The sequence below is a fragment of the Tinamus guttatus genome, unplaced genomic scaffold, assembly GCF_059628265.1.
Source record: "Tinamus guttatus ecotype Peru unplaced genomic scaffold, ASM5962826v1 Tinamus_guttatus_pri_ptg000202l, whole genome shotgun sequence".
Lineage (NCBI taxonomy): Eukaryota > Metazoa > Chordata > Aves > Tinamiformes > Tinamidae > Tinamus > Tinamus guttatus.
In genome coordinates, this window is record NW_028288736.1 from 2153525 (window position 1) to 2275844 (window position 122320).

General features: G+C 39.1%; 6 protein-coding genes across 8 annotated transcripts; 2 read left to right on the top strand and 4 right to left on the bottom strand.

The window, feature by feature from the left end:
- Window positions 1-3042: 3042 nt before the first annotated feature.
- On the bottom strand, window positions 3043-53588 carry EGF (epidermal growth factor). Its single transcript, XM_088523991.1, has 25 exons — window positions 53224-53588; window positions 45020-45151; window positions 43483-43682; window positions 42448-42629; window positions 39525-39755; window positions 37930-38132; window positions 35652-35777; window positions 34523-34645; window positions 32449-32571; window positions 31476-31601; window positions 29864-30000; window positions 27750-27898; window positions 25903-26007; window positions 24086-24309; window positions 22117-22284; window positions 21185-21334; window positions 20094-20243; window positions 19388-19504; window positions 18282-18407; window positions 15884-16003; window positions 13743-13893; window positions 11833-11997; window positions 8227-8329; window positions 5866-5968; window positions 3043-3439 (listed from the first exon to the last, which is right to left on the bottom strand). Exons 1-25 carry the CDS (start codon window positions 53348-53350, stop codon window positions 3219-3221), a joined length of 3762 nt encoding a protein of 1253 aa, XP_088380117.1. The 5' UTR covers window positions 53351-53588; the 3' UTR covers window positions 3043-3218.
- Window positions 53589-70823: 17235 nt separating this feature from the next.
- Window positions 70824-79406, bottom strand: LRIT3 (leucine rich repeat, Ig-like and transmembrane domains 3). The gene is made up of 4 exons (XM_010212080.2): window positions 78984-79406; window positions 78123-78601; window positions 72856-73161; window positions 70824-72064 (listed from the first exon to the last, which is right to left on the bottom strand). Exons 1-4 carry the CDS (start codon window positions 79097-79099, stop codon window positions 70998-71000), a joined length of 1968 nt encoding a protein of 655 aa, XP_010210382.1. The 5' UTR covers window positions 79100-79406; the 3' UTR covers window positions 70824-70997.
- Window positions 79407-80785: 1379 nt separating this feature from the next.
- RRH (retinal pigment epithelium-derived rhodopsin homolog) lies at window positions 80786-90002 on the bottom strand. The gene is made up of 7 exons (XM_010212079.2): window positions 89788-90002; window positions 85197-85387; window positions 83939-84038; window positions 83112-83265; window positions 82580-82748; window positions 81515-81693; window positions 80786-81042 (listed from the first exon to the last, which is right to left on the bottom strand). The coding sequence occupies exons 1-7, from the start codon at window positions 89891-89893 to the stop codon at window positions 80937-80939; spliced, it is 1005 nt and encodes a 334-aa protein (XP_010210381.2). The 5' UTR covers window positions 89894-90002; the 3' UTR covers window positions 80786-80936.
- Window positions 90003-95400: 5398 nt separating this feature from the next.
- Window positions 95401-99720, bottom strand: GAR1 (GAR1 ribonucleoprotein). 3 transcript variants are annotated; one of them, XM_088524045.1, is made up of 7 exons: window positions 99704-99720; window positions 98950-99145; window positions 98717-98871; window positions 97214-97273; window positions 96691-96832; window positions 95830-95925; window positions 95401-95515 (listed from the first exon to the last, which is right to left on the bottom strand). In XM_088524045.1, the coding sequence occupies exons 2-7, from the start codon at window positions 99125-99127 to the stop codon at window positions 95502-95504; spliced, it is 645 nt and encodes a 214-aa protein (XP_088380171.1). In that variant the 5' UTR covers window positions 99128-99145; window positions 99704-99720; the 3' UTR covers window positions 95401-95501. The 3 variants fall into 3 exon arrangements, with proteins under 3 accessions (XP_088380171.1, XP_088380172.1, XP_088380173.1); XM_088524046.1 differs by lacking the exon at window positions 99704-99720 and having other exon boundaries at window positions 95830-95898; window positions 98950-99162; XM_088524047.1 differs by lacking the exon at window positions 99704-99720 and having other exon boundaries at window positions 95401-95509; window positions 95878-95925; window positions 98950-99162.
- A 1530-nt stretch (window positions 99721-101250) lies between these two features.
- On the top strand, window positions 101251-113842 carry CFI (complement factor I). The gene is made up of 12 exons (XM_010223768.2): window positions 101251-101349; window positions 102880-103189; window positions 104262-104406; window positions 105721-105899; window positions 106130-106240; window positions 107393-107509; window positions 108644-108682; window positions 109216-109319; window positions 109991-110106; window positions 110842-111116; window positions 112528-112629; window positions 113514-113842. Exons 1-12 carry the CDS (start codon window positions 101290-101292, stop codon window positions 113729-113731), a joined length of 1776 nt encoding a protein of 591 aa, XP_010222070.2. The 5' UTR covers window positions 101251-101289; the 3' UTR covers window positions 113732-113842.
- A 2712-nt stretch (window positions 113843-116554) lies between these two features.
- Window positions 116555-119954, top strand: PLA2G12A (phospholipase A2 group XIIA). The gene is made up of 4 exons (XM_088523982.1): window positions 116555-116774; window positions 117233-117309; window positions 117877-118042; window positions 118928-119954. The coding sequence occupies exons 1-4, from the start codon at window positions 116555-116557 to the stop codon at window positions 119044-119046; spliced, it is 582 nt and encodes a 193-aa protein (XP_088380108.1). The 3' UTR covers window positions 119047-119954.
- Window positions 119955-122320: the final 2366 nt, after the last annotated feature.

Consider the following 122320-nt stretch of genomic DNA (forward strand, 5'->3'; position numbering starts at 1 on the left):
TTTCAGGAACATTTTTATTCTAAAACAGACTCCCAGGATGGATTTTTTTGGCTGGATTGATAAAATTCTGCAAAACTGCAAATGACGGCAAATAAGGACTTAAACTGAGGTGAGTCATACATTCCTTATGACTAGGAACCATCGCATTACCTACGTGCATTACGAAGGAGATTGAATCATTCCTCATTTGTCTATGATGAAAACCTGGCTTTAGAGAACTGAAATACTACACTAAACAAACCCATTTTCTCCACTGCTCTTCAGAATTCTCCAATAGATTTCTCAATCTGGGCTTGCCAAGCTTTTTCCCATCATGTTTCTAAATTTCTCTTACAACTCAATATGAATGTATGTTCAATTAAAAAAAAAAACACAGAGAGAGAATAACACTAGGAACTGAGGATACTAGGCTAACTACATACACAAAATTCTAAAAATTTTAAAAGATTTTCAATTTCAAGATACTAAAAAAAAAAAAAAAAAAAAGTGTATAACCAAAAAAATACAGTACCTTCAGGATTCAATCAAGCCTGAGAATAACAGGAGCTTGAAAATATATCCTGGGACCACAGATAACATTTATAGACATACAAGCAGCAACATTCATAAATAGAGCCATTAAAATATACACAAAATAGAATACTTACGAAGTAGGGTACAAGGGAATTAGTCACAGGGCTTCTACAGGTTTGGGAATTGTGTAACTAAAACCTTAGATAAAAACTTACTTTATTAAAGCCAGTATCTAACTGAGAGCTGTAGAATATAATCCTCCTCAGTACAGATCCTCTAAGTGCTGCCAGAAGAACCTGTTATATGTGCAAATGCTTCATCAGCACATTATATTGCAGCTATATGAAACCAATGGAGCTGTCAAAAAACACGACATTGTTTGACCAAAACCACATTTTTTCACTCTCTTCTACTAAAATAAGAGAGACACCAGGATTTTTTTTTACTTTATTTTATAAACAACAACTTCATAAACATACAAATAAACCAAATATATTAGATTTATGTTGAAATATCATCTCAAGGTTTTAATGCTAAATATTATTTTGAATTTAGAGCAGAGTTTAGGAAACATTTGAAATTTGTAATACCCTCATAATCATAATAAAAAAAGATTTTTGTATCTCATTCTCTAAAGACAATTAACAAATTCAAAATTAGATCTTTAAGATGGAGGAAAACAAAACAACCAAAACATGGGGTAGAATATGAAACTCTAGTATCTAGTTTGTTTAAAACATCTCTGTTTAAACAAGATTAAAAATTACAAACCTGTATTTGCTTTGATCAGAGAAACTTCAGTGTTGACCACCACCCAACACAGCACTCCGATTTTAAGCACACAAACATACTTCAACAGCAATAATCAAAGTGCAGGGATCAATGTAATTTTTCTAACTCTCATGGAATTCAAATGCTTTACTGAATCAGGGCCTTTATAGCTAGACTCTCTTTTCATCAAGCTATACAAGATCACTGATGAACTGTGAAAGATCAGGGAACCCAATCGAGAGGTTTTTAACATTGTTAATGAAACAGAACTATGCTGAACTTAAAACGCAATCTAGTGGCTCAACCCAAGAGTTGTCCTCTCTTGGACACAATTCTGTATACCAACATTCCTCAACCACTTCCCTTGCAATGAAAGCTTTCTTCTTCCCATTCATACAAAAATTGCATCTTCATTGCTCATGTTTTCAGCTAAAGTTTTGGAAATGCCTATCTTGCACTGCCATTCTGAAATCAGACCTGATGTGATTAGAAAACAGCCTCATCTAAACGACCAGCAGAAATCACCTGAGAAGAAAAACAAGTGACAATTCTTTGTTTAACAGAACATTAGAATTGTCATAATTCAATGCCTGAATTTCTTTGGGCTGAATGCTCATGTTTACACTATTAGAAAGCAGAAGTAACTCTGTAAAGTTATTGAAGTGTGCAAAACTGTGTTTGGGTAGAGCCTTTCAGTACTGTCTTCCATCATCAGCCTACACAGTTGGAAAGCAAATGACAGTCACTATTATTCAGCTAATGAATTTCAAGTGGTAGGCAACGTAGCAGAGTTTAAAGATATCCAGTAGTTACAATAGCAGACTTCAAAAACAGAGGGCTGACTGATGCTCTACAATGAAAACAATATTTGCAATACAGCTAATTTATAAATATTTTTCAAACATTTTGAAAACAGCCTCAGAAAATCAAGACCAGTGGTGAAATCACTTGAGATGATAAACAACTAACCTACAACTCTCTGTACAACAGAGCTAAAAATAAACATGTTAGTTCTTCTTAGTAAGTAACTACAAGGGAGTCATAGCTGTTAGACTGTCAGCTACAGGAAAAACTGATGTTTATTTTCCAGTTGATCCGAAGGATTTTAGGGGGCAGCACAAATCACTTTTTTGTGGAAGTCATTTGAAAATTAGAGTTTTTTGTTTGTTTGTTTGTGTTTATTAGCAGAACTGAAAGCAAACTCTAGCTTATTGCCTCAACTGAGAAGTAGTCACACAGTGGTATGAAGGAATCTCAAAACTCTACACTGGAAAAATCAATGCAAGGATCACGTTTTCCTCAGATGCTACATCTCAGTTCAGAGATTTGACCATCATCAATATTATATACTCACAAACAATCCTACAGTTCAGCAAAACTGAGAAATTTAGAGCTTTCTTGCAGAAGAAGATATAAGACTGGTGAAGTTCAAGAAGTTTCACTGGTATGACAGCAGTGCTGGAAAGGGGCTTATAGTGTCCATGAATAAAATTTTAATAAAGGGAATCAATTCATCTCATTTTCCTGTGTCCTCTTTGATTCCAGTTTCTCTGCAGTTGTCCTTGTTGTCCATTTTCTGGATTCTGTGCGCATAATGTCTAAAGAACACCACTAATTTAGAAAGTATTTGTCTCTAACAAATCACCCATCACTCTGTTTTCCCTTAATGTCCTTTAGCTGCCAGTTAATGAACTTAGCAGTGTTAACTCTTAAAGTGATAACTATAGAGTATTTATTGCTAATACATTGATCACGGTAATTCTTTCCAAACAGAGATGGCAGGGAAAGAGCGTCAAGGATTTCTTTGTTCTGTGTTGATTTGTTTTTTCTAATGCACAGCTTAAAGAAAAAAACATAGATTGTTTCAGTGTTTCACAAATTCCCATTTTCTGCTGATTTCATGCTGCCTTTTTTCAACTCAACCCAGACTATTGCTAGTCTGGCTGCATCAGCAGACTGGCAGGGGCAAGTTCGCATGATTCCCTTTCCAGAAGAGGGTTATAACGGACACTCCAGGGATCCCCGTGAGGGCTCTTCTCAGCCACCCCGGGCTGAAGTGATTTCTTACCACCAGAAACCTCTTGTCGGCAGCCTTGTTGTCTTTTCTCTTCTGCCAAAGTCTCTTCTGCTGTGTCATATGTTACATGCTGTTCTTCTACTGAAGAAAATAAACAATATTTTTATTTAATAATAACGACTAGTTTACTATTTATTTTTATTTAATAGTTGTTTATTAATTTATAACATAACTATTTATTAATATTTATCCACTAAATAATTATTTTTAGCCGTCTGAGGATCTTCACAACAACAAAGCGTGAAGAAAGCTAATGGTAGCTTTGAGAGAGAAAAGCTATGAGAGAAAGAGAAGCTATAGATACCGAAAATTATAACAACTCATGTCAAAGGACACAAAAAGAGGCAAACTTGAGAACTTGCTTCAGATTTTAAGAAATGACTTGTAAGAATATTTAGCTTTTTTATTTTTCACATATAAGGGCAAGAAAAGTAATGTCTGTGACAAGACAATCACCTATCTGGCAAAATCAGAGCCCCTAATCCATAGCCTTAAAATTATTCACTGATAATGGTATGAGACCTTTCTTTAACATATTTGTAAAAATATCATATTATTTACCAGTCTTGTTCTCTAAAATGGTTGAACTGATTCTCCTAAAATTTTAAAATATGGAAAAAAAAATTCCAACACCTGTGATGGAAAATTTCAGTTCAATTTGCTATAGCTCCTAAATCTATAAATGCAGAGCCTTCTAATGGGAAACATTAGGCATCCTTCACTGGACAACACACATTGTCTGTATTAGCCAAACCATGTAAACCGAGGCATGTTTTCTACTGTTGAATAAATTGTGTTCCCAAGACTTATCCAAGGTGCCTAAACAAGATAGGCAATTCTGAAAATCTTACAGGATGCCTGACTACTCAAAAATTCTCAAATACTTGTAATTTCTAAATAACTATTGCAAACCTTGAGTTCTCTGGTAATTTTGGTGGTGTGAAGGTAAATATGGTAAATAAGAAAAATTGTTATGGATATCAGCCTTTCTCTCTCCGTTCTGACCACCTCACCTTATAGGTAGACTCAGTTGCTACCTATAAGACAGCATTTTCTAAAATTCAGGCCGGTCCAACTGGTAGCCTGCAGGCTTGGAAACCTCTTGTGCGCTCCAGTGGTCACTGCTGTCCTAGCAGCAGGGGTGGCTGGCAGGGAACAACCTCTTTACTCATCTCATCTGCATCTAAGCATCAAACATTCCCCACGGAGTCAGTCAGCTCATCTAACACTTAAGGCATACCTGCAGCTGCTGTTACACTGCAAAAGATTTCTGGGGAGATTTGGACTCCTCACACCACGACTGCCACTCATCCTGCCTGCATTAAGGACTGCCAAGGCACATCTTTGCAAAGATGTATATTCCCTGTCAGTATGATGGACATAACTCACTTGCTATGAAGCATACCTTAAAAAGTTATATAAATATATATATATATATAATAATTATATATATATATTATATATACTATATACATAATATAAAAAAATAAAACATTGTCTATATAGATGCCAAAATTTGACATTATTACTATCACAAAAGGCCTCTGTTTCCTTAGGAGTCCGAAAGTACTGTTGTAGCATAATTTCTGATGAGTAATCTGCACAACCAAGGACTGAACGGTCTCTTTACAGCAGTTTAAACACTGCTTCTGCTGTACAGGGCACAGGCCAAGAACATAATTCTTGTTTCTGTGTCTTCCTCTACCAGCCACTCCTCCTGCTCATACAAAGGGGAGAAGCGATGCAGTAAGGATGGATTTGAGAGGTCTGATAAGGTTACTGTGGGCATACAGATTCACCATGGCATCTGATTCTTCTTCAGATTATAGCACCACAGCAAAACATCTTGGATAGCTTCTGCGTTCGGAATGGCTACTCTTAGATATGGAAGAATAACACGCCCAATAAAGGTGAATGGACATTAGGCAATAAACTGCATGCAGCTTTCTAGTCTCTAACGTGACGGAAAATGTCATTTGCTTCAATTGAGAAATACAAGGTGACAGGGATAGAAATTCTGTCACATAAAAATTCAGAACAGTAATACAGATTTAACGAAATAAAAGAGCAGACTTTAGAGTTCAGAATATTGTGTTTTCTTGGTGCAAAACTACCAGGAGCCCCACTAAAAGCCCAGTGGTTTCCTTTCCAGGAACACAACTCATTGCTATTGCAGCAGCACTGGCTGCCATACTGCCTGGCGGCTCTCACCCATAGCTTCTTTGAGAACCACTGCCAAGAGGTGGATACGTTTTATAGGTATGCAAGAGCTCCTGTCTTTCAAAAAGAAAAAATGAGAAACACACTGGTGAAAATGTTTTACATCCCTGACTGGTTTACATTCATCACCCTAACCTGGTCATGTATCTGAATTGTAATGACACCCTTCCCACCTCACCTTTTTAGTATTGGTCTAACACTCGTGCAAAACATGAACTATGCCTACAGCTTTTGCATAATCCAAGCAAAACTGTTCCACAAAACTGAAGGAAATCTTAACTCACCATATTGCGAAGAACAAACAGGATGAATATCTGCAGTTTGAAACTCAGATGGGTCAACCACATCAGTCTCCAGAGAGCTGTTACACTCCATGACAACTGCAAACTACAAAATAAATCCAATACACACAAAATACGGAGAGACCAAATTAATACAGAGTGAACCAGCTTTCTAAAATCCAAGAGGTAGACTAAAAGGGACAAAGTCTGGGGGAAAGATCATCATTTTGGGATGACTTGTCTCTTGGAGATAATTAAATATTAGAGCTGGTGACAGTGCTGCTCTTTTTTCAGAAAGTATGTAGTCCTGGGATATCAACGAAGTGCTTGATCTTGTGGTTTGCAAGAGAGATGTTCAAACGAAAGCACTGACCCATTCAGTGATCTAGGAGGAGCACTGGTATCTGTGATTACATCTGTGAATAGGTTAAGCAGATGTGAGCAGATGTGAATATTTAGGCATGAGTTCATTTGCATAAAATCTGTAGGCTGGCAGCTGTGAGCACACATGTGATGGCTCCCGTCCAGAGGAGATCCAGCTACACACAGTTCTGCTTAATGTCTTTGATTGCACAAAACAGAGCAACACTGGCTGGATGATTAGTCTCAGAAGAGTATCAAAATCTAGGCACATGAACAAGCCTACCAGGGCTTCCATACTGCTGGGATAAACTGAGCCTGAGTTACGGATATCTAACAAAAATGTGAAAAATATGCTAGCCTAAATGTTGCCTCACTTGGCAGAAAAAAAGGGAAAGATGAATGACACTTGGCCACTTTGCAGGTGTTGTTCCAGTATTATGATATCTAGGATTTGATGTATGTGATAAGGTAAAAGCCCTTTGCCTTCTATGTCAGCCAAGGTGCACAGGAGCAAGAAAGAGTCTTTGGACTCCCCTACCTCAGCCTCATGGAAGAGCTGTAGTTCTGCAAGCTGAGAAAGGAGCAAATTTCATGAACTCGTTGTCACTGCATACACACTATCAGTCCCTATTTCAACTACTTCCTCAGTATTCCTAATGATATGTACAACAATAGCACCTTTACCAGAATCTTCAAGGTTACGAAACCAGCCCATCGAAAACACTTGCAAGGCATTCTTTGGGATGATTAAAAATCCTCAGATTCTAAATTTAGATGTTACATGGTATTCAACCCCTCAAACATCCCCCCCCAATAGATACAAAGTCTCTTTCTGGACTCAAAGACCTGGGAAAGTAACATAAATATCAAACTTTGGGGGTGACGAGTAAAACAGAGATTGAAAGCTAATATATCCACTTCACAAAAGGAAATATATACAGCCAAATTATCTTATAAACATGAGCACTCTACACAGTTTTTATATCTTTCCAGCTACAGTATCTACATCTATATTTCCTTAAAGTAAAACTAATATTAGAAAAATATTTGTATAGTCACCTGAGGAGAAAGATACATGCATCACTACAGCTTATCTTCAAAGCTTTATGTGTATAAATTCCCTCAACAGTCTTTTACACTGACATAATTGTGCTTATTCTAAAGAGCACATGCTACTTAGCTAATGTGATGTTACCCACAAGTGTAATGCTGCCTATATCACAACAGCTTATTCAGAGCTGTATGGCATGTATGTGCATTTGTGCATACAAGATCTTGGTCTGTGTTGCACCACATAGGAAGCTCAGACTAGGTGTAGAAATAGCTACATATACCAATTATGTCATTTTTGCCAACTTCAAGTTGTTGTGACTTAGCAACGACTTGGTGAAAATCAGATTTCTAGAATATATCTTATGGAGACAAATTCTCATAACATAAAAACCCAATAGAAACAGGCCAGTGTAACTAGACCATGATGGTGCTTTTAGCTATGCCAACCAGTGCTAAATCAATATTTTATATACCCTCCCAAACTGCCAGATAACATCCTAGTTCTTTTTCTTCACGAGGCAGCCTCTAATACAAAGGCATTTAATTGCATCAACCCCTCAGATAAAGTTCAACATCTCATGTAGCACATGAAGCACTTGGCTTCCAAGAAGCCTTTTATAGGGAGGGCATACTTTCCTGTGAAAATAACTCTGTGATATGCCATGTCATCACATTGCCATTTCCTTAATTTAGAGCACAGTTCCCCAACTGTTGTGTTCAAAGCTAACAATAACACTGGCTAATAGTTGCAATACATCCAGGCAGCCGTGAACTTGAAGGGATAACAATGAGGTAAGATGAACTAGGGTTCACAGCAAAGCACTTGATGACTCTAGCAGTTATTTAATATATTTAAGATGTGAATTATTTCATGGATAATCTCAAGTGGATCCCTAATGCTCTTTGATCCTTCCTACTTCCCTCTCCACTTCAAATTAATATAGTTACCCGAGGCTTGTTGCAAGTAGGTGTCACGTTCTCACTGTCAGCGCGGCTGCTGCCATCTCTTATCGCTTCTGCATAGAGATTCTTCTTATAAAAGTTTTTATTTCTGCAACAGAGCAAAAGCTGAAACAAATTATTTCCCTTTGGGAGGAACAGATGCTGCTTCTTTTCACACTTCATTCTCTATTTATTTACAGAAGATATAAACTTTTGGTTTTCTTTTGTTCATTTTGAAGGGGTGCGTTATGTTAGTTATGGCACAGGGGTTAAAGTAATTATTAGACTGACTAGAAATAAAATTCATTAAGAAGTCAACAAACATTTTTCTAATGAATGACTCTTTAGAGATGGCACATTAGAAGCAACAAACCTCATAAGCAGAGAGGAGAAGTTAAAACTATGTTATTCTATTTATAATACATTCCTTTTATTAAGATTTAGGTTTAAACACATACAGTGGATGATGTTTGTGGATGCAGCTGGGAAAAATCTGAATGTACTTTTGAACATACTTGATGAATTACAGTGATGAAAGTAATTTCTGCCTTTATCTGTATTATTTAATGAAAACATCAGCTTCAGAGAATACTATGAAATAATTAAACTGAAGTTCTCAAAACTCCTGGAACTAAGATATTTCTTTGAAGAAAAGAATGACGAACAGAATTAGTCCAAGCAAAAAAGGAAAAAAAAAAAAAAAAAAAAAAAAAAAAGAAGTGCCTATACATTGGAAGTGAAAAAAAGGATATAAATAGTCAGATCCAACTGGCTAGTTCCAAAAATTCAAAAATTGTTATTTTTGCAGTTAAACAATGACCACTTATAAAGTAACATTAAAAGCCAATATAGGCACCAACAGAGAAAACACATTCATAATGAGAGGTCATTTATAGTACTCGAGACCCAAATCAGTGCATCCTTACTGAATATTACACAAAATTTTAATTCCCTTAGATGTCACCTATAATGAAGGTAGCTTATTCTACCTTTCTTTTTCTTGACTATTTAGAATGAAATTTAATAGGCACATATCAAAGAATATAATAATTTCCCCTTTATTTCAATACTGCATTGACATAACTGAAAATGTGCACCATGCCATTATTACCATGAAAATTCAACACAGGCCAGATGTGATTTCTGCTAAAGATGACAGAGTCCTGTCCCCACTACGGATTTTGCCCCTGTATTCTTTGTGACATGCTGCTGTGTGTTCATCTACTCCTCCTCTACCCCAAAGAAAACAGAGCTGTCCACAGTGGAGGATAAGAGTGAGACTGCTCATATGAAGTGAGGTACACAGGGCCCTTAGCACTATGTGTTGGTTCTGGGGGCATGGTAAATATGGTAAACTAGTCCAATCTTATTTTTCCAACACTGTGGCAAGACTGCTGTTGACACTTCAGTCCTCAGAGGGATGTGCTCGTTCTGTACTGCAGCTCACATTGATGGTATAACTTGAATAGGGGACTCAATGGTTTGAAAATTCATTGCACAGCACTCTCAGGCCCTGTCCTCAAAGGGATGCTCTGCTCAAGAAGATCACTTTAATTCCACAGCTTGCTTTAACGCATGCACAAGAACTCACGTCAGATGGACTTGGCGGGCCTGGCAATCTTCACGCATGATTCTGAGCACAAGCAAGAGATGCCCTGAAATCTAGCTGACTGAGCACAGGCAAGGCGGCAAGAATTCCTCAATCCTAAATGCTGCTCTGCTGCTGAGCTTTGCATGCCCATGGCCAATTTCTGAAGGGCTGTGTCAAATTCATAATTCAGTTTTATTTCGATGGAAAATAAATGAATGCTTCTTTGCTTCCCAAGAAAGACTGGCAGTTCAGAGAGTGCTACAGAACATTCAGACTATGTAAACGTAAAACTATGAGTATCACAATTCTGCTCTACAGGCTGAACTCACTGGACCACACAGTGCTTTGGTATTCTTGGCCTCCACTTCATACATTTTTCAAATTGGCAAGTGCAGATCATCTACTTTGTTTCCTCCAATTAAAAGGAGATATGAGCCTGAATCTTACAGGGGAAAACAGGACTATTAGACACTTAATCAACACGTTTCAAAACACAGCAAATTATGAGAAAAAGCAGTATAGCAACTTCAATCCAAATATTGGTTTCCAGACTTCAGTTAAATAGGGATTTGAGTTCAGTGGCTTCATTTTGATCTAGTTAGGCTAGCAGTAGCTTCAGCACAAACTTAGTCAAGCATGTAATTGAAAACTTGTTTTGAGGTAAATAGTTCTATTGATCAAAATAAGTTGTTAAGAAAAAAGCAAACCAAGAAGAAATGTCAAAAGAGAGAGAGGAAGTAAAGAGTGTTTTCACACCTTAACCCCAACAATGTTTTTGCTATTTTTCATGAATGTTTGCATGACGTATATGACAAATCTAAGAACCCCAAGATTTATCTATTCTTCATGTGCCATTCCACTGATTGGCTTCTCAGTCGTAGGTCATGAGAACATACCAGCCTACATTTAGTTTAATCCAGAGTTCTACAAACAGTTAATAGAAAATAATAAATGTGGCAGCCTACTTACTTGTATTGACTAAATATACTACGAATCATTAAATAAAAATGCAAATACTAACTTCCATAGCTAACCTTTTTTGTGACTCTTTTTTGTGTGTGTGCAGCAGATTCTAGTTTTAAAATTAACCTATGCCAGAAACAAACATATGGAAGACAGGTAAGCATGAAGCAGGAGACTCTGGCAACTAGCTTGCTCCCTGGCTTTTTGTTTGTTTGCTTTTAAAGATAAACATGCATTTAAACAAGAGCCTCTGAGAAGAGTTGCCTGTCAAGGTCATTTCCAAAAGACTGTAGCTTATTAAATGCTGAATACTTTCCAGGGCAAGGGACATCAACATTTAATTTCACATCGAACTGTGTTCTTAAATAGTGACTACTGGGATCTGTTTTTGCCATGAAGCGAATCCCAAACCTGCAGAATTTCCATTATAGCCACGGAAAATACCAGGGAGCTGTGCCCTCCACTTAACATCCCTAATCTTACTCTTTCTACTGCCAAGAAAGCTGCTTTCACATTAATTGCTGCAGTACTACCACACAAGTCTGCTTTTGAAAGGGTAACACATTGTATTTTCCAATGACAAAGGAAGATTCGGATGCAGTTCCACACAGAATAAAAAAACAGAAGTGGTAAGTTCTGTTTAGAGTAGGTTAAGTCCTACTACAACTGCTTCAGACATCTAGAGCTCTTAAGGAAAGCTGAAGAAGAAATAAAAGGCACATCCCTGAACTGTCTCATCAGTGTAAATTATGGTTCCTCTTCAAACCTGATCACCCCTATTCTTCTTCTGCCTGGACACATGTCACTCTCACTAATGTCAAAGCGAGTCCTGTGGACAGGAACATGACAGAACTTTACGAATTATAGATTCAATTGCTGAAAAGCAAAACAAATAGACCAAACAAACAAAAACACCATCACATCCACAAAAATGATGTTATGGTGACTTCCACCAGCTAAAAAGCTGCATTTTTTTTTTTCACTCTTAGCCATCTGTGAAATGCAGCAGCACCTCTGCCCCGGGTCTTGTGTTTGAACCGTGTATTTGGAAGCACTACCTGTAGCAGTAGGCAGTCAGGGATCCCAGCAGGAGCAGAGAGAGCACAGCTGCTACACAGACTGCAATGGTTATGTTCCGTATCTTCACTTGCTCGGCATTCTGCTGCTCCCACCACTCCAAATCGCTGAACTGACAGCGCTCCCCTACGTAGCCTGTCACGCAGCTGCCAGAAGAAAGTGAGCACACATTGTAACCGATGAGGGTGAGGGAAGAGAACAAATCCATTACTTCAATCACCTTTTCTATTGATTTATCATCAGCTATCCTATGGAAGCATATTGTTCAATTTACAGGGATGAAAACAAAAAGACATTGAAAGGATGACTGTCAAAACCTACAGGTTTCCATTATATATATATATATGTGTATATATATATATACACACACGCATATACATATGTGTATATATATATAAAATGTAAAGCTATTGAATTTTTGTATACAATTATACAGTAGGATTATAATTTCCTGATAACAGTGTTTGAAATCTAGAAAATATTTTCTTAAATTCTACTGCTTTTTTTTTTTTTTTTTTTTTTTTGCAGTGTTTCCCTACGGTTTTCTATTTAGCAGTTTCCAACAGCAAGCTCCCTTTTTAAAACTAGGCAGTATGAGACTTACAAGCTTTTTCTTAGTGATTTGCTCAAGGGAACCAAATTTTATTGTGAATACTTACTTCAAAATAAAAGAAGAAAGAGAAGAAGATGCTAAAAAACCTCATATGATTATAAATATCTTCACAAATCAGTTTTATTACAAGCATCTTCCATAGGTTTTTAGTTGGTTTGCTTTTACCATTGTGAAACTCAGAAAAACAATACCCAGAGAAATGCCTTACTAGGACATGAAACCTATAAATTACAATGACTAGAAAGCAACAAATACATCACAAAGAATCACAATCCATTTTACTCTCCAAGTTTAGACACACACAAAAGGTAAACATAAAGAAGTGATGGAAATACTTTCAGTTCTTAAAAATCTCAGTTATGTACGTTCAAATCCATCCCACAATATTATAGGGCTAGTTTTAATCAAAACTAGTCAAAAGAGCAAAGAAAGCAGTATTTGACCTAAGTAGCTTTTGCCTGATGACTTGAAAATGATATATCAGCATTCCGTATCAAACCAGGCACAAGGTCTTGTTCTGCCACAAACTGCAACATATAAAGGCAGAAAAGCTGAAAAACGCTTATGTTTTTGATGCAATATCACAATGAAGTATATGTGGTTTTTTTTTTTTCCTAAATAACATTTTCCTGTGACTTTGTCGTGGTGTTTTTGTCACGCTGTGTTTCAGCCTGCATGTATGAACGCTGCCATCTAGTGTACAATGTGAAAAATCAGATCGTTCAATGCAGAATCACAGACTGGTTGAGATTGGAAGGGAAATCTGGGGTCCAAGCCACCTGCTCAAGCACTCATTATAGGATAAATTGAGCAATAGTGGACCCAGCACTGACCCTTTTGGGACACTGCTAGCTGCGGGTCTCTAACTAGAGTCTGTGCCGCTGATCATGACCCTCTGAGCTCTGCCATTCAGCCAGGGTTCAATCCTCCTTACTGTCTGCTCGCCTAGCCAGTATGAGGATGTCATGCATGTCCCACACAGAACATAACTAAACCTGGCTGGTCTTCAAGTTGTTAAAAGGCTTCCAACTTCCAATACTGAAGCATATGTGTGTTTTGTTTGATTCTTAGTATAGACCTATCATGGATCAAAAAAAAAAAAAAAAACCAACCCCAATGAAAGAGGGCAGGACAGAGGTGTTCTCTTCCATCTCAACACATGCCAGAACACATGAACACCGTAAATGAACAGCAAGGCCAACAGAGAGGTGCAAGTCTGCAGGATGTATAAAGGAGAGACCATTCATCAGCACGGACAATATAAAATTTTATACTCACTTGCAGGCATAATCTTGTAGATCAGGAACGTAATTGCACACTCCTCCATGAAGGCAGTATGAGTCATATGAAGCCGGGCAACCTACAAAGTCACCTTGCACAGAGTACGTAGAGTCTTCATTGTTGACAGTAGTAGGAGATGCAGTAGATTCTGAAACACAGAATTTCACAAGTATATTTCATAATTTTGGCTTCACTGACAGTATAATCATATAAAAGCGTTTGAGAACTTCAAGTCAGAAATATAAGAAAGAGTCTCTAATTTCAGCCAATGAACTGCTATTTGCTTATTTACTTATTTTGCTATGGTCACTTACCAAAACCATATTTAATTTAGGCACTTGCACCCTTAGATCAAAATAGTAAATTGGTTTGATTCTTATGGAGGAGGACTGTTGGTTTGTGTATCTGATATCTAGTACTTTGTTCCTATCTATTATGCTTAGATCTTGAAACAACAGCTCATGACTGGCAGTGCATATAACATTCTAGATATGCAATAAAACACCCATAGAGGTTGGCTGTGTTTTATTTAGATGCTAGAGTACAGATCTTTTAATTAAAACTCCATTGGCTGCCTAGTAGCTATTTTAAAAGGATTTCTGCAACTTAGGCAGCTTTATGCTATGATAAATCTCCATCATGAATACAGTACCAGAGCCAGATGTGAGGTGAAGGACGATTGCATTTCATGCACTTGAATCTGGGCCTGAAAAAGCTTTCACAGGAAGCTTATTGTGCTTATACAGATTATTTCTACTCTGCAGCGATCCTGTTGACTGTATCTGTGGATGACTGCAGGTCTTATTTTTGAGTTGGCTTTAAACAAGCTAGCCCAGGTACAGAGAGCAGCATAATTAGGGAAGCACAGAACTTTTTGGACCCCATTTCTTAAAAACGTTTCGTAGTTTGTCAAGTAGATAAGGCAGCTCTTCTACCTCTGCACAGCATGACCTGTAGTACAGCCATATTCTCAAAGAAAAGGAGAACTTTCTTGCCTACTTTCATGCAGTCAAGTATCCATAGGTCAGAACCCAACAAGGCAAAGAGTTTATAGCATTAAGGCTTTACAGAGGTACACCCAAGTGCTCTCACACACTTATGTCATCTGTTCTGTCTCACACCATTTTTACTGCAACTTCACCTTCAAAGACATTGGATTTTTAACATTTCATTTGCAGGCACATGTCAAGACAAAATACCTAGATGGAAAGGAAAAAGTGGTTTTAGCAGAAGATGGCTTATAACTCATGTGTCTCTTAAAATCATCATTTCTATGGTGACACTTGAAACTACTGAAAACTTAAATAGCTGAAAAGTGGTGGTCGGGGGAGCAGGGAATTTGGGCAAGGCTATATATATGTATGTATGTATATATATAAAACCATAGTTATAAAACCATAGTTCCATTCTATTTTCTGCAGGAACAGATTTGTGGCAATCACACAGTATCCTTCTGCCATTGGATAGTCAACTGATACAGGATAAAATTCATCTCTGTGAGAAGGGCTGATGCAGAAACATATGAGGCCCTCAGCTACCCATTTTCAGAGAACGTGGTTGTTGTACTGAGGCACTGAAATGGTGGTAGATATTCACCAGTGCTGAAAGCTGCACCAGCCCCCTTTGATAAACTGGTAACCAGATTTTGTGGAGAGTTTCAGAGCTCCTCTGAAAAATTAATCACTTAGGCAGTTTTCTGCATCTGAAAAGCCATCTTATTCTGAAATATGAAATAGGACTTAAATTACGCACAGGCTTTGTACTATCCTCTGCAGAGGGGAAAAAGGAATTGAGCTTTTGAACAGCCTAAAATCAACTCAAAAAATGGGCTGTTCTCTGAGAAGCACTTCTGTTCTGGTTTACAAAGAGCATTAGAGAAGCACATCATTAAATTCACACAGTATAAATTAGAGTTGAACCTGACATAGACAGTTCCAAATAAAACTCAGATTTAGTGTCCTTAATTCATCGCGAAACAGCTTCTGCAAAACAGCCTCCTAAAGCAGTGCTAAATCGATTCACAAGCTTTCCAGTATCTCACCACTCAGCCTTTTCCTTAATTTTACTATATAGGAAACTGAGAGCATAGTTCCTAGTTAAGGGTGTCTCTGTTTTAATTGCTCACTCCATTTACCCACCACAGCTGATGCCAGTTCCAGAAACATCACCAGTGCAAGAGCAAGTGTAGCCTCCTTCTGTATTTATGCAGGCTTTGTTCTCTTCACAGACGTGGGACCCCATCTTGCATTCATCAATATCTGTCATCCAAACAATCTGCAGTTAGAAGAATGAAATGCCTCAGAGCATCAGCTAAAAGGGGCAGCAGTAGCAGCATTATGGTCTCTGAACAGTGGGACAAACATAACAGAGAATCCATCTGCAGGCTTCCCTTGCTAGAAAGTGGAAAGCAACCAGCATGCTTTTTAAGTCAAGTAATTGCACCCTCCCCAGGCTCTCAGCACATGCTACACTGCTGAAGTGCTCCACCAGAAAAAAAGGAAGGAAAAGCTTTCTCACAAAACATAAGGGGTACAGAAGAATTGAAGACAAGATTTGCATGCACTAGATATTTTCTCTTGACATTTCCCGTCCCAACTCTCACACCAGTACATGGGCTGGCATTCTTGCACTGAGATAGCCAAAGATAGACCCACCTGGTCCAGCCTAGACAAAAAGTCCATGTAGAACAAAAGGGTTCAGAAATCTACACGTTTATCTAGTTTGTGCACACACTTAAACGAAGCAATCCTCACCTGTGTCTCACATCACACTGATTGCCCTCACCCTGCCTCCACACCTTCTGCACAGCCCACAGAGGCAGCTCCAGCCGGGCAAGCATTCACCCACTCTGGGTTGGCACTTGTACTGTGGCTTGCCTGGGCACTCCCAGCAAAGTAAGAGTTGGGAATTTCAAAACGGTTTATGCACCACAGTTTGGGTTGGGATTTATTTTATGAGCTGTCGGCAGAATATGTGCACCAGATTTACTCTGGGGATACAAAAACACAAACGTACCACCTCATTTTGTTTGAAAGTCTTGCTTAAATCGCTGGGATTTTTTTCTACAGTAATATTAACAGGATCTGGCCCAAAACAATGGAGAAAATTCTAAGGCATTTTAAAACCAAAAAGAACAAAACTATTGCAACATATTCCAAGAAATGTGATTTCAACAAAACCACATGGATTCCTCTTGCACTATTTCTAGATAAACTGGCAGGTTTCTGGATACTGTTAAATGTATGCAGGCATCTAAAACCAAAATACAGAATCCGTTACATACGTTTTTCTGGCTCTTTATAGCACATTTCAACTCATCTACTTCATAGTTTCAGTTTTGTTTAGCTCATGACAAGATCTTATCATTTATAAACCACTGTGAAAACGTATCTGACCAAATCCTGGCCTTACCAACTGGAGGCAGAGAACGGATTGCTTTTTCAGAGTGCTGTCAGGTGCCAGACCAATCTACGTGAGCACCTAATCACAGATCACGAGAGGCCAGAGCTGGCCAAGGACATATGCATCAGATGCAGCACACCTCCAAAGATGTGAGCTCTGCATATCTGACCTATACAAGCAGAATGCCTTCCTCAACCCTCTGTCTCTGATACTTTCCACACCTTGCCCATATTAATAATATCACTCTTCATGATTTAGTTTTCCTTCTCCGTGTTGAAGAACCAAGTTCCAGTAAGCACTATGTAAGAAATGGGTCAAACGTAATGGGTTTTGAATTAGATTATAAAAGATAAAAAGAAAAAAAAAAAGAAAAAAAGAAAAAAAGAAAAAAGAAAAAAAAAGGCAAGCGTGAAGCAGCCAGGACACTTGCAAAGCTTTGAACAACCTGTGTGCTGCTTGCATATGGGGGGAAATAGAAGGCTTCTTGTTCCTTCATATTTACTGCTAAAAGGGATTAAAAAAATATAAAAGACATAATCAAGACCTAATAAAGACCTGGCATTAGAGCTGAAAGAAAGAATCAGTGCGTCTGATTATTAACATGACTCTGAAAGTACTCAAACTACAAGTGTCAACATCCTGAACTATGCCTATTAAACTAACCTGGAATTATTTGATGAGTAGGACACATTCAATACCAACTTTCATTTAGATTCATGGCAATGATTTCCAATAAACCTGTACTTGTTCACCGCCATTTCCCTCCTCCCCTTCACTTTTTCCTGTCGCTTCTGCTATAGCTACCAGAAAGAGTGCAAACAATGAGAAGAAACACCCATTGACAATCAGAAGCTTTGCATATTGATCGGCTGCTGCGGTTGCCACACTTCAAATAGGAAGGGAAAAGCAAGAAAGGAGAAAATGATAAATGCCAACTGTCTAGGGGGAGACCCACAGTCCAATGTTAGCATGTATACCCTTATCATATTTTTCAAAAAGAGGAAAAGTGTCCTTATTAGGGACACTTGACGACTTGGCAGCTTGCTGCAGAGCTAGCCCAAATCATTGGACATGTCTCTCATCCGTTCTGCCACTGCCTCTCAAGCACACCACAACCTGCACACATTCCCTTACCGTGGCAATGGAGTCCATCTCCAGTGTATCCCTCCAGACACTTGCAGACGTAGCCCCCTTCAGTATTGATACAGCCTGACACATTTCGATTACAGCGGTCCATATTTACAGCACATTCATCGACATCTGCATCGACATCATATGGAGAAGGGACACACTGGTCATGAGGACATTAGGTAAACCAATAAAAAGAAATATCCATGTCATGGATTTCTTTCAAACTATACTGTTACTTGTCATTTGTGCTTCTGAAGAGCTTGATGTCGTTATTACAGGCCTAAAATTTGACTAGAATGTTCTGAAAACATTAAGAAAGTCAGATACGGGATACTTTCAGTCAGAAGCCTTCATGTTGCACAAATATCACTTGCTTCAAAAGAAATGCCCATTTCAGAGGATATGATCCTATTCAAAACTTGCCTTACATCCTAATCATCTTAAACCTTAGTCAGAGAAACACGGTGTTGAGAGAAAGAGCACACAAGCTAGTGAAAAAGGTGTAGAGACTCCTGTGAGTCTTCATGCTTTGCCAAAGGGTATTTATTTTGTTTCTAATGCCTTCCTGCCTTGGCTTTTGCAAGAGAATAAAGTGCTTCCATTGACATTTTATGCAAGGCCAAAACCTGATTTTAAAGACCACTCTGAGCAATGTGTTGTCTGATTGTTAAGAGTCACTTTCTAGTGCCAGAAAGAAAAAAGAACACCCTTTGTATATAAACATTACATTAGTAATATTAACTTTTAAGAGATTCCTCAGTACATAATTCTAAATAATACATCAGCTACCAGGTCAGACCTGAGCATGTATAATTAGACAGGTTTTTTTTACAAATAAATATGTTATTCTTGTATTCCTATTATTCCCTTTATTGCTTATTAATATTAATAGGATTAACATTCATGACTCAGGGGAAAATAATGCATGTGATAATTAGCAATTTCATCTCATATGCTCTCTGTTCATCATCCTTTTCAAAATAAGCAATCTCATTGACCTTTCTGTGATAGCTCATGCAGCACAGCTGCCAATATGAGAAAAGACATATTTTCTTCCTGCTCATAATTCTACAGTTTTCCAGAAGGCTGTATTAATGCTTTTTTATTACCATAGCAGAATTTGCCCCTCCTGGTAAACCCTTTCAAACATTGGCACACGGCTCCATCTTCCAGCAAAACACACTCTGCATTGACATCACATTCTAGAGCAGAGCAGTCATCTTGATCTACAGCATAAACAGAAACAAAACCAAAAAAACACTAAATGCATTTGAATGGATCAAAGGTGGTAGCATATTAAAAAAAAAAAAAAAAGAACTAAAATACCAACAGAATATAGGGTGAAAGTTTGAAGCATAGTCCACAGTGGTGATAAGCCAACCTATTTACTAGGGCAGCCATCTTTGTCTAGATGGTCAAGCACTGAGTAATATTGGGATTTCTGAATACTGTAAGAAAAACCTATAGAGCAATTTTTGATCTAGTATCATTGAAAGGGTGTAGAATTCACTACATAACATACTTGCCAAGTCTAAGGGAGAGAGGGACTTTACACAAGTTGTTCCAGGTCACAAATATTTGTTCTTTAGGCCTAGATAATATTATCAGTGTCAGTACAACAAAGGAACATGGAGATAAACAAACAAAAGATCAGCTCTATCTGACATGGTTACATAGGTCCAGCTTGTTATATGAGATTTCACATAGATCATGACTTCACATTGAGCCTTTTTTTCTTCTAAAACCTGTGATTTATTTCTTTTTTATAAACCAGTTCAGAACCTCACATTAAGGCACTAAAACATCAGGCTCTACCTGATATCATGATTTCAGCCATCAACAAAATATTGATTTGTTGCTTTTCCCCACTTTCGGCATCCTTGAATATTCCACTATGTTGTGTGCTCTGGAGTGAGGTCTTAAGTGTTGGCACTGGCACTGCCTCCTTATGCACAAAGACATTGCCTGGAAATGACAAGGAAAAGATGACATGCATTGCTTAAACGGTTACCTCTACTTTCTGGTTCCTTCCTAATCACAATGCATTCCTCCTAAAACAAAATCAGTTTCTTCCCAGATTGGCCTGTTTCTGTCCTACCAAAAACCACTCACTGGTAGATTTTCTCAAATATAAACTTGTTGCCATAGTATTTGTCAGCATTTGTCAGCATGGCTGATATGCCAAGGGTAAATGGCAATGGTCAGATCAATACTCCAGTTTTTCTCATGGGAGATTTGTTCTGCTTGCTTCTTGTGAATGTTAAAAAATTCATGAAAACCTGTTCAAAGCATTAGTCCTCCAGAAGGCCCTAGCATGTTCAGGAGAGAACCAGTGTCTCAGCTGTTTATGTAGGAGAAGGAGATGGACAGCATGTGAGGCTAGGGGAGTGTTGCCAGAACACAGAAATAAAAAAACAAAAGGAGATGAAAAGAAGGTTTCATTCTGATCCACCTCAAGAGGAACAGTAAACTACCTTCCACTCTCACATAGGTTTTAGCATTTTTAAAAAGCTCTGTTGTTCTTCCTATAATCTGTAATACAGAGAACCTAAGTTACTATCTGCCATATCATGTCAATTAGCCTAATATTTTACTGGTGGAGCTTGCGATGTTTCTTGTAAGAGACAGAAATCGCCCTAATGACAACACCCCTAAAGATATGGAAGTATCACTATCCACACACATGTAAATTACAGAGTTGAATTGCTTAGTCTTCTTGGGGAAGATAGAAAAGGTAAGAAACAACGTGAAAAAATAAGAAAATGCCCACAAAGAAGAAAATACATATTAGTTTTTCTTCTGGGAAACTAACATTAATTATGTAGAGGAATGTAAATATTTTCCAGAGTTATTTGTCAGAATCCTTAAGGGTTCTTGGTGTCCTTTTTTGGACTAAAAGATCATACCTGCTATTTTGTTAGAAGCATTCAGTGCATGACAGGTTTTTCCATCTTGAGCTTTTCCAAATCCTCGACGGCACAAACAACTAGCAACTCCAAAACTGTTTTCACAGATCTGATCACAGCCTCCATTCTCATGGAGGCAAGGATTTGTCCCTAATGTAGAAAGGTAACAGGGGCAAATTAATAAGCTGCAAGTTTGTAGCTTCTTCAATCAACATCTCCTCTTATCTGTGCAGGGCACGAATATCCATTCTGCTCACAACAGCCTCGCCTCTGGCAGGAAAGCAGATCTGCATACTCTCTATCACATTAATGTGTCACTTGGTTTTTATTTCTTTTCTTATCTCTCCTGTAATATTTGCAGTCATAACTTTTCCTTAGGGAACATGATAAAGGATAGCAAACCTGTGACTGGCTTATCTCAGTCACAGTCTATTGAGTTCCCTGAGTTTTTTTTCTTTTTTCCTGCTCCCAAGAAGATCCTCCCAACAGCAAAATCGAAATTCCAAAAATTAATAATGGTCCAAAATTAATAAATCTTACAAAATCTTTCTTCATGTCATTTGTTACCATTTGTGCATGAGGGGGTGACAGCAATAAATTTGTTTAGATAATAATTATAAGACTGTGATAGTCTTGTGGCAATTGACCAGCATCTATTCTTGGGCATAAGCACAATATGCAAGATCCATTAGCACTCCTGCTCAGACCCTCTGAGCAGAGAATACCTTGTAACACAATGCAACAGAGCACAAACACAACAACGGAGTAACAGACTCCCAGAGCTTTCCACGAACACCAGCCCAACTACACAAGCCCTTTAAAGAGCCTTTTCAGAGAAGATGGATATCTCTCCCAGGACATCTATTTTGTTATCGCTAGTGAACACCAAGAGGAGGCTGGAATGGAATAACTGCTTAATTTTTGCAGTATACCTGGTTTTGCCAGAGGATGAACTACAACCATTGATGAGGGTCTCAGCATGCTGCCTCGAAGACGTACCCTGTTTTGGCCTGTCTTCTTATCCACTCTCATTAGCGATGGCTTGGCCCAGTCAGAAAACCAAAGGTGATCCTCAAAAACTGCTACATGAAAGGGACGGCCTACAAAGAAACAAAAAGAAGTCTTTAGAAGAGGTGCGACAAACCATATATACCAAATCAGTATCTGTGCATATGCATCCTTCTATCACAATGGCATAGACACAGCCACTCCTGCACTTGGGTGTCTTGAGGATGGGTGCGTGTCCATGGACAACAGGCCACAGGCACCTGCTAACAGTGCTCTTAGCAGAGGAGTCTGTGACATGTCCAGCACGTTGCAATCCGTCGGCAGCGGGTGACCTCCAGCCAGATCAGGCCCACACGATGCTTCTACCTCGGGATAGCACCTTCTCCTGAAACAGCTTTTGAGGCAAGCCTCCCTTCCCTGCATTACTATTGCCTTGGGCAGGGATTTACAAGCTGTTTTATTTGCAGCTAAAAATGGGATTAACAGAAGCACAGGACAGAAACCTTACCCATGTTGCATGCAGCTGTGCAGAATGAGTTCTCAGTACCAGCCCACTGGAGGGAGCCAGTGTAATACAAATTCAGGTTACAGTAGCCTATAACAGATGAAACCTTCTCTCTCTCCAGGGTAAAATAGAACTCTTGTCTCAATAAAGGTATCAGCAAAACACTGGGATTTCATGCTCCCTGCCTCTCTAAATTCACATCCCTACTGGTCTGCATCTCCTTCTCTTCTTTCCATAACTTTATTTGCTCTTCCCATATCTTCAGTCATCCACATCACCATCCTACACCTTCCCCTTCTTTCTGCTACCCTCCATTTCTCCTAGCTCGCCTTCTCTTTTTTTTCCTCATAAGACATTGTCATACATGGACAATGTACATGGTCTTGTGGAGAAGCAAACCAAAATTTCCAAGAGACTTTAAGGTCTTCCTTTGCAGATCGGTTGCAAGATGAAGTGCACAGCAGGACATCCTGCGGGAGGGACAAAAAGGAATGGTGCCAGCTACTCTACTCTGCACTTTTGGTATCTTACAGACTGAAGAGCACTTCTTTTTCCAAGGTCTCAGCATGGAGGCAAGTGGGAGGTCATCTGGTGTGGCAGAACAGCAGCAGCTTAACAGGTAAGTGGCAGTTTTGGTATTCATCCAAGCCAAGAGTCCTCATTCTGCCCATGTTTTGCCTGCACACCTCCAAGATAAATCTGGTGCCCAGAGAGGTATCATGAACAAAAAGCCTTGTCTTCTCCACTAACTAATTTGCCACTTATGAGATTCTGAAATACAGTTTATTTTAAATGTGCTACAGCATCAGTTCCTCATTGCTAACACTTTTGTTCTCTTATTCCAGAACAATCTAACTATGTGTCAAGCAATAGAAGTCTCAGCAACAACAGCTACCAGCATCTTGCATTCATCATTTCTCCATTCGGTATCTATTACGTATTTAGAATCTTTCCAGTGTTCAACATGGCGTGGCTACAGGTTCTTTGCTCACAGACCTTAACAGCCAAGATTGTTTCTCTTCCAACTTGCGTCAATATAACTTCACTGGCACAATAAATGCAAAAATATTCTGAATTAAACAACCATGCATGGAACAAGCGAAACACGTTTTTAATTTTTAAACTGTTTTCAATTTAAAATAGACACAGAGAAGCTCTCTGTACAAGGCAAATTGAATGATTAGTAAAAGCAGAGAGTATCAAAAGGTGTTTTGCTAAAATAAATGAATAAAGTTTCAATCGGGGTAACAGAATCAAGGTCTATGTGATCCCAACAGTTCCAACAGTCGCATGGGACGCACACATAGCCAATGGCTCGTAATTCAAATGCAGTCATATATGTACATACGTCAAGGAGCAGTAGGTAATGATCAACCCCAAAGCCTCACCTACATCATTCTGTGCAAGAATTCGACGGTCAGAACCATCCAGATTTGCGCTCTCAACAACCGACTGCTTAGCATCACACCAGTATAACTTGTCAGCTAAGTAGTCAAGAGCTATTCCACTAGGCCACACCAGACCAGTGCTGGCTATAACCTGACGGTCAACACCTTCTAGCGAGGAGCTGTCAATTCGGGGATTGATGCCCATGTCAGTCCAGAATAACCTCCTTTAGGACAAAAAAAAAAAAAAAAAAACAAAAAGAGGAAATCATCAAGTAAATATTTGTCTGCCAGTCTTTGGAGTCCTTTTAAAGCAGAAAGTTCAGATCAGAATAACGCAGTACACACGCATCAAGCAAATATATATTAGCTGCTGATCTTTAAACCTTGTTGTACAATTCCAGATCATGACACTGAGACATGCACAGAATCTTTGCTATGTTTGCTATTGGCAAAAATCCTTTGAATAACAAGTCCCACATCTTGTGCTACTTGTCAAGTGTTCATATCTGCTTTTTGCAATTTCCGCCTAAGGGATGACAGCAGTGTAGCAAAGCATGACAACCGAAGCCTTGGGGCACTGGCCAGCTGAACAGAGGCCTGACAATGCACAAGTGGAACCAGAATCATGATTTTGGGGGTTCTCACTTTAAAGCCCTGACTGCTGTTCACTGACTGCTTAGAGTTTTTCAAAAAAAGCAAATAGTGCAAGACAGCAACTCAAAACAGAGATAGCCAGAACCACAAATTACTTTTGACATTGGGATTCTAATCTTTCTGGGCATTAGCTGCCTTTACCAGGTTTACTGAGATAACTCACAGACTCATTTAGCTTTATTTATATGAGCAGTTTTCCTGCAATCAATGCAGGACCAGTATTCTCAATAGTTTGGCATGTGCCTCAGATTCCTCTTTAGTACTGACTTTAACAGACACAGCTATAATATCTGTTGCCTAATAAGGTAAGTTTTAGTCACATTTTCTTCTCCCCTAACAGTCTTTCATTTAAAATATACCAGCTATCTTCTCTATAGATCATTCAAATAAACTATCTCCCTGATTACAGGTCTTCCTGTAAAACAACTCTCTCATGTTCCACCTCTACCGAAAGATACTTTCAACCCTTTTATGCCCAGAGTGAAGCTAAAAAAGACACCCTCCCCAATTTTGTTTAGTTCACCAATACAGCAGTATGGAAGCATCAAGATAACAGAAGAGTTCTTCATCCCTTCACAACCATCCCACTAGAGACATGTGGATTATCTTTGGGGCTTTGCCATTGATTACAATGATCAGAATTTCATTGGTAGTTCTAAATGTTCAAAATTTCTATGATCGTCTAAGCACTAGATACGATGATCCAAGACATGTTTAAATCAGCATTTCCTCAAAGACTGAAACAGGATCAAAAATACTTTGTAAGCATTGCTGGTTAGAACTGACTGTACCTTCTTCACATCAGTATATATAGAACCATGAAAGTGATCTTTCTGCTCGGTGGCATAGTGCTTACAGCTGTCAGGGTGACTTTAGTTGCTTGTGCTTTTTTCATTTAAAATGTATACGACATTCTTAATGCTTCTAGTAAGTTTTTAGATCTATATGAGGAAATGAATATGCCCTGCAACCTTCCCTGACTCTTTATAGCAACACAGCCATAAGACGCTGCAGTTTACATAACTCTGCTCAGCAACAACTATCCTAACATGAGGTCAATGCCTTTTTTGTCTGCCAGAAGGGCAAGGAAGGCTAACATGCTCTTTTTTTTTTTTTTAAATTCCCCAATTACTTTACAGTTAGCTGTATTTATCACTTCTTACTTAGCAAACGGGTGAATGACAATCCCTCGGGGCTGGGAAACATCCTCCCAGATGATCATTTTTCTTTGCATTCCATCCAAATTGCTCCTTTCGATGCACGCCTTCCTGCAACACACATGGCCCTGTTACCTTTGCAATTATCTTCTTTAGCAGAATATACTAAGTTCCTCCATTGATTTAACACAAAACTCTAACCAAGAACTCCACAAACACAGGAAATAAATCTGCTGGTGTTTTTGTTGGGCCTGATACCCCTGTCACCTAGACACATGCAGACACAGCTATCTAGGTGTATTATCTACAAGTAATTGATGCTACAGTCTCATTAGCTGCCCAAGGGCATGGCGATAAAAAACATGCTGCTGTGCAGGGGATCTTAAGATCTCCTTTTTTGGGCAAATCGAGAATTGAAAGTATAATCACTTACAGATGAATGTTAGAATCATAGAATCATAGAATCATAGAATCATAGAATGCTTAGGGTTGGAAGGGACCTCTAGAGATCATCTAGTCCAACCCCCCTGCATGCGCAGGGACACCTAGAGCACGTGGCACAGCTTTAAAGGGAGTCAGGAGGAAAACAAGCTCCTAACTGAATGCCATAATCAAATGTGTAAAGAATGTTTCTAAATAGACCTTTTCGTTGAGAAATCTCCAAACAATTTATACTTGATGTCTGCTTTAGAACAAAGAATGAAACAAAGGTCCTTGTGAACAATCATAAAAATCTATGGCAGACAAGTACAGACCCTACTTTGCCTGTCCCCCAATCCACTTTGTTTCCATAAAACTGCAAACTCTTGCTTTTACAAACTTTATTTACCCAAGCAAATATCAGTCTCTACCTGAAAACATGCGGCCTTTCATATCTACCTCAATCTGCAAGAAATGCAATACAAGGACAGAAATAGTTACAAATACATGGAATACAAGCAGGTAAACCCAGTGGGTGAGAAGGATGTGGCAGATACAGATTCACAGCTCCATCCTTGACTTTTGTGTTGTGGAGAGGACCAGCACAATCTGCTATTGCACAAGAAGAACAAACACTGACATATTTATTCAGAAGTGACCTTGTAGGCAAGACTGTATTTACTGCTAAGGAAGTGGACTATTAGTGTACCTACCAGATAAGGAGGTTTAACTGGATATTCAAAAATTGCTTTCTATTGACCAATAAAATATGGGTTATACTGAAGCATTATTCCTACCCTTCAGGAACTCATCGCTGCGCGTTCTGTTCTGGACACTGCCTTTTTACTAACAGTTTCTCTCTGTATGTAAGGGTAAGTACCACTGAAACATGAGGTCACACTGTCTGCCAGTGCTTCTTCCTCTCTCATTAGAGATAATTGACAAAGATTGTCTATTAGCTTAAGGAAGCATGTATGGTTCCAGTTATCCAAAATGCTGACTTCTGTCTAAGATCTACTTAGTGTAATAATAGTCACAATATATATAGATTTAGATATATATACAAACATGCAGGCAGTGTATGTGTATAAATATGAGCATACACACACATATATATATACACACCCACAAGCATGTCCACATATATATACACACATGTAAATGCAGCCCATGCCTTAGATTCCTTGTAACTGAGTCCAAACCCTTGCTTCTTGGGAAGACAAAGATAAAAATACAATAGCAGACTCAAAGTGAACTTCAGCATTTCACTTTTAAAGACACTTAAACTGTTTATACTTGAGACCAGAGCTATCTAATCAGAATGTGAAGCATTACTAATTTAGTGTAATATTTCAGCTATTCGCATATCACTGGTCATTTATTCCAAATATTTTATGGCATGCTTTGACACAAATACTCTGTAGAGCACGTACCCTCTGTCTGTCCAATACAATTTACGATTAATCCAGTCCACGGCAAGCCCTTCAGGTATATCTATAGCTTCATGAATAACTTTTTCACGATTTGAGCCATCCAGATTAGCTCGTTCTATCCATTTCAAGGCAGTGTGGGCAAAGTAAACCTGTGAAGAAATAACAGATGTGATGCAAATATTTCCCGTTTCACTTTACGGTCTAATTTCCTGGTCTAATAGTTCCAATCTGAAATAACTTTTTCATTTTGAAAGTTTCCTGAATCACTTAGTCACAGAAGAGTGAAAACTTGTGATCCCCGATCAAGTAAAAAGGCAAGTGCCTTATCCTTCAACAAGGATGACTTCTGCATGCTGCTTGTGCTTAGCTGTAAATCCTAGTTGCCCTATATATAATCCCCTGAATATCCTATGATTTTATTTCAGTGACCAACTACCTCACATGAAGCACAGCTGATGAAACAAAAGTAGAAGCAGGCAAAAGGAAGCACGTTATCATTTAACTGGCTGCTCATTTTAAAAGGGCCAGTGAGGGAGGATGTAGTAGTGTACGTGTGTCAAGGAGCTGTGAGAGGGATAGAAGACTAGTTACATAATTTGCTTCTGTTCTTCTTCTTTCATCCTACATATATCTAAATTTTTTAGCAGGTATTGATCCTATAAAGCTCCGACATTTCCAGGAGAAGCTTTTCAGGTTTGGGGGGGTCAAAATAAACATTCTCCACTGGTGGAGAATTAACTTAGTGCTTCCTGAGGATAAGGGGAAAGAAAGCAAAAAAAAAAAAAAAAAAGGCAAAAAATAAGCAAACAAAAAAACATTTATTTGGTATCTAGAGGGAACCAACCACTGTGCGACAGAACTACATACAAAACAATACAGCTTTACGTGCAAATGTTAAAATATACATAACTTTGTTTCGACACTATTCATGAGGCCAAACAAAGCAGGCGGGAGGTCTCCACTTTCAAGCCTGCTAATTCAAGCACCAAAAGTTGTCCGACCATGGGAGCACAGAGCTGTTGGGTTAATTTGCCACATGTCACAATTCTGTACCACCAGGCTTAGCCTGCCACAACTAGACTGCTGTTCATTAGCTCATCTCCACTGCACTTCAGAGCTCACTGTAACACTGGGCTCCCTAAAGAAGGGCAACAAAAGTACATCTAGTGTGACCAAAGCAATTGATTTAGCTGTGCTGCAGCACAGAACAACTGCTAGGTCCAAAACAAGGTCTATTTCAAGAAGTGGCAATGTGCCAGCAGTGCCCAAAGCGATCCTCCTGTAAACATTTTGACTTGTTTAGCCGTGTCCATACAGACTTTGACACATTTCTAGTTAAGAGAGTTCCTCATCAGATTTGGTACCTTTTTGTGTGACTTTTACAGACTAATTCTTATCCTGAGGAAAAAAAAAAAAGTAACAAAAACTATCCGCCACAAAAGGTTTAGCAAAGTACAGCTGTAGCTGAGCTCCTTCCCTTCAAGCAAAGTTTAGGGCACTGGGATGAAGCTGCACATACAAATAGATCTTTTTGCAGGGAAGAATCCTATTTCCAAAAAGGATTGTCTTGTAAATATGAAAAACGCATTTCGTAAGAACAATAAATCCACTGAGAGTTGGGTAATTTTATTCAGTAATGTCAAGACATAAGGATGTAATTTTTCTTAAGATTTGCTCCAACATTTAGTATGAGTTGTGGGATATACAGGGGAAAAAAAAAAAAAAAAAAAAAAAAAACAGATGTTGCTGTCTTTACAGGTGTCCAGTTAAAAAAAAAAAAAAAGTTTTCAGAAAATGGTATTGAAATCTCAAGGGAGAATGTAATCACACACACAAAAGTTCTTTGAAAATTTATTCAGGCCTAAAATGAACTTAGAAATCCACTTTTTCTTTGAGTTAACCATGACAACACATGAAGCACATTAAATCAGTAAGCAAAGGATGAAACTCTTCAACTAGTGCTATATCAGCTGTGTTTTCCTGGACAGGCAACAGAACCAGCAGCAGCACAACGTGTAATCTGGATCACCCGCAACTGAAGGGTTAAGACACATGGAAGCCAAATCCATGTGTCCTTGCAACACTTCAAAATCCTCTCATTTTTAATGCCTTACCTTATTTTCAACCGGGTCAGAGTCCAGTGCTAAGACTATTCCCATCTGCCAGTCAAGTAAAGTTGCATAATCTGTTCCATCAAAACTGATTCGGCGGATGTCTTGGCCACTTGCAAATAACAAAAATGGCTTAGGTCCTGTTAATGAAAATTTGCATGTAATTATATTAGGTTCAAAACTACCTGTATATTGCATCACTATTTAAGCTGTTCAGTGTGAGAATGACAGCTACTGCGTATGTTCTTTGGTTCTCTCTGTTCTTTTCACTGATTCAATATAATCAGCAATATTTAGTTAATGCAAAAGGAAAATTCTAAAAGCTTCTCTTTTTTTGGTTTCTTTTAGGCATATTTATTTCTATTATATACATTTTTCGAGTCAAATTATTTCATTCTCACATGCCTATAGTCATTATCTCAGGCAAACCCCAAGTGAAAAGTGGAAGTTCTCAGCAAGGACTGAAAGTGTGAATCCACAGACACACACACAAACCAAGATGTCTTTCATGTAAGAAAGAAATAAAAAGTAAATCAAAGGAAGAGCTAACAAGAGAATATGAAATCTAAACTGAAAGCCATTTCCCAATCTCCAACACTAGACAAATGTTTTAAAGACATAACAGATAAGGAAAAAAAAAAAGTTTAGTAGTATTTTATTTTAATGCATCAGCCTTTCACTTTTGGATTCTAGATTTAGTTCTCAAGGAGATGTGAGGTAATTTCATATATCTCTAAAGATTTTTTGGCAATCAAGAAACCGTTCACCAGGAGAAATTTTTTGCTCTCTTACTACTGAGCTAAGAGTTTTCAAATTTAAAAAAAGTTTAAAATACTAATGCAGAAATTCAGGTCTTTCTCCTAAATCCATCTTGCATCTGAAGCCAAAGATAAATGTGCATACATGTTTTAGGGATCAATGCCTTGCCTCAAGACCATTGTGAAAATCCATGATACAGACAATAACTAGCCCAGCTGCATTTCACATGCAGTGACTTTCACATCGCCCATAGGAAACCTTTCACAGTAAAAACATGAAAAAACACTATCTTAGAATGAATAAAGGTTTTCCTTTATGCCTAAAACAATCTCGTAAACTTGTTTCATTTCCTCTCTCATGCCCATCCCCATATACCTTGCTGCTCACACTGAAGTCTGCCCTTTCCTCAAAAGAAACAGATGGTCTAAAATCCAAACAGGCAAATATCTGGGCTCTGGCATCAGTAGGGGAAGGAATATCCTAACAGGTATTGTCCTTCAACAGACTATTTCCTGTTCTGTTCTCCGATATAGACTATCTCAACCTTAGTTCTGAAGCATTACATAGAAACTACACCCATATTTATATGAAGATACAGTGACCTGAATATTGCTGATAGATGAGTGGAGCAAAGGATCCCAAAATGAAATGCATAAGTTAGGTAACAGACTGAATCTTCTGTGAAGGAGACACATAGCAGTGGTTCTGATATATTTACAGCTACTACGTCCCAGCTGCACAACATTATCCTAAAACCACTGCAAAAAAGTCCAGTTATGCTATACACTTAAAAAAAGTCAAAACTATTTTGCTTATTTATTGGCAGCAATGTGTGGATAGATATCAAGATACTCACCTATAGCAGTGCAGTGCTTCCTGTCCTGCTGCAGCTTATATCCAGAAAAACAAGCACACTCCCAGGAGAATGGGCTTAAAGAAGAACATATTTGACTGCAGCCACCATTATCTGGAGATGTACAACCTTAAACACAGAATTAAAATAAAATAAATTTTGCCATTCTAAGGAAAAACACCTCAAAAATATAAGTGTGAACAATCTGTTCTCTGATTTCTGCCATGAAAAGCATCTTAATTACTGGTAAGATTTCATGACAGGACTCGTATTAAAGGAAGTCTGGCAAACGAAAGCAAACTAGCAGCAACTTCTTCTAGAGCTTTTCCTGAATATTCACAATGCAAGTTGCTTCCATGTGCTTTCACCCATGGTAACCTCATCCAATCTACAACAGAACACGAAGTTTTATCAGACATTGCATTTCATGCAAAGCATCAGCACATTGCCACTCTTTCCCTAGGATAGCAAACTAACAACATCCACTGATTCTTTTGAAAAGAAACCATTCTTTCCTCTTGGGGCTGCACAGTGGTTACATCTCCCACACCAACTCCAAATATCTCCAACTATGCCGGCTGCAAACATTCCATCTCTGGGCAATCAGATGAAAATGTTTGATTGTGATGAAGAACCTGGGTAGCATAGGCTGATAAAATTATTATCATATTTCACCCAATTCCTAATTTTACACAGCTATGATTCTAGTCAAATGTAGATCTCTCTCCTGCAACAAGCATCTGCGAGATGCTTCAATCAGCACTGACAACGTAAGAATTCTACCTACAAATACAGGATGTTATTGTTAACATATTGCCAAATATGAAGAGGAATGTTGTTCATCCCTACTCAATTTTACAATCATTTACAGTCATGCAAAATGAATGTAAAATGCCATCCTTCACTTCTTAGTGTCAAGAAGAGACAGATTTTGGCAGTCACTAGAACCAGAACTAGGAAAATGTTAAATACTTGCCTGTGCATGTTTTGCCATCCACTTTGAGTACAGATCCTTCAGGACAAAAGCAAACAGGCCCTTTGGATGTCTGAACACACCCATGGCTACATTTGGTGACGTTACTTACACAGGAAATTAGCTCTACAGTAATTGAAAAAAGAAAAGCATTCTTAAACGATAAGAAAATAATTCATTAACTCCCCCCCAACAAAGATATGTTGATGCTTCCTTAGTTAGTAAAAAAGCATAATGGCAGAGAGAACCATAATTCTGTTTCCCAATCCTCCCTGGCAAATCACTGACTCCTAACCGTAGCAAAGAAGAAAGCCAAAATGGCTTCAGGGTTTCTGAAACCATTACACCAATTAACTTTATATTTTCCAAAATTTTATGAAGGAGAGTTAGAAAAAAAAATCTAGAAATTTAGAAAAACCTCTTTAAATTTCACCAAAAACAAAGTATCAGGCTTTAAAAATGCATGGAAGTTATACCTAAAGAGTAAGTAAAAACGTACAGAGAACGAGGAAGAACTGCTTTCCTACGAACAAAGCTGGGAGCCACGGAAATAGAAGATGAATCTTGCAGAAATAAAATTAAATGCCTTAGTGGGAAATCATGAAAGTACAAGGGCAATGCCAGTGGAGGACCTGGTAATATCTTTCCTCTATTTTCTATTATAATTGTTGACATTACGCCATGTCAATACATCTTTGAACATTTCTTTAAATTTCTTTCTCTTTTATGCAATTTTACTGGATATCCCTCCTTCCAGCTTCTGTATTGCAGTGCTACATCTTTTTATACCTCCCACAGTGCCATATGGCAACATCTGCTGGAAGACTGGAAGAATTAATACATGTTTCCCACAGCTGCTTCTTTGAATCAGCAGCATACACTAGCTTAAATGGTGCATAGCTATTGCAAATACTCCTTCTCCAAGGCAACTGCCTCTGGACTGGATTGTTCTAACCCTTTAAATACAGCAAACAGGATCAAGAAACTGATCTCATGTTTATTTATGACCAGAGCTTGTGGCTTTAGACTGAAGAGCTTCATTAGGACTTGGAAAACCGAGCATCAAAATGTTTGGTGTCTTCACACCTTGCACTTGTCTCCCAACTAGTGTAGACCGTGACATACCTGCTTTGTGCTACAACACTTAATCGAATTATAAAGTCCATGCTGCATCCCTAGCCTGGGCTGGAAAAACTCTGTTTTCTACCTAATTTGAGTCACCTAAAATGTATGCGCATAGTTTAAGCTAACCATCAAGACTGGGAAAAAGCTACGCAGTGCCTACGTTCATCTTGGGTGTTTAAGGTTATCCTACTTCCCAGCGGCCTCTGGCTCCAGAACTCCCATATGTCTTCTGCTGCCTTATACAGCTGTGCTGCATACCCTAGACCCCCATGGTTAGGCCACTCAGTCTTGTTTCCAGCTCACATTTAAAAGAAAGAAAGAAGTGCCTTTTGAAGGCCTACAACAGACAATCAAATCAGCTTGCAGAGTCTATGCAACTCTACAGCTGCATATACACATCAGTACTGATATTTAATATTCTGTATGTCCTTATTCTGCCATAGCATGGCCTGAACCAAGCAGTGTGCACAGGCATTTCTGGCTGGGGCATATACTAATGTTTGTTTTCTTTGGAAACAAGGTCAAGGAATCCTTGCATATGCTTAAATTTCACGTTATGAAGCAGGAAAGTGACTGGGAATACTCCAGGACCTCAAAATTTGGATGCATTGCACATTTAAAGATCTAGGCTTAGTTTAGACAAGCTTAATTTAGTTATCAGTTGAATATACAACGTAAGGGCTGTACCCAGACACCTTGCACCAGATACACAGAAGCATTAGACGCGCCTCGGTTCTGCTCCTAGGAGGCTCACACCTGACCAAGCACATGTATCTTACACTTCCTTAAACATGACCTCTGAATTTGGTTCACTCAGTTTAAGCTGATTTTGCTTACATAACAAGGGATTGGAAGAGAGCAATGAACACACAAGACTTCCAGTGATTGAAGTATTAAGTAAGGACTCTCTCCAGTATCACACTGGGAGGGTTTATGTGCTACTAATACTTACCATGACATGTTTTCCTATCAGGCAGCAGAACAAAACCTCTCGGGCAGGTGCAGTAATAGGAACCAGGGATGTTCACACAACCCAAAGTGCAGCCATGATTCCAAAAGCCACATTCGTTGATATCTGCCAAGAGAAGCACTGTGTCAGAATAAGGCCATCAGCCAGTGTCAGGGAATTAGATTAATATATTAGATTAATATAGCAAACTATCAGTCTTCCCTTGTTCTGTGTTTTTTGTTTTTTGTTTTTTTTTTCAAAAAATGGTGATGCTAATAAATGAAAAAAGGCCAGATGGCACAGCATATTCAAAACAAGTGTTAGAAAACTTCTAGCAAAGGCATTTGCTTATAATTATATTGACAAAACCTCAGCTCAGAAATTTTCCCTCTTCAAGTTGTATCTATAAAACACCTAATGGGCAGATTCCTGTGGCCTCTTGTGTGAAGCCTCCTCCACTCCCCACAAAATGCCATTAAATATTTTCTTTAGATACAAAACTTTTACAAAATCTGGTTTCAATGTGACTCAAGTAAATTCTTGAAACAAAGAAGTGGCTTAGAATTTCCATTTTGGAAAGTGTTTGCAGTTGGTCTTCTGAGAAGTGGGTTGCTGCTCTGTTTATGCACTTCTGTGAAATCTAAAAGCTTTTATCTCTCAGTGCCTTTATAACTTTGCAAATCTGGTCCTGTAGTGGAAAAAGGATGCTTCTAAAGTATTCTATTATCATTATTATTTTAAAATATCCATATTGAAACTTTCAGAAGTTATGGATTCAAGACATTTTTGAAAGTGGGACTTGAGACACTCATTCTGTTTCAAAAATGTTTCAACACTTCACCTTTGGTGGTGTTACTTGTTTTAATTTTTCAGGGTTGATTTTTTCAGCCCTATTTATCTAAAGCTTCTCTACTCAGGAGAATTTCCTCCCAGGGACAGCACTTATTGTTGACACTTTAGTATGTCTCCTCTTAGACTACATGAGAATCTGGAAGGACACAGAAATGAAATGACAACTGGAATTTTTCAGATCTCAGAGGTTTTTTGTCATATTCAAAACATAACTGTAATAGAAGAACAAAGAAGCTTTGTCATGTATTGGAGTTAGGCTGATGGAAAAGTCATGTATTACCTTCACAAAACTGTCTATTTCGACTCAAAATAAAGCCACTAGAACATTTACACCGATGAGTCCTTGAGTCTGTCCTGCAGATTCTCCTTCTGCACTTTTCTTTGTGCAGATCACAGGATACTTTTTCTGGAAGAACAAACATAATGCAACTATTTTGAAGGTAGTTAAAAGAGTAGGAATAGAAATGATCGTTCACACAGACCTAGCTCCCTGTCAGCACAAGACAGAACTACAGGGAACCTGGAGTAGGGAATGCCTTGATTTTGGCAGGTGGATAGCTGGCATACCAGGAGCATGGAAGGATCTTCAGAAGATCCAAACAAGAAGTAGGATGACTAGAACTAACAGGGATTCTTCTGTCTTCCTGATCCTTTGCTCTACCTCTGTTCACATGGGAGCTCCGTATAGCAGGCTTGCCATGCAGCCAAAGCCACACACCATTCTGGGTTACCAGGCTCAGTAAAATGCTTGGAGAGCACAAGAAAGAAAAGGAGGGAAAAAAAAAGAGGAAAGGGGGAAAAAACAGAGCAAGAGATAAAAGGCAAAAAAAAGAAGAGAGAAAAAGGGGGAAAAGGGGAAAAAAAAGAAAGTGGAAGTATAAGGGTTGGAAATATTAAGACAAAGAAGTACAACACAACTAGATAGATTATAAGATACTTACAGTATATTTCATTAAGACAAAAAATATTAGCAGTTTAGAGTTTCTACTGAGGTGGATCCTGGGTTCCTGACAATTAGAAATGCTTGCATTATAAATCTTTATAACCCTGTGTCCCAAAAAGTCGGAATGTTGCTGATGCCCCAAGAGATAAAAGATATGTTCAAAGTTTCTTAAAAGGAAACAGAAAAGTATACCCAACACATCTCTATGAGTGCTCTGACTTTTCTCACAAGAAAAGACAAGCAGATATTTAAGAATTCTTTTTTATGGGAAGGATTTGTAGCCTCTTATCTGTACCCAGGTATCTTTTACAGCTGGTGCTTTTGCAGATATGTAACACTTCAAGTTTTATTTTGGTCTCCCAAACTATTATTTTGGTTTTAATATTCCTAAATTTCTGGGGTTGCTTGCACCTTTTCCAAGCTAAGAATAGCTGATCTGCTGCTACTGAACGTATGCAGCCACCCACACACAACTTTTTGTCCTGTGTTGCCTGTGTAACATAAAAGAAATCATGGGCTTATACAGACAGAGAATGTATTTGTATGTGAACAAACTCTTGGGCTATTTCCAATTCACCATTTGAATTCCAAGAAATGGAGAGCAGGATAATATTTAAGTTCAACATTCAATCTTCTACTACTCAGAACAGTGAAGAAGCTGGCCAATTAAGAGAATGCCACATCACATGAATAAAAAAAATTTTCCTGGACAGAGATTTCAGTTTAGCTGAAAGCAACACAATCGTACTTTTTTGCATCAAACTGATTAATTTTTCTCTAGCTAAGGTCCAAAAGGTACATCTGGATGCAGCCTGGTAAGCTTCTTTCTACTCCATCACTTCCCAGACTTTTACAAGAGGTATTTGGAATAATAAGCCCTGCTGTTGATACCACTTACTGTTACACTTTTAAAAGACAAGTTAAAAACAGAGCAGTAGCTATTATAAGGCATTTTAAAACACTAGTGGTGTATTTACCAAGGAAAAGGGAGGGTGAGAGTGGAAGCTGCTTCTAGTAGAGAGAGAAGCATTAGAAAGCAGCATGTTCTGGGGGACAAAAGGGAGTTAATCTTCTGAGAAAATAAATCCCAAGCACCTACAGTCAATGAGCATTATGCTAAATACTCCTGTGAACACAAGTAACACAACGAGTAGCCCCTTTCTTGGTCATTGTTTCTCCTTCTCCATCTTCATGCATACGCAGACATGGTGACTGACAATGTCCAAGCCGCCTTCACGCAACATTACTCAGGGTTTTTGAAATGGCACTGCAACAACCTTGAGCCATGTGTGGACATGTCATCACCTACATGACAAATGCATCCTTCCCTGGGTTCCTTTCGTGACCAGAACAAATGTGTGAGATGATAAAAATGCTTTTCCTCGAAGAAAGCACAAAACAGGGAATGTCTCTGAATGAAGGCTCCCTGTATTCAAAAGTATAAACTTTATCTCCAAGGGCACTTTCTATTCTGCAGCTCAACGCATCTAAGCATTTAAAGGGCAAAGTCTCTTTGAAGACTGTTTCCTCTATTCGTGATTTTTGCTGAAAAAAAATCAGAGTATATTACATTATAATTCTCTTGCATTTAACTGTATCACTGCTGTTTACTTACCAAAATCATGAGAATCTTCTCTTGCACCTGGCTGTTTGAAAGGATGCACCACTTTTATCTCCGCTGGTGGAAAAAACGATCGTTTCAGGCTAATTGTGACTACAACTTTCCCAGTATACTTGTTGGCTCTCCATATCATACCAGATTTCGACTCTGAGTAGTAGAGGTGGTCAGCAAAGACAGACATACCAAGCAATTGATGTCTGTAACAAACAGAAAATAACACAAAGCGGCACACTATTGGATCCGGATACACTTACTCATACATATTTACACATCTAGTTCAGCCAAGTGCATGCTAAAAATCCTTTCTTAAAACTGCATTCAACGTAATTTTATATATGAGCAAGTAAATTGAGATGCCACAGATATCTCCAAATGATACAGCATCCAGAATCACGCACATTCGCGAGAACCATCTGCAAAACTATGAACATTACTTATAAGTTACATGGCCAGTTGCTCAGGAATGGCTCAACTCACAGAGAAAACCAAGGTATTGCCCTGGTTCTGTTGAACCCAGGAACTAAAATGGATGCTTGCTTTGTTGAAGGATCTAGGACAGTTAACTTCCCATTTCCCAATTTTCAGTGTCTTTTCTGAAGCCTCTAACTACCAAGAAATTGCGGGGTAGAGAGAGTGCACTTAAAGTCCACCTTGCAGCTTTCCCTGCTGTGTGAAGTTAGCTCTTATTTTCTGGTCAATTATAGCAGCCAACAGGAATCACCAAAGGGTCCAGTTTTGGTAGAAGAGGAGGCAGAAGAAGTATTAAAAGCAAGATTTTTACCCTCCATATCCCAGAGCATACTGCAGGTGGAAAAAGGAGGATTTGTATTATCAGGAAAAGTGCTGATGCTCAGGAAACATGAGTCAACTCAAAGTAGAAAGGAGAAAATCCCGGCAACGGGCAATACAGGGAGAAACCCCAACTTTGCATTAATCTGATGGAAGCTGCTGCGACGCATGGCAGCTTTCCTCTGTGTGCACGCCTGGCACGGAGCATGTGTAGCACCGCAAAGCACCAAGGCCACATGTTAAAGGCACTCGAGTGGACACGGACGTAACAGGCGCAGAGCCGTGCGCAGCCCAGGCCAGGCGCTTCCGTAGGAGAGATTCACGAGATCTGCTGAGGTTTGCTGGAGAGACTGAGCCCTGGGGTTATCCAAGCCTCCGCAGACAACAGCTAAGAAGGACAAGTTTAGAGGAGGACAGGAAAGACCTGACCTAGCTCAGACTCTTCAACACAGCTCAGACACTTGAGCTCACCCACTTTGACCTTGGACAAATCATTTAATCTCTTTGTTTTTGGCTTCTCTAACTGCAGAAAAAGGCCACTAACAAACACTCAGAGGGAATTCCTGAGGATTAAGTAGTTATCATTTGCTGAAAGCTTGGAAGATGAAGAGTACTGAGCAGCAGTACTTCTGACTTTTCATTTTCCTAGTGGTAGTTTTAAATATATAGTGACAGGCCATTTTTGCTATACTTTATACTCACTAGTGTGTTATGAACAGACAAAATAAACAGAAGAAGAGACCTTAACTCTGTCTCCCCAAAATGACTGTTTCAATTCTGACTTGCTCTGAAAAACTCACCGAAAAGAGTTTTTGAGCAAGCGAACAGCCCCACCATCATAATCACATGATCCAATATGGGAAATTTCTTTCTCATGGTCATGTTGAATCCAGTAGAGCCTTAGGTCAATCAAATCCAACGAGATGGCATTTATTTTTCCTGTTGTTCTTAAAATACTCCTCTTATCACTTCCATCAAGGGATACTCGGTATATGATGGAAACAGTATCATCTGAAGACCAAAATAATACTCTGCAAACAGCAAAAAAGCATATTTCAGACCAAAAAAAAATCATTGCTGCATTCCTGTACACTACTTGGATAGCTGCTTCTGTATACAGAATTTTTCTTTCTTATTACAGTGATTCCAGAATAAGAACTACTAATAAAGTCATGAACTTTCTTAATATATGCTAGCCTATTTAAGGAAAACCCCATATGCATCTCCTCTTAATGGAACTCTTAAAGTTAGAAATAATTTCTGAAAACAAAGTTTGGTTTGTTTTACAGAAGCAATGTTACCACTAAAATTTTACTACAATTGTTTTCTTATATTACAAAATATGTTCCTATTACGGACAGAAGAGTTCAGTCCAGGAAGCAGCGAGATACTGGAAATTTATCTCAAACAGGTCAAGGAGGAATCAGTGCAGCTTAACCACAAAGCCCTGTTGTCTCTGTACCTGCTTTGTTCAGCCATGCAGTCAGGAAGGGAAACTTGGACAGCCTCCCAAACCTACCAGGGAATCCAGCAAACTTGGAAAATGGTACATTTATGAGGCAGATCTGCATTACTCTCCGCCTATGTTTTACTTATAGGGAGTAATCTATCTCCAAAAATTCTAGTCCAGCACTTACTAATACCATTTCTATTATTGCTGCCATTCCTTTCTGCCTCCCTGCTGCTTGGAGCAGCCAGACTATGCTGCTACTGAAGTAGGAGACAGTCAAAATAAGGCTCCAACACCAAAAACGATCATGCATTCAAACTACTTATATGTTAAGTTATTCATGGATCAGAACCTATATTTACTGATGTGACTCTAAGATTAGCAGTAGTTCTTCCAAAATTCCTGTTTCACATTTTTTTAAATTGAGTTTAAAGAGTTTTTTGTTTCTTACACTTACACACACAAATTCCAAAAAGCATTAACATTTTGACTTGTTTTCACAAAATTTTAAGACATACAAACCAACGTAGCATACAGCCAGATATACTATTTTTATGATAGTCATATGTGACAGGATTTAAAATGGATTAGATCACACTAGCAAAGGGCTGTACTAACCAAGGAAGAATCAGCCCCTGCCTTACGGCTTTTTTACTCTATTACAGTTATTACAGTTTTTAGTATATAGCTGACATGTTTCAAGGAAGTCCATCAGATTTTCTGCTTACATGTTTAACACTTGATTAATTTGAACACTTGATTAATTTTAATTTGATTTAATTGCTTGCATTTCTATAATATCTATTCTTTAAGAATCTTTAGGAAATCTGGAAGTTTGAACAGATACTAGAATTCACATTTTACAAACAGGGAAGGTAAGAAACAAAGGTGATTACAGTTTCAGTGTAAGTCAGTGGATGGCAGGATATAATAAGAACAAATAGGAATACAGCCTTTATTATATTTGCTCTGCTCTTAATTCTTAATCCTTGTTTTTCAGCATATCTAACCTCCATTCAGAAAAAAAAAACATTTTACAGAGATAATTACATTAATACTAAAATAACCTTATCGGTACTAAACAGACACATCTTGTGAGAAAAAGTTTCTAAGATATCACACTAATCTCTGTTACTTGTGTGAGTTGCCCAGATTGGGGAGAATACATTTTTAGTATCGGACTTTGTCGATATTTATGTTTGCTGCATTACATCTGTCTTAATTCACTTCACATATACAACTCTCAGAATTTTCATACAAGCAAAATGCACCAAGATGTATGTTAGATTGCCTGGAATCTACTTCCTTTACAGTTTATGACTAGCTAACTTGCCTCTGTAAGCATGTGTGTACAGCTTTAATGCTCAGTGATTCACACACACTCAGGTGAATACATGCATTTGATTTTGTCCACAAAGTTTAGTGCAAGTTCACCAAATATATTCCTATAATACCACTTGTAACATACTTCTTGAGGACTTGGAGAATTTCCAAAACTGGTAAATGTAACTTTCAAGAGCAGATCAGAAAACCTATCCCACTCTAAGAAGTACTAGTAACGCATCAGGAAGTTGGTTTATTCATACATGCACAAGGAGAGGGCACATAAGCTTTAATATTAAAATACTTCCACTGTACTCTGACTTGATTGCAAATTAAGTTTTCCAAATGAAAATACCTCCTTAATTTCCATTTCTGAAACCTTGAATGGAAGAGCTTTACATGCCAAGATAAATCACCATGGGGCCACTATTCTGACAATCCCTATCAGTAACTTCTGAGGAGGCCAAATCTCTAATGTGAGCAGGTGCTCAGTGTAAATGCCTTGGAGTTCAAAGAAGCATCTTTATAATGGACAAATTACTCATGATAGAGAGTAGCAACAATAGGTTCAGAACCACTAAATACCAACTGAGGTACAAAGGAAACAGGAGAAAACCAAGTTTAGAGTTCTTCAGAATACATACCAATTTGTTTTCCAAGCATGCCAGGTCTGGAGCACAAAGGTCTCACACCATGTGCAAGGACACTCTCTTCTGCTGTTCAAAGTTTCTTTCCCACTGCTCTAAAACTTCACTGTCTAAGAAAAAGTCACATTTCTCTATTTCTTATACAATTATTAACTTTTTATCCTAGGTGGCCAAAGTTCAAGGAATTACTGGATTATAGAGAATACATGTGTACAAACCAACCCTATAGACTTAGACATAAATCACAGTTGCAAGACAATTTGGAGTCCATTTTAATAACATTACTAACCTAGTTAAAATTACCTTTGCTCAGCATCAATGGTAATCCTTGTGGGATGACCAGCATCTCTTAAAAGAACACGGCGTTTTTTCCCACTGGTGTCTGTCACTTCAATGATTGCTTTCTGTTTATTAGCCCAAAGGATATGTTGATGTATCCAGTCAATAGCAAATGCTGAAACACCTTTATCTATGTAACACAGTCTCTGTAAACAAAAAAAGTTGACAATAAGAGGCTTCCCACATAATATCCCAAATGTGACTTGCATTACATAAACCACAGTGACATTTCATTTATTCCTTTCCTTTCAGACCAACAGAAACTTTCTTATCTTTTACTAGCACCCACACCCAGCACCCAGCACTGTCTGACCACCTCAGAGAGGGAATATGCTCTCCAAGGGAAATAAATAAATTGACTGATCTTTTAGCTAGAAGCATTCCCTGTATTTGACACACTATGAAGTACCCAGATCTGTATGGTTACAGATGGAAGACTACCTGGCGCACTGCTGCTGGATCTAGATCCTTAAAAATCAGCGTGAAATACATCATCTCTTCACGGAAAGAGGAACCCTGGAAATCTCTCTCAAATCAAAAAAAGGCTTTCAGCCACAACATCCTGTCTTGCCCTCTTAATCAGAGGTACAGCTTTTTCTGAAGAAAAGGTGCAGTGCTGAGAGAAGCCTTTGGGCAACCATAGAAACCAATAAAAGGCCTGAGAGAGGGAGAGTAGGAATTCAAATACATTCTCCTCATACCATTTGTGCCAGTTTGAGTTACAGCACTCTGAAAGGTGAACTTCCATAATGCCAACGATTAATCTAAAAAACATTATTGTCTTCAAATGTCTTGATTGTTTTTTGTAAATTTCTTCAATTCCATTCACTGTGGAAGTCAGTTAAACAGCACAGACTCAGGCCTTCCTGACACTTACCAGAACCATCACAACAGCAAATATTATTTAAATTATCAAGTGCCAATGAATTAACAGGATTGTTTCAGTAGAGGGTATAATATTCAGCAACTTGGGGATTTCAAGAGAATTGATTACCTTACCTCTTGTTTTGTGCCATTTAAGTGAATTCTTTGCAGAAGACGCCTTTCAGAGTCAACCCAATACACTTTCTCTTCTGCATAATGGAAGTCTACAAGCGTTGACTGACCAGTATCAGCAACCAGCCTTTCATGATTCGTCCCTTCTGTGTCAATTCTGAAGATGGCATTTCCATGGCTGAAAAGTAAGAAAGGTGCAGGGTCTGGTGAGGAGAAAAAAAAATTAGACATACATGGTACTTTTGCCAAATTAAATTCTCGTTAGTATTTTTCTAGTTATAGCAAACATTCAGGACCCAAACATCTAAAAGTCCAATCTGGACTTTTCAAGGTATTTCCCAGTTACAACAGCTGCTTCTAGGATGCTAATGGCATCTTTTTCTGCTGTTATTTACACTGAACATCACCATGTGAGAATATTTTAACTATGAAGATTTGTTTTACGTAGATAGTAAATGAATGCTGAAGTGCAGCAAGGATGATTTATCTCAGGAATTTGGCAGCTACTTCCATTTTACCTATTATTTGACAATCAATGTATATATACTTGGTTCTGCCCTTCTCAGACTCTGAGTTTTCCATCAGGGTCCTGTGAACTCATGTTCATGGATCCAAAGGCCACATCCAGAGGGACCTGAGTGCATCCCATACTCTGGGGTCACAAACATAACCTGCCACTCAACACCTTCACATTAAAGACAGACCCAAGTACATATTGGTCACAAAAAGAAAACTTGAACTCTTTCACTGGGAAGGAGTTAAGAGAGTATCCCAGCCAGAAGCTCAAGCTCGACATGCAGGAAATCAAAATGGAGACGTGTGAGCTGAACCTCAGAGAACAACCACCTCACATTCTAAAGAAAACTAAAGTTATTCGAAGGCTATAACTGCATATTTTCCTTTCAGAGGGGCTAAAAGCTTTTAAAGCTTAAACACAAATTATGTTTTAAATCAATTTGACAATTTAGGGCAAAGGGGGAGAGAAAGAACTCATAGTACCATTTGTATTTATTAAGACCAAACCAAAAATCAGGACTTCCTGTCCAGCACTTCACAGCCTTGCCCTCAGAACAGGTATCAATGCCAACAGATTGAGAGAAGCAAAGGGAGCAAAATCTTATGCAGTGCCAACAGAGCAAAATCTGCAGTGTGTGTTTTTTTCTGCAAATAGTAAGGCCAGAATAAAAGAGAGAATTTAGAGTTACAATATGGCTAACTCCTCTCAGAGGAAGTAGATATGCTAAAGGAAGTCAAGTTTTATTTTTGTTTTTTTTTTTTTTTTTTTTCCCCCATACATTCACTCGCCTTCCTCCCACCATATTTTCCTTTTCCTTGTCACTCCTCTGTGATATCTACTTTTCTCCTTGCCAATTACCTGCACACTTAGAAGAGGCAGTTTTTCAGTGAACAAAACAAAGAATCAGTCTGCTTCCTGCAGCTGAATTAACTCAGCATTGTGAATACGAAGAGACAAGCATGATTCACTTTGAAAAGCACGTGAACTGCTAATTAAAACTCTTAGAAAAGAAAATCACCATACCTTTCACATAGCAAGACCATTTGTCTATATCCAAGGTATAGCCAGGCAAACAGGAGCAGATATAGGACCCTGGAACATTGACACAGCTTTGGCCACAAGTTCCCAAACCTCCCTCACGACATTCATCAATATCTGAAAAATATTTTGAACAGATCAGGATAATTCTGTTAGAAAAAGCAAGAGAGAACAGACAGAAAGATGAGCATGGATACATAAAGCTGATAATAGATTAGTTACAAAGTTCAGTTTCTCACCACTAAAAGAAGTGAACAGCTACATTGCTTCACTTACTGGTTTCAGAATTATCTTTTTGTTTGTTTGTTTTTGTATATTCAAATTTTCTTCTTCTTTTTTTTTTTTTTTTTTTTTAAAGGAGTCTGACCAGGAAAGTTGCCTCTCTACCTAGTGACTGGGCACTCTGCACGAAAGGTCCCAGACAGGGAAAGGACTTGTCCACTACTCTGCTCCCGTATTTGCATCATCCTTTGCTGTGGAATTATGACACACTCATTACCTCTGCCTATGGCTGCTTCCTTCTATCACTATCCCTCATTCCAACAAAACAATTTTGCAACTAAATCACCAGGATTTGCAAAACATACATCTGCCAAAGCACTTCTACATTTTGAATTCAGTCAAGTCTCAAAAACACACATTGTACATTAAGAACATTATATTCTAAGAGAAACAATCCCAAGCCAAACAACCATCTAAGGCAACAAGCAAATTAATTAAAAAAATGACTTTTAAAGGACAGATTTGCCCAGAACTTTTATTAATTAAAAAAAGCAGTATTTATGGTGCATACTGCATTTGAAGCACTAGCTATGAAAATGAGTAACTTATCAAAAATAAAACAAATATATTTATTTATATATATATATTTAAATATATATATATGTATTGCTGATCAAGACTTAAGAGGAACTAAGAAAGAACTGCTTGCATAACCCAGAATTTGAATCACGTGCAAATCAGGACAGGGCTTTAGGAGGTCCATGAATGTTAGGTGAACATCCATCTAGTTCAAAGGAGGTCAGAAATGGCACCTCATTATTGCAAACTGGTAATCTGATCAACTCACTACAATGCTTTGAAAGGAACTTTTCCTGTTTGCACCGTCAGGTTTGTGAAAGCAAGTAAGATCCCTCACGTCCCACGTCTCCCTTAAATGCTCCTCAAACCTTCATACAGCAGAAGAGATTTTGCTGTTGTTGCTGTTGTTTGGTTGTTTTTGTCTGTTTTGTTTTCTCTGACAAATGGCAACTATTAAAAAAAAAAAAAAAAAAGAAAAGAAAAGAAACACTACAGCCATTTACAGCCTTTTAATGTGACTGTAGAGTTAGGGAATACTCTTTACAGAGTTGCTCCACAGTTTTTGTTCCACATGCACAATAAGGTACTTTGACAATGTATGAAACATAATCAGAGCACTAACTAAGGTAATGATAAGGTATGTTTCATATATTATCGAGTTGCACATGCAACTAATTTTTGTTTTAACAGATTAGAAATGTAAAACGGACGAATTTCCAGCAAATTAATTCCACAAAGCACTTTGATGCTAAACCACATTCTTCTTCCAAGATGAACTTTCCAAAATCTATTTTCCCACAGACACATGAAAAATATACATTCCATTCTACAGAGAATTAAAGGAATAACTCTTGTAAATCCCTTCTAGGAAGCTTTGAATGGTTTAGAAGTTTCATAACAGGCTACAGAAACCCTGAGCTCTAGGTTGCCAGTTCAAACCTAGGTATGACAGGCTAGCCAACAACGACTGGGTATCCTTAAAGGGTTCTTTGCAAGGGTCGCCTGTACAGGACTTAGGTGGCCTCAGCCCCTTTTCACAATGACTGTCAGAGCTAAGAGCAATGCAGAGAAGTCTGTTGGTGTGAACACTGCCTTACTATCTCGCCGTGATGTGCTGGTTTTCAAAGGGCCTAGGAAGCTGGCTAAACTCGACAGGCAACCCGATTTGGTCACTAGTATAAAAACAGATGATGCTTTGTTCATAAAGACTATAATGCAATTATGTTAGTCCACATATTTTTATAACGATAGTTGCTTGTTAAATAAATATGCTATCGCTTTGATGAAATCGTAAGTATGGACAATGAAAGCAGTTGTACATATGACTGTTAAAAAGACAGAAATCATTTTGATGATTATTCAATCTCAATAAAGTGGCATGTTGAAGAAGAAAGGTAGGCCTATCTACAGAGTGTATCTGGGAGAGCGCTTACTCTGAAGAGAATTTAAACTCATGCTGGACAAGCAGCTGACCTCTCAGCATGTTACTAGACAAGCCAAACCACAGCACATATAAAACACAGGAGAAAAATGACAGAGGATAGAATTTTATTCCACACATGACAGTGATCAGATTATACTGGAATATTTTTATTTCCTGGATATATACTATCAAAGGAAACTGAAAAATTTCAAAGTGTATATGACAAGGATTTAAGAAAATGATTTGAGGGTAAGAATAAGCACCTGTCACTGAGATACCCAAAGTGCTCAGTTGTTTAGCTTAACGAAAAGAAGACTGCGAGTAGGTTTTGGCCACAGTAAATACACGCCTTCTGAACAAGAAAAGGTATCTGCTTTTCCAAAGGACACTTTAATCTTTTCCAGGAAAAATTAACAAGGACTGATGGCTGAGAAATGAAGCCATGAAAATCAAATTTAGAAATTAAACTCATGTTTTAACAGGGAGTGTGATTTCCTAAGTGAACAGGCTACCAAGGAAAAACTGTTTAGCTGTAAAAAACATCAGTGGATATTCTCAAGATGAGAATGAGAAGACATGCTTTAACCAAGCACAGCTCACTGCACTATATACGTAAGTGGACAAAGGCTCTATGATTTACAGGATGGATCTTCCCAGCATTAAAACACATAATAAAGAATAAATAAACAAACTGCAGTGAATCTGCAGAGAAGAGCACATTCACTGATCAGGCTAAAAAAATCTGCACTGCCTTCCTAGTAACTTGCAAAGGCGACTTGGTGGTAGCCAACATGCCAGCTTCAGCACTACTAAAGTTCACACAGTAAAGAAAATCTCCCACACGCTGAAAAGCGAACAATCCCCCTAGCTGAGGAAAGGATATAGTTCAAGAATAATTGCCCAAGGAAAGCTCAGAGATGCACAGACAAGCTGCTTGGCTGTCCGAGAACGTCCAATCCAGCTGTACACAGGAAGTGACAAGAGACACTGAGCTACTGTTAAATACGCTGGGGCCCTGTGAGCATTCAGTGCTCAGGGCACGAACAATGGAAGAAGGACCTACGAGCTCTCCTTTTTGTAAGGGTCAGAGAAAACCTCAAAAGCCGTTTTCTGAAAGCCAAGGAGAACTGGATCACAGAGATCCATGAGGTGTGAGTGAGCGCGCTCACCTGCATTCGTCAGGCCGCGCAACGCGGGCTGCATCCTGCCCTAGCTCCATCACGTATCCTGGCAACCACTTCCCGCAGTGGGAACTTTACCCCGTGAAAGAAAGCGGCTTAGGGGACACAAAAGCTGTCTGCAGTGCCCTGACAGCCAGCCCTGAATGGAAGAATGAAATTCTGCTCAGCTCTCAAAGGCCCCTTTATGTAAAAAACGCCTTGAGAATCAGCAAAAACGATGAATCATGTCATCATGATGTTGGCAGCTCTCAATGATTTCACATACAAATATGCCACTTTACTGAGAGTCCTGAGAAAGGCTCTAATTGCAGAAGGTGGAACATTAGTATGCCTGACAGGGACACAGTGAAACCACAGTAACTCAGAATGTGCCTTTCATTAATACCCTAAACATACAGATTATATACCAATATATAGATTATATATGTAAAATATATACACAGAGACACACTCATACAACATAACTCAAATTTGGTTCTTGTAGAGTTAGACTACAGATGAATCCAGTCACCATCATAATCATATCAATACGATTAAATAATCAGTATCATCTAGTTTAGAAAGCAAATAGCTCATACACCTTATCTATGCTCTTAAAAACATAAGCTCAAGAACAAGAGATAGTCACAAGTAGAAGAAATGCTCCACTTGTCTCTGAGGAACTGAAGAATTGAAGAAGTCCAAGTTTATCATTACCTCAGCTCCCTGGTTTTTAAATGAGCATTGAAGTACAACCAGATCTTTCATAAGTTTTGAGAGTATAGAGGTTGTGAAGTTCTCAGATAGTATGGTAAGAAATACAATCTAAATAAACTGGTTATCAGTTCCTGTACTTTTCCAGTCCAGAGCCACAGCTGTAACAGCACAAGTAGCAATATAACTTAGTAGAACAACAAAAAAAAATTAAGTTCCACAAAGTACAACCAAAGTTAGATCTCAAATCAAGCTCAGAAACCACTTCTAGACATCTTGAAGAAAAATGGCAAGAAGATCTCAATGGACTACAATATCTTATTTAATCTTCTGCTGGTATGAAATAGATTTTTGTATTCTCGGAATACAACATAAAAAAAAAATCTGTCTGTGTGTCTTCAGAAAGCTGTATGGATCACAATTTAGCTAACTAAGGGAAATTGTAAAAATTGTAATTCAAACAAGAGTAACTTAGTATTCCACCTCACCAGTGCTCCATGACAGGAGAGTAGTGAAGAGCAACAAAGAGAGGAAACGCCTGAGACACAAAAAGAAAAACCTGACCAAGAGAGCTGATCTATTTGCCGTTGTCATCTTCAACTACAACAGCAAGAAAGCTGCAGCTTTGGAGGAACACGTAGCATGCCAGTCCTAAAGAAGCAAAAAAGGCTCACTAGTCAAAATCAGAATTAGCAGCAATGTGGCAGAATTTAAGAATCCCTGTGATCTAGTATAACTTTAATAATGTGGGATTTGCTTTGCCTTCTTAAAAAAAGAAAGTCAATATTGTGAATCTGTTTTTAAACAATCATCTTCCCTTACCTTTAAAACTCAAAAAGTGAGTACTCAAAGTAAGCCCTGAAGCCAAACTACACTTCCATTCATACAGGATCTAGAACATCAATATATTTTTGTTAGGGTAGCCTAAGACAAACAGACCAATGTCCAGTCTTAAATTGGATAATGCAAGGGATTACAGCAGAAGCTTCCTGAGATAAACAGTATCACATCAGAAAGTGTCATGGCTGCTATCAGGGAAAGGATCTAAACCCCAAAGGAGCACGAAAAATAGTTTTGTAACAAGGGTACTCGGGGAGGGCACAGTCAACTGATCTTAACAGTCATAAATCTAAAGCCCATTCCCTGGTGTCCCTTGCTTGTCTACAGACCAGAAAAAAAAAAAAAAAAAAAAAAAAACTACAGTAAACATCAACCACAACATCAACAAAAAAACCCCAAACTCTCCCAAGACACACTGTTCATATGTGTTTATTTTCAGAAAGAACAATAACTCCTGTGTGGCCAACAGCAATTTTCCTTTTTAGAGGTAGAGGGTTTTGCATGTTCACTAAAGTCTAAGAAAGAAGAAGGGAAACTTAGTCCCCAGTCCTGACGCTAAAAATTTAAAAAATAAATATATATTAAATCAAGATGACAATGCCAATAAGTGCAGAAATGCTTCCAGCTACATCATTACTTGCAGATAAATAGATGTGTTCAGACACGAGACTACTCCTTTGTTTTTACCTCATGATCTGTTCTCCCATACTTTGTCTTTGATAAATTGTGCTGGTCTGGGATGCATAGTTGCCTCAAAGACTTTTCTCCTCCTGGTATACCAAGCTGGATTCAAATAATCTCTGTTAAAATAACTGTATAAAATTATGTAGAACATCTATGGTTGGATTACATTATGCTTCCTCATGTCAAGGCAGCTTTTGATCTTTGAATATCCCTAGAAATAAAAGGAACTAATTAGGAAATAAGATGTCAAGCCATGTAAGATCTTCATCTGTAGTAGCAGGATGGAAAACCAATCTAGCAAAGTCTATGCACTTTCCAGTAAGTGTCTTTTGTGGCAGCTCTCTAAGAGAGCCAACACCTCCTCAATTCAGCACAGGCCTTGTGGCTGGCAAGGTGCCATCCCAGCCACAGACGATAAAGAACATTTTACAATTGGTATATTTATTACAGCTCACCCAGGATGGTGGCCAAGCCACAGTTGAGCTTGCTCTCATTGTTCACAGTTCACTGATATGAGTCATGTCTCCCACTCACCATTTTTATGCCTGTTATTACCTTCAAAGTCTGCCTCCAGCTTCCTACCACTTGCTTCCACTGCACCCTCTATCTCACATAATTAATATGCTAGAATTTCATACATCCGGGTTTCACACATGGCAAAGACCGAGGGAAATGCATTCCATCAGAGCATTCCCTAGCCCTGTATTTCATCTCAAAATTCTGCCTGTGCTTTCTCCTCTGCAATCCAGTGGCCTCTAATTAAAAAGACACCCTAGTCCATTTTTTGGTTATTTGTTTATTCTATGCTAAACAAGGTAAAATAAGATCTTTGTTCAGAGTAAGTCATAGAAAGTTCAGCTATTACAGAAAACACTACTTCTTTTAATATTTCTTGCACAGTTTGCTGAGCTAGCAGCCATCCTGTTCGCTTTACTTTACCCAGTCTCCCAAGACTGGTATAACAAGAGAATAAATCTAGCTTTCAACAGAATAGACAATGTAAGGCAATTCCTGTCTCTGTTAATGGGAAAACAACACATGTCAGTGTGCAAAATGAGTTGCCTGAAACAGAAGAATGAACGCATCTTCATGGCATTTTAACCTTCAATGATATTTAGAGTGGACTTTGACCCACCAAAAAATAGCCAAGCAATCACATTCATTTCAGTATGACTGTCCTGTTAAAAGTGAGGTCTCAACCGGGCAGTGCAGTAATGAATAAGCTGTAACTAATATACATATTAGTCCTAATATACTAGGGCTATATAATATACTAACTAATATACATACTATAATTAGCCCATAGAAGCTAGGTTAACGTTAGCAAATAGCATGGAGCAGAGGAGAGGATCTGTGAAGTACAACAGCTGTTGAGGATGTGGCCCACATAGCTCTCGGCATGGGGCTACACAGACCCACGGCCAGCCTGATCCCGTGGACAGAGCGCCCACTGGCAGTGGGGAGGCCCGGTGCTCTCCCGGGCTGCACCCACTGGTTTAGGCTCCCACAGCGGGAATCCCCTTTGTGCCCTGTGAAAGGGCTCGGCAGTGCCAACAGGAGCATCCTGAGGGGGTGAGCACGCGGAAGGACCCCAGGAGAGTGCTCCTCACTCACGGGGAAGCATCAGCACAGAAGTATCCTGGCCGTCTCTGGATCTCTGATAAACCTTCAATCAAGTTTATCATTTGTACACAAAAACGCCTTTCTCCCCCTCGCTGAATACCAGAACATTTAATATGCATATTTCTGCTTTCTGCTTGCAAGCTGGTGTTACTTGGCAGAATGCACAGAGGCACCTGCTATTAAATCACTGGAATCATGTCAAGAACTGAGTCAGAGCTTTGAAGCCCAAGCGAACTATGGCAAAAGCTTAACTCTAAGTATTAGGTCTGTTTGCTTGAAACCTTACAGAGTATTTCTTAACACAAAACCCAGTACTTTGTTGGCTGTGCCTTTCTAAAAATGATATTAAGAAAATGAAGAGAATCTCAAGATATCAGGGTGGTGAGAAGGATTCTATCACTCTTTGTCTTACACTTGTTAAATAATAAGAATCTGCATTTTAAATGTTCCAAAACACTAAGGATTATTAGTGTCATACACTTCACCCACATTTTCGTACTACAACATCCAGCACAATTCATGTATTTCTATGAAATGTATTAACTCTATCTACTCATTCTAAAATGCGTATATATATAAAAATACATCCATACATAAATTACACATATATAGTAGCACAGATACATGAATGCGCATGTACTGAAGATACAGACATTAAACTAAAGGGGGGAATTTTGGTAACCACGGAACAGTTCAGATCTCTAAAAACATCACCCTAATCCTGCTTTTTGATAATTAAACTGACAAGAGACTGATTTTTGAATGACAAACTACTAAATAAAATGATCTCTGTTGGTTCTAAGAAGCAAGTGATATCAAAAGTTGATTCATTGTCTCTGCCAGTAGAGCACACAAACTCTGTAAAAAAAAGAAAGTCTTTAAAAATAGAAAGTTTAATTAAGAGAGTAAAAACGCTGTTTTCATAACTGTGAACAGTCACTTACCTATACAAGTGGAGTTTTCAGTCTCTTGTCTGTATCCATTAGGACAGTTCCAGTGCTGCAGAGCTGAAAGGCTGACAAAACCAATTTTTAAAAACACTGGCAAAAAAGCAACAAGGAAGAGAAACATAATATTGAGTTTTTTGAACTGTTGTTAGAGGAAAACAGGCTTGTATTGGGTCATATCCAGGACAAAACGAACATGTGTAATCCCGAAACGTTTCTGCAAACTCCTGCTTTACACTCAGGCATATTAACACAATATGAAGTTTTATCTTTGTCTTGCTTTTCTCGCCACTTTAGTCCTTACTGTGTCTGAGTACAACCTTGAAGAAAATCCTGCGGGGTTTCTTCCCAGCACATGTCGTTTTCTCTGTCTCTGTCTCGCTCTCTCTTTTTTTTTTTTTTTTTTCTTTTTGGAAGCCAAGTATGAAATGCCTGACACTCTTGCCACAAATTTAACACAGTGTAAAAGCAGAACTTGCAAAGATCACTGCAAATTTCCTTGCAACCAGCAAGGCTGCTGTTCAAATCTTAAATGCAAGAAACTGAAAAACTGTTCACCAAAGCCCTCAGCGGAGTACAGGGAGCAAGATCTTCAGGTGCCGTCCTTCTCCAAAATGTAGTTGCTCTATACATGCACGCTTGGAGGGACTCATCTTTCTTTTTAAAGCTCTGCTTGCCCCACCTCTTCTCTATTTAGTACCACTTGAGTGAACACTGTGTTTGCAAATAGTAATGCGGCCAGTAGCTTTACTACAGGGAACTGAGCCAGAACGCAGATACCCAGCCACGCACAATAAATACATTCTACAAAGGGAGCCCTTCATGTTTGAGAAGTACCTGCTGCATACCAACTAAGTTTTACTTCTCAGAGATTGTAGTCTGATTTATATATGCATTATACCATGCATGTTCAATCACGATGAGTCATATTCATTTTTATAATGTTGTGTTTTACTACCAGAGACAAACTTTGTTCATGTGAACAAAGCAAAACAAAAAAAAAAAATCCCTTTAGTTTCCCCAATCTATTTTAGCTGGAAAATTTCCATTGGCTTAGGATCACCCTAGGGTCAGCCTGTGTACATGTTCACCATTCTGAATTTACAGAAGTTACAACCTATGCTCACATCTGAATATGGCCCTTCTGCAGTTCCAGAAAAAAACATACTGTTAGAATCCAAGACAATATGTTCTGAGTCTGCAATATCTCACACATACTCTAATCATTTATATAGGCACATAAGTGCTGTAAAATGCTACTGGTCTGATACAGCGCTCTTTTACTGTATGAGGGAAATTCCAGGTGAGTCCAGCTCACTATTCTTCCAGTATTAAAAAAATTCTCTTTTTCCCTAATCCTTTCCCTATTTCTTCTCTAATTCCCTAATTAGCAAGGCTCTAGGGCACAAGCATAAGTGATTTGCTGAACTTTTAATGGGCTGAGAGTTAAGCAAGTATTTAAGTGGCTGACTGCACCAAGGTTTGCTGCTCTAACAGTTATGAAACATTTTAGTTCTGTTGCTTTTTTTCTTTTTTTTTTAATTAAACTTCTGCAGTATTATGCTAGAATAAATAGTAATACAACAGCTGGAAACACCAGCAGCATCACACAGTAACTTACAGCTGCGCGAGTTGCATCTCTGGGAATTCTTTGCCTCTCTATTTGCCTGAATTGATAAGAGTCTAAATTTGCACTAAAGAAAATAAGAAGCGTGAATATAAACGCTCCACAACCCTCCACCAAAAGCAACTGTTTCTTAATGTTTCTGTGCCTGTGTAGTCGTATTCTGCTTACTCAGTTCTCACTGTTACAACTAATGTAACTAATTAAATTCGGACTGACGAATGGAAGGCATGCTTTCATGTACCCTCTTCAGAACTGAGTGTCTATTCTGCACGGTATAAAATACAATAATAGTAATGTAAATTATGCAGGGACAGATTCATGCCAAACAGCACTTTCTTCTCCAAGTAGTCCCCTGAAAAACAGAAGGGGAACCAATGTGAAAGTGTAATAATGCTACACCATCTAGGATTACAGGATCCTGCCCAGGAACTGTGGTATGTTCCACATGAATCTATTTTACTAATTTTGTAGCTGCCGATTCCTCCTCACAGTTTTCCTCTGTGTTCAAGCTGGGAGCACACAACCTAAAAAGCTCCAAAGGAATGTGTCACTCTTCTGTGAGTAACCACCAGCAGGGCGCTTGCTAGACTGGGAGGGCAGCCATCCAAGTAAGTGCTCTGACCTCTTCCAAGGAGACACAAACTCACTAAAAGGGACAAAATGAATAAGCTCTCCACTAAAACTGAGGCAATTTTTGTTACTCCACAGGCCTCCACACTCTTTTAGTTTCTCCTTCACATATACTGCCTTTGCCAAACATCTTCAATCCTTCCTCCCATTTTTTTCCACTTTTTGCCTTTACCCCAAAACGGAAGCCAAAGGCACGTCCCAGAATCTCTTTCTTCTCTTGAAGATAAAAACGGAGAGAGAAAAGTCTGACATGTTGATACAACAATGAACTTTTCTGGGAGAAGATAACCCTTCACTGCGATCAGAAAGAGACTGGTTAATAAACTGACTCATTTCACTGTCCCAGAAGTATAGGAAGGTTTAAAAAAAAAAAAAAAAAACAGAAAAATCTCTTAATAGTGGGATTTTCTTCCCTTCAAAACCAGATATGCCTCAGACCAGAACTAGTGGCCAGATCCTGTGTGATACCTGGGCCTGAGGATGTAAATAAGTTACTCAAAAGCAGATATAACCAATTATTTTCATGTAGACCAAACCAGAAAGTTCTCAGGGAAGTACCAAATTACATCAGGCTGCACCAGAGCTAAATTTCCAAATGTAGTATTGTTCACCAATTAGTTCAGAAGACAAACACTATAATTCTTTCCCACCTAAAATCATTTAGCATTTAAGGAGTTGTTTCAAATATATTTCTGCAAAGCAAGGTAATGTTCACATGATCAGCTAGTAATGGCAGTAATTTACAGTAGGTTAGTATTCATGCAATAAATTAGACTACGCTTACCTATGAATCAGTCCAATGTTCTTAAAACTATCTTTCCTGATGCACTAAATGCTAAGAACCAATCTAGTTGAATTTGACCTGGCAGTCTCAAGAGACTAGTAAACTAACGGTAAGTAAACACCCTTCTTTTCCTTTCTATTGGACTTCCCACTCTCTCATCTCGCTTTGGAAGGTTTTCTTTGGTTGGTAAAGACCAGCTAGTGATCCAAGTGAAGAGATCTCTTCCTCTACCGTGCCACAGAGCTGCAATTATTGAGTTCAAGGACACAATGTTCTGGCTGTTTCTAAGTTATGAAGGAAATGCAGTTCTCCCTCACTTTCCCAGGGCTTTCAGTATCTATATTGTGTTAATTAGCACATTGTTTAAATCATATATTGGCTTTTATTCTTGCTTACTACACATTATGCTAACTTGTCAGCACTTCAACTTCTTATCCTGTAAGCCTCTGGAAGTGGATTCTAATCTGATTAAAATTATATTTTATAGGCACCACAATCCTAATTCCTACCAATACAGGTTAATGACAAAATAAAGACGCTTAGTTCCCGGAAACAGCATAAAAAAAATAGACTGATTATTTTTAATATGAATGGTCTAGAGCAGCAAGAAACTGTCAGATATGCACAGTCTGCACCAACAGCTTCAAGTTCCTTCCCTGTAGCCCAAGTGATTCTACTAGGGCTTGGGTCAAAGAGCTTACAGGAACATAGGACTTTTGCAACCAGAGCAGGAGCTGACAAAGGCAGCTGATTAATAACACTGATGATTTCTAACAAGAAAAAAAATAAAAAAGTGTAACATTTTTGTAAACTCTACCTTACACCGAGTCACCTAGGTCTGATGTCAGGACTGCCAACTCTGATAAGCATGCTTCCTCTGATCTAACAGTGCTTCACTTGGTACTGCTAATGTCCTTTCAGCAGCTTGAATCCTGAAAGGATAACTCTGGCATGACAGACCTTATACAATATAAAAAGTGCCTGCCTTATACAATATAAAAAGCTGGAGGGGAGGCACAGCATGAGAGAAAGTAGCATATTCTTGTTATATCTAAAAGCCAGGAGTGCTCGAAATCTCCACATGGAGTACAATGGTCATTCCTTTTTGGCCTCAGGCAGGTCACTTACTGTTCTCTTCAACAATCTGGAGATGATATTTAGCTGAAAGGATGCTGTTAATTTATCAGTAAAATTAATGAGCATAGCTTCAATTAAGAAAATTTTATGACACCAAAGTGCTCTTGTAGGTAATCTCCTTCCAGTTGTCTCAGTTTATTTCATAGCAACAATGACAAACACCTCCCCAGTTCTATTTTGGCAGTCTGAATTTCATATCATTTCCGATAGGGTTACAATTTCTCCTATTATAATTTGATAATAAGGAAAAGAGACACACACACAAAAGAAAAACCTCACAAACCACAATGTTAGTTATAATATCTTATCTTAAATAGATAATCTTATCTTAAAGATAATACATAGGATATATTTTTTTAATTATCTTTTTAAAATCAATGTTATCATTTTTAAAAGCATTTTGACGTGTCCCTTTCACAAGCGTCTGCACTGTGAGTATTTCCTTCATCGGACACGGCACACTACAATCCACAGAAAGATCCAGAAAGTTAAATATGCTGTGTCATATCCACACAGTCAGAGCACCATGAAACATTCTGGGGAAGTCGCAGAGTACATTACTGACTGGTGTCATTTGTCACTGCTAGATGACTACACTAGACCCCTATTATAAGGAATAGTTAAAATAGCATGAAGAAGTAGTATTTGTCTGTTTGAAGCGAGGTGAAAACTTTAGCAGGTCTTTAGTTATTATGACAAAGGTCTCTGCAGTTTAGTATGCAAGAGCATTTAAGAAAAAATGTTAGCATGACTTCACTACTGCAGGTCAAAAACCATCTTCTCCCCGAAGCTTTTACCTCTCAGTTACTTTTCATCCCAGAGATAGCCATGTTTCCCTGACAGTGCCATGGATCCTAGTACACGAACTGGAACCAGTATCTCTAGATGTCAGAACAAGGGCACTGCCTGAAATCTGGCCCTGATTTTCAGAGTTGATACGTATTCAAGGCTTTCCCTGATATCAGTAAGATGAAGATTTAAAAAATCTGCCCATAGTTTCTTGCTGTGAAGTTTATTTATCAGAGGTACTGCTGTTTCCTATGGACCTCCTCTTCCCTGCATGAGTTCTGGCCGGAAAGATGAGTAATTAAAACTACTTCAGTCAAATTCTGTCTTCCGCATTACAGACCTTTTCAGATGGTTCATCCTCTTTGTGATCATGCTGCTCCTTAATAAAACGAACACCATAAACTATTTTAAGTTTTTGTTTGGCAGCTGCTTTGCTGACTATGTGAAATAGAATCCATGCATTTACCAATCTAATTCACTTTTGTTATTAAATTGCCTCATTTTGCTTGGTGCTGCTAGTACACTAGCTTGGTATATTTCTCATGAACTCACACATACTTAAGCTTACTTCAGTGCATCACTCACACAAATACAAAATCAAATAAGATAGATTATAAAATAAGCAGAAGTAGAAAGAGGTACTGTTACAGCAAAAATGCTTGAAATGAGCTTAAGACACTGAGTTTCCCAGAGATGCTGTCACTGTCAAGTACTCAACTCTGTGAGTAGATTGCAAGACACTCTCGCAGGTGCTGGACTCCGCAATTCTCTTCATCGGATGTAGCCAATCTTAAGGTGGAAACTTCCTGAGCGTATTGCAAGTCATATTCTCCTCCTTGCTATTTAAAAGTATCCTGTGAAGAACCAAGCAGCTTGAGGGAAGCTAAACTAAGCTAGTAAACTAAAGAGGGATTAGTTAGTAAAGTAGCAGGAGGAACAGTAACCAAGAGGAACAGTAATAAAATATATTGGTAATTGTTAGAAATGTTCACTTCTCTACTGTTTGCAATAAATATTCAGGGAATCTTCAGAAGCACATATTGCCTAATTAATAAATATAGCAGATGTCCTGAAAAAGTTGCCCGCATACTGCTGAAAATCAGTCCAAGTTCCTGATGTGATAGTGCTTACTATGTAAAATAATTTTAAAGAAAAAAAGAAATAAACACCCTACCCACAGTAGCCACAGGAGTCGTCTGCATGTGGTTTTCCTACAACCTATCAGGAAGAAGTTGGTAGAGAAAGCAGCAAGAGATGTGCAAGGGGCCCAGGCACAGAGGAGGCAGCCTGACCCGACACCACCCCACAGCTGCAGAGAGAGCAGCGCAGAGGAGCCTATCGCAGCCCCGAATGCCACTGTGGGAATGATATCCCAGAGCTTGGCATCTAAGTCCTGCAGCTACCAAACACACCCTGCTCAAGGCTACAGCTGTCAATTCTGCTCCTGGACACACTGGGAAAGAGGACAGGGATACTGAGTACAAGCAGTAGTCCACCTTATATTTAACTCCCAAATATTCATCCTGTATATTTCAAAGCTTCAGAGAGATTCTGTGTTGCTGCTATGTGCATGAATATGGAGACCTCAGTTCAGATGCCAGCAAGTGGTGCTTTCAGGGAAGGCGGAAGCAATTCTAAGCAACAGCCTCTGCCTCTTTTTATAGTGGACTAGAGATAGGACTTTCTTTATAGTGTCCTAAAAAAGACTACTGCCCTACAGAAATCCCGTTAGATTACCTGTAGTAGTCAGAAATCGTATTGCCATAGTGTTCTTAAAGAAAATGAAGCAACACAACACAGGCTTAGTCTCAGGAACTGATCAAGCAAGCGGTGAGCACTGGGCTAAGCGTTAGAGACCGAGGGGTCTTGCTTTGTAGCAGGCCAGCCTACAAGCGATGGCATAGCCGGCAGACGAGACGGAGGGGAAGTGCCAAGGAAGGATCACATACATTCTTACGATGCATCTACTCAGCTGCCTCACCCAAGTGTGGATGAACAGATCTCAACAGATGTATTTACCTCCCCTACAGTTCCCAGTATCTATCAGTTGGAGTAGCCTTAGACTATGCTGTCAGCTGACAATCCAGAGAGAGCAAAGGTGGAATCAGGCACATGGATACTTTGCAAAGTAAAATATATACCTGCTGCACAGGCAATTCTGTGCCTGCTGCATTTATGTAGGATATTAAAAGATTCACTCATTCCATCTACATCCTTGCTACCTTGTGCCACCTTGACAGGACTACTAAAGATCCCTACACTTCACTAGCTTTGTTATGTAATTGTAAAAAACAGCTGGTACTTCCCTTTGGCACGAAGAAGGGGTGTTTCATTTACTAGTGATTACAAAGTACACTTGAGATCCTTTTATGGAAGGCAGCATTTAAAATTGCAAAGTAATTATTAACTTATTACTGCTGCTAAGATCACAGAGAGAAGAAATTAGGCCATCAAATAGAACAGAAAATTAATTTGAGTTGATGTATTATTTGCACTTGAACTAAAAACCAGACTTTTCCAAGTGGTGTTGCAAGTCACTGAAACTTGTAGGTATCATTTTCATTGTCACTCACAGCAAGCAATGTAAGTTGACATATACAGAAAAGCCCAGTAAGACACCTTTCTTCACAGGACATACCTAAGTGTTTAGACTTCACGTTTTTCAGAAATCATTACATTGTATTGTAGAAACTTCTGTTTCTCAAAGAGCAAACTAAGTTTGTCATATAAAATTCCTATTTGCTATCACTGTTTATAAGATTTACCCCAACCTATTATCATAGCACCTTTACTGACAAGTAGAGGTACTTTGGGGCCCTTCTGTACAATATTTTAATACTACTGCAGATAGAGACCAGCTGGGCATTAGCATAAAATTACAGAAGGAAGCACCCATCCAAATACTTCTCAGTAACACCCACATGAAAGAGTTTAACGTACCTCTTGATCTGTACATTAGAAATTAGCCATAGGTACCCAGTTTTCCAAAATGAAACAAGATTCTAGTAAGGAGAGAGGGGCAGGGAGAATCTATTCTGAGTTGCATGTGTTTCCCAATGCTAAAGAAACCTTTCTATTTGCACAAATGGGCTTGATTGCTTTATTTGGATCTGGGCTCACATGCAAGGGAGAATGTGTCATTAAAAAAAAAAGAAGGCGCTAACATATCTGGGCCAAATAGAATAGTAAAATTCTAATAATATCTGTGTATCTCCAGATAGATTTACAGGAGGACCCACCTCATGCCTGTTGGCACAGAAGTCAGTGATTCGTGTGCAAATTCCCACTGCGCGCAGCCGCTCGTTGCTATAAAACATGCAAGCCAAGGGCGAGGACTCTCCACAAGTGCTGTCCGATCACAGGCTCATCATCATGTTCCAGGATGAAATACCCAGAAGCTCTCTACTTCCAGACACTAAACAGAAAATAATCCTGCACCCACTGAAGTCAGTACCAGGCTCCCATTGAGTGCACTAAGAACTCTAGACTAGGCCTCTCTCATGGAAGGGACAGATTCTCACCCTAATTCATGCACACAGCTCTAAATAAGCAGGTTTCCTTTTTGTCCTACAGAAACCTGAAAGAGATTAGGTTCTTGCTAAAAGAATATTTCACTCTTATGCTCTCCAATCTACCTCAAGGCAAATCAATAATATAAGAGAAATATTAGTAAATGTCACTAAGTTTTAACACAACATAAGCAACAGCAAAGTAAGATTAAAATATGATTAAGGCTTCAGGATATGTTTTTCACTGTATGTAATTTAACACCTGTCCCAAACACATGCTGCCATTGCTTGAGCATATCAAATAGACACTTCTTTTTTCGCTCTTATGTCCCAGTGAGATTTGTGCAGCACATGCTAACAAGCAATTCAGATCAAAATTTCTTGTACCCTGCTACTAAAAAACAGATTGTAAAAAGATAAGGTGATTTGCACTCTCATTACTTTGGCAATGGATATTGATAAACATTGTGACTTTGCAGCAAATGGCACTACTTGCAAGCCTCTACCTTACTGACTTCTATTTGTCTACATCTTACTATATGCATTAAGGTAATTATATACATTGAGGTATATATATTACATACATTAAGGTTTCCCATGGGCTGATGAACTTTGAGGATGGTGAAATTACAATGAAGTTACTGTATATTAAAAACAAAAAAATAGGGTTTCATGTGTCTGTGGCCTTCAGTGGATACTCTCTAGGTTTGCCTAGTGATGCAAAGAGAACATTCAATTGCATCTTCACAGGTTTCTTCACCGTCCTGAAAATCACAGTAATCAGGGCAACAGGGCATCAGTCACCTCTAGGGTCTTTCATTTTTTTGAGCTAGGTTTGAAACACACGGTTAAAGGGTCACTTCATCTCACCTATTAGTCTTCTATCAATAAAGCAAGTGATTTGTGACCTGCTTGTCACCATCTTGAAATTATCAAGATCTTGCAAGTGTCCCCTGAATCTCTCCCACGGCCCAGCCACTCTACAGACATTCTCACCATTTCTGCGTACTTATTCTCGGTGTCTGAGAGCCACCTGGAACAACGCGTAACAGGACTCATCTCTGTAACTGGAGCACCACTCCATTAAGTCTTGAGCTACTGGCATCTGCTGAAATGGCAGCAGGCTTTGAAACATTATCAAACGTCAGTTCCCAGGATATGGTCAGTAAGTTATTTGGGTCCTCTCTTCAGAGCCCTATTCACATGTTTAATCCCCAGCCCACACAAGTCAACATTACACAGCGATCAAAAAGACTCACCTTTTGTGGAATTTACTCCAAAAATTCATCAAAGGAAGAAACCTCATCATTTCAGATATATTTTTAGGTGGTGACATTTGAGTTCAACTTCCTCCAGGCCTGTCACCCTGCCCTTTATATGAATCACTAGTCATTTGAACTCTAATCAGCTTCCAATATTAAAAGTTTGTCAGTTCATCCTGCTTAGAACTTCCAATCACTGTGAAGGACTCAGCAGATAGGAAAGAGTGTGTTTTGACGATATTATACCACATAGAAATGCAACATATTGATAGTTTATTTCTGTTCTGCTTCCTGACTATCCATATTGCCCGTTACTGCAGGAAAAGCTAGCATTAAAACAATTCAGCAAGTGCTTTCCCCAGTGCACTGCAACTTTCTACTTGCAGTTGCCACAAAACACAATCCCAGTTTTCTGACTTAATGTGGCTCCTCTCACTTGCTGTTGTTCTGCTAGGCTCCTTTGATGAGAAAGGTGTCAGTCACGATGCTCCTTGCCTACACAGCCTCAGCTGACTCAAGAGGCCAACCATTTTCTGCAGTCTTTCAAGCCTAAGTCTAGATTTTGCTCTCCCCTTGCAAATGATGTTACCTTAACTTTTGAATCAGTAATAAATGCAATGCACAAAGCCTGTTCAAGAACAGTCTTTTTTTCCCCCAGAATGGCATTCTCTCAGCTCTACAAGGGATCTTTCCTTGATCCAATTTTTGGCATGTTCCCTATATTCCTTGCAGTTCTTGCCCAAGATTTTACATGCTGAAATATCACTGAAGGGGTAGGGGGAGAGGTGTTTCCAGTCAGAGATTTGAACCTCTGAGGGTGTTCTGTTTCTCTGTTTTACTTGTGTTTTCTATAAAAAATTCTTCTTTGCTACTCATGTGTCCTATTTGAACATACTTTTTGCTTTATCAGAATCTGCATTCGATCAGATTGCCAGTTTAATGCTCTCTTCTAAGGCATATTTGCACATAACTACTTGTACTAAACATTCTTCGTTTCACATCGCAACCATCAAACTATCATTTATATTTTCTGCCTGTACTGAGCGCCTCTCCAGATGCCTCTCTGCTGATTCTGGACCTTTACAGACTACTAAAAAAAGTGGATTACTCGCTTTTCTGGCATCACAGTGCTAACAAACCTTTGAAAGGCTTTCCAGATCATTCTTCTAATTTCTTTCTTAAAGCCAACGATCCTAAGGATCGTCAGTTTCTCTCCCATATAATTTGGTCCAGACTTCACTTCTATGGGAATCTTCGGGAGGATAAGAAACTCAAGACTCGAATGATCTTATGACAGCTGAACTTCTGCCTGTACCAGTTCATATACAGGTAATCTGTAGGGCTAAGTTATTGTTAAAGAATTAGAAGAAAGAATCACTGTTTTCAATCAATAAACAAGGAACTTCATTAATTACCCTGCCAAATCGTTCAAAGAAATAGCTCATATGGCTATTGGACATAATGTCCATTCAACCACAGTGCCTCACCAAAGCAAAGACTTACTTTTTTGGCTTGTGAAAAAATGTGGCGTGGGTTGTTTCTATTGCTGATTACCCCATCTGAAGGGAATGTCTGATCTTCTGTCAAAGAGCTAAGAACGCTCAAGCAAGCTAAGGAACAAATAATGGCACGTTTGTGTTATTTGTTTGTGAATGCCTGTGCCATTCTAGGGAGATTCTTTGCCTCAAGTTGTTTCTCAGTATTAGAAATATTCTCCAAAAATAAACAAGTAATCCTCAGATTTTAAAAATGAGCTTAGAATGACTGGTACATAACTGGAGTGTTTTGTGGATATTGATACAATGCAGACGGTCGCCACGACAATAGCAACATATTAGTGATCATCAGTCATGAAGTTTGAGTTTCACAACAAACCAGAGTGGTATGATCTCTGTTTTTGCATTCCTGCTTCAGCAGATAGCAAATCACTTCACCATGTCACTTTTATGCTATACAACAAGAAATACTGCTTTAAATCTTTTTTTAACCAATCATCAAGAAATCAGAAGAGGTGCCCCAAAACCTCAGAGGATACCAATAAACAATATCATTTATGTGTGAACTGAAGCTGGCAGCACTCTGCAGAATCACTCTAACATAGAAAAGGGCTCTATCAAAAGTTAAGTAAGGATACAATTTAAAAGAACTTCAGCAGGAAGCAGTTATTCTGAATTTAATTTGCCATGCTACGTAGCTGGCTGCTTACCATGCTCTCATATTGTCCTCTTTCTCCCTCTGTGATTTAGACTTCCACATGATCTTAAACACAAGGGACTCGGCTATGAAACAAAAAATATAATTGGTATAGGTTATTTTTGGAGGCTCAAACATTTGGCTAAATCAGGCAAATAAAAATTCATCAGCATAAAATTTCAAGACACATGACTCAGAATTCGATCTGATCATCCCATGGCATTAGACTTCAGCATCATTAATTAAATCAGATTATTTCAAAAAAAAAATTACTGGAATTGGTCTTTTTTCCTCCAAAAAAGGTGCAATTGTCTTAGAGATTAGGAATTACTACAAGGTAAAATTACGTATTGCTTTATTCCAGTTTTCCAAAACAATATTACGGGAGTCAAGTAAGAATACGATTTGGAAATCTCTTGGTTTAAAAATTATCGATAATTTATTTTACTTATGAATTTGCTTGATGTATTTATTTTGTAATGGCCAGTACTATAGGCCTCAGAAGAAAGCGTCTAGACTCCATATTAGGCACTGCAATTAAAAAAAAAACTAGCTCCTCATACCCTGTCCAATTGGACACGAAAAGAGCTCCATTCACTGTAACGTTCCTGCCCTTCATCCACAAACACGTAAAGATCTTTATTCCTACAGTAAGAGATAGGAGAAAAATACATTCCTATGTTAGCCTTTTCTGACATGGAATATTTTACTAAGTTATTAGACACCTTCACAAAAAACTCCACCTAATTCTTTTGAATTCGTCTTTAAAAGATTTTCCAAATCTTTTATTACTCATGACCTGCTAGAATCAAGTACTTTCTTGTTACTTTCTTGCCAGAGCATGTTCTCCAAAATGCGGTAATTTACATATTGTAGGGAACCTGATATTCTCCTATTATGACAGGTTCAAGTTAGCGTTTTGCTCTGTCAACTCCAATCATACCACTCCTAAACTATTCAATTATTTTCCAAAAATAACATATGCTAAATTAGAACAAATATATTTGAAAGACATACCTGACAGGTGCCTCTGAACTGGCTGTAATAACCGGAGCAATTTCACATTCTTTTTTAAACACAAAGTTAGGATGTTATTTCACAACTAAAATCAGGACTCAGAAAACTCAGAGAAAATGCCATTTTTATAATTACTTTTTATAATTACTTTATAATTACTATTCAGGTCTTGGGAAAGCTAATAACCTTTTGTTCAAAGCTGCTTTCTGCATTAATGAATAGAAAAATTCCTAGCACGAACATAGATGAAAATTGTGTTGTACTCAGCACTGTAAAGGATAATTCTTTCCTTGGTATACATGGTTTCAGATTCATATTTCAATTTGACTTTTGCCACTGTTTGGCAAGGGATACCCTGAGATGTATGGATCACCGTGGTTTATAAAGCTGACAGATTAATCATACCTCCATTCTTGTCTTCTGGGATTCAGAGGAAAATTTTGTCAATGATTTAAAAGAAAATAGAACACATCTGTTCAAACCTTCAGTCTAATCCTGTTCAATTTATTCATCAATGACCTGGATGAAGGCACAGAGTGCTCCCTCAGCAAGTTTGCTGATGATACCAAACTGGGAGGAGTAGCCGATACCCCAGAGGGCTGCGCTGCCATCCAGAGGGACCTGGACAGACTGGACAACTGGGCGGTGAAAAACCTCATGCAATTCAACAAGGCCAAGTGCAAGGTCCTGCACCTGGGGAGGAATAACCCCAGACACCAGTACAGGCTGGGGACCGAGCTTGTGGAGAGCAGCTCTGCAGAGAGGGACCTGGGTGTCATGGTGGACGACAAGGTGACCATGAGACAGCAGTGTGCCCTCATGGCCAGGAAGGCCAATGGGATCCTGGGGTGCATTAAGAAGAGCGTCTCCAGCAGGTCGAGGGAGGGGATCCTGCCCCTCTACTCAGCCCTGGTGAGGCCGCATCTGGAGTATTGTGTCCAGTTCTGGGCTCCACAGTACAAGAGGGATGTGGAGCTGCTGGAGAGAGTCCAGCGCAGGGCTACAAGGATGATCAGGGGCCTGGAACATCTGCCCTATGAGGAGAGGCTGAGGGAGCTGGGCCTGTTCAGCCTGGAGAAGAGAAGGCTGAGAGGGGACCTGATCAGTGTCTATAAGTACCTCAAGGGAGGCAGTGGGGAGGATGGTGCTGGCCTCTTTTCAGTGGTGGCCACCGACAGAAGTAGAGGTAATGGCCACAAACTGAAACACCAAAAGTTCCACAGGAACTTAAGGAAAAATTTCTTAACAGTGAGGGTGACAGAGCACTGGAACAGGCTGCCCAGAGAGGTTGTAGAGTCTCCTTCTCTGGAGATCTTCCAAACCCGCTTGGACGCAGTCCTGTGCCACGTGCTGTAGGTGACCCTGCGTGTGCAGGGGGTTGGACTAGATGATCTCTAGAGGTCCCTTCCAACCTTAAGCATTCTATGATTCTACGATTCTCCTTTTCAACAATGGAAAGCTAGCCTGGAGATTTCACAGCTGACTTGAACTATGGAATGAATTCTGTTAGGGAAGTCATCCAGGAGAGCACGTTTCCAGTCTACAACCAGTTAGATTTCTAAAATTAAAACAACAACAACAACAACAACAACAACAAAAACACCTTGACATTTCCTTTGGTTCCACCTGCAGAGCTGTCGCAAACTTCCAGTGGGACACGGGCTGGCTTTAAGATCAGCTTCAGGTACATTCTTCGTATTTCCTCAGTTCCCATTCCACACTCCAATTTTTTAGCTACCCTGCCCAAATTGAAAACGAGCAGAGCTCCGCTCGCTGCAATATCCAGGCAGCATCTTTCTCCATCCCTTTAGGACTACCTGTCCGCACATACCGCAGGATCTTTGCCATGCACATGACAGATTCACAAGGAGGACTTTGCTGCATATACTCCCAGCATTCACTATGCTATTGCCCTTCAACATCCTGCCTTTCATTTTTCACTTTTTTCCTCATTTCTCCTCAGATTTCCTATTGTCCTCAAACTTTAGATTACATATATACAATGAACTTAAGCTAAATGAAGAAGAAAGGATCAGGCAAGCACATGCACATTTTTATTTTCACATCAAAACAATTTCTAAACACTTTATTAGTTGAATTACTTCTTTAAAAAATGTAATGATTTTCAAATATCTTTAATCTCTCTAATGTAGCCCAATTCTATTTTTTCATACTATTTCATACATTTTCATCACATATATTAAAGGGTTTTGTTTCTTAACATAACCTCCCCACTGTTTCTCAAAAAAAAATTATGGGAATCTTATAATAGTGAAGGAATTCACTTCACTTCCTGTGAGGAAAAGCCAAGACTAAAGCACATATCTAAAGTCTGGCTTAGTAAGTGCTCACTGAGGACAAGAGTGTGGTTAATTATGACAAATGCTGAGGCCCATTAAAGCTCTGAGTAAACATGGGCTCTGTTTGGAATTCAGCTAACTACACTGCAGTTACATTAACTATCCAGATTTTACACACCTTTTGCAAGTAATGTATAAACACAGATCTAATCTTTTCAGTAAAGCACAGGATGAATTGAGATAACAATGTGCAAACATATATGAAAGGCAGCACATAATTTGGGGTAGAATTCTCTCCAAAGCTTTCTATCAAGCAAGCACAGATTATAGGCATCCACTGTTCATAATGACAACTGATTCAATATCACATTTTAGAAGATGTTATTCAAAATGACTAAAGGCAATAAAAATCTCTCTCAACGATTCTATCATACATTGTAACAATTTTAGTATAAAAAACAAGTACTCTACAAATGAGTTTCACACCACTAGCCTGATACACTGATGCACCATCTTAAAGTTTGGGGACACTTCTGAAGAGAACTCTAGAATTACATTTAATTTTCTTGCAAAAAATGACATACGAATGGAATTAAAATGAAGTGTTAAAACAATCTCTTACTGACAAATGTGGTGATTTTATTTAGGAAAACCTTCGGCAGCCTCTGCTGGCTACAAAATCTATATGGAAAATGGAAGGCAAATAGTGCAACCCTACAGGTCTTTTCTTAAAGCTTCATTTACTGTGGATGACTTCTCAGATTAACTATTTTTTGAAGCAAAAACAATCTTCTTTCCCTACAAAATTTATTATTTGGAAAGAACAAACAAACAAGAAAACTTTGAAAGTTTTAAACTTTCACTTGACTTAAAAATACAAAGGTTGTAATTGCAGGCAATATTAATCACGAAAAAGCAATACGAAGAAAAAAAAATCACCTTTTTGATCACATGTACCAGTAACACAGTAGAAACACTAAGATTAATTCTAAGTGCACAGGCAGGTAAGTTGATTTCATACTTTTGAACTTCTCTGCATCCTACCACAACTCCATTGCTTCAAAGACTCTTTCTACCATGACCAACCATTGAGCACTATCACGTAGATGCTCGGGAGATTTGAGTTTGTTTATTTTTTTGCTATGGGTTTATTTCTTTCACATGTTGTGTTTTTCTTTCACACTTTTTTTTTTCTTCTCATCAAGCTCTCCAGTGTTCCAGGAAGAAAAAGTTAATCCTAAACTAGAGATATCAGCAAATATCAGAGTTTTAATTAAATAAGCCTCGGTCTGTAGCTTTGGAGAAAATTTTCTTTTATGGGATAAAGAATACTCCCACTTTCCCACCAAAACAGTTCTTCTAGGTATATGAAGGTCCAAAGAAGCAGTACACTTGCGATTCTCACTGTGCTTCTTGCTTCAACCCTACTGCTAACCATGACATCTGAACCTAATGAAGCTCTATTATTTACTTCAAGCAATGAAAAAGTAGCTTCACAAGAGATAATGAATTATCATTAATGGGCAATTCTGTGACCATTAATATCTGATTTTCTAAACACTGGTAATCATGCTCACAATGAACATTCATTATGCTGATTAAACTTCTTCTTACAGCCAATGTGATCCAAGATCAAGATCTCATCCTACTGTACCTCAGTGTGCATTATAGTAATGCAGTGCAGTCTATAATATTGTGCAATACATGCAATATACAGTTATACAGAAATATGCTGTATCCAAAGTGCCAGGAAAATTTTTATAAAAATACTTCTGAAATTAAGATATGTACAGAATCCAAGAAAATCCGAAGGCTACAATATTACATTAATATTATTTGCTGTAAACTCACATTATTATATACTATCCCCTGAAGAGTTACTCCTAATGTTGCCTTACCTGAACTTCAGAACACTAAAGAATCTCCTTTGCCACAGCATTTGCAAAATGACAGTGTGGTGTGGACTGTACCTTCCAAGAGCCCATAACCTGTGGTTATCTAGCCTCAGTCTTCATCGGCCTGAGATCGCATCCAGTCCAAGATACTGTACAGACATAAATGATATCTGGAAGTACAAGCTGATGTCCGAAGAAATTTGTATTTTCAAATACAGTTTTGACTTCAATAGAAGTAGTTTGAGTTGTAGTTGTAATTAATACTTGATACATACAACTTGCACATAGTAGAAACACAGAAACAAGAAGATAGAACAGCATAATGTTTTAATGAAAACAAAAAATAGAAGATCATTAACCAGGCAAGATAACTTCAAGCTATATTTACTCCTTAAGAATGTCATTCCCTCACATCCAAAGCAACAGTCATTGCAAAAAGCAGCCCACATTTTTCTTCTATTCCACCTCCTACCCACCATGCTACTCACCCAGCAGACTGCATTATATCAGATGATATATATAACTGCAATACTTTTTAACTGGCACCAACCTGCTTCCAGATGCAGTATCATCATTTTGGATTAATTTTATCCCTTGTATATTCCACCTCCTCCATCCTCACCCATGCTCAACAGAGATACTCAGATCTAGAGCCCTCACTTTTGAAGGTCATTTGAGAATCCATGCTTGACCTAGAACAAAGAAGGAGTCTTTCAGATTCATTTGTGTACCTTCGTGCCCAAAGTTCTCCTGCTGTATTCACCACTCGAGGCTTGAGAGACAGTGTTTCAAATTTCACATAGGTCTCTTTTGCAAGGTCAGCTTCCTTAGCAGTTTTAGGTTTTCCATGAAGTTGTTTTAAAACTTTGTAGAGTAAGAAAAATATCAAAGGTAAAACAACTACACATGCTGCACTACTGGCCACTATCAGAATAGAGAACTGAGAGCTGCTTTCATCATTTAGCCCGTCAGTGGAGAAAATAATGCATTGCTCTTTGGTAGGTGGCACTCCTTTGGGAGAGACACATGCCATGTACTGAGTGCTGGGCTGCAACCCATCAATTGTGACTTTGTTTTTGCTAGAATCAGTACTCAGAGGCAGCATGTCTTTCTCACCATACTTTGAGTATAACACAGTCACTGCAGAGTTGCTTGTAGCATTGACAGTTTTCCAAGTTAAGGTCACTCTTTCATCTGTTTCACTGATCACTCTTAGGTTCTTTACAGTGATGTTTTGTTCGGCCATAGCTGTTGCATTCAGTGAAGCCTCCTCACCTTTCCTGTTCACCTCCGCAGCCTGCTTTTTGTTTCCATTTGTCATTGCCTTTGAATTTTTCTTTCCATCTATCGTGGGCCTGGACTGCCTCTTGTCAGTAACCTTGGCACTTGTTGATTTTTCAGTGGTAACCAGTGCTGTGGTGGTTGATGGAGGGAGAAGAGGAGTGGTTGTTCTCTCAGGTCCCCGCTTGGATTCCTCTTGTGTAGTGTTCTGTCCCTCTACCTCTTGCTTCCTCCCATATTTCTGTGGCGACATAGTTGTGGTAACCACACCAACCACTGTGAGAGTAACAGCAGCTTCTGACATTCCTGCTAAATTCTTGGCTTTACATCTGTATTCCCCTGCGTCCTTGTATGAAATCCCCGTCAAGCTTATTATAGACCATCTGACACCCTCTCCAGGTGTTTCTTGAATTACTACAGAAAAATGCAAAAAGTAAAAAGGCAAATGAAGAGAAAATGTTAAACTACTCCTCCCTGCAATTATTTCTGCCAAAAAGAACCATATATAACAAACATTTAAAAGCAAACAAACAAAACAAAGCAAAACCTTCATACACACACATACACACACTCCTTCCAACTATGGAAGCCCCTGGTATGGTACAATATTGTATTATTGCAAAAAAATGCTCAGTAAAAATGGAACTGCGAAGTTCTGCAGAAACTACAGGATAATTTGCAATGGCACTAAGTAAAGAAAAATACAAAGAGAAGTATCTTAAAGCTACCAAGCAATTAAAAATTAAAAGTCTCTGACTTCAGATGACACTAAACACATTAGCTGTTTAAAACATTTATGAAAATGATAATTCTTGTCTCAATACACTTCAATGCTTTGGACAATCTCCCTCCTCAGACCTAAGATTTAGGCTAACTGCTAACTACTTCTTAGCAAGAAACTTTCTGTGCAAATTATTGCAGAAATATCTATCGTAGCATATCACAGCTAGAAAGGTATCAGCCACAGCTTCTTTAGTATTGACGATGGTCTTCGCAAATAAGTTGTAACATTTGCGAATAACATTTAAAACACACACTCGGTTATAGGCTCACTAGCTCTTCTTAATTTGAAAATAGCACATACTGGAATAACTGGTCCATTTTGTTTAGGATGATGTTCTCAAAGGACAAACAAGACAATACTTTTAGCCTCGCCTAGGAGGGAAAAAAAAAAAAAAAAAGAAAAAAAGAAAACACTATTATACCTGTATAGTTCACTGGTATATTGTCTGATCTGGTCCAAGTAAGCTGTGGTGTTGGGTACCCGGTTGCATCGCAGCGTAAGAGAACATTGCTTCCCAGAGGAGAAGTGATTTTTGTTGCTGATGTCATCACAGATGGCTTAAGACACTGCTCTAACTCAGCTCGCTGGAACAAGATCCCTGCCAAGCTCTCAGGTCCACTACAATAAATCAGTGGATCAAGAAGCACAACTGAGGTATCCGCAATTTTGGAAAATTCAATTAGCTTTGAAATGCGACAGTCACAAAACCATGGATTGTCCTGCAAACCTGAAGCAAGAAAGGGAGGAAAAAAAAAAAGTCATCAGACGGTATCTGACTGTTGTAATTACTGTTCAGCACATGATTACACCAAGTATGATGGAAGTGGGCCAATTTAATTATTCCAATTTAATCCTTCCGCCTTCAATTTGTCTCTTTTTGTTTGGCTGGTTGATGTCAGATATTTTGCAGAGGTGAGCAAGAAGGATCTATATCTTTTCTTCACAGAAGTTTACAAACCATAGCAATACATTCACAATAAATAATAAATTACATGGTAATCAATTGGAGCATGGTAATAAATTATTACTAAAAAAGCACTACTTTATTAAACTGCTATTTATCCAGGAAAAAAAAAACACTCTGAAAAGACATCTTAAAACTGACAGTGTAGAATTTTGGACAGTCTGCGATGCATTAAAAAATTAAAAAGTGAAGAAAATAGGAAGGACCATTAAAAAAAAAAGCTTATAACTTTTTATGGTTATTACTTTTTTATGCCCTTCTGTTAGACACAGTATTTCCTTCGTGATTCCAAAGTCTCTGACTTCTCAATCTTGGTGAATGGCTATAGTGAAACAAAGACCATTTCTTAAAAGTTTAAGTCTAAAGCCTCAGCTGGTACCAAATATTTTGCTATGTTGATTTCAACAGGGCAACATCCACTTTATCTGGTAGAACAGCACAGTTTATCACTCATTTGATCATTTGACTTACACCATTGTACACCTTTTTCATTTTGAGTATGAGCAATAAACAGAAATTAAAGTGAAATGACCAGAACCCCTAACCCTTGCATATACTGGATTAGTGCAACAAAGAAGTCATTACTTAAATCCCAATAGAGAGAAAAACAAAACACATAAAACATCTGTAAATATAGTTCAGTAGGTGAAGTGATGTATTTTTAGTAGTTATTAAATCAACTAATGGAAATATTATGTATCAGCAATCTCTACTTCTCATTTTGGAAGAAGCCTAGAGATATAAAAGTACATGAATAATTAGTTACTATTGTCTTTTACTGACTGACCAGGATTAGGTTATTTTAAGCATAATGACAGTGATTGGTTATAGCAATGATAAAGCCTGATTAATCCCCGCTCTTTAAAACAAGACCTGACCTGAAGCAATTCCATGACTGACATCACAATCCCATTTCACCCTTCCAGGCAAAGAGATTTTGCATCTATCGCTATCTGTTACCCTTAAGAACAGAAGAGGAGATACCAAGAAAACTGTAGGAGAAACCGCTTTTCAGTGGAAAGAAAAAAAAAAAAAAAAGGGGGGGGGGGGAAACTACTGTAAACACCAAACATACATTCACAAACACAAGTATCTAGTTTTTCATCTGCAGTAAAATGACAATAAAGTGAAGCCACAAGATTTTTAATCCATGGCTCCAAACAGTAAAGCCCACATCTCCCACTGCTTCCCTGTGCTTCCTACACAGACACACATACCATATTTTCACTGGGGAGCAGGCTCAGGAAAAGCAGTATCTACCTCACCACCCAGCATAACTAGTGGGAGCCTGATGGGCCCTGCTGCATTTCAAATTCTTGGCACTTATACAGGCCACAGAGGAAAGATTTTGTCTAACAGCCACTCTGAAATGCTGGATTTCTTCATCTCTCTCAGAGACTCACTAGATGTATTTTTCATATGCAAATTGCTACTACCATTATTCAAGCCAGAAATTTGAGTTTGTGCACTGCGGCCATTGCTGAAGCTTAGTTGTGTTTTGGATAAAAGTACTAGGGTACAGCTCCAGGGCTAACCAAGACAGTCCCAGAGGCTCAACTCCCACACTTAATTCTACTGCTTGTCAGCCTTTACACAGCTTTGGTTCAAAGCATTTCAAAGAGCTCCCTTCGAGACAAGGCCAGACACAGCTCCAGGGATAGCTCACTCCAGGGACTCCCTGAAGGATGGACCAGCAGCTGATGGCAAGGATGGTTCTTCTACTCCGTTCATTCCTCCAACACAAGCACAGCAGGTTCTGCACCTTCGTGGTATTATGAACTGACATAAGGAGATGCTAGTTGTCAGCCACCAGCCCGGGACTTCCGCAATACAGCTCAGAGGGAACCTGAACTTTCTCTAACATACAACTCTCTTGAAGTTCAAGATACTGCAGATAAAAATCTTGCTTGATGTTAAATATATATACACACACACACATATATACATACATATATGGAAAAATAAAAAGCACATATGCACAAAAATCCAAGTTTGGCAATTTGCTGTTGCTGATGCCCTTAATTAAACACAGTGACAACGTTGTTTTGCCAGAATAGGAAAGGAGCTAGTTCAAGTTATAATTGCTTACACTAAATAACACAAAACCAGTATTTCTGTGCTCTGACTTCCAGCTCCTAGCAGTGCTCTGGCTGCAGTTATCCTTCCGTGTAGGCAAAAGGGCCAGACTGAGCACTCCCAATGTGAACAGCAAGACGGCAGAGGACATTCTTGGGTACCAGAGCGAGTAGAGTGTGCAACTATGGGCAATACATTTTAAAAGAAACATATTTAAAACACAAGAGAGTCAAAAAAGAATCAGTAAATGGGGTAGGAAATGGAGGAAAACAAGCAAAACAAACCCAAAGCATGTATACACACCCTCTATAAGAAATGGATGAATGAAGTGGTTCAAATAGGTAAGAAGGAAGGCAGCAAAACAGAAAGGAAAATATGATGATCTTTCAATACATTAAAGGTTATTCCAAGAGACGATAATTAGTTGTTGTGTTCTTGCCCATCTCATGTAGGACAAGAGGTAATCAGCTTAGTCTGCAGTAAGGTAGATTGAGGTTAGATATTAAGAGAAACTTTCTCACTCTATTGACAGATAAGCACTGGTTAACTGGGATAAGGTTACCCTGGAAGGCTATGGAATGGCTTTCCTGCAGCTTTTAAGAACAGCAACAGCTTAGCCAAACAGTAGGAAGGGTTCAGGCCATCTGGATGTGCACCCCAGCAGCAGCACGAGATGGAGGAATTCTTAAAACTCTTTCTAATCTCGTACTTCTTTGATACTCGTTTTCATCTCAAAGGAGGAGGATCTCTGGGGTTTGCCTCTCCTCCCTCAGGCTCCAACAATCACAGAGACCGTGAGGGACAGCAGACAGTGCTGCAGAACATACCTTATAACTGTCTTTTAAGCCAACATCTTGTGGCTGAAGTGTTAAGAGACATTTTTTACTCTTTTAGTCACAAGAGGGCCATGACATCAATGAATCAAAGTTTAAGCAAATTATCCACAGCTGAAAAGCAGGTTTCAACCCACTACAATGCAACTACTACCAAGGAATTTGGATTTTCAGATTCAAATCTATGTTGACTGCACACAGAGCCTCCCTCAGAAAAGGAAAAACAAGGTGCTGTTTGAAACCTGTATGCTTTCCTCCTGGAGATCTGTATTCAAGCCCCATTTTAGTCCATAAACAAAAATGATCCAAAGGTCTCATCCTAACTCTCTAGAAAAGTCAGCATTGGTACCACAGAGTTTAGCAGGACTAACGGAGGTTGGCAAAGTGCTTGTACCAACAAAGCCTACAGATTTTTATTTATTTACTTATTTAGGTATTGAGGGCAATATAAAGCGAGCAAACCAAATAAACACTGGGACGCTAATGTAAGGAGATCCTCAGGAGGACTAAATCTAGCACAGTCAGCTCCTACGTTGCCCCCTGTTATAGCCTACAGTGCGGAAAGAGAGAAAGAGCTAGACTTACTTTTCCAGCATTTCTGTAATGAAATAAAAAACAAGATCCTTTCAGCAGCACGAACCTACACTTACCATGCATGTGAGGAGTCTGATCAGTTTTCTTGCATTAAGTTACTTACTCATCTAAAGGAGTTTCAGATTGCAATTTCTGCTGCAAGACAAAGCAGCTAAACACAGGAACACTGAATACTGGCTTTAGACCAAGAAGCTGGAAATAGTGGGCAGTATAAACACAGGGCAGAGCTCTACCACTGGGCACAGAATTTCTGCAGTAAGTTTATGGAAAGCCAGTTGTTCACCTGCTGCTGGTTTTCTCCCCTTCCACCTGCTACACTACACTAAAAAAATGGCAAAAAATGCACATACACATGAGAGAGAGAGAGAGAAAAAAAAAGTTACAGAAAAAAAAGCTATTGATAGAGCTGCTCCAGGAACACTCTGAAATCACAAAGAGCGTACCTGAAAAATGAGTACCTGTAAGGTACTGTGAGGAAAAAAAGAACAGTCACAAGAAGAACTGACATGGTGGTCTACTAAAAACTAGAGACATTTGAAATAGAATTATGAAAAATAGGAATGTAGATAGGCCAGTCTTAAGTGCTTATCTTAATGATTACGAAAAGTGCTGTAAAACTTTAGGGATCAGAGTTCTACTCTTCCCCTCATTTTTCATCATGTAAATTGGGGAAAAATATCAGGATAATTAGTCAGCTTCAGAGTAATGCAAAGTCAACATGAGTCAGGGAGAGAGGAAAGCTGCCCTCTTTTGAGGCACCAATAGTCTGCAATAGCGTATTTCAGGTTTTCATAAAAGTATTGACCCTAATCATGTGGTTTGTGAGCCACTACAAAAAAACAGCTCTAAATGGACATGCTTATGTTTGCAAGCATACACATTCACTGATGAGGTAAATGTCCTCAGAAATATAATTCTTGTAAAGTCAGCATTCATCTGAACACTCAATATTCCTTATGGCCTGTATTCCCAGAGAGAGGAACCCAATAGCTTTTTTTCCTCAGTGTTACAAAAGTGAAGTAACAACATACTGAGGCCACTATATTCATTTTATAATTGACAACAAGAGGGAAAAAAATACTATAAATATCACACAGAGAAAATCAGAAGCATATACTGGATTAAAACCCACTCTCCCAAATCCCGGGCTAGCACCCTACCTGCTTTACCTTGCAAGTTAATATTTACATACTTTCTAATGCAGTAGGTTCCTGAACATACCTAAAATTACTCTCTGCGTTGCCAGACTGTCCCTGTTCTTGGATGGGGAAGCTTCCGAGAAAAGGGGCCAAATGTCCATTAAGTCTGATGGCAGGGTGGTTAGCTTGTTGCTGGATATGTCCAGGTAGGTGAGTCTTCTCAGGTACCTGCCGGCATCCGCTGGAATGCTGGTCACTTTATTGTTATGTAAATCTAGGGTCCGTAGGTTGGGCATCTCCGCCAGTGATTCCCAAGGGAAAGTTGAGAGCAGGTTACCATCCAACCGTAACTCATGCAGTTGTTTCAAATTATAAAAACTGCTGATATCAATGTTAGCTACGCAGTTGTAAGTTAGCCACAAGTATTTGAGATCTACTAAATAGTAAAAGGCTTCTGTTGGGATCCTTCGTACAACAGTTTTTTCTATACGAAGTTTTACAGTATCCACAGGAACATTCACAGGGATCTCAAACATATCAGGATCATTACAGAGCACAGACCTGGCATCAAAAAAAGAGAGAGATCTGTACTGCATTATCAGAAATTTGTATACCAAATTTTAATGTAAATGATATTACTTTATTCCATATTACTGGCACAATAAAGAACGTCAAATCAGGAGTAGTCCTCTGCATTTAAAATAATAATTAAAAAAGACAATTAGAAGTAGCTAGCCTCTAAATACAAAGCCATTAAAACAAAGCATCATCACCATCTGCTCCTACCAGGAATGCTAGCCGTGTAACAGTGGTATAATATATGCCACTATTTCTAAGCAACTATGACAAACTAAAGTTTGCAACATCCCAGAAATATTACTTTCAATTTTCTCAGCCCTCTCCCTTATAAATTGCCTTATACAGAAAATAATAAAAAGTATACCTTGTTCCAGTGCCATCACTTCTGCCATGGTAAATGCAAGTGCATTGCGAAGGACAAAAACCACTTACTTCTTCAAAAAAGCTCATTATGAGGTATAAGCATGTAAACAGATACATGGTTTCTTCACAGAAAAAAAAAAAAAAACTGATATGAACAAACTTGAAAACTTTATTTCCAGGTGCTCATGTGCTGTGTGCTACAAATGTGAATCTAGACATCCATTTAGTAACAGCAGATTACATCAGATTAGCCAAGATCTGTAGTTACTTAACCTTCAAATGTATCCTGAAAGGCATCAGCTAAATCAGCCTGTTCTTTGTTGTGTCAGAAGAACACATTCTGTACTAAATTATATCCAACATGTTTCAATACTATTTTAATATGCAACTATGACTGTAAAGGTAGTCCATAATAAGATATCTCTTTACTGTTTCTGAGGGCTAGTGTATTAGCTAATATCCATAAGGTATTCCAAGGTCTTTGAAGGAAATCTATTACAGAAAGTACAGCACTAGAAAATATTATCTAAAGAGGATATTGCATAATATCTACTTTAATACTAGAAATCGCAAATTATTAGAAAGGCTAGATTTTTTAAAAAATCTATTTTGAGAAGTTTTACCAAAAATCTGCATATTTTAAATAACAGCTACACCCTGCAAAGCTAAACTTCAGCTATTTCCATGTTATCACTTTAGTATTAATAATATTAAAATAGAGCCACAGAAACAAACTCTTTGCTGGCGCAAATCATACTCAAGAGCATTGTGAAGTTAAATCTCACCAAGTCAGGTTTAAAATACATATTCTAAATTATTTATTTTCCCAGCAGCTTTGAGTATCTCAAAATCAAACGTATTACTTGATTTTGCTTTTTTACATTTGATGTACATTAAGTTAAACATTTTGCATTGCAAAGTGACAATACTACTTAAGAGTGGTATCCCTTCAGACAGACATTAGAGGTCTTAAAAGAAAACACAGAGAGCTGAGTAGCTTTAGCTGTATAAAGTCGTAATGGATTAAATATATCTGAAGTATCACTGAGACTTTCGCGAGCGAGAAGATAACCTGAGAATAATCCAGAGTGCATAGGCTGCCATCCACACATAGATCTATACACAGTCATTGCTTCTAGTCTGAACAGTTACTCATAACGACAAACCTCTTTTTTTGAAAGGTATACAGCAGACCTATATAACCATAAGATTGACTTTGAAATGATGAAAAGCCACAATAAATATTTACTCAGTTTTATGAGCCTTCTGGATATAAAGTTTTAGATTGCAGTCTGTCCTGTTTTCATGACTTTCTGTGCAGTCACAAATATACTATTACTAAAGCAAAAGTCACCTTTCCCACATGTCCTTTTGATTCTGTGACCAAAGATTTTAAAAATTCATTAACTATCACCAAATCCGTACAAAATCCTTAAAGCTGATAACAACAGGTTCTAGGGCTTAGTTAGATGTTCTGGTACCTTAACATACTCACTGAAATAGAACTTTGCAAGGCATGTCAATCCGGAAACACAGTTTAGCTATATATATATATAAAATACATCTATACATATGCTAGTATATACACACACACGAAGGTAGAATCCCAATTATTGAAAGTCAAAAGAAAATACAAGAGTAAAACCTTTGTTACTGAAGCTCATCATTTCCTGCTATAGTTTCTCCCAGCCCCTACCTCACCTTGTCCAAGAGTTTAAAGAAGATTTCACTGACCTGCTTTGTTTGCAGCAGGCATACTGGACCATTCAGTCTCTTTCCCTGAAACTAAGTTTAAACTTTTTTTTTTTCCTTTTTGTTTATAAATCATCTAAAACATGATTGTGAATAGCAGGAAGCAGCTGGCTGGATGAGGCAGATTACTATACCAAACAAATAACTGTGACCCGGGTTTGACTCCTTTCTATTCAACATATGCAGGCAAATGAAGGAAGTTTTACGATGTCAGTGTGTTCCGAGACACGCTCATGGGCAAGGCATTGTTTATAGTTATCTCTTGTCGTCTCTGACATCGCACCATTGCCAGGATTGCCCTCCGAAACCTGCATAGGACAAAAAAAGGAAAGCACAAAAATAGTTAGTCCAAGAGGCAAAAGCAACCTAGCTGAGCTGGCTGAGTACTCTGACTCTGGTTAGCAAAACTTCATAAATAAAAAGGTTTGACTTACTTATTTCAATGAAAAGCATCAGCCCAGCTGAAACAAGTCAGACTATGACAAAACTCAAATCAAGCAAAAAAATCCACAGAACTTACAAGTCACTAAGAAGTCTCACATTTTGACCACAGACATTAAAGACAACCAGTCTACCATTGACCCAACCCAAAATGCACAACGAGTCTCTCATGATAAGCCAAAAAATAGCTTTCAAACAGATCTAATAAAAAGCAACACTGACATGTTACCAAAATGTTCATTAATTTAGGATTTTCTGAAGCTGAACTGAACAATTTCTTTATGCCCAAAAGATCATGAAGTAGACTGGAACTCTTAGTTCACAATTAAGAACACTTACTTCTTGTTTGCAACTACATAAATGCAGGGATTATAGAATGTGGAAGACTTTGCAAACAGAGGAGCTATAATGGCCATCACAGGAGAAATTTTCTTTGGGTCTCCAAAGGAAGACCATAAACACACAATGGAATATGGAGACCATGCCACCAAAAACATCACAATCATCACAATGGACATCTGTAAACAAGAGGAACACACACACAACTGATATTACATGCAGATGAACACCTCTCAATCTAACAAAAAAAAATGCATATGCATCCGTGTGGAAAATATACCTATACAAAGCCAAACAACCCAGAAATAACACATTACTTGTGCCCATATTCTTTTCTCTAGTGACAGACAAGATTAGAAAGGAGAGCTTTTCTGATCCATAACCAATAAACAAGCTATGACTTATAGAGAAGATTCCTACATAAATACAAAAGCAGTACCCCTTAAAAACATATATATTATATGAAAGAACATCTTCATTTAGAAGCTCATCTTTGGTGAAAAAAGCAAGCAGTCCAATTTTAAAGGATAGTATTTATCTCTGAAGCCTATTCTGATTCAATTTACTTTTCAATTTACTTTCCAATTCAATTTCAAATTGCCAAACATGGCAATACCCTTTCATGCCTAGGTCATGAGTTTAAGTCAGAGCTGACCAATGCACTTCTGATCACCCGTGAACCTAGCAGGAAAACCTAGAGACTCTGCAGACACAAGGAGTATACAATCCTCCCAGGATTTCTCTGACCTACATTTCTATGTGATGAAAGTAGAAACAGGGAATATTTGTGTTGTTCCTGGCCTTCAATGTAGCTATTTGTATACATTTCCCAACTACGGAAAGAGTAACTTTCTGAAAGTAAGCAATGTAGTATTATTAAAAAAAAAAAAAAAAATCAAGCCAAGAATTTTCATCTTGGCTAACTTACAGTTAATATTTAGTAAGCAAGAACAAAAAGTGAGAATGTAGGGAAAAAAATGCTTAAAAAGGCTGCATTGCTCTTCTGCCTCCAGACTTGGACACAAAAGAACATGCCTAAAAAGAAATAGCCTTCATTTGCCATACCTTTGTTACATCTACTTGGTCAGACCAGTCAATATTGATGCTCTCCAAGCAGTTATTGGCTGCGTAGTGTTTCATCCTCCTGGAAACATTGTAGTAACAGTAAAACATGACTGCTAGGGGTACAACAAAATTAACAGCAATTACACTCATTGTGTAGGAAACAAAGGACCTGGTAAGACAAAAAAAACACAAACACCACAGTAAATTACAACTATCCAACCACAAAAAGTTATTACAAAATTCAATACTTTGATTTGATTATGACATTTAAAAAGTACTTCAAAAAATCAGGAAAATTTTCCTTAGCATGGGTTTTTGATAGTGGCTACAAGCCTTACAGTTTCCAAAATGTTTATTCTCCCTAGTCTTGCTCTGCATTATTTCCATGGTTTTTGATTTTTTTTTTTTAAACACAATTTTGGTTCCATACTTTAGAAAGAAAATTTTATTCCTTTAATAATAAATTAAATATTTTTAATCTTCAACAAGACAACAAATTTAAAAAACACGAAGAGGGAGGGGGGAATCTTACGGATCATTTTTCCTCCAGTTTACTGTGCACGTTGCTCCAGTTGGATCAGGAGCGTAGCTAGCCCAGCCTACAGCAGGCATGGAGGCCCAAAAGACTGCATTTATCCAAGCAGCAATGATCAGAGTGGCATAGTTACGGGCAGTCATTCTCCTTCCTATAACCAAGCACACACAATTACAAACAAGTGTCATCTTCTGTTGAAGCATATTAATCCTTTCAGAGGACTACACTTCTGAACATTATAACATGCCCATTTCACACTTCCGATGATAAAAATCAAGTTTTCCAGCTCAAATGCACTTTACACCATCACCTATCCCAACTCAAAGCATAATGACAAAACCTGATCCTAATCCCAGTACATTCAAGAATAAGTATCTTCATGTTTGCAGGAAAGGAAGGAATAAAAAAAAGAGGAGGAATGAAGTTATAGCACAGCTATAACTGGTAGGAATGAATAAAATCCAGTATGATGCTAGCACATTGGCTTGGCATCTGTCAGAAACATCCCACAGATGAAAGCTTCTGGTGTGCTTCTACAAAGAGGTGGGGTCTTCTATTAAGTTGGATATAGCAAATACAGTTTGGAAATGGATGGAAGAAAAAAAAAATAAGGCAGAACTGTAGTTCAAATCTGCAATTTTCACCTGCAAAAGCAGTACTATTCACATAACTAGATTGGGGCATGATCCTACAGTATTTGGTTAAGTGCATAATTTAAAAATATGTCCAGTACTTCAATTACATATTCTTAAGATGACAATACAGTTAGAATGATAGCTCACAGTGGACATACAGTGAATGTTTTGTGATCAAGTATACAGTACCTATATCAGGCCTGCAGATTGTCAGATAACGGTCAACTGCAACAACAGTAAGCAAACCAATGCTTGCCATTCCAAAAAAGATATTTAAGGCAGCATAGATCTGAAATTTAAAAAAAAAAAAAAGTCTTTGTGACAAATCTTTCAAAGGTATAAGCACAGGTTTGTGGACTAAATCTGAAGTACTGCAATATACTACATGTGGTACAATACACCAATACACTCAATGTGGTCTGTGTTCTCTTCCATTAGCATGATACTGAATGAACTAATTGAGTGCAAGCAATTTGGAGCTAGCCAATTTCAAATTAAACATTTTAAAAGTGACTTGCTTGCATGTATATCAGAAACCCTAAGGAAGTGAAAAAAGTAAAGAAATGACATACTTCATGAAAAATCTGAGATTCACAGGTAGAAGGTTTGGAGTTTGTGCACAAGGGATCGTACTGCACGTGGGCTGAAATCCCAGCATGAGCCGAAACCATCTGCTCAGTTGTCCCCTAGACAACCTGACCAGGAATGGTGACGGGGAGGGCTATGCTGCCACTGGCACAACCACATACAGACCCTTGTGCCAGATCACATGCTACAAGTCGTAACAGAAACATGTGATATTATGCTGGCTCAGTTCAAATAATTTACTTATTTTAGGTTGACCTGAGCTATGCTTCAAACGATCTTAACAGCTCCCAAAGCACTGCTAGTGAGATTTCACATTAACTTCAGCCCACAAAGGGAGAGTCACTCTAGATCAAAGGTTATTACATTCAGGCTTCCAGTGAAACAACAGCTTATTTTTTAGCTCAGCATAATTGTGCGATCAAGAAAGTGATGCCAGTTTGTTATAACCATCCATTATCATACACAGGACTAAAAATTTACGGTGTCACTCATTTCCCTTGAGTAATATTTACTTATTTTCCTGGTCTCAAGCTCTCCAGTCTTTTAAGAAGTAAAATTGTTTCCAAAACAGTTTTCATTTGAGGATTTCATATCTTAAAGCCATTTTAAAAACTCAAATTAATAAGTGTAAGGTTATATTTCAATATTTTCAGATTTTAAATGATAAATTTATGGTAAAATCCAACCCAAATCCTCTGTTCCAAAATGCTGACTTTAAAGAAAATTAGTTTCAGGTCTACAGTCAAATGTGGCACCTCCACCTCATCTGTAAAAAGAACAAAATATCAAATAGGACTACTATTATCTCTCGGTTTGCTTTTAAGTGCTTGAGACTTGCTTCCTAACTGAACTGAAATACCTGGCATCCAGTATATCCAAATTTCCAACTTCCATGTAGGTCTGAAGCAGCAGACATAGGGTAACCGATGCCACTGACACCAATGTCAGTAAAAGCCAAATTGATAATAATTGCGTTGGTTGCTGTTCGAAGCTCTTTGTACTTAACAAAGATGCCTAACACAACAATGTTACTGAAAATGCTTATCACTCCTGTAGGAACAGAGAGAAAAGGGAATTTAACAAAAGATGCAGGCAAGCCAACAATATGCATGCAAAACAAAGTACAGCCTACTGTAATATCAGAGTCCTGAACAAATTTAATTTTTCAATCAAATGTAATTCAATAAAGACAAAAGACAAAAGAAAGGGAGAAGTTCTGATACTAATTAGAGAACTCGCATTTGGATTTTGCAAAGGCTTAAGGTGTTAGTGGATTGCTTTGTTGATCTTGGTACTTCCTAAGTGATAGCAACATGAACAGCAAATATTCAGAAGAATTTAGGATTACAATTCAGAATTTCAGTCACTGAAATTTCTAGCACTTCTGTCTACGTGCCCAAAAAGAATGCAAGTCAGCAAGCTGATAAAAAGCAGGGTTAATGGACCATTACAGAGATTCACCAGGTCTAGCTAAAGCCCCTCTGCCACCACTTCATTTCCTCCTTTCTCTCAAGAGATTTTCCTGTGTAGTCAGGTAAAAGCAGTATTTATTCCTGGGTAAAAGGAATACTAGGAAAAAAATATAAATCATTATGCTTTGACCTTGCCTATGTCCATCCTAGACTACTGCTCTCTCTGTTCATGAGGGCCCAACTCCTTGCAAAGTTGGCTCATGTTGTTGTAAACTATTTTCTAAAGCACGAAGCCCTGTCAAGCCGCCCAGCTCCATGGCTCCAAGCTCCATGGCTACTACACAGCTATGCTAAAAGTCCAGCTGTGTGCTGGACATGCACCTGCCTAAATAAGCTGTGTATTTTTAAGCTGCTCTGGGCTGGCTTGGTTTGCTATGTTGTTTTTCTCATCTTTGGCACACTTTACTATTTCTATCTTTTTAGAACTGGAACTCCTGACTTCACAGAAACTGCGGCCCAGAAACTTAAACACAAGAGTTTCTAAACCCGCCGTGTGGCAAGTGCTTTGACAATTAAACTATATGCAGTAGAGGCAGCACAAAGTGTGTGCAAACTGTTCCTTCCAAGTCGATTCTTAGGTAACACAAGAAATACCTAGTAGCCCAAATAAAGAGATGCAATAAACAGTATTAAAACTAACACGTACATTCCCCTATCTTCGTATCCAACCTCTATGAAATTTGTTTGGGACTTAATAGCACTCTATGAGATACCCAGGACTCTCCTCTTTAGGATCCTTTTCACCAGCAAGCTTTTTTTAATCCTGATGACCTACATGAAAACCTCTACCTACTCCCCTTCTCAGGCTCTTCCCCCTTCCTGAGCAAACCTTACTGCACTGCAGTTTGCATGGCACCCCCACAGGACAGCTTTCCTTTGTCCTGTTGTTTTTTTTTTTTTTTTTTTTTTTCCCCTCTTCAGAGTCTGGTCCATTGCAGAAATATTTGGAGCAGAATCCCATCTCCCAGACTCCTATTAATAGCAGCAATAAGTCCCGCACTACAAATAAAAGTAATAAGAACCACTAAAAATAAACACTCCTCCCTTGCATCTCAGTTAAGTAGCCACAGCCTTTTTCAACAAAAGGCAGAATTTCAACACGTTCAAGAAAATATAGAAAATTACTTTAAAAGTAACTTGTAAATAATGACAGAAATTGGCAAAGTGGTCAAAGATTCCCTAGACCAGTAGAGTTGATACAATAATACTGTTTCAAAGCCTAAATAAAAACATCTGCCTAATTTGGGCATATGAAATTACGTTATCCACATAAACGCCTCCCCAAATTTTTCAGCTTTATAGTTAAAAAGCTTCAGCTATGAACTATACCTTTCAGCATCAAGAGGTTAATCTGTGAAGAGCTTAAGCAAATGGCTGTCACCCCAAATGCAGTGTTAAAGATGTAAATGCTACCTCAGCGGCATTTATCTGAATCACTATGTTCATCAAGAACCACATGAAATAGATGTGAAAATGGGCAGAGAAGAGAAACCAATGCAATTGTAGTAACATATAAAAAACAAAGAAAATGCCTTGTCTATGCAATGCTGGCGATGATACCACTTTTTTAGCTGTTAAATGAAGTTCAATTTCAATTAGGTGCATTAGTACAGTTTCTATAATACCTATACCTCACCTGAGGAGTTTCACTTCAATGCTACTTTTATCAATACTGTTCTCCTATATTACAGAAGTACTAACAGACTGCGTAATCTTGAACCCAAATGAGGAAAACTCACTTTCAGTTGTATTGCATTTTCTTCTACCTGTGAACAGACACGCTTGGGAGTTTTCAAAGGACCTGCACAGCACATAGAAACTGCACTACAAAGAAAAAGGTGTTGGATGGTGGACAGCTCCATGAACACCAACTATGACATTGCACACATTTTAGGAGTGACATTGATGCTACGGATTGCTGCTAGAATTACAAGCTTATACAGTAGTACAAGCTCCCTATGATACATTTTTAATAGGTATTATATATACCAGGAATGAAACCAGAAATTCAACAGGACTATAAACCCATAGTCTCAGGGCAAAGGAAGATCCTATTAACTCCACTAGAATTTTGTGCCTCAGAATCCGGTGTTTAAAAAAAAAAGAAAAAAAAGAAAAAAAGAAAGAAGCCGGAAGAGAAATTGCTAAGCCTATATTCAGCAAAGATTTCAGCACAACTAGAAAAAAAAATCATGGTAGAGCCAAAAAGAGTTCCTGGGAGCACAGCATGATAAAGACAATAGATTCATTTTCAATAAAGTGAGGAAAAACACACAGCATCAGGGAGTTGAATCTCTTCCCTACTGTCTTCTCTACTTGTGAGAAGCAGGTCATGTAGTGGAACAAAGTTGTTGCTCCAGGAGCAAATAAGCAGTGCTCATTTATTAGAAGGTAGGGAGCGCGCAGAAAGAGAGTTTTAGCAACCTGATCATCAGCTAGGAAAAACTCATCTGATTCAGAAAAATAGGTGGATGCTGCTAATTGACCTGTGAAATATTTTATGGTTAGATAAGAATTTGCACTCTAAACTCAAGATAAAGACAAAATCCTCATGTATGCCCTGATCAAAACCAGGAGAATTTCTTATTTTTCATCTTTCCAGGGAAGCAAAATAAACTAAAGGAGACTGAATGAAAACACAAGCCCTAATAAAGCAGAATACATTGAATAGCAGCATCAAAACTATGGAGTACAAATTAAATTTATTTATAATATGGAATTTACTATTCCAGGAAACATTTTAAAGATATTCCAGAGTATTTTGTTACAAGCTGAAGGCTATCAGCGAAGCAGCACTGCTTCCTGCAGTCTGAGTGGGGGGGTCGTCACTAGAATGGTCGTCACTGTGGTCGTCACTAGAATGATACACTGATCACTACAGAGAGCAATGCTTTAACAATGCCTTCCTTCTCAGAAAACATCTCCATAGTTTCTCAGCAAATCTTCCAACTGGTATTAAGCCAGCGACACAAACTTCCCTAAAAACCTGAATTAACTCATTGGTTTTGCATTGAAAAATATCCCCTTTATGAGAAGATTTGATATGTACATTTTATTTAGAGAAGCTGTCTGAAGTGGTAAGTATCATCAATATTATCTACATGCCTTAAGCAGAAGAATATTTGCTGGTATTTCAAAAGCTAGCTCTAGAACAGAAAATGTGCCCTAAGTGAAGATATTGGCTATCAATAAAGTATCTATAAATGGATTTTAATTTTGAAAAGGTATAGAAGGCTCATTTTTAAACACAGCAGCTTATAGTTTTTATTTCAAGATATTTCACTGGTAACAAACAACGCTTCAAACACAAAACAAGGAATTCCAAAGTAGCTGCAGTTTTCACAATGAGAAAGTTTTCAGGAAAACATTATTCCATAACGATGCCAGCCTTAGCCGGAGGCCATTACAGTGGAAGCGAACACATGATGTCAAGCCTTCCAGCGTGCTTTTTCTAACGTATGTCATCAGTGAAAAATACAACTGCAACTGGAGTCTGCTCTTCTCTCTGACTAACGACCAGCTACCTCTAAGGCTCATTCCAAGCCTTCCCCTTACATCCCCCTAGCAGACACCCTCTCACATGCTCAGACTACACATATATTATTATGAACATGTGGTCCAAGAGAAATCTCAAGATAGCTTCAAGCACATCACAGAAAAATGCAAGCTGTGACAGCTATGTCCTATTTTTACCTCTTTTGCAAGCTGGCAGAAATTAATTCTCACTCTCTTCTATAATTACATATCGACAAAATACGTTTTTCAACATACCACACTGCTTTCAACTATACAGCAAAAAATATAATGTTTCTGCACACTTCAGTCTGCTGATTTGTGAATTGCCAGTAAACTACCAGGAAAAGCTATTAGATATTTGCGTAATACAAAATGAAATACCATTGTTATCTTACAAAACAATCATTCAAATACACAGTTCTGTTTAAGAGAAGAAATGCATCAACTCGCTAATGCCCATACCTGCTGTTATTAAGTAAGCTGCAACTATGTTGTGCTCAGTCTGTGTAAAGGCTGAATGAGCTTCATTGTCTCCCTCGGAAGAGTTGGCTGAACCATTCCGAAGCATGCTGGACAAAAAAGACTGTGCTCTAGCCTCCGTGGTAATTCATCAAGCAGACAAAACACTATCGAATTGTCACACAAATTCTTTCATTATGCAACAGACTCAATGAACAATTAAAAAAAAGGGGGGCGGGGGGGGCGGGCACCAGTTTCCACAGACGTTCTCCAAGATTTAATTGGGACTAAATTGCAAAGAAGTTTACACTCCCAATCTATGCAGGAGGAAAGCCTGTTAATTAAAACGAAGAGCCGTACAGAACAGAGTACATTTTCAACTGGATGCTTAACCTTCATTCTTACTGCTAAAGAGATTAACTATCACATGCTCCCAAACTTTTTATTTCAAACCTCTTGTGCAATATTTTCAGCAAAAATTGGCTCAAGTCAGTTGGTCACCAGCCTGGTTTGGAATTAATTCTAATCATCACAGAGAACAAAACCACAGGACAACATAGAAACAAACAAACAAACAAAATCTCTAAAAAGCAGGACATGCTTTTTAGCCTGCAAAATCCATCTCTTCAAATCTTAAGAGGCCTACTTCTTTTTACAACTCTTCAAGATTAGCAGACAAGATCAAACACAGTCCGATATTTTCTGAGGTGAAGTGTAACTATTGAAAAACCCAAACATATTTTTAAAACTATCTGGCTGCAAAAAACAGGCTATTGAACATGCCTCACGAGTCTGAATTTCTTCCTCTCAAAACACACATAGGTAAGCTCACATTGGAAAACTTCATCTAAGCATTTTACTGGACAGCAAATTACTAAGTTATGTTCCAAAGCCCCAAACAGCAGTTTGTTTTGTTCTCAACGATGATATGGCAGCACACTGCCACAGCCCAGAGCTAGACTGAAAAAGCTTTTTGCAAAAGCTGGTATAAATATTAGCTGCAATACACCATCACCCAAAGACCATGCAGGCAGAGTTAGGGTAAGTAATTGAAGATGTATACGACCAGCTCCCCTTCATAGAGTTGTCTGTCTCCGGGTTTGTGCTTATAGAGAGTACCTAAGTGACAGGAAAGAGCAATTTGTGGTTATTCAGCTGTATGTAGCTCCCAGGCTAGGGCTGAGCCTTGGGAGCAGCAGTGAGGTTTTAGTGACACCAGGAGTTTGAAAGCAATACAGACATTCAATAAAAATGGGCTACACCTGTAGAGATACTCCTATTTCCACCCATGAAACACCCCTAAAGTTTCTCATCATCCTTCTTATTCCTCATCATTTCAAGACAGACATGTTTTATTTTTCATCCATTTGAATCTGAAGGTATGAACATTTTGATACATCACTTAGTCAGGCCACTTAGTCATCACTGTGACAAAAGATCATGTGTCTCAGTTCTACCAGCAAATATATTTCTTTTTAACCCTACAGTATCTACATTCACTCTTATGGTTCTCAGGGTACTCAACATCTCCTGTCAGAAATGATTAGGCAGGAATGAGGCAGGAGGTTTCTGAAAGGAAAGAGGATTTATTTGACAACGAAGCCACTTCCCTAGTCCTGCCTTGAAAGATAAAAGCTTAATGATGATTTGATTACTCTGCTTTCCTCCTCTGAAACTCTGTTAAGATCAACCTCAAACCTTGCAACTTCTATAGAAATTGGAGCTTGCAATGTATGAAGCAAGCATTATATGCTCATAAAAGCAAAGAATTTCTGGTTTTATTTGAATAGGATGCCAAATTTGGGGTTAGCATGGTTAATGAGACCATATAGGTTTCATACATGTCAGTTAAAACATAGTTCCCAGTATGTACAGTCTATTCTATGAACCATTATACTATTTCCAACTCGTCTTGTCTTGAATTTGGCTAATTCTAAAGTGATAGAAATTGAGACAAAAAGTCAAAATTAAAGATATAAACAACTTATCACACACATGTCAGTAAAGTGTTTTCTAGAACTCTGGAGTTCATAAAAAAGACACAATAATGAAATCAATATTAAAATTTACAAGCAACCCACAAAGTTGGAAATGCAGTTCCCAAGCCAGGCAAAGTATGACTTACTTCATATTCCTTTCTAGTACTGCCATATAGAAAATTAGAAACTTAAGTTCTTTTTATTCTCCCATAAGAGTCAGTACTACTCAGGTCAGAGGCAGGTTTTGTGATTTCAACTGATGGAGCTCTTCTTTTCCACCTGGGTCTGGTCGGTAGCAACAAAAGCCAATTTCTAGTTAAGTCCATTCTTCTTTTCACAGCTATTTGTATAGATACGAGGCAATGCACAACTTATAACTGCAATGTTTGAAACCCATTAAAAGTTGTTATATGTATTTAAGAGTGTATTTCAATCCACAAGTGTAGACACACTTACTGTCTTGAAAAAAAAAAATACACCAAAAACTTTTTACTATTTTCTAAAAGCCTCCCTGTACATTAAACATATCAGCACTAGATGGCTGTATTTAGCAGCACTTTTCTTTCATCTTATTTCCAGAATAGATGAAAATGGTTCCAAACAAAGGAAAAAAAATCTATTTAATAGTTCTCCTTTCACAAGTCTCTAAATTTAGACTACTAGTTATTCTGACTCTGTAAACTAAGGAGCCTTTCAGCTAACTGAAAAAAAAATGTAAGGGGACTCAAAAAGCTTTTCACTTGTTACTCTTCTTATTCATACCATAACCAGGCCTTCTCGAAGGTAACATCATCTACCGCTACCACGTTTGCACAATTGCCAGTAACTGCACCAGTGTATGTGTGCCCATCCACTATCCCCTGTTTTGAAATACATGAGTAAAACTGCGCTAAGACTCAGCTAACAGTCTAACTTCAGCTGACAAGTGGAGAAGGAGACAGTAAGGCGACAACACTGCTCTCATGTCCAAGGCAGAGAAATAAAACATTCTGGAGTGCAATGAAGCTTACCTGCTCCTGAGCTTCAAAGTAGCATCACAGAGTAACAGAAAAGTTCGGGATAGAAGAAAATCTTCTCTCTAAAGTGGGAGAACCTGTATTTTAGCCCACAGTAACACTACACAGTGGACAAGTCAGAGTTGTCTTTTAAAATTTTACAAGATGCTGCATTTGTGTGTCTCCTATTACACTTGGCAACTACTAACATTAAGAGGGCAAGGTCAGGTCACAATGCAGAAAAGGCAGCACAAAACAAGTCCAGATGGATCATACCACAATAAAACACCTATCCTTATCCAGCACCTTGTGTGGGGGGCGGGGGGAGGACAGACATCACCACAAGGCAGATACCAACATACTTGTCTGTACACCACTTCCTCAAATGGCAGCTCATTTCAGGCCTAGTGACTGAGGACTTTCTTTTATCTGCATCTGAATGTCCCTTTACCTCCACAAGGACCCAAGATAACAAACCACCTCTAGGTATCTGCTGTTCTCATCCAATATCACCTGTGTTAAGGTGCCTCATTTGTTTCTCAGCTGGGACTGGGCAGCCAGATAATACAGTCCGTTTTCCTATTATCAGAGACAGTTCTTCCCCCTACAGCTACAATGGGCAAGATAGTTCTTTTACCTCCTTGCAAAAGAGATGTGAATGTCTTTGCTTTGACCTTGCAAGGGCTCCAGACTTAACTATGACTCACAGCTCCACCTGCTGAGAGACTGATAGCATAGATTTCTTGTCCCAGCCTGAAACTGCTACCATAGAAGTGAATACTGATAGCTCTCAGGCCAGGCAATTGAAAGACCTTATTGGTGCAGTCTTACCTTATCAGTGCAGTCTTCCGAGGTCTGGAAAAGTATGTCTCTGAAGCTTGCAGTAAGCACAGCTCTGCAGAGACTGAATCTGGGCATAAGAGACTGTCATCTTAGTCTTCCAAGGGAAGAAGGAGACAGCTCTCCACAACTCAGTACTGGAGCATCAGAGCAGGAATGCAGCACAGCAGAAGGTGCAGCAACTACTAGTATGACAGGGCATAGGCAGACCTTCACTGCAGCTTGATATTGTTTGACTGCAATTTAGTGTGTCAGAGGTGGCTTACAAAGATACAACGGCTTGCATAAGATTTTGTCTAGATTAAGTCATAGTCCTAAATCATTTAGGCCTAGCAATGCATAGCAGCAAATAATCTAAACATCTTTAACAATCTGGATTTAGCTGACCTGAATAAAGCTCAGTTTGAAACAATACCAGGTAAAGAACTTGTATCCATTGATTCCTGATTTTGCTGTGGTTAAAAGTAGACTTATTTCTTCTCATAAAAGCAGACCTAGGAAAAATTTCCATGTTTTCTTTGTAAGAGAAGAGTTATCCTAAATAGTATCTGTTTAGGTTTTGTATTTGAATTCTTGAGTAGTTTCTCCAGTTTGCTTCAAGTTTTGTTCCAAGGATTATGCACAATGAGCAATAAAGTTTGTTAAACTGACAAGTAACTGCCCAATTTCAGAATTTCAGCATGGACAGCAAATTCACTTTTGTCAAATTTTCTTCTTTCTGTTAAGTAGAAGGCTAACATAACTAATTTTCACTGAGCTTACAAGTTTAAAAAAAAAAAAAGGCAACAGCATGCTCAGAACAGCATTTTCAGAACTTCTGAAAAAGATGCTCAAAACACTTTCACTTAGATTATTTTGCAGATCTTTTCAAAAATGCATAAGACTGTACCGATGGACTCCCTGCTTGAGATACAAGCTGGAGGGAAAAGATTTGTTTTTTTGCATTGTCTCTTCTCTTTCCAGAGCTAACGAGTAGAGGCAACCTGTCATTCTCCATCCTCAAAGACAGACAGTTACTAGCTTTTCAACACTCCTTGTAATAAACAACAGAGGACAACAAAGCCTATGTTGAAGACTCATGCAGGCTTTATGTCTTCAGGGAGTATTTAACATCATGTGTGCAGAAGACCTAACTGTAGCAAGATATCTGATCTTAGACGTGGGCAAGCTTGGTGCACTTCAGTGGCCTTTTCAGGACATTAAATCCGCAGAGAAACAGGGTAAGCTGGGAAAAACCCAGAACAATTTCAATATTAGTGTAATTGGACACAACTACTTAGGTGACTTAGGATTAAACATGAAATTATTAACAGACAGCAGCTTCTAAGAAGAATATGTCATAATGCATTTCTTTTCATTCAGATTTATACAGAAGAATCCGTAAAGTCCCTATGCTACTGTCTTTTCCTTGCATACATTAGATATAAAAATAAAGTTCTATCAACACAAAATCTTGAAGTTTAGTTTGTAGAAAAATGTTCAAAGATTGTTTAAATGGCATGTCCACTGCACAGCAATCTAGTGGATTAAATATAAAGACAGGATGAGGACAAGAGATTGGTAACACATTGGTAACAGATTCACATATTCAGAGAACCTGTGGAGATAATAAAAAAACCAATGGACTGTTAACTCCCAGCTCTAACATGAAGTCAAGCACTAATAAAAAAATAGTTTGTAAGAAACCCTTTAAGTATTATTTTGCCTTAGTAAAAAAGTTCAAGTGTATTCTGAGCAGTCTTCAGTTCTTCAACAGGGGTTATATTGTCCTTGTATGTTCATAAATAGTCATTGACCAAGTCCTTTATAAACAATTTTTCAGAGTCTGCTAGAAAATTTATCTTGTTCTTCACTTCTGCAGATCATACAGTAAAACAGCAGGAAGGCTGTCGTGGCTCCATTTTTAATATCCTCTCCCTATTTTAAGAGGAAGAAAAATACACTTAACAAGTCATGTCTTAGTTGCATTTAAAACAAATCAATGAAACACATAATGACAGGAATTGGTAAGATAAAAGTCATTATCATATTTGTTCTTACAGGTCTTCTTGAGACAACAGCTAGAACTTTCATAAGCATACAGAATACTGAACTTAGGTTTAGGATAGCTACTGTGACGAACAGAAACTTTTTACATAAAAATAGCTTATAAGCCCTTCAAAAACAGATGGAAAGATAAAAGTTTAGCAGGACCTGCATTTATTACCAAAATGGAACAACTGCACACTTACCTCTGAAGCTTCCTCCTCCTCCTCTTCCTCCTCTGAATCCTCCTCCACCTCTTCCTCCTCTGAATCCTCCTCCACCTCTTCCTCCTCTGAATCCTCCTGAACATAAGTCAGAAATTACATTTTGAGGAGTCTATGAACTCTTTCTGATATGCATAAAAAACACTTTGTTAACAGTTTCAGAAAGGGAAGAAATAGTTTAATACAAAAAATGTTCACTGCTTCATCCTAGTCCTCTAGGCCTCCCCAAGTCATCTCTTCCTTATAGAAACTCCATGGTGACTTATGAGAGTGAAAAAATATTACAGCGCTTTATGTAAGAAATCAGTAGATTTTTTTTTCTGCTCCCTGCACACAAAAGGACAAGGTGGGGAAAAGGGAAAGTCTTCAGCATAAGAAAGAATTAACTTTATTTTTAACCAAGGAACACATCCCAGATGTGTCAAATACATAAGACAGTGTGGAGACCAAGGAGTCATGGATCCCTTATTTCAATCAATGTATTTCAAGCATTGCGTCCAAACTAGAATTTTAAAATATAACAAAAATGCAGCTTTCGCTAACAGTTTTCAGTGTACGCTACCTATTAATTTTTACCAGAAAAGATTTGCTTAGCATTCACTATTTTTTCTTAATCCTATTAATTCTATCTTGGTTATGAACCAACGCACTCTCCTTTCCTATACTTTAACCTACTATTAAACTAGTTGCAGAAGCACAAATTCCGCGCTTGGGAAGATGTCACTGTCTCTTCTATCGAGATATCAAACAGAAATATGTGTCACTTTTTTCTTCACAAAATAACTCCTTATGCAAGCACTTTACTAGAGAAGCATTTTGCGGATCCTGTTCTAAGGATCTTACCTCCACCTCTACCACCACCTCTTCCTCCTCCACGTCCACCACCACGTCCTCCTCTACCACCTCCTCTAGGAAGACCCTTTTCTCCAGGAGGCCTTGGCAAAAATCTCTGCAGGGGTAGTAGCTTTGCTGGATCAATATAAAACTGTAGGAAGAGAGTTCCATTAGGCTCTGAAAGCATCAAGACTTATGAGCGCATTGATTTTTTTTATTCTTTCATAAACATTCACAACTGAGTCTTTATGTCAAACTGTCCAATGCAAATGGCAAAAAAACAAAATGCAAATATAAAAAATCAAATTATTGAAAAAAAAGTCTGCATTTTAGAAATTTCACTAGTTACATTTTTTTCTCCTCAATAAAAAATAAAAACAAGGCAAAACAAAAAGTGAAAAGGAAGAGTAAACAAAAACTAAAGTTTTCAAAGGACAATCAGCCTTTAATGTCAACAAAAAACCCTATTTGTAAAGCTGCATTTTATCTAACCGATGACATACAGTAACATTCTGCTATTAAGACTGCTCACCTTTTGCATTTTTTTAAATGAAGAAGCTTTCATGTTCTCAGACAGCTTCACTGAAAAATACTATTATTTTCTTTAAGGAACATAACATTAATAAAATATTAGAAACAGTTTCTTTGACTATTATATATAACTATTCTATATAAGAAACAATTCAGACAACTTCTTTAGCAGTACATAAAACGGCATCATTACAAATGAAAAACTGTAACTGAAACTTCGGAAGAAACTATTTCTAGTTTTTCCCCACATCTTTTTTCCACAGCTACACATACAACATTTTGTGGTAAAATCTTTTTCTTCTACCCTTGTATTAAGGCTTAAAAGAAGAATATGTCAATGGGCAAGAGTATTATAAAATAGTTGTGAAGAGACAAATTGATAGATAACTACCATCTGAATTCCCATGATGACCTGGATATATCTCCAGAATGATCTGAATGAACTCCATGATGCAAGGGCTCTGCTAGCACAAATCTTGTCAGATACAACTGCCTGGCAGCTGCCTGGAAAAGAGGTAAGTCAGCCCAGCCTCATCCTGCGGGCAAAATGGCAGAGTCTTCATGACTACACATACAACCTTGCCCATCCTGTGGCTCTCAAGCATACAAGGCCTGCTATACAGCTTTCAAAAAGGGCTGGCCAACTCAACTTAAGAAATCTGAAGACTAAAATGGAGAAGCCAGAAGCTGAAAATTCACTCATGTCCCTTATCTCTAAATATGCTACAGTAGCAGGATGAAAATAAAATGTTTCTGAAATTCAAGTAATTTCAATGCAAAAAGTGAAGTTGTGATCAATACAATTTCAAATAAAATATGTGATCTAACACATTCAGATCATGACAGTGATTTAAACCTGCACATTTTACTTCACATTTAAAAAAGCACAGGAGCATGCACAGAGCTGGATACCAATACTCAGTCAAAAAAAGACTAAGTCTTACTGTCACTTCATAGGTTTACTTTGCCATTTGTCTCTCTCTCTTCTGTCAGGAATTCTGTCAATCCAGCAATAATGACAGAAGGCACCCACCAACTTTGACTCAGCTATCCTCCTTCGCAACAAGATACATTAGCATGATCTCTCTTAACAATTAATTTAAGGAATAAGTTGGACCATAAGAAAGATCCCCTAAAACACAGACCGCCCTCTCCCTTGGGCCAAGTCAGTTATTATGTTCATAACCTATAGCAGGTAGCATCTTGAAAAGCAACATCTTGAAGCCCCAATCTCAGAAGACATCTGCCAGTACCTTACATATTATAAACTTAGCTGATGTCTCTGGCTGACACAAGATACCAATATTTTCTTCATATCACAAATATTTTAAGATAAGCACCTCATCAGAATGAGGCATTTACTTACAGCTGCAGTTACATCTATGACTATTTACATCTAACTATAGCCAAGCCTTAAATTATTTGAAAATTCTAGAGTAATTCCATTTAACAATCAGCCTTTAAAACACAAATATCATACACCACACATGCTTTTGAAGGATACAAAATCTCTTAGCTGTCCGAAGATTTCATCTACTTTGCCAATCTGCTCCTTATTATCCAAGTACACGGGTGCGTTGAAATAAGGCACCCTGTTTTCTTCTGTTTTACATTTACAGACAATGTCATCTTCACATGGATGCATGAACTCTCCCAACACTGAAATAAATAAGAAATACTTAAGACCTGCAATGGTCATTCTACATTAAACAAACGTAATCTCTTCACATAACTTACAGACTACCCTTTCTGGAGGTCCCTGGTCATATCCGCCTCTGTTGAAGCCTCCTCGTCCACCACCTCCTCGTCCACCGCCTCCCCGTCCAAAGCCACCGCGTCCACGATTAAAGCCACCTCTGTCACCACCTCCTCCACGATTGAAGCCCCCTCCTCTTCCTCCTCCACGAAAAGTCATTCTCTATTACCTCCTAAACTGAATGGGGAGGAAAAAAAAAAAGAAGTTTAGAAGTAAAAGGTGCTTCATATTTGACTTGCTGTATAAATACAGATCTCTAGACAGCATTATTTGCGAATTTAATAGTTAGACACTTCATTCCTTACTGAAAACATGCAATTGCACAAACTTCAAATTTCCACCCAAAACATAATCTACTGCAATGTCTTTCTGTAAAAAGAGACTCCCGATAACACTATGGCTTTTATTCATGTTCCTCAGAATTCTCCATTCCCATTACGGGCCGCGCAGCACAGCTATGCACCAGACCTGTACAGGAGCGCGTCGAAACGAAAGCGTGCACAGCACCGACAGCTCCTTTCCCGGCACCCTCCCAAGGGCCGAAAGGGCCTCCAGACCCGCCAGCAGCCTGCGCATGGGCGCCCTCCCCGCGGGGCACCACCACCTCCAAAGCCACCTCAGAAATCCCTCAGCGCAGCCGGGTCCGAGGAAGCGCGGGCGCGTCACAGCACGGTCAGTAACGGTCAGTAACGGCCGCGCGCCCTCCCTCACGTCACGCGCAGCCCCCTCACGCACGTGGCGCGCGCGGCCGCTGTCGTCAGCAGGACGCGCCTTAGCCTCGCGCATGCGCAGCCCCCCTCCGCCGTAAAGCAGAACCGAGCACAAACGGACGGAGCCACAAAAGCCCCATGGAACGCGGTGGGGGGGCACTTTTACGACTGTTAGGGAGCGTCCTGGCAACCGTTAAGGGCCGTTGGGCACAGGCGCGGAGGCCGTTGGGCCGCCGCTCGCGGGACTTTGTTCCGGGCCGCCGCGCGCTCCGTTCAGCTGCGCGAACAGCTGCGACTGCAGCCCGCGTTGCAGGGGTCCTCGCAGGGAGTGAACCCCAGGGCCGCCGGCAGCGCGAAAGCAGCATCCAAACATGCTGAAAGAACAAAGCGCGCAGAGGGGAAGCCCATGTCCCACCTCTGCTCCAACAGCCTTGTGCCAAGCGTGCCTCGTGTCCGATCCGCAGGGACGGCGGCTGGAGCGGCCCCAGGCTGCACGCACACAGCACTGTCCTAGGGAAAGCGGGCATCTCTCAAACCTGCCCTGATGGGTCTCGAAGATCTCAGGGTGGACAGCAGTAAACCCACTTTATAAGGGAAAAGGAACACATTTCTGATAATGGTGTGACGGGAAAGTCATTAGCAACAAGAAAAAAATATATATAACAATGAAGTAATGAAAACAATGAAAAAGACAACAGCCCCCTTTTCACCTTCTTGAGACTGCATTGATCAAGTTCTGTTCATTTCATCTGCTTGTAGCAGCTGTGTTGAACCGCAAACATAATCCCAAGCATTGTACAATCCATGGCTCCAGCAGTCCCTCTCAGACTCCAGGCTTCTACTGACCATGTCTCAAATGATGAGGCCTTTTTTAATGTCACTGTGTGACACTGAGCTCTAAAAAAGTTGGGAGGGCAGAAAGTTGTCTTAACAGGGAAGAGATATGACCCTCCCTCAGTAACCTGCCCGCCTAGAAGAAAAATCTGTTACCATCTTATATGTAGCCTGTACTGCTATTTGTGGAGGATTCTGGTTCTCTTGTTTTGATTTACTGCTTTTCTGGAAACTGACTTTCGAAAGAATACTTCAACCACTTGACAAATACTTGGAGCAATTTTCTATAAAATCTTGTCATATAAGCCCATAATTTAGCTGACTATATAATGGATAGTACATGTCTGTTTTTCATTTTCTCTCACACCCCCCATATATGTAAATAAAATCTGTTGTGTAAAAATACATTTATCTTCAACACTAATTCATCTGATTAAGATAAATGCCTATAACCAGGAGAATCAGACTGATGATTCTGTCAGTCTCTTCTGGCAAAGGAATGCATTCTTAATAAGTTTTTCCTTTTAATCATTTACTTTAGGGCCTTTACTTTTGTTATCTCTTCTTGCAGTTACAGTAAAACCAGATGGATTGAAGCAGGATCCCTCTGGTGAGATCAGATTTATCAGTTAATAATGGAGGCTCCTGCACTTTATTTCTAAATACACTTTAAAGTATTTTACTAGTGGTTAAAAATTAAACACAAATCAAACAATTGGCATTCAAAAGAGTCCTAACTGGAGGATATCTCTCAAAAAAGAGAGATAAGACTTCATCATGAGTGTGGTTCCAGTTCTCTTGGTTTTCTTGTCTCTCTTTTATTTTTGTGGAGCAGAGGTAAGAATTTATTTTATTGTGGTATCATTAATTTATAAAAAAAAAAAAAGTCAACAAGATTACTTTTGTAGAAGTTTTTTTTTTAAGTTTCCTTTCATAGTATTAATCCATTTCTTTTAGCGCAGTCTGAATATTTGAAGCTTTCTATTTCATGGTATCAATTAAATCTGAGATTTACATTAACAGTCTTCTGGAAAAGATTTTAATTATGATCCTAAACCAAATTTTTGATCAGAGAAAGGTGCAGCAGTTTGTCCTGTCGCACTTTTTTTTGAGAAAAGAGGTTATGATCTTAACTTCTAACATGGCAACATGCCTGAAGTTTTGCTCTGGAATTTGTTCTGGCAAAAGTGCCCCATTAAAGTCTATGTGGGTTCAGCATTCACCATAACCTGAGTCTTTTAGCAGAACCCTTACATAAAAATCAGCTGCTTTGGTTCCCATTTAGTGCAGCTGTGGGGAAATGTCTTTTAAAATATGAGACTTAGCCAAGCCAGGTCTGGCTAATAGGCTGGCATGTAAATTTAGAGATTATGCATTGGATTTTACTGACCTGAGAACAGCAGAAAAAGTTTAGTAAGATGATACAACTGTTAAAAATTGCTTTGGACTAAAAGCTGCCCCAACAATATACCCACTAATTTTACTAGGGCCAGGATTTCTTCATGAGAACTTTAAACCTAAGCTTTATTGATTCAGTGGACACAGTCAAAGTTGAAAAATCACATTTGAGGGCTAACCCTTCCCTTATTTTTTATGCAAAGTCCATCCATGTATTTTTCACATTTCAATTTTGTTCCCACCTTTAGCTTTTACTAAGCATAAGCACAACTATGTAGCCTCTGGAGAGCTACATGAAGATAAATTCAGATATAGAGCCACTCACCTAGAGATGGTTGGTTGGACAGTCAGAATCAGCCCTTGCAGTCCAGTAATGACCAGCAAGAACGCTGGAAATCCACTGATGTGCAAGATACAAGAGAAAAAAAAGGATGATCAGGAAGGACATTTCATTTTCAAATTTCTTGAAGATACTTACAGATACTTGCCTTTTAGGTAGTTCATTAATATTTACAGGTGAGATTTGAACTCAGAGCCAATTAGAAAAATAAAACATCTCAAAAAAAATCAAGTTGCTACTTTTTTATTTTCCTAGCACTTAACTCCCATTATGAACTTTGCTTACAATCCCATTGCTGTGGTATGTTAAACCACTTCCTTAGAACATTTATAATCTACTATGAATTTCAGCTGATGTTCGAACAAGAGTGCAATGTTTGCGGAACCAGGAAATGAAAATTGCACTGGATGAATGATATAGAAAGAAAAAGACTCCCCAAAAAAATGAGAAGGATGAGGTGGTAAAAGGCAAGGGAATAGGCACCATAAATGAAACTTAATACCTTTATGTACAACAGGAAAAGGTGTGTGAGAAAACATTGCTGGAGAGAGGGATTTGCAGGACTTTCGGTAGCTGTTGTAATTCCTGGTCTTGATTTTTTTTCTTTTTTTTAACTTTGTGCCTTGCAGAATGCAGCATCTAATGCTGAAGAAAAACAGGTTAGGCCTGTCCAGCCAGCTGAGCAAGAGAACTACTTGATAGAAGAATGTTTAAGTAACCAATACACACACAATTCCTGTAAGAAAGTTTTTTGTAACCCATGGGAACGATGTGCAGAGGGAAAATGCCATTGTAAACTTCCCTACCAGTGCCCAAAGAATGGCACTGCAGTTTGTTCTACCAATGGAAGGCAGTTCCAAACTTACTGCCAGCTAAAGAGCTATGAATGTCAACAGCCTGCAGCAAAGTTTCTGAACAATGGGAACTGCGTGTCTGGAGGTATTAATATCTCCTTTTCCAAAATATATCAGTCATGCATTTGCAGAAAAGTAGATGCTTTACTACTTACAGCTCAGAAAGCCGCTTTATTTCCTTGCAGTAGTAAAAACATAAATCAGAAAATGAGAACACTGAAAATGGGCACTGTTTATTGATTTTCGTAAATCTACAGTGATTGTCAGGCCCAGCTGCCCACTCATACTTCTGCCTCTTGTATCTGTCAAACTATCTGGTGGAAATGGAGGAAAGGGAATGAGGAAAAAGCGTGCCAAGGTTTCCATCCAGATATCAGACCTGGTGGGAGGCGCAGAGGGAGGGGGCCGCGGGGACAGACACCTCGCGGAGGAGGTGTTAAAGGTGCGGGGAGTTCAGGGGGAGCAGGTGCGTGCCGTTCACCTCGCGTGCGCGTCTCTGACACAGAGCTGCTGCTCCGCGAGCGCGGCCGCCCGCCTGCTGCCCGGGCACGCGCTTGCCCTCTCCTGCTCTGCAGGCTGCATCAAGCTGCTGCTCAGGGCTCTGGCAGCACAGCAGCCTTCACCTGAGCCTCCCTCCCTCCCTCAGGAGGCTGCTGCAAACTGCCTGCGGTCCCTAGCCATCTCCCTGCGGGGCTTCACTAAGTTAAGGGCTGGGAAGCTGCATCTACTCAAAAAGCTCAAGTTTTGCCACAAAATTAATAGTTGCAGGATCTAACTGTCTCACTTGGCATCTTGCTGACTGGTTATCAAGAGCCCTATAAGGAAACTCATGATACTAAGATGCAAGCTTTTTTCAGCAGGCCTCCATGTACTCTTGAGGTAGGAACCATTATCCTCAATTGTCCTGAAACTGGCATATTTTGAGAAAAGACTTAAAGTCAATCGCCAGAAGAATCAGGAATAATACCTAAAGGTTCTGTTTCCCAGTCTGTTGTTCCTTCCATGCGAACTTCTACTGTCTAAAAGAGTTAAAATTACATCTGCTTTATTTCTGTACTGTCTTTCCACTAAAATGCTTCTATAAAATAAGATTGGATTTGATGCTTTTGGGGGATTTCCCTTTCTTTTTGAATCCTTTCTTTTTTTTTTTTTTTTAGAAACATTTGAAGTTTCTTTGGGCCATGGCGATTCAAATTTGCTTCGAGTAAAACCTGTGAATCGCAGAGAGGATCTTTTTGTATGTGATAGTGAGTGGACTATGAATGAAGCAAATGTGGCCTGCAGGCACCTTGGCTTTGAGTTGTAAGTGTGGGGGATTTTCTCTCTGGATAACCGCAATGGGTCTGAAAATGTACTGGGGCTCATGTTAGGGTCAGTTACTGTCAGCCAACAATTAATAAGATTCAAATACAACGTATCAGCTGTAATATCCTGAAAAAGCTTCTTAAATTGACACTTGAGAGTGAAAGACAAAATGTAGTGTTTTGGGGTTTTTTTTTCCCCCTATTCTATTGCAAATAGAATATAGGATCCCATTCAGGCCATAATTATTTTAATTCAAAATAAAACGGAAGACTGATGCATGATTTTCCTGCCAGCTTGGCGCAAGGGAATCTGTGTAGATGCAGCACTGCGCAGTACCCCTGAGCCACGCATCGTGCCCAGAAGCTCCCCAGCGTGGCTCCGCGCGGGCTCAGTTCTGCTCTGCCCCTCGCACTAGCCAGGCTGGCAAGCACCAGAACAAGGCTCTCCGCGCAGCTCGCCCCGCTGCCCTTGCTTGCTCTGCCCCCAGGACTGGCTGGAGCTGCACACAGTTTGTTCTCTATCTTGTGAGCACGCTGATGAGCTGTGTTACGCACTCAACTCATCATAACGAGTTCCTTTTATATCCCGTAAACAATATTTTTACAAATATACCACTAATTTAACTTAGGCACGTAGGAATGATCCCCCCAGCAATCCTACCAGAAGACTGATGCTATTTCCTGAAATTACACAGACGGAATTTGTGCTGAGACAGAACACTCAGTCCTCAGCTCCATTGTAAGCCTCTGTAGTTACTTATTTACTCAGTAGGTATTTGTTTAGGAGACGCACACACAGATGCTTTAACAGGGCAACATTCAGGCAAAATCACAGCCACATTTGAGGTAGGATTTATTAAATCCCAATCTTGCATCTTCCTGAGCTCCCTCACCATGCACTGATTCTGATAACATAAAGGATATCCAACCTAATGCAATAATTTACCTCCACAGTTTCCAAATTACAGCTTATCTGTGTCCATACAGAGACAGCACTGACAAACTGACAAGTTTTTTTTATACAAGCAGAATCTTCTGTCATGATACTTGGTTACTCTGGCAGGGCTACATATGAATCCAGGGCCAGTCCAATGCAGCAATTGGCCAAAAAAAAATCATTTTGTTTTGCTTTCCCTCCCAAAATAGTAGAATCTCCTACTCACCACATCCCATTCCATATGAAATCTGTAGTTTTTTTCTTGGTCATGACCAAAATTCTTGGCCATGACCAAAATCACACAACGTCCGAGCAATAAAAGCAGAGGACAATCCACTGAAATTATATGAATTGTTATTATTTGTGTCTTCACAGAGGTGCTCAATACTACCAGTCCAATTCCAACATCATAAAATCTACCTTAAATCCATCACAGTGTCTTCAAATAACTTGCAGAGGCCTAGAGACAAGTCTTGCTGAATGTTATATAGTGGAGAAATCAAGAGACAGGAATGAGGGATTTGTTAGCCTTGACTGCTATGAAAATGTCAGAGGTCAGTAGTATTTTCTTTGTAAAGATCTATAAGGAGTTCTTCATTTTAAGTTTATTTTACATATATGTAATATATGAGCTAGTCCAAAGAAGATCACTACTTACTTTAGCAAGCCTTAATATGCCTTGGGCCAAACTGCTTAAATAAAACGAGTAGGAAAAATATTTCCCTGGGTAGCTGTGAATCTACAGATATCTCCACACTAACTGTGTTTTCACCCTGCGGCACAGACTGCTCGGCCGGCGAGTTCCACTGCGTCAACAGCAAGTGCATTTCTTTGACTAACACCTGTGATGGAATCAACGACTGCGGGGACCTAAGTGATGAGCTGTGCTGCAAAGGTAACACTTACTTTCTCAGATGTTTGTAAATCATTCAGAAAACCTTCCCCAAAGAATGCAAAAACTTTCACAAAAGAGTCACTATGTTAAGGCAACCAAACCATAGTTTCAGTATAGATAAGGGCAAAAATAGAGACATAACAGTTTTCTGAAGCAGGCAAGTGATCTCTCGGAATGAAAAAATACAAAAAAAAAAAAAAAAGATATTTAGGAGACCATATCAAATACTGATATAAAATATTACCAGTGTTATATCAAATGATAATGCATCATTAGTTGATAAAAATCAATAATTAATGCATCATCTTATAAGCCATCTTCAAAACAAAGTAAAGCTTTTCTTAAATGCCACATCATCCATGGAATAATATATATGATAGTTCCTGGTGCACAGCTTGTTCATGAACAATTATTCTTTCAGCATCAGCAATTCCAAGTGTAAAATTTTTCATTGAAAACAAGGAATAGAGTAGCTCACATAACCTGAATGAAGGAGAATACTTTCAGAAATTGGGTTTCAGGTGCCAAACTATAATATGGATTACAAATCCCATCACTATCCCTAAATAATTTGTAGTTTTATGATTGTCAATAAATTTGAATAGACAGAACAATCATGGAAACTGATGGAAACATAATCACAGGCATTTTAAAAGAATAACTATATGTGGCTTCATATATTTAGTGGGGATTTATTTAGATTTTGCTTGACCAAAATGGTACTAATTTATCTACATAGGCTGGAAGCGATGGTTTCTGGAGTTAACTGAAACCTTTCCACTGAGTTCAGTGATCTTTAGATTAATATTGGGCTATCTGGATAATTTTAGATGACTGTCTGATGTTCTGTTAAAGAGATATGTCCTTAAACAATAGATTGGCATAAGATTAGAAAGGAAGTCCAAAAACTCTGCCATAAATTCAAGCATTGGATGAAATTGGTAAGGTGTAAATTGGCCCAAATTTTTGAACCTTTGTTTTGAGAGTGTAAAATTAAGAGAGCCATTCATTTCATTTTACATGAGATGTAAAATGACAACCAAGTGCCTTATAACATGGATGTTACATTGTGTTAAATGAGCTCCTTAAATATGTAAGGTTCTTCAACCGTATGATCCTGCACTTGAGCAATGTAATTCTCTTTTATTACAGCATGCAGAGGCAGCAGTTTCCACTGCAGGTCCAACATCTGTATTCCAAGTAAGAACGTCTGTAACAAAGAAGCTGACTGCCTCACAGAAGAGGATGAAGCTCAACTTCACTGTGCAGGTTTCCTTTTGAGGGTTTTATATTCTTCTTCTTCTTCCTTTCTTTTCATTCTCATCAGTTACAACTATACCATGCATATTATTAAATTACTTAACAGATTAGCAATGCAAAATGCATGCAAGAGTTCATCTTCCGAAGGTTATATTATTTGTCACAAGAGAGGAATGAAAGCTTAAATACCTTCTCCTTCTAGAAGAAAATAAAAAAAAAAACTTAAAAAAATAAAAGGGAAACTTCTATGATTTTAAGAGGCTTAAGGCAGCAGGCTTATGTCTTTTGCTTACATAGCCATCTATCAAACTGGTATCCCATATTTGTGAAGAAACTGTGGACAGGGCAGGCAGGAGTATTTTCCTCAAGGATAAGTAACTGAACCAGTTTGCTAATATAATAATTTCCCTGTGGTGTTTCACTCCCTATTGCAAAGATTTGTTTTGTTTTGAGCTTACAGTGTTTTTCCTTGCTCTGATGAGATACAAAGTCTAAAGCCAAAAAGTAAACACGATCGGCAAGGGTAAACTGAACTCTAATAGTAAACATTATTGTTAGTAACCTGATAATAGGCCAAAGCCTCTGCCACTATTTAGGAACTGAACTCAAAGGGCATTTTATTTAAATAAAGGCTGACATACCAGATCCAAGGAAGCATTTAATTTCCCTCTCAAGCTGCATGCCCTCCCTTACCCTGTTCCAGAAGAACACTGCATATAAGGACATCAACTAAGTTGAGGACAAAATCCAGTCACCTAATGCTTCTTTGGGCTTTAGAAATCTCCCAGATGTTTGATGGGGCAAGAGGAGGATGTTCTGATGTTTCCTGCTGGAGAAGACAGAAATAGGCCATTTCTTAGGATTCCCTAAGCATAGAACTTAGAGAAGTCAAATAACTAGGAACCAACATGTGCTGAATATAGGTCAGCTGCAGGTAGAGGCAGCCAAGGAGTGCCTATTAAGAAAGGAAACCTCAAGCATGAGGCTCAGAGAATATTTATATTTGTAAAATGTTGTTTTAAAAACTGTTACTGTTTACTGTTTTAAAATCCACCACGATTTTAGGACATAAACATATATTCAAGTAATAGAACAAAGTTAAATATTTGTGAATGTTTTCAGTAATTCATTATTCTACCACAGATAGAGAAAAATATGTTGAAAATCACAGTATGGATGAAGGTAAGTGTAACTAACCCTGCATAAAACACTGCATACCCTCTAATATGTGGCTTTCCAGCTACCAGTCAGCTTGGCAGATCCAGAACACTCAGGTATTTGGACTTCAAGATTCAGTATGCACAATAGGGAGCTTACTATTGGGCTTGCTTTCCACTCATTTCAACAATGCTGTAGTAGCTTATCCTGGCTGAGGATCCACATCTGCATGTTTTGGCAACTAATGGAGGTAAACTCTAAGCAAGTCTAAGGGAACTGCTTTAAAATTATTTGCATGAATGCTGGAATTGCATAGAATGCCAGAATGCAAAATGAAGGGAAATAATGTGAGAGCAAGACACAATTTTCAAAGTAGAAACAGTTGCAGAAACTTTTTGTCTATGCTTTCCTGCTACTGCAGCTACTTATAATACTCACAGCACTCACGTTTTCAAAATAAAGATAACTTGTCATCTTACAGAGATGTAAGAATTATGTTTCTAAAGTTTTTGATGTAGTGCCTTAAATCTGTGACACATTTTTCCTTTTTCTTAAAGAAAGAAAAAGAATAAAGACATTTCTTCCCCAAATAAACTGCGGTCTTACAAATCACACATTAACTCGACGGAAAAGAATCATAGGTGGGAAAACTGCAAAAAAGGTAAAAAAGCAACCCAAAAAAACTCTCCTTACTAGATAAGAGTTCAATCAGTATCAATTTAAAATGGGCACTGTTGTCCTTCTGTTCAAAGGCCTGGAAATAGCAAAAGCAGCTATAACACTAATTTCATAACTAGCAACAATAGTGGTATTGCACCAAATTCATGTAAAAAGAAGAACTCGTAAATAAAATATTATAGAGTGCTATAATTGAAGGATATATTGAAAATGATTCAGCAAAATACTAGAACAATAGTTCAGTAAAATACTTAATATTACAGCTAGATATTACAATTTTGATAAAACAGATTTTAAACCTAAGCCTCTGAATCAGGCTACAGCCATAAATTGCTATACTTGATCATACTGGGTCAGATCCTACATTCCTGACTCCAAATCCTGTTTCACTGGCTGGAAGGGTTTTCTGATTGAAAGCTGGGGGGAGAGACAGAGTGCACGAAGTGACAAGAGTGAGCAGAAGTACTGTATTTTGGAACATGCACCCTCTGTGCACAATTCATGGACAATTTCTGGGCAGCAACCCAAAAGGATTTACAGCCAGCTACAGTTAAGGAGATGAGGTGATACAATGAACCATAACCCTTTATGCACTACAAATAACAGCACAATGATTACAAAATAATGTTACTTGGATTTTTGTTGTTTCAATAGGGTGAATTCCCTTGGCAAGTGGCAATTAGAGAAACTGGCAGTGAAGGTGCAACAGTGTACTGTGGAGGGGTTTATATTGGTGGCTGTTGGGTTCTGACTGCTGCACACTGTGTCAGGTAAAAAGAACAAACTGGGAAACGATTTCCTTTTTGTAAGGCAGCAAAATTAACTTGGAGATTACTGCTCTTCTCATCTACTTGTTTGTTGACTCCTATTTGCCTAGACAATAAAACAATTAGGAACACTAGCTCACCCAAGTTAACGATGGGAAAGATGCAGAGAAGGTAGATTATTTTGACGGTGCATAGAAAGATGAAAAAGTGATGCTGAATTTGAGGAGCCATAGCATTCTTCAGGCAGACACGGGGCAAGCAGGAAAGGCTCAGCATAACCACCCTGCACAGAAGGGCACTATAAGGGGCCTCCCCTCTCCCCGATCACCTCTGCTCTGGGGAGGTGTGGGATCTGTCCCACCATCTGTCCCTGAAAGGAACATACTCCCCAGAAGCAGCAGGTGTGGTCCCTTCCACACTTTCTCGCTGTTATTTTATATGAAATCAAGGAGACACAGACCTCTGTTTTCTCTTTGTGACAGCAATGAATACAGATGCTGACGTTAGCATTCTTTTCAATATTAGTTGCAGTGCTCAGCAATAAGTGTTATTTGCTTTGCATTTGCTTGAGAAACTTGACACATTCCTGGACATCAAGTCCAGAAAGAAACTATATGTATATAATTTTTTTTTCTATATAAAAAAAACTTCAATAAAATGCAAAAGTTTACTGCTAGTGAAAAGATACAAGTGCGCTCATGTTAAGCACCTAAAATATTTTGCTCTTTTTTTTTCCAGAGCAAATCGAGTTCATCTGTACCGGATCTGGATTGGGCTGTTGGATACAATACGGTTTAACAAAGAGACAGATACTTACCAGTTAAAAAGACTAATCATCCACGAGAAATACAATGCCTCAACTTATGAAAACGACATTGCTTTGATGGAGCTGAAAAGTTCTGGAAAAGGAGAATGCTCCCTAAAGTACACCACACCTGCCTGTATTCCCTGGTCAGAGTATATGTTCAAGTCTGGTGACACATGCAAGGTTTCCGGGTGGGGACTAGAGAAAGGTACTTGACATTGCTTATTACTAGTATGTATTACTTATAATTCTTTTTCAAATTGTTGTTAGGTTTAATTTTGAAAAGGCTCAAGAGCAGCATGTGCAAACCTCTCGAAAAAGAAACAAACAAAAACCCACACAGGCCATGACTTGACTTTCGGACATCATCCTGCTTGTTCTCTTTCCTCGGCAGCTTCCTTTTTTGTGCCAAACATTTAGCAAATCAGCCTGGAAATAGCTTTGGTTACAGAGTACCCTGACAAAAAGAAATGTTGATTTTTCAGCTAGATTTACACTCCCTGAGCTGGTGTGTCCCAGGGTAGCACAGACATTTGTGTCATCCGGAATGAGGCGGCAGCATGAAGGAGACCCCACCCTTAGCAAACATAGCATTATTTGTTGAGTATTCACATATATACTTCTTTGCAGAGGAGACAACAGGAGTGCAGTACCTTTTGGGTATATGAAAGAAGTGGCTTAAATGGAGACCTGCTAAAGGTATTTAACAACTGGCAGGTGGTAGCTCACTGTGGCCCAAAACCAAGGCCAGTTCAGCGTCCCCAGCCCGCAAGGACCTGAGCTGCTGCCAACAGTGTGAAAGTCAGCACACCCTGTCCCAGCTGCGTTTGAGCGTAACCCGGAGAAGGCTGCATGGAGACAGATAAACCAGATAAAAAAAAAAAAGTCACACTTTGAAAGATTTGCAAAGCGTTTGTTTTGTGCTACCAAGAGATCACAGTCTGGCATTGAAGCTACTGCATGCTGGCTGTGAAGCTACTTCTGTCCATGCTCAGTAACAGCCATAAGGCAAATACAAAGTTAGAAATTACTACAAAAGGGACAGAGAACCTCCTCAACCTTGTGAATGCAGAGTTCACCTGTATCTTTAATATCTGGTCCCCTCATCTCAAAAGGACATAGTAAAATTGGGAAAAGCTCAGAGAAAGGTAACATGCTCAGAAGCAAGGAAGGGCATCCATGTTAGGGGAAACTAAGTGAGGTAAAACTGGAAGAGATGGCTCAGTGGGGGCATACAAAAGAGGATTTATCACGTCATGATGAGAAATACTTTTCCCAAGCAACTATAAGTGTTTCTTTGTTGTTGAAACTGCTTGTTCTGCATGGGCTCTAGAAGCAACTGAGCAGTCAAGCAAGGGGCAAGTAAAAATACCACAAAATGAAACCATTGAATTTAATGCTGCAATTAAACCACTCTGCTTTTGGTTTGAACCATATGGCTAACGTACTACAGTACACAGGAGGAGAGTGTTAATAGCAGTTTATCTGATTGATAATACTGAAGATTATATTCAGTAGAAAAGCAGATATAAAGCTTTCACTTTATGATATTTATTATATTTAAAATGTCTACTATGCCCTTATTTCTAATTTAGAAAAAATATTCTTTTCTTTTCTAGGTTATACCAAACAATATGTCCTAAAGTGGGGCAACGTTAATTTATTTCAAAATTGTTCTGAATTGTATCCAGGACGCTTTTTTAAAGAAATGGCATGTGCAGGCAAGCAATAATTTTTTGTTATTATATTTTTTAAAGTTGCCATCAAAAACGCTCTTTCTAAGATCAGATGTATTGGCAGGAAATCTTCAAGACTTCTTCAAGAAGTTAATCTTGTTAATCTTCAAGATTAATCTGGCCAGAAAATATGCTTTCTATTGGCTGAGAACTTTATTCCTCTTTCAAGTTTCCTGGCATCATATTTGCCAAATTGATCACTGAAAGCTGCAATGAGCAGTGACTCTTACCCACACACACCTTAGGTACCTGGTGCTCCAGAAGGCAGACACTTGGACTGAGACTGTACTGGTTGGGCAGCTTGCTCTCCCCCTCACCCCAGCATCCCTATGCTCTTTCCCATATCTGCACATCTATTTCCACCAAACTTGTAGAGAAATGTAATTCTGAAGCCTCTGCCCCTCTGTGAAACTTAGATGAAACTGTTTGGCAGAGAGGACACCAAAGCCAACACATTGGCCTACACACAGTATGATCACATACATACCTTTAATTCCTGTAGGAAACCATGTTACAAGTCTTTGTACCTTTTCCTTCTAGCTTTTGTTCACTTTTTAGGGGTAACTTCTAATGATATAAAATACAGAGTAAAACAAGATTCACATGATTCACCCATGATAACACCAGAACAAATGAAGAAAATCTGGTCCCCTATAAACATAAAATAAATCCCTGCACTTAAAGGAAAGGAGGAGGAATGAACTGTGTGCATTAGGAATCTCTGTTATTGATGGCTATAAAGTGCCGTTATCTGTGATCTAAAACCCAAAACCCTAGGTTTAGGCAACCTAAAACCCCCCTGAGCTCCATGTTGTGTGCTAGGTTATACGTGAACTTAATTTCACTTTTTGTTACTTCTTTCACTTCAGGTACTTACGATGGTTCCATAGACAGTTGCAAAGGTGACTCAGGAGGACCGTTGGTCTGTTTTGATGCAGAAAATGTGGCCTACGTCTGGGGTGTTGTGAGCTGGGGAGAAAACTGTGGCGAGCCTGGTCATCCTGGTGTGTACACAAAAGTGGCCAGCTACTACGACTGGATTAGCCGCCACGTGACAAGGAGTCTCATTTCACGGTACAACGTCTGAAGCTCTGAAAAGAAAGTATTTTCTTGTTAACATCTATGCAAAATTGTACAAGAGCTGTTTGTCGCAATCAGCAGTCATGTAACTTAGCAACTATTAGTACAAATCTTTAAAGAACGTATTTTGAAAACACGTAGAGCTTTATGCAAAATTCTCTAATAAAAGCATGCTTATTAAATATCTGTTATTACTTTTTTAACATTTCATATTGCATTTAAATTGGGGCTGGATGTGTTTTTAAAATGGATAACAATACTGACTGCTGTAGCTGGAAAAATGACTGTCACCCTGCTGACGTATGAGCTGCACAAAAAGGACAGCAAGCAGAATTCCTTCAAGAAATCCCATCACCTCAAGGCCATGAGATACTTCTGGGATGCTGCTTTGCTTGCCAATGGTTCTACAGGCTTACTAAGAAACTAGGCTGAAGGCTGCCTATTCACTAACAGCTTGAGCATGATCATAATGCTATATTCAATTGCCCAGCTATTCACTCCATTTGGTCATAGTTCCTTCAGCTACAAAACAGGTAGCTTTTACCTAGTTAATACACCTCATCTGATCATCAAGCTTGTGGCAACTTTTTAGTTTGGTAAATTTTATTAATTTAACCATAGCTGGTCAAATAACAAACAAAATTTTAAACCTTGCATCTTAAATAATAAAAAAGTGCCTTAAATAATAAATGTCTTTAGTATCTCAAGTTTCCTGTGTATCTACAATTCTGGTATTTTGACAAACTCAGGTGGGGTTTTACTGCATATATATGTATCTATAAAATACGTACCAAATAAATATATACAAATAAAGAATATTGTTGATACATACATACCTAATTAAAATTCTGCAAAAACAAGTTACAGGTTTTATATTAAAAGGAACACTCAGACATAAAGCAACAGATTCTTACATTAGCAAGAGCCTCTTATACCGACAGTCAAAACCATGAACGATAATACGAAGAGCTAACACTATCCTCGCAAGGACCTGATCCTGCACACTGAGTTTTGTATTGCCCAAGCTGATGTAGAACTGGGCAAACACAAGCAACCAACAAAAAGGAACCCAGAAGCAGAAAGTCCTTCTGCTTTCACCAGCCCATTGATGAAGTCCTGTTCACACTGCTATCAGGAGACCTGTACTTTCATAACATACCCCACTCAATACTAACTCATTAATGTTTCAAATATCTATTTTAGTTTATTCTCCTCAATTAATAACCCTGTCATGATATTATGATATGATTTTTTTTGTTAAATGATTTACTATAGTCTGCTTTAGGCAGCACATTTATATTCTCATTCATTTATTTTTCACCTCTTCTACTCTCTGGTAAACAATAATGTACAAATTTGTCACAAATGCACCCTTTCAATCACCAGTAATGAAAGTAAGCATTCCATTCCTCTTACATCCCTCTTACCCTCTAGCAAGGATCCCTGTTTAGAACAGTATTTAAGCATATTTCTGCATAAAAACTACTTTAGTGAATAAAAGTGGTAAAGAAAAAGCTAGTTTTCCAGGACAGGTGTATGAAGAGCTCCCTCTTTTGTTTAATAAACTTCCAGCAAACCTTTTCCCACCTATTTCTTCAGTAACTATAAATAGCACTAAACGCTGAGGCTGAAAAGAAAAAAAATATTATCTGTCACATACCTTTCTGCTCTGCCTTTTGGTCTGGGAGTCATTCAGCTTTCTTTCCATTTCCTGTTCTTCTTTACAGTTTGTCCTGAAAACCCAATATTACTATGTACTGAGGGATTTTGTACATCTTAAAATAATGCTTTCTTCACAAAAATTAAAACAGCTCCAGTGTGGTTCCACTTTAGCTCATCTAAGAAACATTTGGAATTTAAATATAAAATGAATACATATTTTAAAAATTTGGAATGTTTTGCAAATTACTTCATTTTGCCCTGATTTTTCATCAGCAGATGAAGACTCGACTTTTAACGCTTAATAAGCAGACTTCCACCTCGCCCTTTCACAACACGTGAACTCGCGCATCTGATGGCGCTTCCTGGGAACGAACCACTCCCATGTATGAAGGTCACGGGATCACCCGCACGCTCCCAACGCCGTGGAACAGCTTCAACGGCTGCGGGGCCTTCCTGCAAAGCCCGCGCCGCGGCCCGCCGCGCCCCGCCACGAGCACCCCCGCTGTAACCGCCACGTGCCGGGGCGCCCGCCGCAATGCCCCGCCTGGCCGCCCTGCTCATCGCTTCTGCCATAGACAGCAAAGCTTCTGCCTTTTTTTTTTTTTTTCATTTTTTTCCTTGAGGGAAATCCCTATGATATTCTCCTCTACATTCCCCTCTGACAGCAGTATCACAGAAAAGGGGATTTTGCTCCAATTAAGCGACTCCTCGGGGAGAACTCCCCGCCGCAGATCAAACGAGCGGTGACACGCTCACACCCTCACCAGAGGCTTCTGCCTCTGCTCCACACTTACGTTAAAACATTTTTTTTTTTCCCCTTTCCCTCTTTGTAGGAGGAAGCGGTTCCACCAGGACGCAGCCCCTCGGCACTGCCTGGGACAGACAGTGCTGAGCGGCCACCCGCGGAGGCCGGAGCGGGGGGAGGAAGGCGGCGGCCCGGAGTTCCGGAGTTCCAAGAAGGAGAAGCAGGAGGCGCTTCGCGCCTTCACGGAGGCGGGAAGCTCCCGGCTCCACGGGCGCTCCCAGGGAGCCGTTGGGGCGGTTGGGGCGGCTGCGCGGAGGGAGGGGCGCGGCGGCGGAGGGGCGGCCCTGGCGGGCCGGGGATGGCGGCGGGCGGCCGGGCCGGGATGGCGGCGTAGCCGGGGAGGCGCCGCTCGCCGCGGGGCACATGGCCCGAGCGCTGCCCCTGCTGCTGGCGCTGGCGCTGGGGGCCTGGCCGGGCCCGCGGGCGCCCGCGGCGCGGGGCCAGGAGCCGCCGCAGACCCCAGACTGGCGCATGACGCTGAAGACCATCCGCAACGGCGTGCACAAGATCGACGTGTACCTCAACGCCGCCCTCGACCTGCTGGGCGGCGAGGACGGGCTCTGCCAGTACAAGTGCGGCGACGGTGGGTGCCGCTGGCTGCCGCTGCCGGGCCGCGCGCGTGTCCCCCCGCCGGGTCGCTGTGAGCCGCCGCCGCGCCGCGTCCTAGCGGCGGAACGAGGCGAAGGGTCGTGTCCCGCGGGCCGCGATCGAGCCGCGGCGTGGCGGGCCCTAAACGCGGCGCACGGGCGGGCGCCGCGGGGCGCGGGCCCCTTCACGCGCCGGGAAAGCCTCCTGCGCGCCGGGGGTGCCCCGCGCAGCACACGCGTCACGCGTGTGTCACTGCCAGCGACTCCGCAAGCTGAAAAAAGGCTACGATTTGGAAAGAGCGGCTTATGTGCAGGTGCCTGAACATAGAGCTTAGTTCAAAAATGCCTCTGATGCTGTCTTAAGCCCCCCTCTCAGGAGTTTTGACAGCAGTAAGCTTCTGTGCAAAAAAAAAAAAAAAAGTCTACTTGAGACCCTATAAATTCCCTTTTTCAGGATCAAAGCCCTTTGCCCGCTATGGATATAAGCCCTCACCACCAAACGGCTGTGGATCTCCTCTGTTTGGAGTACAGGTAAGCCTGTTCTTTGCTTTCTCTGTGGTCTTTCACACAGACTTTCCGCCGTGCAGGAGCTCTTTTCCTCCCTGATGGTGAAGATGGAGACAGCACCTATGTACAGTGTTCCCACTCCCCTTAGCTCCATCGCATGCTTTGGTAACATCACATGGAAAAAGACAGGACTATAGACGGAGAAGCACAAATATTTTCATCATTGACATAAAATATTATAGGCATAAAACAATGTTGATTAGTTTCTAATCTTCCAATAAAAATGTTTAATCCTGTGAATGTTTTCAGAAGCATTGAGTAATCCCCACAATAGTCCTCTGTTCATGCAAGTGGAGGGGTTGGCTCTTACCATAATTCTCCCTGCTGACACTAATCCATTTTCCTAAATGCTAGAGAGGAAATGTTGAGCAACTTGTTAGACGAGAACTGCAAATTACAGACATAAGTGAATGACCTCTGGAGTGGTTGTGTGAGTTTTCAATTTCTATCTTTCATACGCTATCAATATTCAGAGACTGCATCTTTCCTAGTTAAATACCTACTAATGGTGGAGGGTGATTTCCTTCACAGTTCGACATTGGTATCCCTTCAATGACAAAGTGCTGCAATCACCATGACAGATGCTACGACACTTGTGGCAATAAAAAAAATGATTGCGATGAGCAGTTTCAGTCCTGCCTCTCCAAAATCTGCAGAGATGTTCAAAAAACACTTGGAATATCAGAAAGTGTACAAGGTAAGAGTGAAAAGCATACTTTTCTTCCCAAGTTTGACCGAGCTGATTTGGCAAGGAATATGCGTGCCCCATCTGGGTGTCCGCAGAGCGGAATATCATTTCATAAAAATGTGTGTGTTGTATTTCCCATAGCATAATTAAGTATTTTGTTCTACTGGGTGAATTCTAAATGCCTAATTGTGATTGTTAGTAAACTGTAGAAAATGATTGTTTCCTTTATGAAGTAATGATCTTAGAATAATACACTGTTATAGTGTAAGCACTTAATGCTATCTCTCAGTACGTAAATTCTAGGTTTTTCAGTACAGTCCATGCTTGCTGATTGCCAGCCCACATCTCAATCAATACATGATATAACCATATTTTTAGAACTTGGACAATGATGCTTTTACAGTAAGTAGTATGCTACTAACTTACAGTAAGTAGTTCCATTGAAGAGTCAGTTTTTAGAACAAACCAGTGTTTGCACCTCTCACATTGCAAAAACACTGCAAAGAAGTCTTGTTGCTAGCATTTTGTATCAGAATATTTGTGTCAGTGAACATTTTTTTCAGTTCCGTTGAGCTGCAGTTAAAGATAGAAAGCTTTGAACAAACTGGGTTTGTTCAAAAAGTGAGGGGAAAAATAGCTGCTTCATCTTTCTAACACTGATTAACAGTCCGTATGCAATGAACTTTCTTGCTCATTTGCTTGGAGTATGAAATATCTTTAGTCACAACTGTAAATGATTCTGCATTGGTTCAGTCTTTCATTTGATGGTCTCCTTGCTATGACCAGAGAGGACTGTTTGTTTCTTAAAATCTCTTTCAAGTTGCTAGAGTCATATCTATTAGTGTCATGTTCCATTTAAAGAGTATTCCTAACTAAATTCTTCTCTTCTTGCAGCTTGTGAATCAACAGTTCAGCTGTTGTTTGATGCAGTTATACATTTAGGATGTAAACCCTACTTGGACAGCCAGAGAGCTGCATGTATGTGTCAGTATGAGGACAAAACAGATCTCTAAAGAAAAGATTTGAGAGCTCATGGTGTGAATTAAAAGACTCATCTGAAACGTGGTCAGTGTTCAGTTGCAAAGTTTTAGACATTTTAGAAGATAATATACTGAACACTGACATGAATATATTGGTTTGAAAGCCACTATGATGTTCCTTTGGCATATGTCTGTATGCTCAGGGTGTGCTACTCTAAAACACTAGTTTTTTTTTTTTTTTTTAATTTATACAACTCAAAGAGCATCATAATAGGGAAATCAGAGATACAGAAGAGCTTTATTGAATTCTCTGATTTTTTTTAACGTAGGTCAAATCTAGGTTTACTAGCAGTTGATGCATCTGATGGCTCCAACAGGAAAGACTGTTTTGTGTGAGTTTAATATGACATTTAAATATCCTTTTGTGCTTTCGGTGAAACATCACTAATAGAAACTGACTTCATTTCTCTCTGATGGACGCTATCCTGTATGGAAAGAAGACCAGAAGAAGCCCTTAACAAGAGCATATACCTGCACTACATACTTTTACCTGATTATACATCAAATTCATTTCAGCAGCACTTTTCAGATCAAACATGTCGATCCTGCTAAGGCTTGACCACTAAAATGAACAGTTTGCAACCTAAAGATATACTTTCAATTTGACGAAATGCTGAAATATAGTTGTAATGTTATGTTTTTTAAAAACGTACCTTAAGGGTTTATTTTTCAAATAAAACATTTTGGTACTCTGTGCTTTATTTGCATAGAAATGATATATCCATTTGTTCTAAGGAGTTGATTTGTATTTGTCTAGGGTAACAACTTGATTACATAATTATCTTTCCTTTCATTATGTTGAAAACTAGATGCAAGTTACATGACTGTGGTCAGTGTGCTTAAAAAACTTGTTATTTAAAATGCCCTTCATGAGGCTGACACGCATTGGATTCTGTATTTTTGTCATCTGTTCCCTCTATGACTTTTGTAATTGAAATCACTGACGTCTGAATTACTTTGGGTTTGTTTTTTTCACTGATTTTTTTTCATTATCTCCAGTTGTTAGACCTCAGTTAACTTTTTGTATTAGGTACTGTCAGAAAAACTTTGATTTCTTCTGCTGCTGCCTAAGAGAGAACTGAAAGTTAAATATTAAAAAGTGATATATTAAAAATATTAAAGTTATATATTAAAATATGACATCTGTGAACAGTGAGTGGAAGCTATGCAAAACACCTACAATTTACCTGATTCATGGATTGCAATATAATTTATCTGGATATACTTCTGTACGGCCAGTTGTTTGCATTTTGTTTGTTTGTTTGTTTTCCACTGGAGCTTCCTTCACGTGACACCGAATGTAAGTGTGCCTCCTCTTTGTAGAATTAAGTTCCTGATAAAGCTTTTTGGCCATTCTTTGTGGTTTCTCTTCACAGCTGTGGAGATGAAGTAACACTGCTAGAGCAGCGTCACAGTACAGTTTTCTAGAACTGGCTTGGGGGAACTTGTGACTCAACTCAAAATTAGGCTCAGATTCCCTTGCTGGAAACTTAGAAGTCTCTTAATACCGAAGGAAGGACGGTGCTAATACAGCTGCCTCGCTGAGGCCATTTTGTCCTTCTGAATGATTGAGAGAGCAGCAAAGTGTGCCTGCAATCAAATTTCTTATCTTTTAATTTCAAGTCTGATTTTTTTCCCCAAGATTATTCCACTTACAGTGGAGCTACTGCAACACCGTCAAACTATTTTAAAACGTGTACATACGTATATAATAAAAGCTTTTATATTCTAACATAAGCAGGAAATACATTCCCCAGTCAAACACTATTTAGGGTTCTTAAATGAGATTGGGTTATCAGCAATTCTGCTGAACACAGACTGCTCTGAGTCTCCCCTCACCCAGAAGGAAATGCATGATTGCCTAAGACCCATCTAACTGAGAACCACAATGACTGTTGAATTGAACAGGGCTAATACTAAACTCCAACTCTGCTTAGCAGAGCCACTGCGCAGTCCTAGACGTAGACTCTGCACTTGCTGCTTGCATGCAGTTACTGCAGGCACCAGTGCAGAGCTTGGGGACAGCTGTAGTGTAAGCTGAAAGCTCTGGACTTTGCAGTTTGCAAAAAGCTGAACCTATTGGTAAAAATCTGAACATGGGAGGCACAATTTGTATGAGAGTCATGTTTCAAGTACAGTAGTACACAAAGATTCCTCAGCAATTTTATCTTGATTATTGGCAATCGGAGGATAACAAATCAAAACAAATGGAAAACAATCAAAAGCAATTAAAAATACCCATTACTCCTTTAAGGGAGACATCTTGTCTGATATACTTTAGTTAGGCAGGAACCCGTGTAAAAAAAATCAAGCAGCCTAGTAAAAAGACCTAGAATGCCAGTCTGAAGCCACCTCCCTTTTGCGCCTGCAGCAGGCATCTCTAAGACATTGCTCACACTGAAGTGTAGCCAAGAGCCGCCTCACAAACCAGCCAGGCATGAGGTTTGGATCCCCCTGCCCATTGCGGATGTGCAGTGCTCAGAGAGGCAAGTTTCCTGTCACAAGCTTTGCCTCAGACAGCGTTTTTACTTAAGCCAGCAGCGAGCAGACGTCACGTACAGAAAAGTATTTGACCAGTTTAGTGACGGGCCTTTGAGTGGCCCACGACACCTCATCGCTCAAACTAAAGCACAAGGCAGAGGAGCACAAGACAGCAGAAAGTCAATAAAGGAGCCGGCCCGCGGCGCCTCCTCTTCCCGTCAGCTGGGGGCGGGAAGGAGCCGAAGGGGACGGCGGCGGCGACGGGAAGGGGCGGCGCGCGGCGGGAAGGGGCGGCGCGCGGCGGCGGCGGCTCCGGGCACCGGGCACCGTTGGTGCAGGGATCCCCCGTGCAGGGCCATGGCGAGCGCGGAGCAGCGGCGGCCGGCAGGTAGGCAGGAGGGAGACTGTGTCGGGGGCAGCGGGGCTGGCGGCCCGGAGGCGCCGGCCGCCCCTGCCCGCCGCCGGGCACGGGCACGGGCACCGCCGGTGCCCGCGGCGCCGCAGCGCGGACTTTGCCTCGAGGCGCGTAGGGCTCCGCGGCGCGGAGCGCGGCAAAGGGCGCCCGCGCCGCCCGGCCTCTCTTTCCACAAGCCCTCGGGACCGATCGCCGCAGGGCTTACGTGTTGTGACAAGTTGAACTCAGTAGAGTTAAAAAAGGGGAATCCTTATGTCCAACAAAGGGAGAGAAAACTCGAAGTGCTCCAGCGCTAAATGAATTTACCTTTGTGCGCACACAGGCGATGCCCAGAACGGTAGTGTAGGTCCT

What these genes read in the sequence shown, in the direction of transcription:
- EGF (XM_088523991.1), bottom strand. Translation starts at nt 53,350, where the DNA reads ATGTTTCTCTTCCTTGTTGCTTTTTTGCCAGTGTTTTTAAAAATTGGT. An exon ending in CTGACCCGGTTGAAAATAAG is followed by an intron (nt 27,899 to 29,863) that starts GTAAGGCATTAA and finishes ATTTCTTCACAG; the next exon opens with GTTTACTTTGCCCACACTGC. An exon ending in CTACAAGATTATGCCTGCAA is followed by an intron (nt 11,998 to 13,742) that starts GTGAGTATAAAA and finishes TTCTTCTGGCAG; the next exon opens with CTGCGTGACAGGCTACGTAG.
- LRIT3 (XM_010212080.2), bottom strand. Translation starts at nt 79,099, where the DNA reads ATGTATCTGTTTACATGCTTATACCTCATAATGAGCTTTTTTGAAGAA. An exon ending in AGTGATGGCACTGGAACAAG is followed by an intron (nt 78,602 to 78,983) that starts GTATACTTTTTA and finishes TTTTGATGCCAG; the next exon opens with GTCTGTGCTCTGTAATGATC. An exon ending in AACGCAGAGAGTAATTTTAG is followed by an intron (nt 73,162 to 78,122) that starts GTATGTTCAGGA and finishes TTCTTGCTTCAG; the next exon opens with GTTTGCAGGACAATCCATGG.
- RRH (XM_010212079.2), bottom strand. Translation starts at nt 89,893, where the DNA reads ATGCTTCGGAATGGTTCAGCCAACTCTTCCGAGGGAGACAATGAAGCT. An exon ending in AACTGGAGGAAAAATGATCC is followed by an intron (nt 82,749 to 83,111) that starts GTAAGATTCCCC and finishes TTGTCTTACCAG; the next exon opens with GTCCTTTGTTTCCTACACAA. An exon ending in ACCAAGTAGATGTAACAAAG is followed by an intron (nt 81,694 to 82,579) that starts GTATGGCAAATG and finishes TCTTGTTTACAG; the next exon opens with ATGTCCATTGTGATGATTGT.
- GAR1 (XM_088524045.1), bottom strand. Translation starts at nt 99,127, where the DNA reads ATGACTTTTCGTGGAGGAGGAAGAGGAGGGGGCTTCAATCGTGGAGGA. An exon ending in TCGGACAGCTAAGAGATTTT is followed by an intron (nt 97,274 to 98,716) that starts GTATCCTTCAAA and finishes AGAAAATAATAG; the next exon opens with TATTTTTCAGTGAAGCTGTC. An exon ending in CATTTAAAAAAATGCAAAAG is followed by an intron (nt 96,833 to 97,213) that starts GTGAGCAGTCTT and finishes CTCTTCCTACAG; the next exon opens with TTTTATATTGATCCAGCAAA.
- CFI (XM_010223768.2), top strand. Translation starts at nt 101,290, where the DNA reads ATGAGTGTGGTTCCAGTTCTCTTGGTTTTCTTGTCTCTCTTTTATTTT. An exon ending in ACTGCTGCACACTGTGTCAG is followed by an intron (nt 110,107 to 110,841) that starts GTAAAAAGAACA and finishes TTTTTTTTCCAG; the next exon opens with AGCAAATCGAGTTCATCTGT. An exon ending in TAAAGAAATGGCATGTGCAG is followed by an intron (nt 112,630 to 113,513) that starts GCAAGCAATAAT and finishes CTTTCACTTCAG; the next exon opens with GTACTTACGATGGTTCCATA.
- PLA2G12A (XM_088523982.1), top strand. Translation starts at nt 116,555, where the DNA reads ATGGCCCGAGCGCTGCCCCTGCTGCTGGCGCTGGCGCTGGGGGCCTGG. An exon ending in CCAGTACAAGTGCGGCGACG is followed by an intron (nt 116,775 to 117,232) that starts GTGGGTGCCGCT and finishes TCCCTTTTTCAG; the next exon opens with GATCAAAGCCCTTTGCCCGC. An exon ending in CTCCTCTGTTTGGAGTACAG is followed by an intron (nt 117,310 to 117,876) that starts GTAAGCCTGTTC and finishes TTTCCTTCACAG; the next exon opens with TTCGACATTGGTATCCCTTC.